This window comes from Coloeus monedula (assembly GCF_965178545.1).
Source record: "Coloeus monedula genome assembly, chromosome: Z".
NCBI lineage: Eukaryota > Metazoa > Chordata > Aves > Passeriformes > Corvidae > Coloeus > Coloeus monedula.
In genome coordinates this window covers 62,712,915-62,857,093 of record NC_138822.1, presented here as the reverse complement: position 1 = coordinate 62,857,093, position 144,179 = coordinate 62,712,915, and the positions used below count along the sequence as shown (strand labels likewise).

The 144,179-nt window shown below is 39.5% G+C and overlaps 1 protein-coding gene across 1 annotated transcript; it reads left to right on the top strand.

The window, feature by feature from the left end:
* Positions 1 to 51,714: 51,714 nt before the first annotated feature.
* PIK3R1 (phosphoinositide-3-kinase regulatory subunit 1) lies at positions 51,715 to 112,241 on the top strand. The gene is made up of 16 exons (XM_082300973.1): positions 51,715 to 51,853; positions 56,392 to 57,146; positions 85,350 to 85,442; positions 86,798 to 86,872; positions 89,739 to 89,870; positions 90,745 to 90,946; positions 91,142 to 91,221; positions 101,142 to 101,244; positions 101,932 to 102,030; positions 102,156 to 102,336; positions 102,795 to 102,920; positions 103,918 to 104,060; positions 104,334 to 104,510; positions 104,609 to 104,677; positions 106,997 to 107,167; positions 107,604 to 112,241. Exons 2-16 carry the CDS (start codon positions 56,813 to 56,815, stop codon positions 107,791 to 107,793), a joined length of 2,175 nt encoding a protein of 724 aa, XP_082157099.1. The 5' UTR covers positions 51,715 to 51,853; positions 56,392 to 56,812; the 3' UTR covers positions 107,794 to 112,241.
* The last annotated feature ends 31,938 nt before the right edge of the window (positions 112,242 to 144,179 follow it).

Here is a 144,179-nt window from a genome sequence, read left to right as displayed (position 1 = left end):
ATTACCAGCAATTTCTGAACATAGTGGCCAGGACAGGGATCCTCACCCTCTGCATAGTCCTAACACAAACTCTCATGTACCAGCCACAGAGACTCTACACCACAACATGTAACCGGGGTCATTTTTCTGTTAAAGGCCTTTGAGCAACTTAATGATGGTTCTTCTTTTCCCTTTCTTCATTCCTTTTTCTGCTTGGTTTTCTTTTTTTGTGAATTAATGCTAGATGTATTGCCTTGGGTGAGTTTTTCAAAGCACTCACAGTTGGCCTAATCCTGTTGCTGTTGAAGCCACTGGGAGTTTTGCCAATGCTTTTAACGAGAACAGGGTTAGCCCAGTGCTGTCAGCTTTGAAGCCCCCGCTTTGTGTGTACTCATGTCAAGGTGGGGAACAGGGCACAGATAAAATGAGAACCAGTCTAAACCTGGATGCAGCAAGGAAAAATAATGCAAACAAAACCTTTCCCGTGGTTCAAAGAAATCTCTTCATCCATTTCTTGCATCAGTCCCAAAGAGCGTCAAACTGATTTTGTAACCAGCACTGAACTGTGGGAATGTTCTACTCTGTGGGGTTACAGTTTGTTTTAAGCTGATTTAATTTACCTTCTGAGGGTAGCTGTATTTCACTGGAAAAGTGTGCAGAATACACCTTTTTTTCTTCAAGGCACCTATGAATAGTCTGCTAGAAATCCATATTTAGTCAGGAATTTTAAAACCAGAAGGGATCATCATATAGTTACACTGTCAGCATAAGACAGTTTATAAAGGTACAGTCAAAAATTTCAATATTCACCCACAGCTTCTGTTTGAGTTATAATAACTTACAGAATATTTAAGTGTGTGTGCTTTCAGAGCTATAAATAGGGAAATATATACACCAGCTGGACTGGGTGTGCCACAAAGAGAGAAAGCATTATCCAGACTGAAACAGGAAAATGATTGTGAAAGACAAACCAAAATGAAGCGGGAATTTTTTTGTTCTTGTTTTATTTCTGAACTGCTGTAATGTATTCTTTTTGCCCTTAAAAAAAAAAAATATATATATATATATCTATATATTTTTTTCCTAAGTATTGACCTGATCTGTTAAGATAGCTAGATTAGACCAAGATTATACCCATCAACACAAAATATTTTCATAAGTTCAACTTTTTCATCTGCATCCAAGAGTAATACTAAGAACAGCATTTCTCCAGATAGTTTATTGCACTGCCTTGATTTAGGCAGTGCCAAGAAAGATGATAAACAGGCTTCAACTTGATTGAAACATTCTTGCCCGTGTTAACATTTAAAGCAAGAAAGCAATGACAGTTTCTACAAATTAAAAAAAACCAAACCAACAACAAAAACCCTTAAAAATTGGTATATTTCATAAGTTATCTAATACAGTTAAGATAAGATATTCTTTTTAAAAGCCCTCAAGAATCCTTGCTAAAAGAAAAAATAGCAAAAAAAAGCATAAGGCTGCATATGAAACCTCTGAATCCTGGTCCTATGGTCAGATGCTCTGTGTCCTTCTCAGTGTCCAAGTCTCATGTCAGTTTGGTTATCTTCCTAAAGCCTTTGCTGCTAAACTCAAATGACTACTTAAGAAATACATTTTTTAGGTCAAGAAAATAAAAAAACTGTGGCCTTCCTGGCAGTGGAAAATATCTTCAAAATAAACTCTCCAGCCTTATCATTGAACAACCAGTTAAAAAGTCTCTTCTCTTTTTTTCTTTTAATCTTTCCCAAATCCTAGCAAGGGTATAAATAGTACTGAAGTGTAATTTATACATATTTAGGCAAATAAAGTTCATGCTCAGTTTCTTGTAGTCATGGGCAAGTTTTCATGTTGTAGGAACTATTGAACAGAAACAAACAATCTCTACCTCAGAAAATCCCTGAGGACAAAGTATTAGGGCACAAGAAATACCACTCCCTGATTGCTTTGCATGTACTTATATTCCTGCTTTTATATTCTTAACCAAAGGAATTGTGTGGAAATGTTTCTGGTGGACACTGTGCTTTGCAGACCTTCACCTGGCTCAGATGGTACCTCAGTGCAACTAAACACAAGAGGCCCAGTGAACAAAGTTTCTGGAAAGAGGGCCTGGGACTGTGTGAGGTCATGTAAAGAATGTGCTACGCCAGAGTGGGTTTTTAGAGGCTGAAACTCAGGGCAATGGCTGCATGCCCCAGAGTGTAGAAAGGAGGTATGGAAGAATGTAAGGGAATATGCAAAGCCTGAAAGGTTTGCTTTGGAGGATTGCGTACTGCAGAAGGAGTGAACTCTGATGCAACACCTACATTGTGGTTTGGTGAGAATGTTCCCTGAAGATACTTATTCCTAGAACCAAGGGTAACTTAATCTTAAACAAGGTCAGTCAAGTAGAGCAAAGAGTAGAGCAAATCAGTAGTCAATCTGTCTCAACTCTCTGGAATCCAACACTCTTGTTTGCTGCCTGGCCCCTGTTTATAATAATGTAAATGTAGCCAATGTGGCTATTATGAGTTTTGGGAAGAGCATTTAATTAGCAAATACATCATACTCTAGCACTGTACAGAAGTACTTTGTGTCATGCAAAATTCGAAACAAAAAAAAAGTTTCTAAAAATCTTTCTTAGAAATACTCTTACAGTGTTTGTACTACTGGCTAGACCACTCTCAGCCCTAACTTGTAGATATCTTCCGTAACATCATTCAAGAGCCTTGAACAGTGTCTCTTTGGAACATTTCCTAGTCTATTTTAAACCACATGTTCACTTCTGCTTTATATTTAGTATTTGACTGTGTTTCTTTAAAGGTTTTTTACGTACTCTTCCTGTAAGGGCTTTGAATGTGCATCTGAAAACCACTAAACAACGAAGTTGTTGTTGTTGCCATTGCTGCTTGATCTTTCTGGGAGGCCAGTCCCACACAAACCTCCTTCTCTCTCCAGAATGCTGCATATTGTAAATACAACAACAACTTTCAGTTTAGTCAGAGGAAAAAAATGCAGTAGCTTTCTCTTCTTTCAGATCATGAATTAATTTTTTGTTTCCTGTACACCAGTTTCAATAGCTGCACAGTCATTTACGTTAACCAAAAGACTTCAGCTATAACAAAAAACATGCGGGATGTGGTGAGATGGCTTTTAAAATTTGCCATTCTGGCACTGAACAGAGCAACATATTTAGATGTGCTGCCAGATTTTCGTTCCTTTTTACGCTTTTCAAGCTCTACATGTGCTGTAATCACAGATATTTAGTTGAGAAACTATATTTAAAGGATATTTCCATCGTGTAGCAGGAGGATGTATGCTTTCTGTCTGAGTCAGTGAACTCTGACACTTTACACTGTAATAAGTCTAGCTCTATTCATGAGACTGAGAAGAAACTCAGGGAAAGACAAACTAAAGGAAGAGGAAAGGACAATATTATTTGTATTATATCTGCTCTCCATTTATCCTTCCATTCCATAGGAGTTTTTGAGATATTGCAACATTTTTTCCCATGCTGAAATGGGAGAAAGAATTGAAGGGTAGGAAAATATAAAAAACAACAGCTAAAAATTAATCCAAATCTGGAAAAAGAAGAGGGCGGGCAATTCTAAGTGTATCTCATCTCCCAGTCTGATTTTACTGCTTGTTTCTGCTCAACTAATTGTTGCTGGCTGTCTTAACGTACACTTAGAAGGTAGCAATGTTTTACCACAAAAGATATCTAACAGAGCTATTGGTGATGTTATTTCAGTTTCTTTAGCTCCAACTCAACTAGGCAACTAAGCACATTTTCAGTACATTACCTCTACATGCCAGAAAGGGCTGCAAATCAGAACTTCCCCAATGTACTTCTCCGAGTAATGCACATGAAAGTATTTTACAACAAGAAAAGCTGGAGTTCTGATGAGGGCAGAAGAAGATGTCTTTGGATTTTGTGTTGGCAGTGGAATGGATGGATGGATGGAATGAATATAGAGAGGAAGGGAAGCAAACTACAGTTTATGCAGCTCGTGTAACATGTTATTGTTTGAGGCTGTTCCTCAGGATCACCTGATGTCTTTCCATTCTCCAGTCAGGTGGAGAACTTTCTTATGAACTGTGATCAGGAATGGTCCCTATCCAAAACATTTCACAGAAATATAATTGGATATATTTCAGAAATAGGATTTTCAAACAATTCAGATTTTCAAAGAACCTCCTGTCAGCACATCCAGTCAGATCCTGAAGACATGGGCTGTCTCTGACAGGATCCAGCATGTGCAGGGGGAGTGGCCCTGCAGGGAAGCTGGATGGCCAGCAGAGCTTCCTTGCAACTAGGAATTTCAGGGCCTAGAGTCTCTTAACTCAGAGCCAAAATGCAGAAATCTAGGGCTTCTAGTGTCAGCAGCTATCTGCCAGCTCAAATGTTTGGACTGCAGACATCTCCAGCACTTCTGAAATCTGGATTGGATCTGTCATGCAGGCTACCCCACTTAGCACAACTTGAAGAACTCTTTAGTCTCTCAAATTAAAATGGATTAAAATTTCTTTTAAAACAAGAAAGAAAAAAGAGTCAGATCACCTGAACTAAACCACACTTTCTGCATCCCCAAAAAAAGGCTTTTAGTGTTAAAACTTTCAGCATTACTTCTACTTTACTGATGGACAGTGTTCCCATGTGTTGTAAAGTTTCTATGCATGTAGTCATTCTATCATGCTTTTTCATGGACAGATTTCCAAATCTGTGAGGTCTATCAGCTACTGTACTTCTGATTTTAGATATTTTTTGAAGTCTGAGTATTGAATATCCTATCATCACTGATCAAATCCTGATAACATAGAGATCTGATTCTTCCATGTGTTTTGGCTTGGAATCAGAATAAAGCAGAGAAAGTGTATTTACTGTTACAGAGGATTCACAAAGAAGTGAGGTATTTAGTGGGAAACAGAATTAAAATCTTGAAAAGCAAATGGAATAGAGGTGTAAATCACTGCCTCTTAGTACAGCCAGGCAATGTGTAAGTATAGCTGCTAACAAAGCCTTAAAAGAAAGAGTTCTCCTTTCATGCAAAAAATGTTTATCCCTCGTCAAGGGGAAGAATGAAATCTTGAGGAGAGGGAAGAAAAAAAGGAGTTGAAAGTTTCAAGTAAGAAGAAATTCCAAACCAGAGTGAGAAACTTTTTGTTTGGTAATTTAGAATTTCCCAAAAGAAACAGATTTCACTGAAAAAAGAATCCAAATCACTCCCATTTCCTTGTTTAACCTTCATAGCAAGCCATGCTGGAAATGACCTCCTAAGTGGTGAAGCCCAAACTTCTCTAACGGCATGCACAGTAGTCTGTACCAGTTTGAGGTGATTTGCTCCTTTGTTCTGTTTAAAAAGACTCTTTAATTTAACAGCTGTGCGCCATGGGTATGCTTGGGTTTCTGCCAGCACAATCTGCTGTTATATATAACTCTTCTTCCTCCTTGCTCCAGAAAATGATAATATTCTTTCATAGTTTGTGTTTTACAATGAAAATCAAACCAGTCTCTTCTAGTGTCTTGCAACCTATAATCCCTTCTTTCCCCTCCATTCCTCTCCCATTATAGTCCAAACTAACCTTTCCTAAATACAGCATCCAAGTTTGAAATTAATTGTACAAAAGATGTTTCATCATAGAATTACAGAAAGATGTCGGCTGGAAGGGACAAAGACTACCTAGTTCCAACCCCCCTGCCTTGGGCAGGAATACCTTCTATCAGACGAGGTTGCTCAAAGCCCCATCCAACCTGGCCTTGAACACTTCCAGGGATGGGGCGTTCACAACTTCTCTCGACAACTTGCTCCAGTGCCTTGACATTCTCACAATGAAGAATTTATTCTTGCCATTCTCACAATGAAGAAGTTCTTCCTAATATCTAATCTAAACCTGCCATTAACCCTTATCCTTTCACTACACTCCCTTTTAAAATTTCCCTCTTCAGCTTTCTTGTAGACCTCCTTTAAAAAGGCTGCTGAAATGTGTCCCCAAAGTCTTGTCTTTTGCAGTCTGAATAAACCCCAATCCCTCAGTCTTCACAGGAGAGGTCTCCATCCTTCTGATTATCTTCATGCTCTCCTCTGGACTTACTTCAACGAGTCCATTTCCTTTGTATGTTGAGGCCCTGTTGCATTAAGATTAGGCAATTTTACCAGGAAATAAACCCCGTTGCATTCCACCTGGTCCTCAGAGATCAGAGAGGCTGGGTGTGGCTAGGCTTAGTCTCTGATTATAACCCATTTGGCACTAGAAGTCTCGTCATGTTCAATAAGAACTTGTGGTATCACAGATTCACAAATGGTGCCATTAACCAGTCCAACACTTCGAGTCCAGTCACAATCAGTAAGAACTTTGCATTCACAGGTTCACAAATAGTGTGGTTTATTGAAGCAACAGACATACAGATTCAGCACTGTCATTGCTGAATACACTAGCTGCAATAGAGCTCTAATACTACTGTGCTAAACTGGTGTCTCGGTTTTGGAGACAAAACTTCAGGAGGAAACACTCCAGAATGAATGTCTCCTCTGAAGGGAAAAGGGCCTCCCCTTTTCCTCCACCAGTAAGACAAGTGTGTTACAGCAAGTAGAAGTGGAAAAAAATCAAACTGATTATTAACACACAAACAATACAGGATAGAACAAGGAAAAAAAAACCCTCAAAATACAACAAATTCCTGGAGAGGGAACAGACACTTGGGCTGGGACCAGCCAGGGCCACCCCACGGGCCCGCCAGGGCCACCCGCAGGCTCCCCAGACCGGCAAGAACTGAAGGGAGGCAGTGAGGCAAGGGGAAGGGAAAAGAAAAAACCAAGACAAACCAACATTACTTTTTTCCCGCTAGCCGGAACACAAAAGAAACCCAAAGAGCGGCACAGCGCTCCTGACGCACTCCCTCCCGAGCCCCGCCGAACGCCAGAGCCCCTGAGCTGTTGGCCTCAGCCGTTCAATTGTGTGGATGGGAATCACAGCGTCTCTATTTGTCTGGTACTGCCGGTGATGCACTGTCGAGGTGGCAATTGGCACTCACTGCTCTTCTCCCTTCAGGAGCCCAACTGCAGAAGGATTCTCAGATAGTCCAGGCAGGGTGTTCAATTGCCGAATGCCCTCTGCCTCCACAGCAGCTATTCCAAAGGCCCACCTGAGTCCCTCCGGGTCTTTTAAATACCCACTCTGGAGAAAGTCTATGCCCAGAATACACAGGGCCCCTGGGTCAGTCACAATAGGATGTTTCTTCCACTCTTGTCCAGTTAGGCTCACATCGGCTTCAGGCAGGGTCAACTGCTGCGATCCCCCGTCACTCCAGGAATAGAAACCGGTTCTGCCCCCACGTATCTCGATGGAATCAAGGTGCACTGTGCACCCATGTCAACCAAGGCTTTCTATTTTTGTGGTTCTGATGTGCCAGGCCATCGAACCCACACTGTCCAAAAGACACGATTTTCCCTGGCCTCTACCTGGCTAGAGGCAGGGCCCCTCTAGTCCTGGTTTTCCTTCAAAACTCTAGCTACTTCCCTTCTGGTGGAACTCCCTCTCTCAGCATTACCATCCTTCATTTCACGCACCCATGCTGCCAGGACAGAAGTCGGTTTTCCATCCCACCTACTCATGTCTTCCTGTAGAGGAATTCCTTGTGGAGTGGGGGCATAGGATACCCCAGGAGAGCTTGGGCATCCCAGGGCTGTTGCAGAAGTACCCCTGACGGGGCCTCAGGCTGAAGATAGGCTTGCAAGGCACCTGCTAGCTGGCAGCCTTGAACAGCCTTGGCAAAAGGTATACACTGGTCAGCTCCCCCGCTGCTTAGAGGCTTTCTCATGGGAAAGGGGCGTGAACTTTGAAAAAGTATAACTTGGTGAAGGTAAACAATAAAAGGGGAGCACGATGCTCAAATCGTATCGGTGTTCGTATCGTGTCTCAGGCTGGCTCTCCTGCACCCGGGACGCACCCCCCCCGCCACTAAATCTTCCCCACTGTCACACAGGAAGAACCACAGTTCAGCTCTTGGTGTGTACCCTCTCTCCCTAGCCGTGGGACGTCTGCTTCTGGTGACAGGGCCTCTGGTCTGCACTGATGTGATTTGGAGAAAGCCCTCTTTCAGCTCCTTCCTGAGTTTCTGATGAGTCTTGTCCATCCTATCTTCCATCTTCTGTATGGTCTCTGACAGACTCTTTTCCACAGCTGCAATTCTTGCTTGTGTTGGGCCGTGCAGAGTGCCTGCATACGCTTAGAGCCTCCTCACCATAGAACTCACTGTCTCATCCCCGCGTTCCATGTCATCATTGCTAAAGCAGGAGCGTATTCTGGTGGCGTGTGTTGAGCAAGTTTCAGCCACATCACCGGTGTGCATTTTACCATGTCAGGGCTCCTAATTGCTTGGTCATCTGAGAATATGATCTCTATCACTGCCAGTTCTCTCAGGCATTAAATCCCTTGTTCCATGGTTTTCCAGCGGTTTAGCTGCAGCTGGAGATCTTCTCGGCACAGGTATCTTTCGTTCACACTTCTTAAAAGCTGTGACCAGAGGCTGAGAGTTTCAGGCCCCCTTGTCATCCCTTGGCCAATACTTAAATCACATGACAGGGATCCCAAATGCCTTGCTTCAGTGCCATCCAGAATTGTACCATCGCCTGCAGGGTCCCAGATTCGGACCATCCAACTTAATATAATTTCATCAGGCCATCGGGTGTAATCCTTTGTCAGGCTACAAAGGCTTTCTGTGGATGGGGGCTCGGTAATGACTTCGGGTTCCAATTCCTCTGCTGGCTGTGAAGGTCTTGGCTGCCCATCATCATCCACTGGGAGAATGGATTTGGCTCTGTGTTTCTTTCTCTGGACAGGGGCAATTGTTATTGGTTTAGGCTCCCCATCTGCTTTAGCTGCAGCGATTGGGGTGTCTGCTGGCTTATTCTCCTGCCCCTCGGGCTGTATCTTCTGCCCTACAGTATCCAGCAGCGTGCAGTAAGCATTAGCCAGGACCCAGCACATGACAATGAGCTTTTCCTTTCCATCAGTGTTGTTATTGCAGTTTTCCTTCAGATGCTTCCCCACCTAAGCTGGATTCTGAATTTGTTCAGGGGAAAGTTCCAGGCTACCAGGTCAGAAAACTGCTTCAGGGTCTGGCCTATGTCCTCCCATAACCCGCACCACTTAGGATTTTCCACAACTGGGGCAGGTGTCTGGGCAACCCCTCTGGAAATCTCAGCCCTTGTTTTAGACAAGCTGGAGACTACATAGAGAAACCCTGCTAGATAATGTAGTAAGAAAATGGTATCTTTGACATCCAGGGGAAACTGGACACTTTCAAAAGGTGACATACCAGATCTGAAGGGGAAGAAGGAGATGAAGGGCTGGGAATTATCATCCCCTGCTTCTCCCCTAACAAACTGGGTGTAATTGCTAATACATTCCAAAAGGAAACTACCAAGGTCAGAATGGAAAAACAACATGACATACACATTCTCAATGGTTTCCATTACTTCTGTCAAACTCTGAAAGATCACTAACACCAGGCATATCAAAATGGCAGTCCTGATTTTAATTCCTGACTTATAAAAAGTGTAAGCCAGGGGCCCGACTGCCCATAGCTGTGGACATGTACTTATGGCTCGATTCCACAGAAAAATTATTAAATCAAACAGCATGGTCTTACTGCTGTACCTCAATACCAAATGCTTCAAACCAAAATGTTCGGGGCTTTTTTCCACTTTCACGTGCCCCTGAAAATGGGGCGCCAAATTTATGTCTCGATTTTGGAGACAAAACTTCAGGAGGAAAGGGCCTCCCCTTGTCCTCCACCAGTAAGACAAATGGGTCACAAGGAGTGAAAGTGGGAAAAAGAAACCAAACTGTTTATTAACACACAAACAAAACAGGACAGAACAGGGAAAAAAAAACCACTTAAAATACAACAAATTCCCGGAGAGGGATCAGACACCCAGGCTTGGACCAGCTGGGGCCACCCCGCAGGCCCGCTGGGGCCACCCACAGGCTCCCCGGACCAGCAAGGAGGGAAGGGAGGTAATGAGGCAAGGGAAAGGAAAAAAAACAAGAAAAACCAACAGAACCTTTTTTCCAGCTAGCTGGAACACAACAGAAACTGAAAAAACAGCCCAGCGCTCCCCACGCACTCCCTCCCCAGCCCCGCCGCGACCTTGAAGTCCCGAGCCGTTGGGCCCGGCTGTTGAACCCTCAACTGCCCCACCCCCAGGCCCTGTGGCCCCGGCCCCCGGGTCCATCTTAGAGAAACAGCATCCTTGGGCATTGAGCGGACAGTTAAGGAATAAAGAGGCTTCGTAACATCACCCCAGGACACCTGGGTGTAGCCACAACCATCCTGCTCAGAAGATTATCAAGAAGGTGTTTCTCCTTGGGAGGAGAGAGAGGAAGGTAGCCATTCAGCTGCCTGCAAGGCAATTTTGGGTCTTTCTTCTAACTTAGGTGAAATTCTTACCTTCCTTACATGCAACCCAATCTTATCCTCTCCTTCTCTGTTACATATAGCATGATCTAAGCAGACAGTTTGAGTAATACGGTCCTATGCATGGTAGTGTGTACTTCATTATACTTATTAGTATATGCAGAATGTGTGTTTTAATATGAAAATGACCCTTAATCAGGACAAGAGAAAATGGCCTCAAGCTGCACCATGAAAAGTTCAGGTTGGACATCAGGAAGAATTTCTTCACTGAGTGGATTGTCAAGCACTTGAATAAACTGTCCATGGAAGTGCTGGAGTCACCATCCCTGGAATTACTCAAGAAACAGCTAGACATGGCACTTAGTGTTATGGTTTATTTGGCATGGTGATGATCAGTCAAAGGTGGGTCTGGATGATCTCGGAGGTCTTTTCCAGCCTAAGGTGTTCTATGACTCTATGATTCTAAAAGTTACATTTTCAGCTACAGTGCCCTTCAAAGTTCCAGTCAAATGACTTTGTTGCATTTTGTGCTGTTCATCAGAGCCATTGCCCATCCTATCTCCACAGGACCTTCTCCTTCAGCCAACTCATCCTTTCTTGATGTGCGCTATGCAGCTCTCCATCTGCAAAGATAATGCAACAGGTACACAGTGGAGGCCATAGGCAGGAAGCCCAGGCCCTTGCTGGATCTTTGGCCATCATCCCACAGGGCCCCGGACCTGGATGTAGTACTCCAACACAAGTGACAAGTAGACGGGTCTGACTGTAACAGTATTCAATTTCTGGTGGAGGTACTTCCAATACCCACTGGTACTGTGTTTGTATTTATTTCTGACTGCATCACATTGCAAGCCTATAGCTCTTCTTTACTCAACTTCATACTAAGCTTTTATTTCTCACAAGTAATTTTCGAGGAATCTTTTTGTTATGAGTCACTACAGGGTCAAATTCTTCATAATCCAAGTACAAAAAAAATATTTTTCTTCTAAAAATGAGTAGTTTTATCGCAGCATTTCTGATGGCATGAGGTGCTAAGAAATTTTAGCTTGGACTGATTTACTGTGTTCTGAAAAGTACTCTGTGGCTTTTCCACACACAGAAAATCCTGAAGAGTTGTGCCAATAAAAAGTCTATTGCAGATTACATAATTTGTATTACTAGCTGCTTATCATTCCTTTGGATCTTTTTACATCTGAGTTAGCACCAAAAATATGAAGGACATTCTGAAAAATATTGAATTTAAACTAACAATTAATTAAAAGATTTTCAGAACGATCCCTTACAGTTTAACTCCCTAAATGTGAAAAAAACCTTACAGCAAATTCACAAAACTTTGGTTTTCTCTTACCATTGATCCTTCATCCTTATTCTGTTCTTTCTGATGACTGACATGAGATTTGCTAAAAACTTAATAGAATTGCCATGGGTGTAAGTTTTGCAAAATTCTTAACTGTAATGCAGAGGAAATTTGGGTGTATTACTTCTTCCACACCAAGGAACACAACCTCTACAATTGCATTTTTAAAAGCACAGCACTGAGAGGTCACTTTGCCAAAGGAGAATGACTGTAGTATTTGTCTAGGTTTCAGAATCGTCCACAGTGAAACAATCTTACTTTAAATGAAAAACCCCATTCCAAGGAAGATGGTAGTACCTGACATTAGGCATATAAGAATACGGCAAACACAAATGTATTTTGTAAACAGGAAATGAAATTTATATATTGAAACTTTTGCATTTGTCTTTGAACTGAAAACTCTTCTTCCTTTAAGTACGTATGATATCTTCTGTTGCAGAAATGGTATGTATCCCTCTATATTTACTGACCAAAATCCATCTGTACTTATCACCTTCTGTCTCTTCATCAATTATAAAATTAAAATGATGAACCTTAGGCAGTAAAACAAAAACAGATCCATAAATATGGTTATGTGCAAGTGATGTGGGCATTTAAATCTTACTGCTGGATGACTGATTATGATTTTTTTCACTCCTAAAACTAGAGAGCTGGAGTGGCTTTAAAGTTTCTTCTCATGGAACAGCATCATATGTTTGCACTGGTGAGGGCATACCTTGAGTACTGTGTCCAGATCTGGGCCCTCACTGCAAGGACATTGAGGTGGTGAAGTTGTTGAAGGGTATGGAGTACAAATCTTATGAGAAGGGGCTGAACAAGCCTGGAGAAAAGAAGGCTCAGGAGTGACCTTATCATTCTCTACAACCGCTTGAATGGAAAATGTAGCTGGGGAGCATCAGTCTCTTCTCCCAGGCAACCAGTGACAGGACAAGAGGACATCACCTGAAGCTGCACCAGGGGAGGTTCAGGCTGGACATCAGTAAGAATTTCTTTATGGAAAGGGTTGTTAAGTATTGGAATAGACTTCCATCCAGATGATGGAGTCACCATCCCCGCAGGTGATCAAGAAAGAACTAGCTTGACACGGCACTTAGTGCCATGGTCTAGTTAAGAGGATGGTGTCTTTAAAGGTGGGACTTGATAATCTCAGAGGTCTTTTACAACCTAAATGATTCTGTGGTTCTGTGATTCTGTTGCCAACCTTGAGTGATCAAAAAAGAAGAAAAAAAAGGAAAAAAAAGGAAAAAAAAAATCCTGATCACAAAAAGCTGAAGGTGTTGGTAAAAATAATGAGATTTAAATAAAAATGCATGTTGAGGGCTGCTTATTTACCTAAAGATGTTTGAATTTGCCGTGTTCCTCTTTCCTGTTTTGTTCAATAGGCCAGTTTGTGGAGAGGTATTTATTTATGTATGTATTTTTTTAGTGAAAGATGAGATTATGATGTAGTCATTAGCTCCTTAGGAGATACATTAAACTGTGAGAACTGTCAAAATGGTGTGTAATTATCATTGACTTGAGAATATTTTATCCTATATTGAGGAACTTCTGACATTTAGACTAAAATTTTGAAAGTACAGTAACAATTGCTTCTGAAACTTGTAGTGCCAGATTTAGAAAGACATGTGTGCAAAAATACCCACTAAGTAGAACACTGACACTGCTGTGGAATGTAATGTGGAACTAGAAATGATGTACTTAGCAGCTCAATATGATGCCAGGCTTTTCCTCCTAACAGCAGTAAAGTTGTCATGTATATGGGCAACTGACTGGGCTTTAGGAAACCACCTCAGCTACTGATACAGAATAATTATTTATGGAGATTAAAAATCATGGCATTGAAGAAAACAGAGTTTATAAAACAAGCAGAATGGTCCAACAAAATCCAAAGAGTCATACTATAACAGAGTCACAGTTTAGCTTTTGTCTTCTACCTCTCCATGGTTTGGTAATCCAAAGATACATTTCAAGTTGTTCAGAAGCACACAAATAAATGAGAACAACTTCCTTCCTGAATAATTACTATTAATTCTGAAATATAATTCATAAAACCATGGAAAACAGAAATGTTAAGTAAATTATATTCGCACTCTACTTCATAGAACAGGGCCACCTTAGGTTTTTGTAGCAAGAACTAATTAGAAATATCAGCACAGTCTTCTCAGAGAAGCTACTGATTAGCACTGAATCCAGGATATTTAAATTATACTGGGTACTGGCACTTTGCCAATACAATAACTATGTCAGTTGCAACACATATGTTTCATGTGTTGTATATAGCTAAACGGACAGGTGGTTGTATTAGTCTCATATGAAAAATACTTAGAAGTAAAGACAATTCATTGCATGTGTTTCCCTGAATCCTGCCTGAGGGACAGAACAAGGAGTGCCGCACAGGCAAGCCTTTTTCAGCCCTCACTCTCAAGCTCATTGACACTAATCAAGGAAGGGCAGCAAGGAGACAGATGATGAAAGATGTTCCCAGGCTCCTTCAAACTGATTTGGTTTAGAAACCACTTCAAAGGATGTGGTCAGGAGCATAGTTTTTGGTGTTACATCTGTGGAGCTGCATCTGTAAGGTCTCTCCTCTTCATGTTCTCCACTCTGTCCTGGGCTGTCTGGTGAATGCTGAACTTGGCTGCATGGTTTTCACATGTGTCTCTTTTACAGAAGAGGCACAATTTCACCTTTTTTTTTTCTTTTCCTGGGTACCATCATAAGAATATTCTACCTGGCATTAAATACAGGATTCAAAACAGAGAGCCAGACACTTACAGCAAATAATTTAGAACTTGTAGTACTAGAACTTCAAAGGGAATTCCCATCCATTACAACTAATGAATGGGAACCACACTCTTTTGATAGCTCAGTGGGCTATATGTGGTTTTACTCCATAACCTTCCAGTTGTATGTAGACTTCTCCTTTTTCACATCTGTCTTCTTCATTTGGAATAAAAACCCAAGTATGAATGCTTGGGAAATGCAAGACAGACTAAATCTCCTGTTGCAACTTCACTCTGCAGGGTCTGTTTTGCACGCACTCTTTGGATTTTCATAGTCTCTGAAAGACCTGGATGCTTAAGGGTTGCAACTATTTCAAATTCAGCTGGAGCCTGATATAGCTCTTCGGTTAAATGCTAAGCATTTTTGTCGGTCTGTGGGAAGGGTTGGTCTGAGAAAATCGACAGGGATGGAAAAGAATAAACTGAGATTCATTTATAGAGTTCTATTTTGATAAAAGGCTGCAGGGATTCTATATTTCATCTTGTTTACACTAGTTAATTTCTAGGATATGGAGATCAAAAAGTGAGGCTTTAGAGCACAGGATCATGCTCCACCCTCGGCTGCTGACAGTTTTGCCTGAGCAAGAACAGCATGGCATGGTGCACAGTAACAGCAGCTATGTCTGTGAGAGCTGGTCAGGTTTCTGCACACATAGACACTAACCAGAACTAAACAGCGTTTAATTGTCACTTTGCTGCATGGTAACAGCTGATACCACTCAACCCTTCTCCTCTTCTTTTTGGAAATTTCCCTCAAGTGTGCGGAATCTAGTGCAATGGCCAAATACAGCTCAACTGTGTCTAACTCTGGTGTGGGTTAGTGACAATAATGTTCAGGATATAAATATCCTAATTCTGGCTTAACCTCGGGCCACCAGACTGCATGACAAATATGCAGAGGTCCAAACATGTGCTTGGAGGACTGTAACTTATAGCTGCCACAGTTGACAGGCATTCCCATTCAGAAGGCCCCTAGAGATTCACACATAGCTATCACACCACCCTCTGAAATATTGCTGGCAAGGACTTACTCAATTTTAAGACCCCCTGATCTTTCCCAGGACAGTTGCACATCTGTCTTTTTGGTTTTTTCCCACCAGTACTTGCCCTTTTTATTGCATGGTACTTTAAGCTGTCACCTATCATTTGCAGCAGAACACAGGAGCTTTGCACAGGATTAATGACTTGAAAACTGTTAATGAATCTCATTAATAATTAGCTGGAAAAGTAACCCTGATATCATTGCTTGATTCCAGAAGAAAAGAGAAATTATGCTTTGCGTTTTAGTGAGGAAGATAGAAAGCACTGGTGAGGAAATTACTTGACTCCACAAATATCTACAGTTCCATCTGAAAAGAAATATGAGAAGTACATAGATATTTATGAAGAAGCCTATAGAGTGTCATAACAGGACTTAGCAAATGGATCAATTCTTTTACATCACTCATTCTAGGCACACTAGTAGCTATCTCGCTCTCACTACAACTGCAACTGAAAACCTGTAGCAAGGAGGAATACTCTGCAAGTGCTGGAGAGCAGGAACAGTTTTAGCTCTAGAAAAAGCAGCAGATGAGATGCACTGCATGAATATGGCCAACATATGCAAACCGAACATTAGGAATCAAACTAAATATAAATAGTGCTTAAGAAATGGCTCACACAGGGACTCTTCACAAGTACTTCTCTAATTTTGGAAGCAACATAAGGGTTTGCACAAAAAATACACACTGAATGATTATTAGGAAAAACTTATCTGTTGATGGATTTATTTGCAAACATCAGGTTTCATTGTCTGTCTTAAAAATCTACACATTACTTCATCCTAATAATATCATTATAAGGTTGTATGGTATTGGACAAGGTTAAATAGCACTCACGTTATTTCAATCTACAAACTGAAGTCAATCAACATGCCTTGATATCACTCCTCCAAATTCTCGATAGAACTGAATAATAAAGAAGAGGTAAATCAAACCTAGCTACTTTAGCTCCAGCCAGTCTGTCTCCATTCAAAGCATCCATTCAGCTGGGAAGTACATCAAAATTTATAGCACAGACATTTACCGTGAAAGGCTTTAACACTATGAGGAATCCTATACTCGTGTCTTGAAAGCCAATGATATGACACAGAGCCTATATTTGCACTGTGCTACAGTAGTGCTGTAGTTGACTACAACTGCAAGCAAAAGTATTTATTAGGCTTTGAATGTTATTTCATCTGTGTACACTGATACTGGATTTGTTTTCCTTGAAGCTGAAAACAACAAGAGATTAGAAATGGTAATAGCTCCAACCTTTTTATTCTACTTTCAACTGAGAGTACAGAATACCAGAATATTGATGTAGTTCTCCATCAAAAAGTTGGGCAACACATTTCTGTTTCCAATACCATAACTGAGTGACACAGAGCAGAAAAATTCTTTCAGAGGGAATATAGAGCAAATCTATTATCCTAGACAGTGAGAGTATGAAAGTAATCAAGATTGCAAACATTTATATTGCTGGCAACTTCATGCTTTAATTCTTAACATTACTAGTGATAATATGAAAGAGAAGAGCATCTGAATTACTCTCTTAATGTGAAACAATAATAATCTTGTTTGGATAAACGCTCACAATTTTTTGGAAAGACCCTTCAATGTATCAGAGACAGCAGAAATATACCTCTGTTTCCTTTTCCAACCATAAGTCTAATTACATTTTATTTTCCTCATGAGAAATACACGTGGATAAAGCAATGCATAGGACATCTATGTTCCACTGTGTTTTTCTTTATGTTTGGACAAGTGGAAATCAGGTGAATCAGTCCCACACTATCTTTTCCAGATTGGGGTCCAGATGTAGCAGGCAAGTGCACAGCTGTTGGAGTGCATCCCCTTTGCAACATTTGTATTGCTAACAATCTGTATGACAAAGCCTGAATGTTAGTAAGAGGGGTATCTATCCAAGACTCTCAATCCTCAATGAACATGAAAAAGGTAAACAGCTTTACATTAATGTAGCAGGAATCTTCATGCATTCATGAGTAATCTGTTAAACCACAACATCAGCACATAGCATGTTACAATACGGATTGTATGGTTTCACCACACAGAAATACAATTTCAAAGTTTTCCAAAGTTTCTCCTATCCTAGTCAAAATAGGATATTATAACTGATTATATTACATCTTTTAGTGAGGGGGTTCTAGTTGTAAATATGTTTACTTAGCATTTCACATGCTTTTGTTCTTTATTTAAAGGTTCTGTATCTACATACTCTTCTTGGTTTTTTATGACTAATTTGGTAATAATATTTATCCCTTTCCTCTTCCCATCCAGAACAGTTCAAAATCTCCTTGCCTTTTCTTCCCTTAAGTTTACTTCAGCAAATCTAGGAAACAAAGTTTTGCTTAGAACTTAAAAAATGTACCAGCTGGTAATGGACAGAAAGTCTCATCTTGAGAAACCATCCTTTCAAAAGCAACTTCCCTTTCTGGCCTATATTTACTCTGAATAATTCATATTTTCCTCACTCTGGTGCCTTTGTCTTCTCTTGTGTTTGCTAACTGCTAGCGAATGGCTATGCATTCACTTTTCAGGAGGGCTTTTAATCTGATATGACTAATGCATATTAAGAAAAAACAAGTGAAAAGCGGAAATACAACACTATAAGGCAAGCTATGTGAAGTCAAGCATAGCCTGAGTTGATAACCCTGCCAAGTTATCTTTTGATACAACTCCATTTCTTTGCTGGAGCACATGAGTAAGAGACTGTCATTCTGTTACAAAGGTGCTAGAGCTGAGAAAAGTAAGAATTTCTTCTCCATTAGGTATTACAAAATTGGAAGAGAATGATATTGCATGTTGTCTCAAAATGTCTTCAGAAGTTTCAACACTTTTTTGGAAAGAGAAAATTCCTACCACATTTCATTTTGAAATGAGATTTCATTTCAGATATTTCAAATCAAATTCCTGACAACAACAGCAGTAACCACATCTCTTAAGAGCTACTCTACTGGACTTAATAAAGCTGAAAACTCTCCTGGACTGCTGGTTTCTAGGGCAACACACAGGATAGGAGCTTCCAGGGGGGCCAACCCATTAAATCTTAGGTCACAAACCTGAGGTATATGTCAAGCATACAGCTGAGAAGACTGGCAAAACTCTAATAGAAATTTTTCTGGCAGTCAATCTTGGCAGCTCTCCTTACAGGAAGTGTTCCCGGTCTGTCTCCAGATGCTCAGGTTAGTATTTTCCTGTGAAATGATTTCATGCTATTTAGTTCACATTTTTTAACAGAAAAAGCAGATCCATTTAGACATTTCTGAGCAGTTCTAGTAAAATTTGTTACATGATATCAGGCATTATTCCCATTATTATCTCAGATTACCCTGGTTTTGTTTTGGGTGAATTCACTTTCATTGTAGATAACCTATTAGATCCTGTTACCTGTCACGTCCTTTAGGTCACAGTTCTTACTGAGCTTGAGTTCTGAGTCACATCCTTCATATTGCAGCTGCTTGCTTGATCTTTCCCAGACAATGCTCTTTCTCCTCACTAATATTCCAAACTAATTCTGCTGCTTCTTCAAAGTACTAACCTCCCTTCCTGCTGTGAAGAAGTTTTTATATTTTCTAAGAATGGAAGATTCACATACAGTGAATTTGGTTTGTTAGAGCAGCTAGTTTTACACATGCATTGTTCAAGCAATGCTAAAAAATATGAAGAGATGCCTAATTAATTAAGATGTAGCTGAAGTTGACTACTGTGCACTGTGCTGTATAGGACCCTGATTTGAACTGACTAGCATTAATAAAAGGCTGAGGCCCCCTTGGGATTCTGATAAACTATTTCTGGTTATCCACAGGTTGTCAGTGACTGACAATGGTGTGTGCTGTTTTTCCACACTAATGCAAGTTTTCTAGAAATCCTTACCTTATAACAGCAATCTCACCACATTTGATTTATATTTTCCAACACACCTCAACACATGTGAAATAGCAAACATGAATTGCTGTCAGGTTTGCAGTTTTTTTGCATGATGCACATTTTGGCTGAAAACTTGACCTTATTTTTATTCAAACTCCTTCCTGCTCTGAAATATTTTGAAGGCCTTATGTGCATATCTATTATTTGTCACAGATGACCTCTCAAAGGCAGTAAGATTTGCTCAAGCATATGCTTCATCAGAGGGTGCACCACATGTATCACTTCTGTTTTCTGACAATATTGACTTGAGATATTTTCTAGACTATGTGTTATTCTAGAGATTGTATTTTGAAGGAATGTGTCAGCCTTCACTCTCTGTGAAGGAAGCTGGCTGGCTATATGTATTCACAACATGTATACAGAGCTCAAACACCTGCAACTCAGATACTTAAGGTTTTTCGATAATCCCTTAGAGAATCTGATTCCATGGGGTAAAGCTGAGCTACATTGAGTCCAACTTCCATATGCTGTCTGACAATACTGCTTCAAGAAAGACTCTTCTCACATGTCTTAGATCAACAGAGAGAAGCAGCTCCATAGGAATCTACAAGATCAGAAGAAAAATTTGGTGTCACCTTGAGAGCTGTCAAGCACAAAGGATGACCAAAATAGATACAGCTCTCTTCCAGTACATTATGGTTACCATATGCGACTTAGGAAGTATACCATAATGTCTCATGACAATGTTTACCGAAGCACAAGCAACAGGAACCTTTCCCACTAATATATTATTACAACTCATTAACTGATTTCTCAGCTGCAACTGCAACCTTTGCATGTTCTCACTGCATGAATAATCAAACTCTTGCCTATAAAAATACAGGTATTAACTAAAAGCGAATCAATAGTTCATTTGTTGGGGGTGCTGGTTTTCATGCTGTTATCTAATAATGGTATTTCAAATACAGGATAGGGATGATGAGTTAACTACATGTGGCAAGGTCTATAGCCAGGTCACAACCGGGGTGAAAGGTTTTGGGGCTAAAGGCTGGAGAGACAAAGGTCAGTCAGCAAAGGGCATGGTCACCCAGAGCTCATTAGCCTCCTAGGAAGCAGCCTGCAGCAGCAGCAAAGGAGAAAAAGAGGAACGGAGTACCTAGTGAAATTCAAAGGGTAAGGTTTGATCTCAAACTGTATTGAAGGGTTTCTACAGATTTTATTTTTTATTGTTTCATATTATTCCTAAATAAAAAATATGTTTAAACAGTATTCCTATCTTGCTGTGTCTTTCTAAGAACTTAGTGGCAAAAACCACAGAGAATTATTTTTCCATGTGGATAGGAAAATACATGGGATGTTACAGGTTTCAGATTATTACTCTGAAATTTTAGTCTTCCCAAACTAGATATTTACAGATATGATTAAAAAAATAGGGGAGGTATTGTATAGCAATCATATCTTCAAGACTAGTTTGTTACAGAGGAGATTCTGCAGCTCTTCAAAGAAGCAAACTTTATTTTCACCGAAGACCAAAGGTGTTAGTGGATTGTAACTAGATTGCTTTGTCGGCTGAGTTCTGGGGGCAGTTTCTTCAGAGAGAATGGATCCAAACATTTCCTAAGAAGAGCAGATGAAGGAGCTTGCAGAGATTGTAATTCCCTGAGAGAATCTGATTGATTAGCAGCAACTTGCTTTTATTTAGCGTATAGCACAGATCTGTAGCAAGTCACATCATGCTGTCATTGCAAACAGGCGTCTGATAAACTCTGTAGCATGATGGTTGTAATACATTCAGCATCTTGGCAGCCTGCTTGAGCTGACTCTGTACACAGCTGGAGGATAGGTATATTAGGCTTGTCGTTCAACCATGCCTTGCCACCAAGTAAATTACAAGGGAACACTTTGATAAATGCGATAAATGCCAGAGTTTGGCACCCATCAGAAGCACAGCATGAAGTATGATGTAAGAACTGGAAAAGAAAAGGAGCTGTCTTCAGAAAAGTTGGTGTTTTGTCTTGACATGGGATTAAAACAGGTAGACAGAGGCATGTATTGAAAATTGTCCCCAGCTATGTTGGTACAGACACAGTTGTAGAAAATATCTGCAACTATACCTGTAAAATAGATTATAATTTTATTTGGAATATGATTTTTTTGCAATTCTGCCTGGAATTCGCATGCAAGCTTATGAAAGACAAAACACCTCGCATATATAGTCTGCACCCGCTTCACAAATACAGGTCCTCCTTACTCACTCCCTTTGAAACTCAGGCTGTTTTTCTGGCTTTAAATTACCTGTTGCTAAGCAAAGACTTGAGCAAAAATTTCAGTGGCCATCTCAAGTCGTGTGCACATGCTTCTGTAGACACATGAAACAAGATCCATGCCTATTTACAAACCAAACTGGGGGACATATATAAAAGATAAAAAGTAAGAACCAAAAGGTTTTGTTTTCTGAGATGTTGGGGCCCTCCCCTGCCGTGTAGCCCTGGCAGAGGGGCCCTGAGGGCACAGGCACGGGGTTTCCCTGCCCCTGCTCAGCCTCGTTCCCATGGGTTGGTTTGTGTTCCCTGCGCGGGCAGAAGGACCCTCGGGTCCCGTGACTGAGCAGTTCCTCGGCAGAGCCCCGGCCATGCGGCTGGAGAAATAAACATCTATCAGGAATCTGTCTGTCCGTATATATTTCCTTTCCACGGGACTCCTGGTTTGATATATGCATGTTGCAGTATCCCCACTGCAACAGTTATCTTGCTGGGAAACAAGGAAAGGCTGTGAATTATCTGGGGCCTGGTTTAGAGCCCTCAGCCGATAGCAGACAAACTATAGTTTTCTGTCTGCAAACTGTGCTCCTGGACAGAAGAGTAGTAGAGAAAGATTCACACACTTTATGTGAAACCAAAAATGACAGACAAATTTTAGTCAGGCAAGAAAACCTGATCTCCATGCTGGACTTCAAAGGCATTAAGGGCTTCTTATTTAAAGATCAGATTGTTCAGGAAACTAATTGTCTACCTTTACAGGATAAACTGAGAAAGATATATTCAATACTACAGTAATTTTTCAAGGAACAAGAACTGCTGAAAAAAAGGATAAAGGAATAACTCTGTTTGATATGGAACAAGAGCAAAGGTAAACGGGAAGAAGGAAGCAGCATGAAATAACGAAAGCACAATGGAGACATGGTAATCCACACTGTTTGGAGGGAAAAAATCACCTTGCCCTGTGGCACAGGAAAAAAGGAACAGCATCTGCAGTGTCTGTCAGCCATAACTGCCATATTTATGATTATAACAGCTGATCAGCAAACCATTTGATTGCAGCTGGATTGGGAAACCAGCTGCCGTTGCTGCTGAGGTAAGCAGCAGTATTCATGTGGTGGCATGTGGCTGAGTACTGGTGAGGTGTGTTCTGGGGCCAGTGGGCAACTGCTAGCTGTTGATAGGAAACCCACAAAACGAGAAGTGTTGCTGCAGATATCATCATAGCTGGCACACAGGGAGTTTCCTTCTGTGCTGAGCAGCAGTGCAGTGTGAACCATGATCATAGCAGAACACCAAAACTTCTTGGGGAGTATTGCTTTAGGTCCTGAGTAGTATGCTGCCAAATAGAAAACAAAATTTTAGAAGGAATGATTCAATCCAGAATTGCCTTAGCTTTGGTGGGTACACCTGAGGCTATTTCCAGCTGCAGTTCTGGCTCTTTAGAGGTTTTCATCCTGCTCATCCAAGCCCCTGATGAAGGTGCTTTTTGTAATTTGTATTCTTGAATTACCTGAAGACTGCTTCCTGCATTTCTAAGTCCCATTTCAAGCTGTCTGCTTAACTACACTGCATGCAAATAGCATAATCACCTCAAGAGCAGTAGGGAAAATTCCAGGTCAGGTACGATACTGACCTTAACACATCACTGAACTGAGCATGGAAGACATTTGCTAGTTCAGGACAGAAGCATTGACAGTGCAATGGCAAATGGTTTTTACAGTCCGTTTTGCAAGTGCCACTGGGTACACTGCCAGCTTAAAAAGTCTTACCCTACAGCAGGTATCTATCTGCTCAGCTGCATGGATCTGTCACTTGGAGGACTGAAGTAACTGATAGCCAGTACTACATTAACACTTGTCCCATACAGGATGTCAAGGGGTAACGATGCACATGCTACCAGTGCTTATCACAAGTATCTGCTGATGGTGGAGAAATAGTAATATGTCTTTCCCATTCAGGTTTATTTTGAGGATGTGGGCAGAAGGAGAAGACAGCAGGACAGAGTAGCTTATGATTTAGATGAAAGTTCATGATTAGGGCATGTTTTTTACTTCCTGAATTGCATCCTGAGTTGGTTACTGGAATCAACAATATAGAAGAGATTGGAGAACTTGGGTAATTTTTCAAATCAAGGAACTTTATTGTACTTGCAGTTTTGCTGACACAACACCTCCATTTTGTCAGTTAAGTCCCTTACTGTGGACTGCATAAAAAATGAAAGCATTAGAAAAAATATGACTCTTCATGCATTAACAGGAGGTGACTGAGGGGGAGAGAAATTTTTAGGATTGTTAATAATTTATATGTGACATGAAGTGAGGAAGAACACTTTGTATTCCATCTATTTCTGCCTGAACAACTCTCAAGTTGTCATCCTGCTCCCCGATAAAATGAATGCTAAGCATTACTAATGACCAATGAACTTCATTCCATTCCTCAGGGCACTTTTGAAATCCAGTTTTTGGATACGTCGAGAAGTGAAGATGTATTTCTTTCCCAGAAAAAACTCCAAAGGTTTTTCACCGAAACAAGACTCAAAATCCTGTTTAGCTACTGTTACTACAATGAAAAGAAAGCTAAGGAATTTAAGTAGCTGATGAATTGTATTAATAAGTAACCAAGAGATTATAATGCTATGACTGGCTGATGTGATGCATCATTTGTGCTGTTTCTGCAATTCTGCATTAAAAATGACAAGGAATGGTAAAAGGCTGACAGTATGGAGTTACTAGAGGTTTATTAACCTTTTCAACAGAAATGAAAATGAGTGAAATATTTGGAAGAAGGAACAGAAAGATCAGTGTTGGTGTAGAAGTATGAGAAGCAAATTGTATTTTGATGCTGGCCTTATTTTATGATTTAAGACCAATTTAAAATGTCATAGCATGAAAAAAATACACCCAAAGAATTTGGAAGTTTCAAGTATAATTTCTTATGGCTACCTTTAAAAATTTCTTGTACTTGGGTAAATTACAGTTGTCAAAATACCTCTTTAATAAGAGATAGTGAGTAAAGCAGGTGAAAACAATATGAATAGAAGAGTTTAAACTAGGTCCTCTCTTGGTGAATGTATCTCTGGGCTTTGAAAACTTAAGACCCTCTTCTTTTTTAGGCAATGAACATCTTTGGCTGATGGTTCTATTAAAAGATCTAAAAGTGTTTCAAAGAACTTTGAATCTGAGTATTAATAAAACTAAAAATATTTCAGCTCAAGGCATTTACAGTTACAGCTCAAAACACCTAAGAATGCACAGAGACCAGTGTCTGCACTAGGGTAAATGTGGCACTTACAAAGAAACTAGGTAAGGCCTCTATATCTGGACTTCACATTGCTTAATTAGCATTGCCTCTGTCCAGGGACAGAATAATTGATGTGGATTTGCCTTGTGTCAACAGTCATGCTGCCAGATGGATTAAATTATGTCCATGAAGTTTAAAAGGGGCGTCTCTTTTGATACCAGTCAGGAGAAAGAAGATGTGCAAATACTGAAGTCAGTTGTATAAAGGTGGAGGTGTAATAACCTACTTAGCATAGGCTCTGTGCCTTAGCTACATATGCAAAGTTTGCTGCAACTCCCAGTTTAGATAACTTAGGCCCAGGAGCCCAGAGCTGGAAATACTTCACACTTTCATCAATTATGCGAATTTATAGAAGTATCTGCAATCCATGTTTTTCCTCAAGATGCAAAGCCAGATTCATCCCCTTAGCCATGTAGGTCCTGTAGATTCAGTCCCCAAGTTGTTCATGGTGACTAAATTTGATGTAGGTGTTCTTTGATAGGCAGGAAGATCAAGCTAATTTTGGACATTACCTCAGAACTGACTAAGCCAGGGACTCAAGCCATTCATTGTTACTCATTCATTTGGGAAAGTTAAATACAATACAAAGTATACTAGATGGTGTCTTTTTGTACACTCTCCAACAACAGTGGGATATGTGCCAATGACTTCAGTGGCTGCCAAGTGCACCCTGAATTCTGCAATTCCAATATCTTCAGCTGAATTTATGAGCTTTACCTAGAAATGAGAAGTCAGGTTCTCATTGACAACTCTTTTTTTCCCAATAATGGCAATTATATCTTTTCTATACACCATTCAGATTAATTTGCAGAGGGAGGATAAATGTATCACACTTTGCAGATAATTAGGGTCATCTTGCCTTTTACAAACAGGATTCCAGCCACTGGAAGCATCCATAACTACAAGGAGGTATTTGCTGTAGAACATCGTAACTGTTCTGGGAGCAATTATTTCTGATAGCTGATGCCATATAGGACAACTACGTTGCTACAAAAATCAATGCATTTGGGAGGCCAAGGTACCACCAATACCAACAGGCTTAGTACTGCCAAGGGAACATCTTGCCTTCTGCATCAGTTTGCTCTTCTGTTAGTGATATCAGTAAGAGTTCAGTGATGGAAGACCTTTCAAAAGCCTAGAGGATTGACTTTCAAAAGTTATTTCAGCTGAAGGAGAAATCAATTTATTAAATGAAGTGAAATAACTTCTTGTGGAGCTTACTATTCACTGAAGCAAAGATTTCCAAGTAGTCTGATCCAGCAAAAAAAGAGATATGTTAAATAGGAGGTCACATTTGTATCTTCTGGCTTTTAGAGTACATAAGACAAAAATGATTCCTAGTACTGTGACATAAGATGTGAAACTTCCTCACTGACTTATGTTGTGTTAAAACATGCTAATTCAACTAAAGCAAGATACTTTATCTGGATTTCATTGTGCTTCTGTAGATTTCTACTGTAACAATTGGATTTTATAATAAGCATTTATTATTTACTATTTTCTGTTTAGAAAAAAAGATCCAAATTATAATGAAACATTGTAACAACACCGAAATTAACACGGTGATAGAAGCAGCCCTCTGGGGCTTAAGACTTCGTTCCACAAGAAATTTGATGTGTTTTATCTCATTTCATTCTACAGTCTGATTCCCACCTCTCTTGATGAGCTGTGCTTCTGGCCTCTGGCCATAATTTTTTCACTGGGGATGTTTCCAAACTCACTTAGAGTCAGCACTTAAAAAGCCAAATTCTAGTTGGTTGCTTAGTACATCTTGTTTTGTCATATGTTTCTGTAATGAATAAAACTCCACAAACTTACAGTTACCCTGTTGCAGAAAGGAACAGGCAAAAGTCCATGTTGATTTGAAATTGTAAATCTACATTAATTTTATTTTTTAGTGCCAGTAAATCATAGGCATTTTTCAAACAAACTTTTTAAATAAGAGCAGCTTATTTTATAAGTAGTATTTATAGCGTCTATTGAAACTACTGAAGTCTCATTCTTCCATCTGACAAGCTCAACATTCAATGTGTTCTGAAAACTGAACATATTTTGTAGCAGCCTTCTCCTACAGACTGAAAATGGAAATTCCTGATAATGGAATCAAAGCCAAATGAAAAAAAAATCTAAACAGAGAAGTATCTACTTAAGAAGCAGCAATAAATCTGAGGCAGAAATACAGCCAGCACTGGACTGAGATGTACAGTGCTCTGCAACGGAAGCTGAGATTAAGAGTCCTTCCATTGTAGCTGAAAAACATTCTCTTTGAAGATGGGGTAAGATGTGTTGAACAATTCCGATTAGAGCCAACATCTACTCCTTATAAAGATCCAGCTCTCTATGCACAAACCCTGAGTGAACATTCATGGGATTTACATTCTTTGCTATGCCCTGAAAACTGCCTGGCATGCAACCTACACAGTGGGGCACATGTACAGTTCACCAGTCTCCCTGGTCCAGAGGCTTCGTTCTGCCTTACCTATTGCTCTGCAACAGGATCACAAAGATCTGATACAATAGAAACTATAATCATATTTAGAAAGTCAAATCAAGTTGAATATACTGATCATTTGACATTCTGACTCAGGACAGGCAAAATGCAACCAAACAAAAAACCCAGCCTTGGCACAAATTTGGTACCAAAAAAAGTCTTCTATGAGAGGAAGAGAGGCTGTCTCTTTGTCCAACACTAGTAGATTAAAAACATCTGTTTATCACTCAGTGATTATTGTATCTGCAATTTGACCTCTTTTTTTTTTTTCTCATTTCCAAAGCCATAAACTAGGTTATAAGACTGAAGTAGTTGTGGGATAGCAATTAGAAGATGAGGTATACAGCACTCTCTAAATGACGGTTCTTTTTCCTTGTTTGAAAGATCTGCCTAGATTTTAATTGTACATGCTTGACTGGGATTGGATAAGTGAATTTCTTTTAGTTCTCTTTTACTGAAATACTCTTAAAACTGGACATAGGGCAGGGAAAGTTACATATGACTCCTTACCTGAAAGTTTGTAAAATTCTTTGGAGAAGTTGAAGCATACTGTAGGAATCTTCTTGCTTATGTGCCTGCCAAAGGGTTTCCAAATGGTGGTTGCTAAAATGCAGAGCAATGCATGCTGTGAGCAGAGAAAATGTTTTACACATGTATACCAGTGGGTGGATGAACTGTTTAAAGTCAACAAGAGATGATAAGAAAGGGTATATATCTGTGCATGCCTAAAGTTAATGTTCACAAATACCCTTCTAAGTGTTTCAGATGAGAGCACTTTAATTTATTTATAAACCTCATGTACTCTGGAATTATATTAGTCTGCATTCCACTCCCAGGAACAAGATCCAAAGAGCTCCAGGAGTACAGAAAAACATTAAGGGGACTGCTGTTTTGGACTGACTAGAGAGGCTATGAAGTCACGGCTCTGAATATGTGGTGTTACCCTCTGAAAAAGGATACAGTGTCAAGTACAGAAGAGAACTGTTTGCTTTGCAGTTAGAGGCATAATGCAGAAAAATGTATATGAGAGAAAGGACCAAGCAGTTGTTCAAAGTAGGGTCTGAATTGGAAAGATACAAGTCACAAAAGTCAGGTAGTAAAAGTGAGTGCTAATAAAATTAAGAAGTGGCATTTGCGGCCGCCTGCAGTATGGAGTGAGCCCAATCCCAGTTAAGAACCTAAACATTCTGGCTGTTGCCTCTCTCACCCGCATGCAGAAATCCACCTAACGGTTCAAGGACAAAACATGTCATTTTTCTTGTACCTTCTAGAGCTATTTGAAATATAAAAGTAAGAAAAAGAATTATCAACAATCTCCCTTCTGCCACATTTCCATGCCCGAGTTTTCCTCTGAGACAACTGTAAAATTTCCGTACCTGCATTTATTTCTCAGTATACAGTCAAAGGAGTACAATGGTAAAATTCCTTATCCAATGAAGAAAATGTAACTGCTACTCTTTTTGCTTGGCTCAAATTCTCAGGCCACAGCATTATTTTCTTTATCATATTTGAAGAGCAGTGATATTTAAAATAACAATCTATAGACTCATACCTACCATTCTTCTGGAGCTATTTATCTCAAAATATCATTCTTCCTTATCTAACTACAAATGTTTCATTCTGAAACTGTCCTTAAGCCTTTAATAACCACCTGTGAGTCAAAGAACTTGAGTTCAAGAAATCTGGATGGTTAACTATTGATCTAGGATACCTGCCATTTCAAGAACTCTCTGTTAGAAAGCTGGCACACAGTATGTGGAAAGACTATTGAAATGCAACAGAGATTTCAGTGTCCCTATAACCACTATATGGAGCAACAGCACTGGAAAGAAGAGGAGTACATTTTGCTTTTTAAGATCATGTCTGCCTGCAGAATGCTGTCTGGTTTTTGTTTATCACATGTATTAAGCATCCAGAAAATTTGGCAGGATTTATGATAACTTCTCCTGGCATTTGGTGACTTCAAAGTGAATTCATGTTAGTTTGTTGTCCATTCTGAATAGCTGTCAGTTCTTGGATACAGTTCCAATTTTGTAGATACTTGACAGGAGGATGCCTATAATTCGTAAGTAAAAGGTGCACTAAATGAAGTTAAATGAGTCTCCTGTCTTGAAAATTTTATGCCCAACATGGAATTCAGATCTGCTGCACAGTTCCATGTTATTAGTAAAAACTGGTCTTAAATTTACTTAGCTGCAAACATATCAAATATCAATCCATCAGGCAATTACTATTGCCTATTACTAGCAAGGGAGTACAAATCCTGAACTAGGATTTGCACTGAAGAAAGAAAAAAGTGCATCTCCACATCAAGGGATTAACTTGTTGGCAATTCAATGACATTGATCCAAGAAGAGACAGGGACCGTTTTCTTTCCACCTGCATTTTACTTCCTGACTAGTGAATTTCTGACAGAAAATTAGATAGTACTTTAATGTTAATTAATTGTACTTTTGCTTTTTCGTCAAAGAAAACTATATGATCACAGGGAAGTTGCCTCCAATACTATAATCAATGAAAAGGAGATAGGAAGGGGATCTCAAGAGATTACATAGTCCAAAATTTTGCTTCAACATAGAAGAAACATGCTTTCATTGTTCGTGACAGATAGCTGTCTTCCATGTTCAATAAAAGGCATGGTGGTATTTGGGGGAGAATAGCAGAAAGAAATGCTCTTCTCAGATGCTGTCTAAGAACTGAATTACATGATGGACTCCACTACAAATTCCTGTCTTTGGAGATAACTGCGTAGTAAAACATGAGTCTCATATCTTCACACTAATTGTCCTGCCATGCTTCTTTGGTCCACTCCTTTCCCATTCAAAATTATTCATTACTGAAGACATGACCCAGTTTCTCCATTTCTTTGCACTTTTCTTAGCAAAGTTCATGTCATATTCACCTTACAGGTAGCTACAGAAACTGACAGACAGAAAAACCAGTTTAAGTTCCAAGGGGAAGAAGTCACAAGGTTCTTTTTTATGAGTCTATTTATGGAGAGAAGGGGAAGGAAATATTAATTTTACGTAGCTATTGCTACATCCAGCTTGACATCTTGCTTTGTTCTTGGTGTGTTACCACCTCTAGGAAAAAACTTCACTCACTGTCCACTATTTTGAGTCTTCTGGTCCTTTTCCCTGGACTCAAAAGATGTGGATTTCCTCCAGTGTCTTCTGCACCTTACGTTGCTTAATTGCTGTAAGTTGATCATTATGCAAAAAAAAAAAAAAAAAAGCACCATGACTTCTGAAAGCCTTTTTTGGAGCCTTTAGTTAGCTACACAAATGCAAAAATCTAAAACCAGTCAAAAATTGTGTTGCCTTCAGTCGGAAAGCTAACACTCATCTGAACTGTGCTCCCTACAGAATCCAAACAAAAGTTGCTCTCAATTCTTCTTCATGGGTGACCATGTAAGTCCTTGATTTTTTGTACATCTGTAAGCCCACAAATATGTTTATGGCTCACTATCCAAAATGCAGTACTGTGACAGTCACGTGGCTCACCAGATACGAAAAGGTTTACCTCTAATAATAAAACCAAGCATGTCATGATAAGCCCCCCTTGTCATACAACCAGACCAACAAAGAACTTGCTAAACTGTTTGTTTTTCAGAAATACAGTATTTTCCATGAAATTTATTTCACCTGTGTTAACATTATTGACGTCAAATACCTGAAAAATGAGCTAATAAGGAAGAGTTAACTGAGTTCCTTAAAAAATACCAAGAATACTGAAACAAAGCTAACAATAAATACCTACAAAACCTGAAAATTTTATTTTCTGCCTCCCTTTCCTTCAGGAAGAAGGCAAAGAAAGAATTGTGTTTAAATAAGGAAATTTTTGTGATGTTTTCCTTTGAAATATAAATACTAATTAAATTCTTCAGACAAAAGGTAATTTATTGCATGTTGCACATTTAAAGTAATACTATTTGAAGAACTGCTCCTGCTCCCAGTAAGAGTGAAACCTCACTACTTCTTTAGCGTTCAGTGAAGCAGTGATAAAACTTTCAATGTGATATATGATGCATGTCCAGCTATCACATTTGTGTTAGCACATCTATACATAGCATACTATTAGCAGTTTTACACTATTCCAAATTACTGTGAGTCTCAATGAGGCTGTTTATTTTCAGTCTATGACTAAATAATTGGTATAGAAGCCAATGGCATCAGCTTAGATTTGATGAGAGCCTGACCCAAAATTTCTTAGTCTTAGCTCTTCTGGTAAAAATCTATTCTCACAAATAAATAGACTGAAAAAAAACCCCCTTCACATGGCTGAATTTAATCAGAAGTATAAATAATGTGCCTTAGCTCTTCAGCCAAAGATGAATCATTAATGACGTGACAGATTAAAGATAAGGATATCACAACATATTTTTAAATAATCCAGTCTCCTAATATTGATCCAGCATATTTTCTTTCTGCCAAATTTTGTGCAGAGGTAAGTGTGTAATTATTGACAGCCCAAGCCAATATGAATTTTTAAAATACTCTCCCTTTCTGCGGTGCACAGCCTCACAAAATGGTATCAGACCTTTGGAAAATAGGGTAAATAAGAGCACACTCAGAGCATGAAAAAATTCTCTTCACAACATTGTGTAGGAGTAACTGCTTATCTCAGCAACTGTATGTTGCTGGGAGTAGAGAAACCAAGGGACCACCTTTCTAAAGGGATTTTCAGCTTGCCTTTCTTTGAATAAATGTGATTCACACTGTAACTGTCCATCTGTAGTATAATGCCCAAAGATGATCTGTGCTTGATGTGCTAATGCTAGGTCTATCATTTGCATGCACAAGTGATATGCAGGCACCCATTTGCACTTACATATGTAGAAGATGACATTTGAAAAACTGGCTTCTAGAATCATTCCTTCTGTGAATGTTATGCAGCCATCTGTACAAAAGTAACAACCAAATACTTTGCCATCAGCAGAGTATTGGCCTTTCAGATATGACTGGTTGAGAGGGGGTTTTTTGTGCAAACTTCATTTCAACAGAAAATTGTTTTTTCAACTAATAAAATTTTTAAACAAAATGTGAGTATGCTGTTGGTTTTCAGCTGAATCCTTTCTACTCTCAGCATTGCTAAATTTGATTGATCTGATATATGCTAATTTTCATGTCCTGTGACTTCAGTTTTCTCCATAGTACTATGATCAGGGATTCTTGTAGTACATCCTAGCAGTTCACTGAGAGAAGTGAGAACACTTCAGGGTCTGTACCCTATGATAGGACCTACTACTCCCATAGCATTTTGGCAAAAAACCCCACCAAGTTTCTTTTTCTTACTCCACTTCAGAAAGCATTAAAAAATTCAACGAGGAAAAATTTTTCTCTCTAGTCTATCCAGTGAATCTGAAAATCCAAACTTGCCACATAATGGTACATCATTCTTCCAGGTGGTAACTGTCACAGGACAAAGGTCCTATTCAGAGAAAGTTGTTGTGACAAATTGTCAAAAAGATTTCTTTGTGTTAAGATCAGTGTTAAGTCAGCTGCTAAAACCAGGTGCAAGCTGGTCAGCACTGTTTTCAATGAAGCACACTGCTACTTGATCAATGGAGTGGATGGACAAAGTACACGATGAGGGAGGCATGAAGGGCAAGACCTCAGATGATGAGAAGCACATATGGAATCCATGGGTCATACACTATACAAAATGCTCAGTATGTTAAATCTATCAGGAGCTACACTGCAGAGACACTACAGTATGCTCAGCTACAGACATGAAAATAAGCTACAGACATTAAAATACACATGCTGCGTGCTAGAGTACATCTGACTCAAATAACCTAAACACAGGTGATAACCAATGGGAGAACCCATCAAAGAGCCATGAAAACAAGCATGTGGCAGTTTTCCAAAATCTGCTGAAATAGCATACATGCCAGGAAATGTGTTCCTCCTTCACACATTGTGTCAGAGAAGTTAATTAAAAAAGTGGAAGTGACTTGTATTTGTCATATTACTCTGTGTAAGTACTCATTCCATGTTATCCTTCCTTGCTGTTTTATATGAGACCAAGATCATGTGTGCACGTGTATATGCAGATCAGAGACATGGATAGGATATTTCTAATGAAGTCTTTCGATCTTTTGCTTCAAAAAAGAAAAGGCTTTTATTTTTTCCCTATATGTTTAGAAACAGATTTGCTCTCAATTGTAAATACTGCTGTCTATTGAACCAACCCGAATTTTACCCATGAATCAGAAAAAAACCTCAACACAACACCAACCCATACAACCTAAGGAAACGTTCCTGCAAACCGACAACTTTCAAAGAGAAATGTTGGATTAGAGCTTACTTGTAAAACCTCTATGGAGAGCCAAGGTGCCCAACAATGTCTCTGCTCCTTCTAAGAGCAGATATTTTAAATTTGCCTGGTTTTCTCCCTTCTTTCCTTCACACCTTGCCTGGTTCTTTACAAAGAACAATGAAGCAATCTTGTCCCATTTTGATAATGCTTTATTCACCCATCCTACTCTTCATACCATTTGATACATTCTTTCTGATCTCATGAATTATTGCATTTGTTGCAAGACAGTAGCGAATCAGGATCAAGAAGCCGGTTGACCTGGGATTTTCTTCTGTATATACTTGAAAAATGTATTTTGGTATATTTGGTCCTCAACTAGCTGTACTAGAAACTATTTAGCAGTGCTTTTGTTTTGCTACCAGAAACTTTTCTAAGTCAGATCTTAGTGATAAAGGACACCAGATAGGTCACAGCTTCTATGAAGTATATTTTTAAAATCATTCCCTGCTCTTCAGGCTGGCATCCATTTCCATAGAAACAGAGGCGGAACTGGACCATTAGCATCAATGAGTCAAATTGAACTACCAGTGGTCAGGTTCTATCACTGAAAAAAAAAAGTTGAATTGATGAGTGTTTTAAAATTACCCTTAAAAATGTCTTTTAATGTATTCTTCTGCTCTTGTCACACTGGGTCTTTGTGGAATGCGGTCACAAATCATTCAGAGCCAGCAGGGAAGCAGAGGAGGAGGAGAACTCCAGATCACATGCAGCAGCTGGAAGCAAAAAGCCAAACAAAACACAGATGAAACTTCGGAGTTCTAAAGCTCCCAAAATTAAAATGCTAATTTAAAATTGCACTTTTTTAAACAGTGACTTTTTAATACTTTAAAAAAAAAAAAAAATTCTCAAGTCCTTTTGAAAACTGCAAAGAGACTCTTTAGGAATTCATTTTTCTTGGAGAGAAGCAGCTATCTAGGTCATGGGGATATTTAGTTACTAATCATATATTCTGTGATATCTTGTTTTACCAGTGCAGACTATCCCCTTAGACATGAAATAAGGAAGTCCAAAGTAGCTTTTACTATGTAATTGCAGAATGCTGAGCTGTAAGAATGCTAGACTTAAGGTCTCTTGGGATTACTGTTTAACAGCATGGTACAGATACTGAACCTCACATTTCTTTTATTGTGGTGAAGCTCCTTTTCCATTAAAGACATGGGTCCAGCTTTCTAAGCATGAGAAGCTTCCTTTGTGGGGAATCATGGCAATCAAAACCAGTTTTTCAGTGGCTGCTTTCAAGCCTAAGTGTGCATGTGCTGTGCTTTATTTGCACATTACATACACCACAATATTTGACTGTAATTTTTTTCTCTTCTGTCTTTATGTGCAGTTGAAAATCTATCTACCTGCTCTCTCTAGAGTTCATACCTACTGCACAAGGCTTTAAACATCATCTAGGAGACTGTGCTGCAAAATCATCCTTCTATTTGAAGATAGAGCAGCAGCATTTCTTCACAGCAGTTTGGATGCCTAGGGATCAGTAGCTTCTCCTCTTTGGATGAGTTTCATTCCCCCCACAGATGGTTAAAGGATGAAAATTACATGCTTAGTATTTTTTTTCAGGAATTTTGCCTGATTTCTACAGCGCATTGATATAAAGGTCAAATTCCATTAGCTTCTGCCAGAGAATTCTCTGAATTTTGTTCTTTTCTTTCCAGAACACCCAATTAAGCCGTACACTTGCTTTAAAAATGTTTCATCTTTTGGGTGTTTTGTTAATTTATTTTCTTCCAAAAGAAATGTTACCTTTGTAGGCCTTTTGTTGATTTCTTTATTTAGCTCCATTATTTCAGCATTTAGTCTTCAGCAATGGGTTGAGTCCTTTCTTTCATTCTCCAAAGCTCTCAGGAGCAAAAAAGAACATCATGTTCCTGTGGACTGCCCAGGACACATGCTGCACAGCTGTGCCAGATTTGCAGCTGACCAACTGGCCTATGCTGCAAGAAGAGTCATTTTCAAAATTTACAATCGTTTATTTTAATGCGTGCCAGATAGGCCGATTCACTGTGAGAATTCTTTGATTTTATTGACGCTTAGAGACTCATCCAGTTCCCAGTGAAGTCAATGGGTGTCCTTCCAGTCCTTATAGTAGGACTTGGATGAATATCTAAGCAGGCAGAACTGTTTCCTGTCACCTATTTTGCTCACTGAGACATACAAAAGATCACCAACCCCTATTCTGTACCATCTTATAACGGCATTTATCCTGGAATTTGAATAAACTGTATGATATTTAAAAGTAGCTAGCAAATTAAAGGGGGGAAATGGTTTAAACTAACAGATTTCCCAATGATAAACCTGTCATGGGAAGAATAAAAAAGGCATTATTTCATTTGGGTTATTTTCCAAAAATTGAGTACCTTTTGGAGTACTAAGCCCTGCTCAGCTGAATATGGTGGCTTGTCTAGAGAAAGGAAGTGCACAAACAAGGAAATGTTAGGCATCTAATCTAAAATACAGTGATGTGATTTCACTATCAGAGTTTTTAAAAGAGTGGAAGCAGGCATAACTCAACCATAAAATGTTTAGCATTTTATGTCTGAAACTATTTCAGGCTGAATATTTCAGTTTACAGTGCATATAAACAGACTTATGAAAAGTAGCATTTACAGAGATGAAATCATAATCTGGAATACTCCAAACCCAGATGACATTTGAGTCTGAAGCCAATAATAGTATCTCCTCTGCAGTGTAAAATCAACAGGGCAGCAGCAATGTTCATACACATTGTTAGTTGTATGTTAGTTTACAAATATAAAAAGCACATACACTCTGCATGGTCTGATGCATTTTCTGGTGCATGAAAACGAAAGAACAACTGGACTCCTCAGGGCTTTTTTGCACCAATCTAGAAAGTTGTTGGAATAAGACTCCTGAAAACAAAAAGAGAGAAAGGTGCCTATTGTAAGCACAAAGGTATGTGACTTGTCAGAAGTGCATCTAAATGTGACATATCAAGAAAAGTGTTTAGTGGGGATATCTACAGTAAGGTAAATGCTACCCTTCACATAAGAGTGGAAGAACCACTTACAATGTTATTACTCAAGGCACTTGAGAATAACTATATGCAACAATTTTGGCATGAAGAGTATCAACTACAAATATAATGCAGCATTTCCATCCCCACTTTCACTACAATCTAACATAATTGAAAGCGCATTGTTTGAAAAAGGTACAAAACATTTTTCTACATTTCTGTAAAAGAAGTAAAATTCTGTGAAATCAGTAAAGGGAAACACTAAATTTAAAGCTGAACCATTATAGACGTAGTCATGTTAGACTGCAAGAAAAAAGGAAGAACAGACTTTCCTCCAAAAAAACAAGGAAGGGAAGAATAAAAATCTATGTCACTGCAAATGTTAAAATTTGATTGTTTTCTTACTAAAACAGTTTTAATTTCCAGTTGTATTTTTTTCCAAAGAGAAAACAAAATCAGTCATAGAGAGCTGACAAGATCATGTGTGACGGATTGAACCTCACTGGATGTCAGGTGCCACTCTATCACTCCTCTTCGCAACTGGACACAGGAGGGAAAATACAACAAAAGGCTCATGAGATAAGAACAGGGAGAGATCACAAACACATTACTGTCATAGGCAAAACAGGCTCGACTTTGGGAAATCAACTGAATTTATTACCAATCAAAATCACAGCAGAATAATGAGAATAAATTTTAAAAATACCTTTCCCCAGCACCCTCCTCCTCCCTGGGATCTGCCTCCTCCCCTCCAGTGGTGCAGGGAGATGGAGAATGGGGGTTATGATCAGTTCATCACAGGTTGTTTCTGACACTTTCAGGGAAAGGAGTCCTTCCCCTGCTTTTGCGTAGGGTCCCTGCACAGGAGACGGTTCTCCATAAACTTCTCCAGTGTGAGTCGTTCCCATGGGCTGCAGGTCTTCATGAGTGTGCAGTCCTTCAAGAACTGCCTGCTCCAGTGTTCATGGCCCACAGGGCCACAGTCCCTACCAGCAAACCTGCTCCTGCATGGGCTCCTCTATCCACAGGTCCTGCCAGGAGCCTGTTCCAGCATGAGCTTCCCACAGTCTCACAGCCTCCTCGCAGGCATCCACCTGCTCCATCGTGGGTCTGCTCCACGGGCTGCAGATGGATCTCTGCATCCCCAGGGACCTCCATGGGCTGCAGGGACACAGCTGCCTCGCCATGGTCTGCTCCAGGGCCTGCAGGGGAACCTCAGCTCTGGTGCCTGGAGCACCTCCTGTTCCTCTCACATATTGTCACTCTGCTCTCCCCCGAGCCCAATTACATCTGCATGATAACTTCTTTTTTAATTCTTAAGTATGATATCACAGAGACGTTACAACCTCCTTTGACTGGCTTGGCCTTGGCCAGTGGTGAGTCCGTCATACTCCCCCCTATTCCTGGTCTTGCCACACCTTAACAAAAGAAGATAACTGTAATGAGAAGGACCAAAAAATTACTTTTCATGAGTATATCTGGGGATATATATATCCCCACTATATCTGGGGATCTACAGATCTGGATTTTGTCACTATATGAGGTATGCAAATATATGAAAAGAATGGAAATCTGCCTCAGCTACTGGAGTTAGTGTGACGCATTTTCTTGATCTTAAAATCAAGACTCAAACATGGTTAGAAGCGGAAAAGGGATTTTACCTTGGTATTTATTTTAAGGATCTTTAGGTGCACACGTCCAGGTCAAATGCACCTAAATGCACACCGCAACGCACACCCCAAAAGATCTGGTATCACATTACAGGTTTTACTAATTAGCATAGCTATCAAAAATTCCCCAATGAGAGGCTCGAGTGAGCTCCCCTCCCCAAGGAGCCTTCCCCTGGATGGTTGTATCTTAGTTTACAGAATGTGTTCTGGAGAGGACCTTGGGGTTTGGGGCACACTGATCACTAACTACGAAGCTTCTAAAATGTTTAGTCTCTTAGCTTGACAAACAAGTCCAAGAGTGTAGGCAAAAAGCACTAAGAATACAGAAGTTGTAAAAAGGTATAAGAGGGGTATAAAAGAAAAGGCAAAAAATCTTCATGGCATCAAGTGCAGCGGCTAGCAATCACTTATTCATGCTACAATATCATTAACAAGGTTTGAGTAGACAGAAGCTTCATAATCCTAGGTGCTATGTAAGCACAAAGAAAGGCATCCTCTTCTTGGAGCAGGAATTGTAAGGTAAAATGAGTGTCTTGAGGATGTGGTAATCAGTGAGGTGAAAGAGAAGAGCAGGGACACAGCAACTAGAGCACACACCACAGAAAGATGCTGAGAAACAGGTCTTAAGTCACTCTTTCTGCCTAGACAATAACGTCCACTTTTCTCCACTTTGTGCTGCTAAACCCATTGTCCATGGGTTATCTGAACAAAAGAGTGGCTTGTACAGGAGAAGATCATGAAAATGGCAAGAGTGTGAAAACAATGTAGGTAGTATGGGTGAGCATGCAAGGGGCAAGTCATGTCATCTTTCTTGGGGTTTGCTATTCCCTGCATTTCTTTGCTGACCACTATATCATCAACAGTAGCACCAAAAGACTTTGAGGGGCAGTGCTTTAAATTAATTATCCTCTGTATGCTGTGATGCACTGAGATAGGTAGTAGATGCAGTATCAATAACTTCTGATTATTTTTTGGAAGTACACATGTGGGAGGGTGTTTCTGGACTACACACCTGACAAACAGAGTTGAGACTGCTGGAGCTGACCAGGGCTTCATTCTTTATTCTGCCTACCAGCTACACTGATGAAAAGGGAGGCTGCATAAAAATATACTTTGGGCATTGCACCAGGCAGTGCTGGTGGTGAGGGCAGAGCACTGATTTGTCCCTGCAATCACCAGGTCTGATTTTCAATCACACTGGTGAACTTTAAATGGAAGCATGAACCTAACAGTAGGACACAGGGAAATGGCCCCAGAATACAAAAAGACAACCAACTCCTCTGAAAACCCAATTCAAGTAGCAATGATGCTTATATTGGTCATTAAATCACCTTTTCGAGAATGTTTATTAAAAATGAGCCAAATTGCTCTTTTAGCTTGTTTGCAACAATGGACCTTTGTGTCCTACAAGAGAAAAAATTAATGTTCAATTAATAAATTAATGGTTTAGGTCTGAAATAGTACTCTGTTTCATATGAACTAAAAATTTGCTTAGAAAATTCTTGATATAGATACAGAGGAGGAAATTGTTACTAGATCCTTGTTCAATTATTTTTACTTTCAACACTGCCTCAATAATATTCACAGACTGCCCACTGAAGAATTCCAGCTCTCTTTCTCAGAGATAAGCATACCAACAGCCAAGACATTCTCATAAAAGATTAAAATTCCTTCCCATATCAACAACAAATTAGTCATTCATTTTCACATTCTTGCACACTGGAATCAGAAAAATATAAATTATTAACTATTGTTACACTCCATTTACAAGAGCAAATATTTTAGTTAATTGCTTATTTGAGCATGGCTTATAAACAAATGAGAAAATGCACTGTAAATTTTAGCACTTAAGCATATAAAGTGGATTCTACTAGAAACAATGTTAGGACTTAGCGGGGAGATTTGGGGAATAATTCTTCATAGGAATAACTCTCAATACAAAAAAGATTTGCTGAAGACTTCATTTTCCTACATAGTGATATACAAATGGATCAGTGTTTAGGATACTTTTTCTGTGGTATGTAGTGCTTATAACTAAGTCTCTTTTTTCTTACCTCCTATAGTGGAGAGTACTTTTATTTGTAGATACCGAATATGTTTACATGCATTCGTGATTATTTAATAAATCTGCGTGGTAATTTAATAACAAAATCTAATGAAATATTGCCTATTGACGAGGTGAACAACTATGCCAAGAATATTTAACACTTTAATTCATAACATTCCAGAAAGTGAATCCTTTAAAAATACCTATCTGCATTGTTTTACTATCAGTAAACTCAAATACATAAGTAAACTAATGGCTTAAATAAATATGTGCTGGTTGATCTAAGGTGAGGATCTACAAGTAGGCTTCAACGGGACTCAACACAAGGACATGGAACTATGTGGTTTGGTTCCTTTGTGGGACAAGATACGACAATAGTTTTCTATGGAGTAAAGTAAATTTTCACACCAGTAAAGTAAGTCCTGAAATTATAAGGAATGCTCAGTGTAATGTATTCCAACCAGAATTATCACGCAAGGTAGTGGACATATGTAAATAAAGAATCAGACAGCAATTTTCTGGTATGACAGAGGGCTGCACATGCCTCTTAAGGGTTTAGATCAATGAATTTAAAATTGTCTTGGAACATGAAAGTCAGAGAATGTTCTTTCTTCTTTTTTATGCATTAAACACAGTCCTACTGGACTAAATTAGTGATCCATCACAGTACCCCACCAGGATCTTGTTCACCTCTTCTGCAGATGAGAAGGCCCTAGGACATAAGCTGTAGCCAGGTGATTTGGACGTGATGGACTGCAAGCACAGAACCTTAAGCTTTCTGCTCAGATTATAGAAAAAATAAAGACTGGTGAGACATCAGGACTGTTGAATTGGTAAAGCTGTAGACCTGCTAACTGAGGTCTAAGTTCCGTGAGCACATATGGGAAGAAGAAATTTGCATACTTACTGTACTGCAATAGACCAGGTGCAGGATAAATTTATATGCAAAATGTGAACTCACTGGCCAAAGACCAGGCTCTGCAGGATCCTAGCAGGTTTCTCAGAATTGCACTACTCTTCTCCATTGGATCTGTGTATTTCTTGATGCATTATGGAACAGAAGTGACTGCCACTAGCTGGAATCTGACTGCAGGGAAAGCACTGGACTCTGGCTTTTCATTCTGGAAGTCCTGAGCTTGATCCTAAGCCTGACTGTCCAGTCCTAGCAACAACCCTGAGGTTCTCTGCCCTGCCAACCATGCTTTGCCTTGCCTTGCCTTGCCACACACCAACACTGAATCAAGGTCAAGGTGCTCAAGTCAACAGAGGTTTTCATGGAGAACGAAGCCACAAAGAGAAGCAGCACTGCAACAGTACTGAGCACAGAGGGAGGCACTGGTTGACCTAAGCCCTTTACCTAACTCTCATCATACAGCTCTCCAGAACGGGCCTCTTTTTGCAATGCCTGTTCAAAGATAAGAATAGCTGGGGCTTGGATCTTACTCATACATCTAACCACAGGATATAAGCCAACAAAAATTGAGAGCAATGGATCACATATATTTGTGTGAAGACACCCCTGAGCAAAGCTACTGTAGAGGTGTCTTTCATCTTACTTGGAAACTGTGAAAGAAAAGTTTTTTCTTTTTCTGTAAACACACTGGCCTCATCACCAGCATAAGCTGGCTTAACAAGATGTCCTTTGACAGAGACAGCCAGGGCAACAAACTGAACATCTTCCTGTCTTCATGGAAGAAGAGTGAACTCTTCAAGAAATACTGAGACTTCAGCATTTATACTCCCATTGAAAGGGAATTCTATAGCAGTCTACCTTCAAAAATTGCCTTCCCTTCTTGCCAAGGCTCACTAAGATTCCATGGAGTGGCCATATAATATGAAATTAGCACTTTGTGGAAAAAAAGGTCACCAAGCTGAGTGGAATTACTTTATCCCCATTTTAGTTTTTACATTAATGTGTGGGACTCTGATACATAGACTAGGCATCTATTCAGCCTGTCCGGGTTGCCACTACAAGTAGTGGAAGGAAATTACAGTTGCATTGTATGAAAACAGAGAACTGAAATGCTCTCTTAAAAATTCAGAATACATTATACTCTCCAGCTTGAAATAAAGGAGTACTCCCAGCTCGCAGAAAAGACTATCTCTAGACTATAAGCTCCTTGACTTTTCTTTTGAATAAGGTTTTTTTCAGCTCCCTACTCCATCACTGGAATGCTATTCTAGCATTCTCTGCAACATTTTGTAAACCATTAGCAACCACACATGTGCACACACACAGAGAAAAAATACACAGGGGAAACTTTCAGTGATTTGAAAATGAGATATTTGATGCTGAATTCAATAGGCCCCATACTCCCCCAGCTCTCCTAAGTGTAAAACTGTAGAGCATTACATGAAACACTATGCACACTGCTCATTCAGACCTCCCTCTGTCTCTCTCTACTCAAAGAAGAAATGCTCTCCAAGGACAACTGCTTACAACTTTTTTCACAGGGGAATGTACCACACTTGCCCCTATATCTCAATCTTCCTCTTACCTGTATGAGCCACAGTTTTGCTCTCCAGCTTCTCCCATTTGCTTTCCGTTTTGAGAGACAGTTGTGGCCACACTAGGGCACAAAATTTGAGCAAGGTATACCACAGGCTCATCCAGACTGGAGTTTCAGCTTTAGTTGTGAATATATTAAGGCATCTGTGCTGAGTGAGCACTGTGAGAAGGCAACCTTGCAGAGATACTGGCCCTCCTTGAACCACCATTTTCTACTTCCTGGCCTTCCAGAAAAACCGCAGACTGTAGTTGTCAGGTGCTGCAGCTCAATCTGAGACAGGAGATTTTCTTCCCACAGTCCAGGCCTTGTCAGTAATTCAGTTCAGTCTCATACAATAATAGCCACAGTTTCAGAACATGTCACACTGTTTTAATAGCACTTCCTCTCATCAGCTTCCAAGAAAATGTTTTGCTGTAGCAGCAATTCTTCTGTCCTGCACTTAACCATGATGTTTCCTATGGTGCACCTCACCATATCGCTCTGTTCCCACAGTCTGTACATTTTGCATTGTTTTTCCAAAACTCAAGCTATTAGCATTTTCTGCTTCCCTTAAGACTTACTCTCTAGAAGGACTCACAAATGTCAGGAGTTTATTTTCTATATCACTTTTTATGTTGGATACTGTCTCAATCCACTTCTGTACTGACTTCAGCTAGTTCTTACATCTTCAAGGCTATCACAAGATCCCTCTGAGTTCTAACTTACAATATGACACAGCTGATGAACTGCAAGTTCCCAAAATTGCTTTACTTTAGAAAGCTGTGTTTAAGAAAACAGGCCAGAGTGCAGTCCTGTCTCTTAAGAGACTGGTGACCCTACCATGAGTACAGTTCCATCACACCTAGGGAGGTCTTTTCAGCAGAAAGTTGCAGGAATAAATTGCCCTGTGTAACATAGTTTCTGCTTCAGGCAGCTGGCAACTCAAACAAGGACGGTGAGACAGACAACAAAAATCGCTTTCATCATGATTTAAGGGGGACTACGGTATCTTTGCACCAGACACTGATTTTTGCTTGCCATCTAAACCTGGGCTTGTTCAAAACCAACCAACAGATCAAACCCAACCCCTACACCAGTAACAAATACTGCTAGAGACTAGATGGCTCTATTCAAGGTTCATTTTCCTGTCTTGTAAAGGTTATTGAGAGGTGCACCTTTTCCAAAATGCATTCTGTTTCCAAAGTCATAGAGAAGTGGAATACTTATTCTCATATGAAACATGCAACAACAATGTACAAATTGGTGGGTAATGGGTAGACACTACCATCCTTATCTTTGAATTTCCATTCCTTTTCTTAGACCCCAAAACCTTACTTTAAAATTGTGGTTTGCTGTCCCTCGTCCCAGGCACCCCCCCCTTTTCTTTGTGGCTTAACAGATAAAGTCAGAACAGGGGGAGGTTTCACCACTTTTGCTGCATGTAAAAACATTAAATAATTCTGTTATTCTGAAGCTTGCTGATAGTACGAAAATGACAACTGAACACCAAGGATAGCATTTTCTTTTTCTACTACTAACTGAGGGCTTCTCTGGTTGGGTTTTTCAGTTTAGTAAATTCCCGATGTATTTGCCTTGATATGAACCTTTCAAAAAAAACCTATTCCCTATTTTTTTTTCAAAGAAAGTATGATTTAAACACCTATTCAGTTTATATTGAAATATATTAGCTCACATGCAATTGTCAGATCCTATTTTTATCTCATTAAAAAGGTTTCCTAGTAGTACATACAAAATAAATATTCTCCAAGAAATGTTACATATAATATATTGTTTACTACATTCCAAGTCAAAATGAAAGAAATTAAAATTTCATAAAATCACTGACTTGCAGAGTAACTTAGGTTGGAAAGGACTACTGGGGGCTATTCAGTCCATTCTTTGCAATTTGCTTCAAGCATGGCTAGCTTCAAATTTAGATCATGTAAACAGAAGAAGGTTCCAAATACTAATTGTTCTTATAACCGCTTATTTTACAGTGACATTCATTTAAGAGCTTTGTAACATTTTTACATTAAGACATACATTTTTTTAGTACAGCAACTTTGTTGTTGCCATAAAATGACACAAATGGCCTACTCACATGACAGGCACAAATAATGACCAGTTACATGTGCATATGTGTTGGTTGGTATGCATGTGCACTGAGGAGATGTATGATGAATCATCCTGTCCTATAGCTGAAAGGTGAGACTGAAAATCTTCTGTTTGCTGTCCCTTCCTTCCCGGGAAGAGGAGTAGGTAGGAACAAAAAAGGCAATTTGCTGCCAGGCATTTTCCTACGGAAAAGTGAAAGGCAAATGTTCACAGCCTTCTCAACTGAGATTAAAGGAAGCCTGACTTTCTAAGGTGCAGTTCACAGCACCTGTATTATCATTTTGAGCTTACTCGAAAGACAGCTGTCATGTTGTGTGACAATATTTGCAATAAAAAGGTTGAAATTTTGGGGCTGCACCCTTAGGTACCAGTAGAATGTGTTTATACATCTAATTAATCACATAGCAAATTTCTCTCAAAACTAAAAAAATGATAGCTCTGACCCATCCATTTAAACACCACGGATTATAACTTATTTATTGCTGCAACTAAAAAAACAAAACAAAACAAGAAGCCATCTACCTACTTTCCTAGTCTAGGCAGCAAGAAGATACTAGACACACTTTTCTTCTGGCCCTGAACTCCTACTAGCTTCACAGGATGAGCCCTAATTTTCTATTTGCTTCCTAGTGCTGTAATTGCTGGAGATGTCACTGTAGATGCATTTTATGTAGGAGCAACAGCACATGTTCCTGCCTGGCAGAATCTGGATTATTCATGCACATATTGCAGTGAGTTTCACAGGCTCTCCAAAAACATATCTTAATTGGCAAGCTTTCTGATGCTTGGTCTTGCATCTCATCCACTTTGCAAGAGAAGGGAGTGTACTACCTATCAAATATCCATACTGAGAGGTACTGTGATGAGTGACTCCTATGAAGAATTGATTTAAGGGTCCAGGATATATCAGACAATTGGTAACAATATGTGACATCTTCCACCTTGATGTTATTGGAAGAAACCACACAACTCTTAATCTGTAAAAACTGATACAAAATGACTAAATGGTCTCAACCTAAATTAGACTTAATCTATTTCTGAGTCCATTTCTGCATAATGAAAATTTCCTTGTGATCAGTCGAAACACGAAAAACTACACACAGCATCTTTAAGAAAACAGTCTTAATAGAAAACACAGCTACAAATGGCCCTGGATAATATTTAGATACATTATTACACATGGAGGTTTTATTATTCCTAGCAGTCTTATTCAGACAGAGCTGAAATGTTGGTATAGATGCCGGTGCACAAATGATACAGTGCCTGAGAAAATTTCTAAAATTTCTGTTCACTCTACATCACTTGTCTGCACAGAAGACATGAGTTTTACATGGCTGTCAAACCTGACTTTTCTATCATTTAGCATAGAAGCACTGAAAGAGCAGAGGAGGAATTACTCATAGATTTCATAAAAAGCAGAATCCTTGTTTATGTAATTTTACATGGTTGAAAGATAAACACAGATGTTGCATTTGCAGATATTATATTTATAACATTATTTTATCAATTATGCTGTGCTTCAGACATGGAAAAACATTGTATATTTTTATTTCTTAATTATTATGGATTTTTAAAAGATTCTTGACATAATGTATATTTTCATACAGTTTGTCAAAATTATGAGACTAAAGAAAAAAATTAAATTAAAAGTCAACTTCCAGATAACTAAAAGTAGTTTGGGGGGTTTTTCAAGCAAAATATTTTGAAGACTTTTCATGAACATGAAGTATTTTCCAGATGTGATCATCACACAAAAATATTATTTTCCACTACTTTTTTGTTCCATAAATGTGATCCAAAACCGACTGAAGAAACTCCTTGCTATCAGATCATATTGCAGAAGAAAGGCCCTATGTTTTTTTACAACTACAGTCATCTGGCTTTCAGATATCAGATGAGAGCAGGGGAGCGATTTTTGTCCACTTCGATTCTCATGGGAAAATTCATTTAAGAGAAAGTATAACTTCTCAGGGTTTGTGCCTCCTTCTGATAATTCGTATATACGTTCACTTACAGGACCACAGAAGGCCTCCAGCGGCCACCTATTCCATCTCTCTGGCTGAGTCAGGACAACCGGGGTCTCTGCCAGGCAGATGTTTGACTATCTTCCTAAAAACATTTAATGATGGAGATTCCACCACCTCCTCAGGTGCTTTGTATCTTGAAGAAAGGAAAACAGCCTTAGATGTCAACTGTGACATGAACATAAACTGTAAATGTCTGGGAAGGCAGATTTGTCTGATTGGCTGAGATATCAACATTTATTGCTGATGTCAAAGTTTTGGCCAGATAGAAACCATTCTATCCTTCCCACAGAACTGAAATAAATTTAAACCAAATCACGTTGTGATGCCCAGCATGACTGGCATGCTGCTAATCAGCTTTCTTCCAGTTTTAAAATGAAAGTTGTCAGGCTTACTTCTCTGATTCTTAATGAGATAGCAAGTTTTGCTTCTTGCTTTCCTGAATTTCTCTGTCTTATTTTTAGCTCATTCTTTTCCTTTACATGCTAGAAAGCTTTTAAGCAGTGAAGGAACTTGCTTTTCATACTACTGTTTTGACTTTTGAAACACACTTAAAGCTACATTTCTGAACAGCAATGTTTCTTTGTCCTGGCTATGACAGGAAAACATCACCATTCATAGTCTTTGATGCTTGTCCTTCTTATGATCCATTGTATTTATTTGGCATTTAATTCATGTCTACAATAACTATGGATATTTTTTTCCTGTTGTTTTCCTGACTTCCCATTCCTTTGGGAATTTTACGTGAGTCATTTAGCAATGTGTGCTAGTAGAACAGTATAATTACACTGTATTAAATAATTTTCATCTTTGGGAGTAAAAAAGGATGTATGCATTGATTCTCATCCAATTTCTTCCCTCAACCCAGCTGGCTGAAAACCCCACTGCTGCAGAATGGTATGATATTATGTCACAAATCACAGGACTCTCTTCTGAACTTAGCAAATTACAGTGCTATTAGCATTCATCACACCTAAAGATTATTGCAATAAAACTCCCCTGCACAGTCTCTTCCACCTTTGTCTATGCTATCCCAGGAGATCAGATTCAGCACTGATAAAATCATGGAATTATTTAGATTGGAAAACTTCTTTGAGATCATTGAGTCCAACTGTGAACTTAACACTGTCCATTAATCTAGGTATCTTACTTCACAAATGGATTTGCCTTGACATCCTATAAGAAACAGAAGGAAATCATCTTGCTTAAAATATGCCAGTAAAGGAAGAAATATGGAGTTTGTCAGTTGAAGTGGAAGAGATCCTGCACTCTGGAAGCCCTGCTTTCTCCATAAACCCTCTGATGAGTGCATTTTTTCCTCTCAGTTTCCATACTTTAAAATTTCCTGTTTAAGATCTAGCTGAACATTTTTCCTAGAGGAAAGGGAACTTCCAGGGTAGATCCTCTCCAGTGCTGCATGACCTTTACCACAGAAAGCTTACCCAGACATAAGATGCAAAGGCTCAAATCATTCAACTGCTACTAATACTGAAAAAAAGACCTGCTCATTTTTTTATTGCATTCTCCTAAGCAGCTTCTGGCAGAAACGCTCAAAAGGTCTCCTGACAGATGGCAACTACAGTTGTCTTAGCAAAAACATGGGTGTATGGCTTGTACCTTGATAATCCTGCCCTCTTACCCGTATTTTATCCTTCTGTCTTCTGCTTTCCACTCACTGTTGCCTTGAAAATCCCTCCTGTTTACATGCTGCCTCAATAACTTACCCTTTCAATTGGACAAGAATATCCTTTTCAACAAACCTAGAACTAATCAAACACATCTACATGCATTAAACCCCACTGTAAACTTGATATGCAAAAGCTTTATGCAGTCCTTAAGACCCCCTGAGAAGTACCTGATGGAAGAAGGAACACGGTTTTCAGCTTGTGCATTCTCCTTTTTGTCTCCTGCAGTACTGCTTTGCAACATTCCTAGAGCAAACCCAATTGTATAACTTTCACCTACCAAGATTAGACATAGGAAATTATTCCTGGAGACATTGGGATACTGCTGGGATCTGTGAGGAAAAAGGTGTGAAAAAGCTGGAGTGACCTCAAGACTGAAGTCACAACAGGCATGACAGCAAAGCCAGCAGGGCAGCATTACAGTTATGTGCTGCTATTGCCTACATTCCCTCTTTTGGGTCCCTTTCTTTCCTTGATGGACAGAGAAAGCAGCAGGTGAAATGCCCAAGGTAGGATCAAAAAGTCGAGTTCAGAGAAGAAAACTTGTAAAGAAAGCAGAGATCCAGATGCCCAGCTACTGCAGAGGGGAAGCAAGAAGGAGGTACTGGAATTTCCCCTGGAGGCTTTTCCTTCCACTGAGGGATATCATGCCAGCAGGGAGGGAACACAGACATCGACTCTTGCCCTGCATTTCACCTGTGGGACAAGCCTAGTCTCACTAGCTGGGAAACACTACTTGAGAGGTTTTTAGTTCCCCTAAATACCCATTGTTAGACCAGTGCCCAGGACTGGCATTCCAACCAGCCAGTCTGTCTAATCCCCTCCAAAATCCATGCTGTTTTTGCCTTCAGCAATAGCAAACGCCAGAGACAGCAGTCTGGACAGAAGAAATGGAACATTCTTTCTTAATTCTGCTTCTGCCTGCATTTTCAATCACACAAAACCCCCCAAAAAAACTGTATGAGACAAGAGCTGCAATTTCCCTCAAAAATTTTACTGTTCACTATTTAAATTATAGCAATGCTTTTGTTTGTGTGTAAAAAGCAGTCTCTATTCCAACAGGAGTGTTAATTTTAAAAGTCATTCTGTGTCTTTAGGTTGCCAGATAGACTACTGAAGGCATTTTTATCATCTTCCAGGGTATGGGTCCTGGAACTTCAAGGATGCAGCCTTGCAGTGCTCTTTCACACCCCTGTGGGGTCAGATCCATGCTGTAACCTTAAGGCCTTAGGAACTGTCATCTTCTCCCATCTGCAGTCGTGAAGCAAAGCGGATCTTAATGAATCAAGGCAAAACCCATTAATGGGTGCCAGAAAACATCTTTCTAGTGACTCTTGGAAGTTCAAAAAATTAGGAACACAATGGGGAAACAACTAAAATCCTCTGCAAAGAATAAGAGGCCAGTGAAGAGCATCTTCTAAAGGAATTGTAACTAATAATTGATTCCCACATTTACCCCACACTCAGAATAATAAAAATTTTTGGTTTGGAACATTTTCTACATAGATACCTCCAGAAGTCTAAGGATTCCAAAACCTGATCTATTGTACTTGGCAGAAGCTTGTAGTAAAACTGGTCCACTTTTTCTTTCTGCTGTTCATGATCAGATCATAAGCTAATCCACTGTTTCAGAATGTCAAATTAAAACAAGACGGACTCTTCCCTTCTGCCCAGACAATACATACTCTTCTGCAGATTACAAAAGTTCAGACTGTCTCACTTCACCAGACGTACAGTTTCTTACATGGTATTTCAAGGCCTGAACCTTGCTCTCTGTCTGCAGCAAACACTTTGGATGTTCTGTGCTATCTCTCTTTTGGCTGGTCTTAAGCAGGTCAACCCCTGTACTTGTGTTCACACCACAGGTCTCTGTGAACCTTTACCTTGCTTCTTGCACTTGCATTCCTTCCCTGCCACCCTGCATGTGTTTTATTTTTGCTTAGACCACTTTGTCTTCTTTCACAGTGAAAGTCGTAGTAACACTTGTACACATACTTGGTATCTAAACAGAGATCTGACCCAACGCAGTAGATACAGCTGCAGCATGACTGTCTTGCTGCAACATCGTGGTGTTGTGTCACACGCTGGTGTTGCCAGATCCACTGTAGGTGGTGTGCTCCATGCAGCAGGGAATATGCAATTTTATTCTGCACTGCACGGAACCCTTCAGACTTGGGCTCTGGTTATCAGTGGTATCAGCTTGGTGGTCTCCCTTGCTGCACACAGCTGCCACCTCCAGCCAGGCTGAGGCTGAGGGCCGTGTGGCCCGCGGCTCCCGGTGGATGGCACGGGGCAGGCAGGGCCGTGGGGAGGAGTGTGGCCACTGCCCGCCGCTGCCAGGCGGCCCCGGGCGAGCAGTCCTGCAGCGGGAGCCCCAAGCAGTCAATGGAGGGAGGACAGCTGGCTGTACTGCACGGCCCTGCTCCGCACACAGCCGGGCACCCACGGCCCACGGTGCCTGGTTTTGTTCTGGACACACTCCACCAACGTGACACCGCACATCAATACGGGGGGCGGGAAGGAAAAGAGAGGAGAAAAATCCCCAACGAGGAACTAGGCAGAAGCACGTGTTCCTCTCGCTGCCGCTCCCCGGCCCGGACTGGCCTCCCCGGGCCGAGGCGGCGCCCGAGGCTCGCAGGGACCGGTGGGCGCCGCGCCAGAGGACGGCGACCCAAAGGCCCCTGGCCGCGGGGGGGAGCTGCGGAGAGCCCAGCGGCGCCCGGGCCCCCGACCGGGCTGTGCCGAGTCCCCGGCGGGGGGGGGCGGGCTGTGCCGCCGTCAGTCAGCGGGCGCGGCTGGGCGGTGCCACAGCGGGTTGGCGGAGGCGCCGGGGGCGGGGCGGGGGCAGAGCCGGCGGCGGGCACGGCACTGCCGAGGCGCTGAGGCGGCGAGCGCGATCGGGGCAGCGGGTCTGGGAGCGTGGCGGGACGGGCGCACGGCGGAGAGCGGGGCGTCGCGGCGACAGCTGCTGTCCAGCGGCGGGAGGGACGTGGTGACGGCCCCGCCGCTCCTGCTGCAGCTGCTGCTGCCGCTGCTGCCGCTGAGGTAAAGCGAGTCCCGCTGCAGCCGCTGCAGCTGGTGCTGCCCCTCGGGCGGCTGCTGGGGCAGAGGAGCGGGGCGGGATGGGGCGGTGCGGGGCCGCCCGGCCGCCCGGAACCCGGGCACCGGCCGCCCTTGCGGGGTGACAGTCCGAGCGGCAGCGCCGCCCCGTGCAACTTTTTTCCCCCGTGCGGGGCCGGCTGTGGCGCCGCCGAGCCCTCCGGCGCGGCAGGCCCGGGCGGGCCGTCCGCTGCGGCCGGGGCCGAGTCCCGGGGACGGTGCAGTCTCTTCCCCCGCGGCCGGGGGCGGCTCGGCCCGGCGCTTCCTGGACGGGCAGGGCGAGTGGCGCGCCGCGGCCGCTGCGCGGCTGCCGGGAGCTCCGGCCCCGGGTGGCGTGGGGAGCCGGGCTGGTGCCCGCGCCGGGATAACGCCTCCGGGACAGAGGAAGGGGGGTCCGTAGGGACAGCTGAGGCGGGAGCGGGCGGCGTCCTGCCCGCCTGTGCCCGGAGCTCCACCATCGTCCCCGCGCCGCCGGGGAGTGCCGGCTCGGCGCAGCCCTGCCCCAGCGGTGGAGGGGCTGCAACCCCGCCGAGCACCGACCCCTGGCGAGCGGCTGCTCTGTGGCGGGGACTGCAGTTGATGCAAGGCTCCGGAGTGGTTAACCTGCCTGCCTCTTAAATGGGACGGAAGTTCAGACTATACTGCTCTGCTAAGTTTTTAAATTATCATTATTAATTTAATTATTCTGCTGAAGTGGTCTTGATGCTCACCTGCCTTCGTCCATGATTTGCAGTCTTTATAAGATCTTTGAGATGTTTCAGAATAGATGTGCTGTACAGTGTTCACAGTACTTATTCAATGTGTATGTATTTGGATTCGTTCAAAGTCTTGTGATAGAATCTCCACAGATTCAAAATAATTATTTCAGTTTGGAAGCGGTATAAAGGTATTACTTCGTGATACATCACGGACCTCACTTTCTTAAAGAAAATACTGTTCTGATGTGGTACTTAACTTGGTCGTCTCCACTTGGAGAGTGTACTTCAGAGAAAGCTGCAGTTTGAGTCACAGGTGTATAGACACCTAGTGGGGAGAAGAGTCGGTCTCCAAGCAAATTTCCCTGCTTACCCCTCAATTCTCATTATTTCAGTGTCTCCCTGAGCATGTTAGTCAAACTCATCCTGCAGTGGAAGAGAAGCTTGTGTTAGTCACTGTTTCTCTAGGGATTTTTGGAATTAGTTTAGAGATATTGCAGTACAAGGAGTTATGGTTATTAAATTTGTTAATATAAGGGTGAAGAAAATCTTTGCATCTTGTATTAGGGATGCTGTACCGGTTACACATGCACACCCCTCTGGTATCAGTGTGTGTGCATATGCAGTGTAGAAGTTTGTATTCTCCGGCACCAAAGGAATGATAGCTTGTGTGGAAGGAAACACTTGGGTACCAGTGAAGTGGGAGCCAGATGTCATTTTTAAGGGGAGCGTGCAGGGGAAGATTTCATGTCCCCTTCCTTTTCCACCTATATTTGTAGGAATGTCTTGAGTTTTTATGTTAAATTTTAAATTTTATCACCACCGAAATGCCCAACATAAACCATTCTGCTGAGAGGCCGGAATTCTGCCTGAACTCAGGAATCTTTCAGTGGGATCAAGCTGTTAGACAGTAAATAAAAAACAAATGAACATTGATTCTCTTATAATACTTCTTCCTCCTTTTCCATTTGACCAGCCAAATGGAAATCCAGTAATACGTCATCTCAAATTGAACAGTTTCTCCCTGAAGTGTTTCGTTTGGTTGTTTTAATCTATTTAAGATGGTGTCCAAACTATTTATTTTAGTACTAGTCAGCTTAAGTCAGTTTAAGTCAAAATGCCTGAGTGTAGAGGCTGTGTAACTTCACTTGGAGTAAAGGGAATTTTTTAATACAGGATCTTAGCACAACATTCTAAGTGGGCTTTTGGATACACCACGGTGTTACTGAGCAGGTGTGAAAATTGGTATTTGTCCCAGGGTTAGGTCTATCTGCAAGGTTCGGGAACTCTGAGACTTAGTTCATCCCTAAACCCGACACATAGTAACCATAGAAAAAGGCATGAATCCAAGAAGTTCAGAATGTCTGACTCACAGGAGTGTCTCCAGGTACATGAACCATAGATCAGTCAGGAGGTTAGATGCCAGGGACTCTGTACTGAGGGTGGTGCTGATAAGTGAGTATGAACAGGTACTGCAGCGGTGAGCCCCAGGGAAACTGGATCTAGAGAAACTTTGCTACCATAACATCATTGAGTTTTTCTAGTCTGATGCATGTTTTGAGTTTTTAAAATATGCTTTAAAATTGTCATAAGTTTTTATGTTACTGCAACATTTCCAGCTTAAGAGACACAAGTACTCATTTTAAGTATATGGTCATAAAGTTTCTATGATACATTTGATAATAAAAAATCAGAGGAATAGGTCAAGTCAGTTGAATTATGCAGTGTTTAGAAGACTTTGTTGACTGCCAAAATGCCCCTAGGCAGTAGGAGTTAAATAAGTAGTTGTAACAGAGCACTTGTTGAACGTTTCTTAAAAAGAAAATAAATATTTCAGAGTATTTAAAGTAGTCAAACTGGTAATTTTCTAGCATGCTTTACTGTGTGCATAGTTGATTTTGATTGGAAACATTTATATTAACCCAACATTTGGATCTAAAGTGTGTAAATGCATTTTTTTTCTCTTGCTACATGAAACAGGAGAAATCCATGCTTTTGTAAAGGCTTCTCTGCTATTTGGTTGATACACTGATACTTGTATTTTTTCCCCAGTTTTTGTCTGTACTTTTCTCTGGTAGGAGAGGCAAAATGAAATATCAGTGAAACTATTAATGTTAATTGCAAAGTCTATGATGTTTGGTAGCATCAGGTAAGCAGCATAGTTTGGTTTTTCAGAAGTGGCTGCAGAAATTTCTAATTAAAACTTTGGTGGGAGCTGGGTGCCTAATACGCGTGGATAGATTTGCAAGTTTTTAAATACTTGCATGCAAGCTTTTTGAAATAGGAAGTCTAATTCAGGCTCAGATAATTCTTTCATTTAACAAAAACTGGTTGCAAGGGATGATAAGGAAGTTCTTCAAGAACTTAAGATTTTCTTCTGTGTTCTGTCACGAGAGAGGTTGTGCAACATGTTGCAGGGACCTGATGGACAGAAGAGGAGCCACATACAGGTTAGGGATCAGGTCCATTCACTGGCACAGAAAGTCCATATGCATTCTTATAAACACTTCTTAGCTTCAGTTTGTCATATTTCAAAGGACTTGATGACTGAGACATTAGAAAAAATAGTGTGGAAAAGAGCTGTCAGATGTTCCCTATTCCAGCCCTGTTTACTGGTGTCTCTTACAATGTGAAAAGGGAGTGTTTCACAAGAAAAAGAGCTTTCTATACATTGAGTACAGGGTACACAGTCAATATTTTACCTGCTGGTATTACACAGCTCTCCTGGGTCTTTTATTCAGATGTAGTTCAGGAGTTTCAGTGCAACTTTGAGTAGTTAGCACTTTTTGGTTTCCAGTATAGTATTTCAAATTATGATTTGGCTTGTCTTTTTAAGTAGATGAAAATGAGTAACAGTTGAAATAGTGTTTAGAAAGCTTTCACTGTTCTATATGTCTTTAAGCAACTGTTCTCTAAATAGATTAGGTTTTTAGTCATGTTTTTCCTGTTACTTTATAGTTGGGCAACCTTGAGCCAAAAGTTCAGGCCTGTGTTCTCTTGCCTTTAATGTAATTTAAGCATACACCCTGATACTTTACTCCTGCTAAGGCTGCTTAGGTGGTCTGGGTGTGCCTATTTCAGTTGCTAATTGTTTTTCTAGTATTATACCATAAACACATTAAAAAACATCTGGAAGATAGGGGAGTGGTAAAGCCCCTCCTCAAAAAAGAAAAAAAAGGGAAATATGGTAGTCATCAAGTAAAAGCACTCTGGAGTCTTTGTTTCTTTTACAGATTATGAAAAGACACGTTCCTCCAAAAGGTTTTTTGAAATGCAGGCTTTGGGATGGGGATTGTTGCCCATCCTCACCCTTGTCATAATCAGGAGGAGACTGAATTCCCCAGGGGTCAGTTCTAATTACAGTAAGCTCCTCCTCTGTCTTGTCAGACCTTTTGTGGAGAAGAGGTGTGGCTGTCTGGCTTCAGGGGGGTAATATATAAAATCTTGCTGCCAGGTTAGATACTGCACTAGAGGGGTAGCTCCAGGGCTTAGCCCTCTCACCCTGAGACTTTGCAGCAGCCGTAAGTCACAGAGAAGGAAGCATGCCTCATACTGCAGGGGTACAAATTTGGTTCAAGTAATTTGACATATATCCTTTATAAAAATGCAAACATTATCTGGAGATATTTTTTTGTGCTCTTGCTTGATTTTATTGTTACATAGGATTCTTATGTGGGACACAGTCTTTGCCAGGGTTGCAGAAAGCTTAATTCATAGGTAGAATCCCAAGTTCACAATCATCAAGAGAATGTGTGAGATGATTTAATAAGATTTCTCTTCTCTTTCCAGGAAAAGCATGTGTGCAGAGTTTGGTGGCAGAATACTTAAGGTGCATGAGCAGCCTGTGGCAAATACATCTGAAGAAAGCGTGACTGGCTAAGGAGTCGGCTGAAGTTGCGTATGGAGATGCAGAAGTGCAGGCAAGCCCAGGAAAAGAACTAATTGGAAGAATATTGCTAGACACAGAAGAAGTGGAACACTTAACTTCTGCAACAGACAGTGACTCAGAATAAATACATTGGTAAAAACATCAGCAGTGAAAAGCCAAACTTTGGTGTTTTTACATTCTCTGGTGGATTTTATTACTTAAGAGATATTTTCTTCATCCCATTTAATACATCTTGAATTTCTCGGTGCATAAAACTATAACTGGACAATTGCATTTTGATACTGTTTAATAACACTTTTGAATGTTAAATCATTTGCCAAGATGAGTGCTGAGGGATATCAATACAGAGCTTTATATGACTACAAAAAAGAGCGAGAAGAAGACATTGACTTGCACTTAGGAGATATATTAACTGTGAATAAAGGTTCCTTACTAGCTCTTGGATTCAGTGAAGGGGAAGAAGCAAAGCCTGAGGAAATTGGTTGGTTGAATGGCTTTAATGAAACCACAGGGGAGAGGGGGGATTTCCCAGGAACTTACGTAGAGTACATTGGAAGAAAAAAAATATCTCCCCCCACTCCAAAACCTCGTCCTCCTCGGCCTCTTCCAGTAGCACCAAGTCCTGCAAAAGCTGAATCAGAGAGTGAGCAACAAGGTCAGTATTCAGAAGGTGTGTGTATCCCCCATGGTTTCAGGTATTTATGTTTCACAGTCTTGTCTGACTGTACATTCGTGTATATAGCACCTGCTGGTCAGCTTTTTTAGTTTACAGCTCATTTCAGTCAGTTAAGAATTGTTTGTACATCGTAATATTTAGCTCATACACTTTGTAGTTTCAGATGGTTTGTCTCAGGCACAGGGACCAATGACTTACTCTGAGGTATGTCTCACAGGTTGGAAAGTAATGCTTGTAATTCTCCACTGTAGAAACTTAAATGAAAAATGAGCTACTTAACATTTATTTTAGGTTTCTGAGAAACTGATGGAAGTGTTTGCTTTTGTGGTTCATCACACTCACTATTAAGAAAGTTCTTGGTGAGTCCAATAGTATGCATTCTAAATAAAACTAAGTTCTTACCACAAATCTCTTGCTAGCAGCAAAAAATATATTGTGGTCATGGGGGTTACCTGTGGCATTAAAGGTAAGAACGAATATTTTAAAATGAACAATGAGATTATAATAAAGAGAAATTCAGGTTTATCACTTTTAGGGAGTATGGCATGCAGTAGAAAAAAATAGCCTTATATAAAAAAGATTAAACAAAGGAAATATCTTCCTAAGTTGCTTTCTAACCTATATTTGCAACAGTATGTTAGGCAGAACTCAGAATTTTATCAGAACTCTTCTGTTAAAAGAAGAAACAAGTCTTCTGTTTTAAAATTGGAAAAGCTTTGGGGTAAAAAACTAAAACAAAAAACCCCTCCTTCCAAGTGACTTTCTCTCCTTTACGTACTGATGTTCAGGTAGTTGGGTTTTACAGATCAATAAGCCAAGTACATTTTAGAATAAACTTTACAGCCTATTGGAGAAGTCTAGAGTGGCTTGTATTTCTTCAACTTCTAATACTTCATAAATTCTCTGGGTTTCTAGCTGTAGGAAATAAGAGTTGTAGTATGTGATCATGATTTTCACAGTGACACCATAATAATGAATAGTATCATCACACTGCCTACACCGAAATGTTTGTAGCATCACTTGCAAATTTGTGGTATCAGTTTATCAACTTCCATCCTTCTGTGCATATTGTAAGTTTATATTCAGCTGTGCTGATAACCAGCGAAGATAAGAGCAGAAATATAGAAAAATGTATGTGGCAACCAAGTTGACCTGGCGGAAGCATTTCTAGGTTGGTGGGGAATAAAGAGTGAATCTGAACTGGTTTATATAGCAGTGTTCTGAAGCGCTGTAGCAAGCATTGCTTGCAAGTCTGCAGTGCCTAGATGTAAATCATTGTTAGGATGAAGGTGGGGGCAGATGAGGGTGTAGTGGCATTTGAAGTTATACTGTCCCTGTCTCGAACTCTTAACTGCTAGTCATTAGAGTCTCATGTTTTCTCTTTCATTAGAGTAGTTCTGAAAATGGGGTATTTCCTTTGAAAAGAAAAACTATTATATGTTTGATCGTTCCTTGTATTGGATATTAATGTGTGCTGCTCAGGTAACACTGACTCACACCTGTGGAGATAGTTGTTATCATCCTATGTAACTGCAGAATAAATATGGCTTTTGGATAGACACCTCAGTGCTGACAGATCATTATGAGCAGCAGAGAATGGAAAAAGAATCCCATTCTTTACGTGTGCATGCTGTGGTGAAGCAACCAGCATTCCAGGCTTTGCTGTTTATTGATTTAAAAGTAGCGCTTTGTAACTTCCTTGGTTTCTGTAGTCATGCTTGCTTGATCCTTCCGTTCACAGCTCCATGCTGTGAGCTGGCCACAGCCCTGCGCTGGGAAGTCCTGGGTTAATCTTGCTGTTTCCAAGCCTGCCCCAGGACTGCGTAGCAGACATTTACGGCAGTTTTGGCTGCTGGGAGTTACTCTGGGAAATTCTGCTGCAGATTTGGGGGGCTCTGCTTATATGTAACCTTCTATGTAAGGTTTATTGCCTTGAGACAAAGCAGTATTTACATGCAATGTGTTTATTTTTAATACCATCGGACTCTGGGAGCTGGAAGCTGGAAAGAAAATGTTCTGATTTAACTGGGAATCTTCTTCTCAAAGTCTCCATACATAATCCTGCTGCGCTCCAAAATGCTTAACAATCAGCTTGCAATCCAACCATGTTTTCTTCTGATAAAAAATAAAAAAATAGAGTTCCCATAGCTGCTTTCGAATTAAAGATTTTAAGCTTCATATAAGAGGCTAGGTACCTCCATAATGCCCTAAGATCAGGGATCAGACCCTCCTGAATAGAAATTTGAATTTCAGGCTTAATTACTATTGAAATAAAGTATGTTTTCCTAAAAGAAATTAGGAAAAGTAATTATAAGTAGTCTCTCTACAGATCTGAAAAGATCTAAGGCAGAGAGTGCTTTGAATCTTAGAAACAAATTTGGAAATGTTGTACTGAAAGAGTATTATAAAAATCAAAAGGTGAAATTTTTAAGTTAGCAGGATGCTACAAAACTTGTGATAAAACCAGAGGTGAGGACAGGAATGCAGTTCAGATAAAGAACAATGCAGCAAGATATGCTTCACTTCCAGGTAGCTTCACTATTTTTGTGTATGTTATTTGGGTCAGGGAATAGCACAGTTAATATTGTCCAGCAGCCAGTGTAATGGGCAGTAGGCCAAAAGATTCTTCTCAGGATGATACTTCTCTCTACACCCTTAGAGTGCATTTAAAATAAATTAATGTGTAATGTGAAACTTGCCTGACCAAATGCAGCCAAGCTTACATTTTCACTACTTGATGAATTAAAAGTACTGTGGATTAAAATGACAAATTAATGGGGAACTCTAACTTAAGACTTCTTAAATCTGCCTCAGTTATTTGTAATCTGTATAGTTTTTTAATTCTGTAAAGAGTCAGTTCTGTATTTACCCCTGTTGTGTATATTTTGAATAAGAGTATCAGAAACTTGAGATTTCCAAGAATACATAAGCATAATCTAAGGAGTTCCTTTAATTTTGACCTATACCTAGGTTTATTTTTTTAAGGAAACACTTTTTAATATTTTCAATACTCTTTAATACTTAATTATTCTCTCTGAATGTTTTTTTTCCCTGGCTTTATTAAGCTTGATCACTTTCTCATCAGTGTCTGGATTGTTTCGTATTAGATCTAATTTGCAATATTTAAGCAAAATGCTGCCAATATTCACAATGGTGTGTTACTCATACACAAATAATCGTAGACATCTGAACAGACTTTGTAGTCAATGAGGCTGGTGACATGGGCAGAGCTGCTCATCAGGCCCATGTCTTATGCAGTCAGTCTTTCTTATAAACAGGAAACTTCCTAAATATTAAAAGCCAGTCTGAAAACAAAAAAATACCCCTTGATGGTGGTCTCTAATTCCATTAAAACACTTTAAGTCAAAACTTTCCCCGTATTTTTATTTTATTCATGACTTATTTAAGTTTCTAGAACTATTGGTTAAGACAAGAATTGGCATTCCTTGGCTGAAATTTTAGGACTGTTATGTTTTGCCTGTCTTCCTCTTACCTTTGTCAATAAAAAACTAGATTTAGTCTGATTTTGTGGGGATTTTTTTTTTTAAATTGCATCTGAAAGAATATGAAAGTAAAGGAGAAACAAAGCCTGAGAAGGCTCTAGCACCTTCCAGTCTTGAGCCTGATGCATGTCAGAGCTTTGCCAAGGCAGATATAATTCCTCTTGCCGTTGTGAGGTTCCAAGTCACCCAACCTGCCAGATTTTTTTCCCCACCAGGCAAGGGTGCCTGGCTGCTGCTGGGAGGATTGAGGTGCTTGCAACAGTGGACACGCAGCATAGGATTTTCTTACTCCCCCCATTAAACATCTGAAGTTTATGTGAAGCAGTAAAGATTTTACATGACTGGGGTTTTTTCCCTTGAAACGATTTTTTTTTTTTTTTTTTAATTGAAGCTACATCAGGCTGGTTCCTCTCGCTTATCCCAGTTTTCCTCAATTCTTTGCAAATTAAAAATGCTTAAGATGTACCAAGTCCAGATATGTTTTGCAAACGTTGATTCAGCTTGTCTGATATGGCTGCATATATTTAGAGTTGATTCATACAGTATCATTTCTCTACCTGGTTTGTGAAGGCTGACATTAAGCAGACTTTGGAGCATAAAGCTTTGATTGATGGACTGAAATAATTTCAGATTTAACTTGGAATGCTAAATTCTCACTTTGAAATGAAGATCAGATTGCAGAGGGACAGACCAGAAGTTTACATGAATAATTTGTCAGTTTTGATGTTTTGGCGCTTCCTTCAACTTCCTGTAACTGAAAAGGGTTGTTTATGTTGACACTTTGTACTATTTCAGCTGATTTTGAGCCTAAGAATAATCTGAAGCTCTTCCTTCTTGTGGTGAAACTATAAAACAGATTTATTTTTTTAAAGAAAAAACCCAAACTTTTCTCCACTCTTCTAGAGCAGATACAGATCAGCAAGTTGCACAAAGATAATGACATGGAACGTTTGGAAACTCTTTCCTTTCACCGACCAGGTTATGCAATATCTGACAGAGATCCAAACTGACAGAGGGCATAAAACTGTTTGTGCATGGTTTAACTGAATGTGTTGTAGGATTTGTTTCTCTAATTTTGCTGTAAATCCAGTGGAGCAATCTATTTGTGGAAATTATTTACATTTGTGTATTGAGGGACCTAAGAGTGAGTGAAATGCAGTGAACCTGGAGCCTCCATTGGGAGGAAAACAGTCATCTTGCCTGATTTAGGCAAATGGAAAAAGGAAATTATGGGATGAAGTGATGAGTCACTATCTCGTGACAAATAGAAATGGTAAATATATTTACCATTCACACCAGAGCCCTTGAATTCTTTCTTTTTAGAGCCAGTTTGAATATAAGCCTTTGCCCTGCTGCAGTTGTCAAAACTACCTTGCAGTCATGAATTTTCACGTCAGTTGATTTTGACTTGCACTGAGAAATGGGGCAAGTTCCTGCCATGAAGCCTTGCTGGCTACTTGTGATCACATTTCTAGGCAAATTCCTAGCTGCCCGATAAGTGCATGCATCTGAAAACAGAGTTCTTGCCACCTGCTTCATCACTGATGATTGCAAAGACTTTTGCAAGCTGCACTGAAGTGAGACAGAGCATTTTTTTCCCAGTGATAACATCAGGGTTGATAGTAACTTAAAAAGCCTTTGTAAGCACCCAGGAAGCACAGGGATAGGCTTTGCAAGTACGAGTACAAACTGCATGTGGATAGAGTAGGGCCTGGGCAAGTTCATGGTTGATGCCTGGCCCCACCTGCTGGTACAGGAGGAAGGAAGCAAGAGGGAGGAAGGACCTTTAAACCCAACATCTTCCATGTTGTGTTTTAATCCTCACAGGATAATAATTAAAGTGAGAGAGAGAGCGCTTTTTAAAATAATACTTTAATTGAACAATAGATATTCCTGTGAAAAATATATCAGTTGGGGCACAAAAACCCCTCTTTTAATCCTCAGAGGTGACCTTAGACTGAAAAGGCTTGTGTGGCTGAGATGAATCTTTTTCCCCCAGCTGTCTCAATCTAATGAATCTAATAAAAATAGTGCCTTCTGTTACACATTTTGCATTAAGAAGCTGAAAGACTAAGACATTCTTATTTTGATGTTGTAGCAAATATTTGTCTGTTTCGTATCATACTGATTTTAATATGCCTTTCTGTGATTACAACAGTGGCACACGTTGAGTGACTTTGCTTACGTGTCTTCAGCCTTCTGTTACACTGATTTAGTCTGCTAATACCTTGTGCTGACATGAAAGTTCCTGGGGCAGATGTAAAACATGGCAAAGGTGAATAAGCCTGCACCTCTCACTGGAATCATCTTGGTTTGGTCCTGTAGCTGTGATCCAGGAACATCTGAAAAAAACCTTCACTGGTTAGCAAATAGTTCTTATGTAGGCTTGCATATGACAACATCAGTTTGTGTGTTTCAGCAATACATGGTACTAAGTGTTTGCCAAGAATGGATCATTCAGCACCCAGAGCAAATAGCTGTGCCCACTTAAACAGTTGTGTGATGCCATATATGCATCCAGATTCTCTTGTGTGAAAGAACACAGATCTGGAACTGCAGCTGGCAGTGCACTGTTTCACATCTGCGTCTTACTCCAAAGCTCCTCACCATGATGAACATCCATGAAATCAATCTGAAGGCTGGAATACGAAGAACTTCTTTATTTTCATAGCTAAGAATGACAAAGGGAATTACATGATATTAAAGACATGCTTATTTTAACTGGAGAAGGATATTAAGTCCTGAGAATACTTTGGTGAGAATCTAAGTACTTGGGAGAACTTAGAGAAAATTTTTGGCTTAAAAAACCAGTAGTTAATCTGATTAAGAGTTGCTAACTTTTGTTCATGCTTTCAGCAAAGTACATGTCTAAAATGCAATTCTATTTTGGGATGTTTTCGTTAATAGAAGGTAGTTTTATAGATTTTGGGGACAAGTTTTGGTTTTTGTTTGTTTTCTTTTTTCCACTGTGTTGTAGAAATGCTTGCATCTTTGGACATTGCCTGAAATCGTTTTGTAAAATGTTAGCACGTGTAACCTTTTGTACTAACTTGACTGCTTTTTGTTCAGTCTTTTGTAAATGCTGTATGCAGCAGTCCACAAGAATAGCACCCAAATCTTGTTCTTTATTTTCACATGTTGACCCACTTTATAAAATAGTTTGCATGTAAGACAGCACTAAAAAATTATATTTAAGCTGAGAGCTTTTCAGGTAATAAGATCCTCAAGGCAGAGTTTCAAAAACACACTACTGCCCGGAGCCAGGGTAAGATGTAATTGCATATGGTTTCTACACTTTAAAAATATCTTTTGAGACTATCTTGTGCTTCAAAACTACTATGTAAACTATGACATGAATGATGAAAAAGGTCTTTAACAATTCAGTTAGCTGTGAGACAATTTTCTCATACAATCCACTTTGTTTGTGTATGTTCATCATTTGCTATGTTAGAACATTTCCCAGAGGTCAATATCTGAGTAATTTCTTCACTGGAGATTGTGGATGTTGAGGACAAGAAGTGAGATCTGCCTTCAGTAGGTCTGAACATGCCAGGTTCCACCTGTGCTGGCAAATCACTTGATGGCATCTGGGATGGGAAGATGCTCCTGCAGAATGGAGATCTGTTGCAGGAATGGCAGTTGCTTCGGGTCCATTCAGAACATCTTGAGCAGCTATTGTATTATTTTCAGTATTTGTTGTTGTTGTTGTTTGTTTCTTTATTAGTGTCTATGTTTTGGAAAATCAAAGTTAACTCTGCTTTCCTTGTGCATTTTGATACTTCCTTGTAAAGCACATGCACACTTAAAGATGTAAAATGTAATGGCCAAAAGCCAAACTACTCCACTCAAGCACATTAGATTGGTATAGTTCAGGTTGTCTCTTCCTTGCTCTTTCTCCCCTGTGGAGTTGCATTTGTTGGATGCAGCGTGTTTGAACACTCCAGTTCTGTAGCCTCCTGCTACCTGGGAAGGAAGGAAGAGTCAGGCAACTTGAGACCTGTAGTCTGAGAGGGAATGCACTTCTGTGCTGGTTTTTGCTGGGATAGAGTTACCACAACAACCTTGCAGGAGGCATGGCTGCACCAGGTTTGTATGTCTTGTTTACAGCTATAACAGTGAAATTTATTTGTTGAGGTTAGGAGAGAAAACTTAAGTGCTATCGCCTGTTTCTTCCAACGTCTCTTCATCCTGCTTGGATAACATTGGTAGATAGCAGATAAGCCTGGAGAACTAGTCTTGGCCGAGAAACTTTTGAATGATACACTGTAAATCTGTGTTTCAAAGCATTTTACGGCTTCTCCAGCAGTCTCTCGTAAAGAGAAGGCTCTTAGTTTTTTAGGTTGTCTTTTTATTTCCAAGTCCTCTTCCTCAGCTCTTTTTTGCTGGAGGGAGATGAAAGCACTTAAATTAGGGAATTAATGAAAGAAACCGCTAATTATGCATCATGGTAGATAAGGCTGCACAGCTGTGTCTGGTTTCATTATCTTTCTATCCAGGAACATTCCAGAAATAAGCAGTTAAGGGAAAAAAATTTCAGTCTTTTTCCTATTTGCACATGGTGTTCAATCCTGTGATCACAGATTCCAGTCCTCTAGTGCTATTTTTTCATGTAAATTTCACTGCAATTTTTCATGTGCTGTGCTTGGTTGGAGACAAGAAAATGTCTGTTGTGTTTGTGACCTTATCCTTGAATTGTCTGCTTGCCAAGACACAGCTGCTTGGCACAGGTGAGGAGCAATAGAGACCATGGCAAAACCCCCCATCACTTGCTGCTTTGCTCCTAGTTGACTGGCACATGCTTGAGAGGCATCTGCCCTGATGTGGTCTGCAAAGAGTTGTGAGGTGCAAGGACACCATGGGGTGCAGTGAGGTGTGATGTGTTCCCATGGCCTTCCAGTCTCTGCTGATACAATTGTCTTCTGTGACAGCTTATTTTAGGTACTTTGAAGTAAAGTCTGTACAGCTGTTTAAGTACAATTTAGAATATATTCTGGCCAGTCCAAATCTACTCAATTGTTCTGAAGCCAGAAGAGGGTAGCTAGTTAGTAGCCTAGATAAGCAATTTTCTTAGGAAGAAAAAGATTTAGGGAGGCCTTTTGCTCCAGTGCAAGCCAGTTCTGAGCATAATTTTTCAAGTCATCCTTGTAATCTGTATCAATGGATAGAATTTTAAGGAACACAATATAAACAGCAAGTAGCAAAAATTTCTTCTGAAATAACAGAAAATAAAGGACTTCTGTTCATTGAGTGAGGGGTTTTTAGGTCACAGAGTGATGAATGTTTGAATTCTCTTTGCTGTATTTATAATTCATTACTGTTGGTTGAAAGATTAGCATGCATTCCCCACGATTTGCATGTTTTTCTGACTTCCTCTTGGATAAAACTTAGTGCTGACAACTCTAAAAACTTTCTGATAGCCTGTGTAAACTATAGCCCTCTACATGAAATGAGAGATTTTCACAATCCCATTATTACCAGGATAGTTTTTGGGGATAATATTAAACCATTGGTTGAACAGTGTTTACTACAGAGCAACTAGAATAAAATCTTGCTTGTAGGAAGCTGAAAGTCTCTTCTATTTTTGATACTAAAACTTTCACTGAAAAAGCTAGTGGGCTGTTGGTGCCTTCCAGAGTGATTTAGGATGCAGGACTTTGAGTTGCATGTACAGTTTAGTAAAAAAGGGGAAGACAGTTACCAACTGTTATGCTTTTTCTCCAGATGTTTCCTCTAAGACAAATATGTAGAGTTTTATTATGACACAGTAAGGACATGCCAATTAGATGAGACTGGTTGTTTTGTTGGGGGGGGTTTGTGTGTGGTTTTTATTTTTTCTTCTCAGTGTCTGTTTGAACTAAACAGTCAATCAAATACGGTGGTAAATTGTCTAGTAGTTTGGAGGGAACATGCCTGTGCTTGTTAATGTGAGCTGCTCTCTTCTAAATAGAGTATTAAAATGCCTTGTTCAAAATCCTTTTGGATGCAAACTAAAGATAAAATTATTTTAAAGTACTGATGTTCTTGAAAATATTATACATGGTTGGGGGTATTTTTCTTTACTTGAAGGACTTGTTCATACAGGAAGCTGCAGGTTACTATTCTACTTTCCCTTAAATTGGTGACAAAACCCAGCTTGACTTCAGAAGGAACAGGATCAGACCTATAGTCAAGGTTTAGCAGCATTGGGAAAAATCCCACAGTTTTTACTCTTAGTTTTGTCAGGCAAAATTCCCAATATCTTCAGCATTTGCAGCACAAATCTTAGCTCTTTTTGGAAGGGATTCTAGTATACCAGATTGCATAGAAAATGAATGTACATTAAATACTACACCATAAATGCTGATGTAAAGAGCAGAGTCTGACTGTCCTTTCATGAATTTTGAATACACGTAAGGGAAACTGTTGTGAGCATCTCTTCTGAGGTCCTGGGCTAATGCAGGGCATGTAATTTCACCCTGTAATTCCTGTTTCAAGCTCATAACTTCTAGATAAATTTAAAGCCTGTTACTAATTAGTCCAAACTGCTTCCTTTAGTACATATTTAATGTAGATTACTTAACTTTTTATCTCTTTAATGTCCATAAAATTGTAAGAAATGTGAAATTAGTAGTAAAATGTTTTCATTTGGGAAACTACATACATCTAATTGTATTTGGTAATGACAGTATAGAGATTATTTTCATGAAATTATTTTTTTCCAGTATATTTAGAACTCTTCATTGATACATGTTAAAAATTTTCTCTAGGCTGCTAGATACTTTGGCACGGCTGATTTTTGCCTTAGGGCTGTCTGTTTGGGTAACTAATGTGACAGTAATGAGGGGTTTTTATAATTGAGGAAGTGGTATGATGACAGTTTTATTTGTATATTCTGTTATTGTAACAAATTATTATATTTAGAATAAATACAGAGTTTTATCACCTTGATGCGTGTGCATATAGACAATGAACTGCACACTACAGTAGGAGAACACTGTTAAGGTTTCAAATCTGCATCTGAAACTTGTGTTTGTACATATGAGTACAACTTATTTTAGTGTATGCCATCTGATACAATTTTTTAGTGATATAGTTGTCTGACCTTTTTCCCCACTTATTCTTGCTTTGGTTTTTTAAATGGTTTTTTTTTAGATTTTCACTAAATTTAAATTGCTTCATTCACTTTGATCGGTTTGTGGTCTTAAGCCACCTGTTCTTCACAGCCTTCAGACTTCTCTCTGGAAACATGTTTTTTCATTGACACTTCTGCTCTTTCCAGTGATATGATATGACTAATAAGTGTTTCATAGAACTTCATAATGACAAATACTAAGTCACCTTTGGATACTGTTGAAAGCAAAGGTGCTATCATGGTTCCTGTAAGGAATGAGGTAAACAAAACAGACAGAAAATGAACAAACCAACAAACCTACTGCTCTAAGATAGTTTAAAATTAATCTCTTTGTCATAGGAGGGTGATGTAGATTTCACTTCAAAACGCTGAATCTGGGGAGTAACTCTTAACAACTCTTAAAATATAAGAACTCTAGCAGTTACATTTCATTGCGGTAACTAAAACCAGGAACCAAGAATGTATTGAGTTTGACTTTGTAAGTCTTTTTGTCCCAAGGAGTGAGTACTATTTGCTCACGCCATGGCTGGCTTCAGTTACTGTGTACTGGACGTCCAAAACAATTCCTTGCAGAACAAATCTTCCTGCACCAGCTGGAATCCAAATATAAGCATCAAATCAAAGGAATTACTGGAATGTGAATGCACAGATTCAACAAATACAGTAACATAATTTAGTGTTAGCTCACTTGTTTCATGATTCTGCAAATCCAGAGTTTCAAGTTCTCAGTACTTTGTTGTACATGTAAAGCATGTCTTGCAATAAAATGTTTCAGTGACTCATGTGTTTTAAGCACCCCTTGCTTTAGGTTTTTATGGTGCATCTCTATTAGTTTTGAGAGGTTTTTTGCTGTATCATAGTTGTGATTCACACTACAGGAATTTTTGCAAATGATGACATTACATAGTAAATTACCATTCGTGAAACTTGATTGTAGTTTTTCTAATACTAATCAACAACTTGCTTCCTTGAAAGATGCTTTTGTTCCCATCTTCATTTTGCCATGTAGTAAACTGCAACCTTAATCAAGAGGTGTGGCTGTGTAATTTCATCCTACTATGACAAGTTCAAAGTTTTTCCTGGATTACTCTGTTGCTAGCATTGTACATTAGATTCCTCTTTAAGGAAACATTGGTTTAGAAAGTGGAAGTTAAGACATCAGTGTGGATGATAGATGAGTAATGGGGGAGGTATGAAAAATACTCTTGACACCTGGAATGGTTATTCATTAACTTTCCAGACACACTAGAAACATGGAAAGAGTGTTCTTCCATGGAGGAATCTGTGCTGTCTTGCACTAGACCTGTCTGCCAAATTGGAGAAATTGAAGGGTATACTTACTCCATATGAAGTTTTCTGCAAAACCTTTGTGTTTTTAAGTTTTTCATTTTTCATATCTTTAGATGCTAACACGGAAATTGCAGGATCATTGGATTAGAATGTACAAACAAGACACAGAACTCTGGAGAACCATGGCATTTGATCTTTGAAAACTATGTATGAATGCATGCTCCTGTGAAAACCCCGAATTGCAAAAATCATTTCTGGTGGGCTGGAGAGGTATTTGACAGATTATGTGCAAGTACATACATGTGTGTTTCATTATTTGATTGCCTTAGGAGACTGGTGTTTAAGTTGGCAGATCTACTTACTAAAAGCAAAGCTCTTTGGCTGGCAGGATTACAGAATGCCTGAAGGAGAGAGTCCAAATGCTGAGAGCAACAGAGAGGGAATGTGTAATGTGCAGAAAGCATGGGGAAGCTATAAAGCCAGCAGGAAAAAATGGACTTGAATATGGTTCCAATTTTTCTGTTGGGCTCAAGTTGATAGTCATGCAAAAGTAAAAACAAGAAATTCTCTTATTTCAGTATAAAGTTAATGTTCTGAAAAATACTGTGTTTTCTATCACGCTAAGTGTTATTTGGTTACCTGTTTGCAGCTTGTCAGAAATCTTTAATCCATGCTTATATTCTGACTCAAATTTAAAAAAAAAAGAAAAGCAGCTTGTTTTGGATGTTTACAGAGCACTGTCAGACTGTGACATAAGTGGACACTATAATAGGCTCTGAAACTTTCTTCTTGTCTTTATTAGCATGATGCAAGACTACACTATTGATTCCCAGTATATGGTAAATTTCTGCATGTAATTTTGTGATAGGTAATCTGTAGCTGTCCAGGGGAAAAAAAAAAAAACCAACCCAACAATGAAACAAAAGCCCAACGCAGTCTTTATAGATACAAGTTTAGAACAAAACTATCCTGCAAGGTTTTGGAAGCAGCAGCCAAACAATTTGAGTATGTGTATCTAGAGAAGTTTACACCTTGCACTTTATTGATGTCTTCCTTCTCAACCGCGGGCAACACAGGTTAGCATATTCACTTGGTCCTTTGCACTGTTCACTCCTAGCTGAATGCCATTATAGAATAACCAGCCACCTTGCTCTGTCTCCTAAGACTTTTCAGTTTGAGAGCAAGGTTTGAAATGTGGGAAGCTGGCAGGTGAAAAGCAGACTATGTAGTGAAACAAGAAAAAGAGAAGCAGAAGAGCTGGCTCCCCTGAGATGTCAAGAAATATGCTATTTAAAAAAAACCAAACCACCAAAAAATAAAAATAAAAGGGAATTTCCCTTAAAATAAGGCCACAGTTTAGATGATTGCTCATACTGATATGTCTAAATTATTTTAGATGCTACTGGTGGCACATTCACCATGAAAGACTAGAATTCTTTGGGAGGTAGCAGGTCCTGCAATAAGTAGGTACCTTGTGGTAGCACGGCAGAGCTTAGGAGAGTTGCACCAGCTGTCTGCTGCGTCTGCCATTTTTGAGGACCTTTATCTTGTAAAATCCTCAGTAAAGTTCTCTGAAGTTGCCACATCTGAACTAATTAGGATATGAGTTTTTCCAGCTTCATGCAGGCAGTTCATGTGAACTGTGCTAAAAACAAGGAGTCATATGCCTGTTTAAAAAATCAGGTCAGTTTAAAATTAATGTATTCCTCTTCCTCCTGTTCTCAACAGGGAACTGGGTTTTTTTGGAATGATTTTCCATCTGGGAGTCAAGTGAGATACCCTTTTTCCTTTTGGCATGGCCAACATTTAAATAAATAAATAAATAAATAAATACATTTGAGAAGATAAAATGAAATGAGGAGAAGGTGTTCCCTTCTGCTAGAGCCAAATAAAGGTAACTAGTTCTTTCTTCTAGCAAGGTGACCAACGGATTCCTCTGGAGCATAATAACAAAAACCCATAAATGTAAGACTTCTCTTCTTTCGCCCCTCTCTCACTCTCACTCCCCCCCACCACCCCGTACCCCGTAGGATAGCAGGAAAACAATCATTATATACTTGGTATTTTGACAGAACAGCCAATTCTCAGTCCTTGCTGGCCAGTGTGGAAGAAGGCTTATTCCAGCCAGCCAGCAGCCTTTCAGCCTCTCAATCCTCCACCCATTTCTTAGTGAGTCATAGCTAGAAGGCCCTTTTACATGTTTGATCACATCTTGTGCAAGTCAGGAATGTATTTTTACTCCTTTATTACTCCTATAAGCAACATTCCAAGTCAACTGAGTGATTGTTGCTCTAAGCTCCATATGTATGTGGAAATTGAGATAGATGTATAGATAGATAGTGCCACTATATTTTCAGATATGGATGGGTTAGAAGACCAGTTAACTTTCTTGGCAGGAACAGGATGGTGGAAAAACTGGTTTGGGTTTTTTGGGTGTGTGACCTCTAGAAGGTCTGTACAACAGCAGCACTTAAATATTCAAGACATTAGTATTTCTTGTCATTGTCATGTATACACTTAGTAGTCCTCCAAGTTCAGAGATGGCATTGATCCTGTTACCCATTAATTTTCTACAAGGAAGTTGGAGAATGTCTACAGCACATTCCGCTGTGCTGGAGTAGGTCAGTGTAGGGCAGCTGCCGGGTAGCAGAAGTAAGGAATGGAAGCAGTGGATCGGAGTGCTTCCTGCTCATGTCTTGGGTCTTTGTAGAGGACCTAAAAAGAGCTTCTGCCTCCCTCATTTATTCCATGAAAGACCTGCTTTTATTTGATCCACCTGAGGTAAAGATCATAGGGAACATGTTGTCAGTTCTTAACCAGATTTACGTTTTTTTCTAGTTTTGCCGTACGGCAGCTTACACCTTCCAAGATCACTTACAAAATACTTCTTTCAGTTATTTCATCCTATTCTACTCAGTCTTACTCCTTTACAACACACCGCTCGTTTTCAAGAGAGAGATCTTTTTCTTTGTTTTAGACCACAAGGCACTCTTAACACTGTAAGGTTACAAAAGGATTTCTTAAAATTGAAGTGTTTGGATTTTCTTAGAGAGGCTTTGTCTCTTGCTTTTGGTCTCTTTGCAAATGAATGCTCCCATTGCAGACTGAAATCCTGTTCCATACCTTCTTACCCTGACTTCAGTTAATCTTTGGCTTGCAGATGGTGATAAAAAAACATAGCCAGTTTTTCATGAGCACCATCTTTGTTGTTATTTTCAGTTTTCTTATACACTTCCTATAAACAGATTTTGCACTATATGAATTTCATAACACACTGTACTGGTCAGTACACAAATGGAGGTCTTTTGCCAGTTAGTTAACCAGTTGGTACCCTGACAGCTTTATAAAGGTTCATGAAATTCATTTGTCACCTTAAGTGCTAAGGTCTGGATTAAAGCTACTTCAGCAGTGGAGAGTAAGCAAACAATGATTGATGCAAGAGAGATCTTTAAGTTCATGTAATAAGTACATGTACTTGATATTGCATGACATCCTTTTTATTCAGAATCTTGATAGTGTGAAATATACTGGAATAAGAAAATAAAACTGATATTGCTATTCAGAGAAATCTCGACAGGAGTATGATATGGGTCAAAAAGTCTTACTGCATACAGACTTAGAGTTTTCTTCTTCATCTGGAGAAAGAGGGTGGTGGGATTAACTCTCTGTAGATTCAGTCCAGGATTTTCCTAATAATGTTGTTTCTGTATCTATGTCAAATCACCCCATGGTTTAATAGCTGTAAGGATTAACCCAGTTTTACTTTCTTACAAGACTGCCTTTCAGCATTGCTGTATTCTGTTGCTACAGCTACAGCTCTAAGCTTTTTCTTTTTTCTTTTTTTTCTAGAGGAGGAGAAATGTTTGATTTGACTTGAAACGCAGTAATTTTTTGAATAAAAGTCATGGTGCTGGAGAGCTGTTACCATTGTTTGCATTTTTTTTCTGGGTGACTGCTATACACTCATTATTTTTAACTTTCTGTGTACTTACAAATGTTTCCCATAATTCCCAAAAGATGAAGGAGCAGTGTTGACTTTTATCTGTCAGCAGCTTCTGCCGGTTCTTTTTATGTAAATCTTCCCGATCTAAACAACTTGACTTCTCAAGCATAGTAATACACATTATCTTTTTCTTGCAGTTGTAAAGAGCCTATTCTTTTCTTCTAGATTTCTTGCCTGTGAATAGTTTGACAGGGATTTGTTGGCATTCTTCCCCCATTAGTTTCTCTACAGCAAAAAGGTAGCAAAATAAAGCATTCTTTCAGAGCAAAACAACATACTGCCCTGAATTTTTATGTATTACAATTATTGAATAAAAAGAGAATGCTTTAAATGTGCTCCTCAAGCAGAGATACTATCACAAACCAGTGATGGCCTTGCATAAGAAACTTTATGTTACCAGAAAAAAAGGAAATAGCAATAAGGAACAAAGATCCTTTAGAGATGGGACAAGTCATTCTCAACAGTATTCCAGCAACCCTGGTATCTCATAGTGATGGTTCATCCACAGTCCTGTCTTGGTTACAAAGAGCAGATGCTGCTGGTGCACCATTTCTCACCATCCGTGGTGCAAAGGGAATTGAGGTTAGTAGTCTTCGTAGGATAGCACCAGACTACTCAGAAGAAAATACATGTTACTACTTTTCAAATAAAAATGGTGCCAGCACATGAACTTGCTCTATCTGTGAAGTTTTATCTGATAGAGGTCATTGAAATCATCTCACAATGACTTTCCACTGGCTGCCCAGAGCCAAAATTTTCAAGTGCCTCCTGAGATGGACCTCAGCATTTTTCCCTTGAAAGATAGGCAACTGCCTCTGTCCTATGTGTCAAACATTTCCAGGAAAAACCAGATAGGTATTTCCTCTCCCACTTGCTTGGAAGAACTCAAGAACATATTGTGGACCAAAATACTTCTACATGGGAAGCCGTGTTGAGATGAGATGATAGAAAATTCAGGTTTGAAGAGGAAAACAGGAGAATATAAGCCTACTGCATTACCATGTGTCCTTGTAAAATCTAGATAATATTCCAGGTACTAAATTATTCAGTTCTTCAGATGAGTTTTATCCTTTGAGAGCTCTGGTCTTTGTGCACTGAAATGGGCAGTGTAATTTCTTGGGAAAAATTCTATATCATTCTATGAAAAGAGACCAAAGCATGAACTGAAATTGCACATGCAGCCTTAGTTCTTTGTGGTCTTGAGTGCTTGACCTTGGTGGTGGTCTTGATGCGCTTACAATGCAGTTTTGTTAATGTGTCTGTGTAGTATAGCAGGCAACAGAGGGATCTTTGCTGCTGATTCCTTATAGAGTGACTGTAGCAAAAGTACCATGTAATTGCATTAATTTACCTCTAGTGACTTTAGAATAAATTTTATTTTTACTAAAGTTTCACTGTCGCTTTATTTAAAAAAAGTCTAGAGTGCAGAAGTTAATAGAAATCATGGCATAAATATCCTTGGGAAAGATGAGGTAGTTTGTGGGAAGGCAGCTGGCAATAGTTCTAAGGGAGTGCTTAGTTAATCATAGTACCAGTAAGGGAGGTTTTGTTTAGAGAACTATCAAAATTTTGTCTAACAAGGACTTCTATGTACCACTACAAAATTTGGATGTTTAACGGCAATAATAACACTGAAGCACCAGGAACTCAATAAGTAAGCCACAAGATGCAGCTGCCAGTGGAATGCACTGTTTGTCCTCACGCCAGCACTATCCACACTACACTTGAACATTCAGTGTTACATATTTCCCTTCTTGATAGCATGTATGGTTTCATATCAAACCACTGCCAGAAGCTGAAATTGTCAGTTAGTGTCTCTGAGGACAACTGAGCAGGCCAAGTTACTCAAATTCTTGCAGATCTCAGCTCGTTTCTAGTCCTGGAACAGCAATCCTGAAGGAGGAGGAGGAAATGCAACAAGCCTCACTTCATGAAAAAGGCAGTTTTGCACTTTATTGGTCCAGCTGCTTGGTTGACCCTGTCCCGTTCCTTCCCTTCTGTCATCTCTGTCATCATCTCCTTGCATGTGGTGATGCAGTAATTTGGTACTTGCATCACAATTTACCTCTCATCTGCTGATACCTCTCTGACTGAAAACTGCTGGCAGGGAAGCTGCAGATGTCAACAAGACATGAAAAACAGGTGTTGGCTTATTAAAATATTTTTTTCTCTGTCCTTGGAATCATGCTCTGAAGCCCATGCTGGCTTGTTCTATTTAGAGATATTAACCTGTCCTTCCATTTAAAGTGATGCTTGTAGGGAATGTGAGAACACTATTACTGCTGTAGTTCTGCATGTCACACAGGGCTTGGGGTGATCCCTGAGAGTGAAGGGTGAGAAAGAATTACTTGCCAGTCTGCCACGCCTGAGAAAAGCATGGGAAGCCTCAAGCTGTGCCAATGCTCCAGACCACGTGAGGGAGGTGAGATGCGCCTCTCCTGGAAGCCAGCAGTGTCAAAGTCCCAGTGCCAGCCTGCTTGGGTTTCAGCTCCAGCAATGTCTATCCTGACCCACACTCTGTTCTCCTCAGCTTCTCGAGTGCCCCTTCTACTTAGAAGCAGAACGACATCTTTTACTACATTCTTGCTTATTTCTTATTTTATTATTTTCTGTTTATCTCACAGATCCTTGAAAGAAGAGTTGAATGAGCAGGTGGTTTTCCCATCTCTCCCTTGATTTTTGTGGGTGGGAGTTTCTTTTGCAAAACTATTTATGCATTATTTATGGCATTATAATGCAGTGTATTGCATGCCAGAATATTTTACTTAGTTAATATTTTTTTCCTCAGAACAGTACTGCTCATGTTTTCTAATTGTGTTAATAATAGTTGTAAATAGTTGCAGCCATTTCAAACTTTAAATTCAATCCTGTTTGGAGAAGGAGTATTGCAAAAGCTCACCCATAGAGGGAAGCAGAATACTGTCTTAACTACAGGCTGCTTTTTAAAAATTATCCGTGCTTCAGATGAAGCCAACAAAGAACATCTGTTATCTTAATTATAGCTTCTATTTCTAAGAAGTATGTTCTATAGCAGATGAGAGAAGTGTCTGACAGCTCATAATTCATAAAGTTACTGAGGTTTAATCTGATAGAATATTATGTACAGAATTCCTTCCCAGTACAGACATTATCACTTCTCTTTCAACTGATGATAGAAATAGGGCTTTATGAAATATTATAAATTAATAAGTGTGAAACATTATTATCAGAGACTATTAAAAGTATTAAACTGTTATAAAGGAATACAGTTCTCCATACTATGTTGCTTTGTGGTTTTGTTTTTCTGCTTATCTCTGCAACTAAACTTTCCTCAAGCCAGACACAATCTCTTTGTTTTTTCTCTCCCTGCTTTCATTTTGCTTTGTGTTACAGGAATTCTTAGTTGATTAGTGCAGCAGCTCTAGGATAAGTATTCATTTTTGTGACAGAAAAGGTTACAAAGATCCTGTATGTCTTTCAGAGAATTGATATCTTATGAAGTAAGACTTTCTAGATCAAATCAGAGCTTTTTTCTGCCTAGTCCTGCCATCTATTCCTCGTGGATTATTTTCTTGTACTAATCTGTATTTACCAGGACTTGTTTCACCCCTTTTAACATAGTTGCCCCTTGTTCTTTTTAGCCCTGAGAATGCAGCTGGCACAACTTCATGAAGTTGGATGAAGAGAGGAATTAGTTCTCCTGGCCCCCCAAAATGCCCTGCATAGTCACCATGCACATGATACTTTATCAGCCAGAGCATTGCTTTCATGTGAGCTGATAACCCTGGGAAGTATCTAGGCAAAGTATTTTATTGATCTCAGTTACAGCATTGATTTATGCAGGTAACTATGTCTTTTTGACACACTATACGTAGCTAGGATAAAATGAAGTAACATTCAGTTTTTATTCTGACCCTCTTAGATTTAGTGGGATGGACTATAAATGGCCCAATGTTAATATACATGTGTTCGTCCTTCTGAAAAAATGATTGCCTTATTCTGTTAGGTGCCACAATATTATGACAAGTTTTGTACATTTTTCTGTAAAAGTTGGTTTTAGTTGCCCTTTTTCAACTGTATAGGCTATGTTGTTAGTACCTACCTTACACAGAGGAATCTGTAGGTGTTGGCTTTGTTTTTAGCAGTAAACTGGGACTGATGAGTCAGAAGATCACGCTCATGAGAACTGCTGTTGTCATCCTTTTGGAATAAGCCCCTCGGATAAGTTGTTGTCACTCAGTTTTACTGATGTAGGATCACAGTAGAAGTATGAATGCTTTACAAAGATATTTGAAGTCTGAAAGTGTATTTTTAGAATAGTGTTTAGCTGTGAGGGTTAAATGTTGTCATTGAGATGCCCTAGGAAGGCTTTATTCTGTTCTGCTTTATTCAGATGTTTCTCCATTGAAGACAAAGTAAAAAGAGGAATGACAGCAGATGAAATAAGTCGTTTTCTCAGTACAGATATGTATTTCCTGGCTAAGATCTTGAATGTTCTGTTAACAGAGAACATCTAAATCCAGTTACCACTTTGTCCTCCTGTTCATGCCCAGCACCTTCTGACCAGTGGAAGAAGCAGACTGTGCTGGGTACATAATATTGAAGGATTATAAAATGGTGGTATTTTCATTCAACTTTCCAGTTGTACCCCAGTCGTTTAAAGTCACTGGCAGGCATAGTTTCTGTATTCTTTTTCATAACTCTGGGGCCATTCATATCACAATAAATCCTGAGTCTCAGACATTTTTCTGCCTTCACTTAAATGAACTTCTTCTGAACCCAAAGGCTCATAGTGTTGGTAGGCATGACCGTTTCTTTTTTCTAGTGCTGCAATACTTTTCACCTGTCTTCAGTTGTCCTTAATCTAGTCTTCTCTACTGCCAAGGCTTCTGTGGTATTCTGAGTCTGCAGTTTGCCTGACTGATGACATCTCACAAAAGTAAGAGACAAGTAATAGTTGACAGACTTATCAAGCCACTTGTAATGATAGGTCAAATTCACGGAAGCTTAAATCTCTTTCATATTTTTTCATGAACGGTGTTGTGTTTTAAAATCTTTCTAATTAAACCAGTACTGGAGAAGGTGGTTGAGCCCTGAACAGGTCTTCCTCCTGACTTTAAATGGTGCTTTCAGCCTCCAGTAGCATTTAACTGTAGCCAAACCAAATCATCTCAGTAGGGGCTAAAGAGAGGTATTCTCTACCAACAGTTGCAGCTGAATTTACTATCTATTGCTATCCTTGATTTATCTGAGACACACAGTGACATTGACTTTGTCTTCACTCTCACCTTTTTGTCTTTCATCTTTGCCCAGTGAAAATCTTTTGCTAATGGCAGTTGGGCAGTTATGAACATTGTTCTTGTGGTAAATACCATTAGGTTATCTGAAAATGCAAATGTCAAGGCAAGGTTGCGGTCTTCAAATCTCAGAGTGAGTTGTTCTTTGGTATTTAATTGTAAGACCAGACTTATCTTCTGTGTTGGTCTGACACTGAAACCAAAGCACAGATTTCTATGGAAAATTTCTCCATAGAGTTTAGAGTTCAGGGTTTTTTTAATCTTTCATACTGTTGCACTAAAACTTTTTGCAGGAACTCGCTACTTTTTAAGACTATTGAGAAACATACCGTGGATCACAGAATTCCCTCTCACTAAGAGTTTTGTGTCAGTAAGGCTCCTTTCACTCTGATGTGTTGTGAGGCTCATGTGGCCTTTTCTTTCCCTGCTGATAACAGCCGGTGCTGAGAGGGCTGCAGTGGCTAAGGCTCAGCATCTGTACCATCTGCCACCACAAGGCCATGAGAAGCTTCAGGTTTTGCCATCATCTGTGTGGCAGTACCTCCTACTGCTTTCCACTTTTCCAGGTTCTTGACCCGTGTTTCCTCAGGGATGGCTTTTGGTGTGTTCCCAGCACAATCTCCCCAAGCTCTTGCTGTCTCTGATATGGGGGTCACTAGCAGCCAGCACCCTGGAGGAGTACATGGGGCTGCTCAATACATACCACTGCCTGAAAGGACCTGCAGAACTGCCAAGTTGCCCTCATTTCCAATGCATCTTCACTGGAATTCAACATTGTATACTGTTAAGCGGTTAAATTCAGCCATTATGGATCTTTATTTAAATGGATTCTCTTTCAAGGAAGATAGGTGATAATAGTGGAACATTGTTTGAATTCCATTTCCTGTACCTAGTAGAGTACATAACTGCTGAAATAATAGTATTTCAATCAAGAAAGTAAGCTCCTGTGTTTCCCAGAATTTTCAATAGCAAGCATGGGTATTGAACTTTGTAGGAAACCCTCCGCTGTCCACAGCTGGTAATGCATTATACTGAAGGTGCCACTGGCAGAAGTATTTTAGGTGCTTGAGCAGCCATCATTTCTTCACAGTTTGTTGGCTAATCTTGTTGGAGCATTATCACAAGTTCTGTCAAGTTGCTTGACCATGATCCTTACCTTTGCATTTCTTCTTTTGCATTAATTAATATGCTTATGTTTAATGTAGCTGACTTAAGTACTGGTAAAACCTTTCATGTCTGGAGTTATTGTATGACTTTCAAACAAGGATGCCTGTAAATCTATAGAAAATCATTATGTTAGTAGATACAACTGCATGCATAAAGAGTATATCTGCATGTACCATAAGTATTATGATCATCTTAAGACCTGAGCTTTCAAATAGTAGAATTTGTTTTCATCAAAAGAAAAATGTGTGCACAAACTTTAATGCCGTTTCTGGAAAAATAAGAACATTCATGGAGTAATCTTAACTCAAAGTTAAATTCAAGTAGAGTTAGTATATAGTTCCTGTAAATGTTTAGAAATTAAATTCCCTTTCATGGTATGTACTGTACCTTCTAAGGGGCTGTATTATATATGTTTTTCAATTTCATTCTTCTTCTAGCAGTAATGAAAGATATGTCTCAGAAGCATCTGAAGCCAAATTGCTGCTTTAAATTTCCACTTGTCATTGCCAGGTACTAACTCTATGTATTTTTACCGAGAACCCTTCCAAAAGGTGCAGCTATGTGCAGGTTTCATCTTCCACTTTGTAGCTGTGCTGGCAACCCTTGAATGTAAGGTATGCTCTCATCTCCCACACATTGCCATTGTCTTAGAGATGTTCAGTTCTGCCCGTAACAGGGAGAAGGAAGGGTTTGCAGATTGGAGAGAACCCTTGATTTGTGGTTCATCTCATTGGTTCTCACTGTGACAAGGTAAAAATAGAGCTAGTGGAAAATCCAGCTTTTATCAAGTGTCATCAGAAGCTTCCTCACTATCTGGAGACCCACTGCTAGACCTAAATAGAGGACCATTTTGAGAACCATTATATTTTGGAGACCCTGGAATTGGAAAAAAAAAAAAAAGAGAGAGAACAAAACAGAGGAATTTGGGGGAAAATATTGCTTTAAATCAAAAACTCATGCGGAATTTTAGCAAAGGGATATACAAAGTTGCTTAGATCCTTTAAAGTGGATTTGGTTCTCCAAACATCTTTTCTGTCCTACAGCATTCTTCAAAGAAAAAGATTCTTTTGAAATCAGGTACTAAATGCAGGTTGCATGTGAGTGTTTCTTCTAAGTTGTCTTTTACTAAAACTGACCTATCTAAAAAGTTTTCCTTTCCCCCTGTAAATCTTAATATGCATGCTGGGTTTTCTCCTGGAACACCTAATCTAGAACTGGGACTTCTTTAATTATAATTTGTATTCTGGTTCTTGAAGTAATTGGTTTTGGTTTTTTTTCATTTTAAAATTCTTTTTTCCCCCCAGAAATTAGGTGTAATTTTCTTCAGTTTAGCTTCTGAGATTTCCTCTGAGCATTTTAAAACTGAAGTGCACTGTTGCCAAATTGAGCTGTCCTCTGTATAAATGTAATAAAGTGGCTTCAGTTCTCTGAGTACTGTTAAGTTTTTTGGGGCTTTTTTCTGACTATGTATGTCTTGTGACGCCTTTCACCTTTAAATGAACATAATTTTCTATTTTGTGCAAAAGTTGGGAAATTTGAAGCAAAAGTCATTATGATATTACGCATTAATTATATTGGAGGTGACTCAATGAGTAGGAAATCCTAGAACAGGTGGGAGGTTAAGTGATTTTAATTTGTTCATGTTATCTTCAACATGCTGATGGAATGAATGTTTTTCTGTGTTGCTGAGCATTGTAACTGTGTGGCTTAGATGTTTTCTTCTGTAACTGCTGTGTCGCTGATAACTGCAGGTTTTGTACCTGGCAGCGTGTCTCTCTGTTGTTTATGTCTGTAAAGCTGTCTATGCTGTAGAGCTTGTACTGACCAGTGTGCACAGTATTAAAAGAGAGGTGAACTCTTACACCTGATTTTTCAGTCAAATACACAAGTATTTTACAGACTACATATTTATGGAATAGATTGTCATTCATTTGAAGTCTCATGTCATCTAAAAGTTCAGCAATGTCTTTGGCTATGTAAGTTTCCAGTTTCAGAAAAGAATGGGATTAAGGGAGGAAGAGACATCAGAAATCCTCTGAACTCCTAAAATGCATATTTTAGGGTAGCAGAGAAGTTTTAGGAACTTTTCCTTTTAAGCAATGTGATGTTTTCTTTGCATACACATTTTGTAGATATATTACAGATTTTGTGTAAATATAAAGGGAAATGCATAGTTTCCAAAAGACTTTCACTTTTAGTAAGAATATTATTGATTGATGAATACTCTACAACAAAGATATTAAGTAACAGATTATGATACAAACCTAGTTTATAAGCTAAATTTCTGCTTAAAGTTTAGATGAAAAGCATGGAGCATCAAAAAGGTTGCAGGAAGAGGCTCTCTCTGCTTAGGTAATTTAGGTAAAGTCTACACCACCCCAATCCCAATGTCCCATGGAGACAAATTGTCTCCTGTGTTGTCTTGTCTTCACCTTGCAAGGGGCTTCTTCCTGAGCTGACAGCTTCCCCTGAGGTTGGGTTCTCCTCTTTGCTTTCCTTGGAGTCCATCCGTCATGTAGAAAGTCTACATCACTGGAAATTGAAATTATTTTTCTAAATACACCTTGTTGATAGATATTTGTATGTCTTGCCATCATTTCAAGGCACAATTTGGTTAATGGAACAAAGCAGTGTAGCTTTCATATGTAAAAGCACATGTAGCTTTTCCAGGCTCAGTAGCCTGGATGGGCCATCCCTGAACTGCCAAGCTGTCACTTGATAAGGTTCAAATGTCTGTCAGTTTTGACTTCTATTCTCTGTCTCTATTTATCCTTCTTTGTCTCCTTCCTCTATTTCAGTTTAGACTGCTGATAATGGCTGCATGCTGCCTCCAGCTGGAATTAGGAGATGAGCATCTTTGTTCAGAGATGATGCAATTCTGTTGCTGTTATGAAAGAGGGAAAAATTTAGTGTAACTAGCTACCTAAGGGATCAGAAAGTTACTTTCATAGGTAAAAATATGTAAACGCTGTTGTTAAAACCTGTTCTTCCTCTGCTACCATATAACGGACCCATTTTAAGCCCTTTGCATTCTCTTGAGTCTATTAGGATCTCACAATCTGAGTATTTTCGTGGCATACCCTTTGATATGACTCTGATCTTTCATTTATTCTTTCAATAGATTTGTCTACATCATAAGATAGTTTCATAGTTTGGGGTTGAAAAGAACTATTTGATCTGAACATCACAAATCTGTTGGTCTGTATTTCAGTATGCCTCAGCAGAGGCTGCTTGGAGTGTAGCATTTTCCGTTTGAGCCCATCATGTGTTTGATGAAGCAGATGTAAAAGAGATGTTCCAAATGGAATCTGAAAGTGATTTCAAGATGGAAAGAGTTGAAAAGTCCATTTGCTCCCTGAGTAGCTTGTTCTGCATTAATACATCTATATAGCATGCTTTCTTTGAATTTAGCCTTGAATAGGAGTGTCATACTAAGTCAAATATCTGACAGAATTTTGGAGTTTATTATGTCTACTCATTTGCATTTTTCAGCTCACAAAGGTGCCACTAAGGAAAGAACCTATCCTCTGAAAAGCTATGCAGATAATCCTTAGTTACAGTGCTATCTGCTGTCTTTATGAGCCTAGTTTTAGGTTTTTCTTTATTTTGCCCAGGACTGAAAATGAAACTAGCATGTAGGCATGTTACTTGTCCTTTCAGAGTCTGGATTGGGTATTAGAGCTCTTCGGATCTGTGGGAATTGCTCTTAATTTCCTCAAGTCATTAAAAAGCATCAGGAGGCCAGAGATCTGCATAGACAACTCTTTTGAAACTCCTGAATGGTTATTTTCTGGGCCTCCTAAGTTAAACTGTTATGACTAACAGATATTTTTCTAATATCCTCAGTTATGAATGGATTAGAAAGTATTCCATCATTATGGTACCATCGTTTTCCTTCTTTTTGCAAGTATGCTTCACTTCCATTACTACTATTGTCTTTCATTTTGCTTCTCATCTCTCTACACTTCCAAACTTCTGTCCCTTCCTTGCTCTTTTACTGTTTTTCAAATTTGTGCTGATTTTGGCTGGGGCAGAAGTAATTTTCTTCATAGTAGCTATCATGGGGCTGCATTTCAGATTTATGGTGGAAATAGTGCTGATAGCACAGGGATGTTTTAATTACTGCTGAGCAGGGTTTATACAGTGTAAAGGCCTTTTCTGCTTCAGACCCCACTTTACCAGTGAGGAGACTGGGGGTGCAGAAGAAGTTGGGAGGGGACACAGCCAGGACAGCTGACCACAACTGACACAGGGACATTTCGTACCACAGAGCACTGTGCTCAGCAGTAAAGCTGGGGGAAGAAGAAGAAAGTGGGAGATGTACAGAGTGATGGTGTTTGCCTTCCCGAGTTACCCTTACCCAGTGATAAAGCCCTGCTCTCCTGGAGATGGCTGAACATCTGGCTGCCCATGGGAAGCAGTGAATGAATTCCTTGATCTGCTTTGCTTTTGTGCATGGCTTTTGCTTTCCTTATTAAACTATCTAAACCTCAATCCACGAATTTTCTCACTTTTATCCTTCTGACTCTCACCCTATCTCACCAGAGGAAGGTGCATGAACAGTTGTGTGGGACTTAGTTGCTGGCTGGGGTTAAACTGCAGCAAAATGGCTTGCATTTTTATGAAGTTATGTAATCCAAAATAGGGTGAATTACCAGCCAAAATTGTTTGCTTTCTCTTTCTCAGTTGATATATTTAATTTTTTTTTGGCTATGTCAAAGTTTTTCTTTAAAAACTCTCTGTTCATAATTTTCTGTTGTGTTTTTTTCTCCTTCTACTTAGTTATCCTCATCATTTTGTTTCAGTCTTCTGAAAACAAGGGGTGTGCATGTGCATATATGGATTTATATACCATGCAGGCACCTATGTGTATGTGTGTTTAAGAATTGCTTTCTGTTTGACCATGGTGAGTTTAACTGAGCAAACATCATCATTGCTTAGGCAACTGGCAATTTTTACTTCAGTGATTAATCTTTGTTTATCAATCATAATCCATCAAATTATGCCAGATGTTTCTGGCAGTGGTTTAATATCTGTATGTAAACATTCTTGTTTCCAAGTGTTAAACAGGACCACTCCAAAACTTCTGAATTATTCTTTTGACAAAAATTGTGGATTTAGAGATAAATCTTTCCTCACAGAGCCAGAATATTCCTTCACAGAGTATGTTCTCTTCACAAGGAAAGAAGATTGCATGAAAACTGACTTTGTATAAAACTCGTGTGCAGTTTTGTTTGAATCTGCAAAGTGTCCCTTTCCAATTATACTGCTGTTTATTCCAAACCAGTCCACATAGATAAGAAAATTCTTGCTTCAAGTAAACTATACTGTTAATAGTACGATGCTTGAAAATTGAAATGCACAGAAGTTACTGAGCTTGAGTGTGAAATACTTGTTTCTACTGCTGTTTCAGGCCTTTGTAAGTCTGTTTTACCCAGGGGATCAGGCACTCACAGACCGTTATGTGTTTAGCACCTTCACTTGGTGCACAGTGTATGTAAATGTCTCTGACCAAAAGAAGTTTTCTTTCCTTCCTTGCGCTGTATTTCTGCACATCCATGGACTGCAAACTTTTATTGTGTTTTCTTTTCCTAGACAATATGGAGAGTGAATCTAGGACTGAGGTCCCTAAAAGAAAATGCTATGAAAAATGCAGCTGTCATAAATTTTATTCAAATTTTTGACTAAGTATGGAATTTTCTCATATAGCCCTGACAAGTGGGATGCTTGTTCTATAATTAAAAATTAACTGGATGCATTACATGTCATCATTTTCATAAAAGTAATTGGATTCACCTCCAGCTTGGCTTAGTTTTCTTCTTTTTTTTGCAGCTTTTTCACTTCCAGACCTTACAGAGCAGTTCGCACCTCCTGATGTTGCTCCACCGATTCTTGTCAAGATCATAGAGACAATTGAAAAGAAAGGTAAGCTGAAGAATGAGCTACCTAAGTTTTTTGTTGCTTATGTTAATCAAGACTGCAGAATCAGATCCAGAGCTGGCATGTTCTCTTTCTAGAGCTGATAATGCATCACATTACTTAACATCCAAAATAATCTCCTTTAAGGTTTGTTGCACTGGTTTCTGCTTATTAGAGGCTATTGGGACTGTCGGAGCAAAGCCAAAGCTTACCTCAAATGGCATTTAGTAACTAATATAAGTATTATTGAAAGGTAAGGTAGAAGTATTGGTATTGTTTTGGTTTTTTCTAACCAGTAAGCAGCTTAAGTTGGTTATGGAAATGCCAGCATGACATTGAGTTGGATACACAGCCACACAGGGAAAAAAGTAATGTTTTGTCCCAAAGCGGGGGAAAAAAGAAAAGAATGAAATATGAAGAGGTTACAAGAACTGGTTTTATTCTTCAGGAGTCAATTCTTTACTGCTGCTCTATAGTGAGCCAGAGTGAGTTTCTTTTGTGGTTTTTTTCCTCACCTGCTTTCCTGTGCTGATGTCTCCCCATCCTTTTGAGGCTTTCCTCTTTCTTTTACAATGTCGTATTTCTTTTGCCCTATTTCTGTCTTCCTGGCACCTACTATGATGTTGCCTTCACAGACCTGGTGAGGTAAGGAGCAGCTCAATGAGTCCTACTCATTCAGGGGCCTTAAGCTGGGGGACAAGAGCAAAAGTGGTATTCTGATCAGAATTAGGCTGCTGTCCTTGGGGACATATGTTCTAATATAGTCCTCTGACACTTTAAAAGAATGTAAGCCTTTTCTGAAAGAGTAGGAGCTTGCTGATATCAACGTGAAGGGCCAGTATTTAGCACCAGTTTGCATAACAAACTGCTGCTTTCAGGAGACACCAGTGATAGTGTTAAATTGTCACTGCTCTGCATCCCTGCGCATGGTCTCTTTCCTTGTGTCTTCTCTATTTTCACTGATGTAGGAACCTTGTAAACAGTATCTTTCATGTGAAAACATTTAGTGATGTCTTTTGTAATAATTCAGGTGAATTATTAGACATATTATGTAAGATATACAGATATTTTCTCTGACACCAGTGTGAGTCTGTTTCCTAGTCCTGGCCTTCTACAGTTGGCCAGTACAGAATATGTGGGACTACTGGCATCTCTGATCTTCCTTGCTCAGCTCTTTCTGTAGACACAGCAGTTTAAATGCACAAAGGGGTGTCTTACAGGCTTAAAAAGCAATCACATTTTTAGTGTGAAATGATGTTGCTAATTTATACTGTCAGTACTTACTGAAGAAAACAGAAATATGTTGCGTCAGAGCAACAGTCACCAAAATATTAATATGTCCCATTGATTTTGTTTTGAAGGTCTGGAGTGCTCAACTTTGTATGGAGCACAAGGCTCAAACAGCACAGTGGAATTAAGACAAATTTTTGAATGTGGTAAGTAGAGTTCTCTTCCTTAAAGCACTAGACAGATTTTGTGGTCAGACCACTCCCACTCATGTATGCTGGTTCTCAATAATATACTATTAAAAAGACATATATAAGTAAAAAAGTTCTCTAACTTTTACACTTCATACTTAAAGTATTTTTCACTTTTAAAGTTGTCTTTTTTTCATGTCTCCACTGCATGTTTTTCTTCTAAGAATAATTTTTTAAATCTCTTCTGGTTCTCTTGCTTGTTCAAAGACTGACAATCTAGCTGTACAGAGAAAAACAAGATGTTTTGTTCAGAATCAATGTAAAGATAATTATTCCTGAAAGGCTGCAGGTTATTATTTTGTAAACAAATGGCCAGTTGTTTATATACAGTTCTGTGTGTGCATTGTTTTGGTCCAGTGGGTGAGGTGGCAATAGCAGCCCATTATCTACCTGCTGCAGAGTGATACTGAAGTGAAAGAGACAATTGATTCAATATTGTAGGCTGAGTTCTCAGACAGTAAAATGCAACTACACCAGTAACACCACATACCCCTTCAAGTTTCCTGAAATATATTTCCTCTTCTTTCTTGGTATGCCTAATTTCTACTTCGCGCCAGAATATATTGCCATGGCAGCACAGTTTCAGTATGAGAGTAGGAGGAGAGTTTGGCCACGACTTGGCAAGCTGGTGTGCAATGTGTGGTGTGAGCTTTCACTTGCTTAAAAGAGCACAAAATAGAAGGGGTAGAAAATGAAAATGGCTACTTGCCTTGCTGCCAGAGGGACAAAGAAAGCAAACTCACACAGTGAATTAGTCTCCTCATTTTTAATAATTGCAAACATTAACAAAGTGAATAAGAGATGATACTCTGAGATGATATTCAGAAAAACCCTTGTTTTTTCAAAACAAAAGAGCATCCTCGCCTGCGCTGATTGTGGTAGCAGTGAAGTGTGTGTGTACAAGCAGGGAGAGGAGATAGGCATGTGCTAGCAGCCTCATGATAGCAGTCACATTTTTAGTATCGTATTTAGGTTTTTCAGTCCAGATAAATCCAGATTTTCTGTGGCATCAATATGATTGTATCTCTTAATTTATCTGAATCCTTTCTTAAGTCTTTAAACTGAGATATACTTTTATGAAGGGTTCATCTATCTCTTGAGATGAAAAACTCATGGTTTACATGTATTCTTACTTAAAATGTAGTTATGTTTGAGTAACAGAAACAGAACCTTACTCTTTAGTAGAAGTGTCTCTTTCTGAGGTCTCTTTAAGATAGGATTGGGATCTTCCAGGACAGAGCTGGTGCAGGGAGTATGCAGGTGCAGGGATACAGACAGATCTCATTTCCTCTGCCTGCTCTCTTTGAATTAGCAGAATTCTAATGCAGAGGGCAAAGTCAGCTTTGGTCACAAAGTTGTGAACTTGCATTAGTGTGCTGTTCTGCTAGTGGTTAGAATGCTCTCCATTTTTTAATTGGGTTACTGTCTGTTAGCATCAACACAATACTATCTAGCTCCAAAATCAAAGCTGACTTACATCTGGCCAGCTCAGCAGATGGAAGAGTTTGGGTCTGTCTACGATATTACACCCAGAAAGTTGCAAAGTGTGTTATTACTCATGTATTCATTATCGTAATTTGGGACATACTTTAGAGAAATGGTCAACACTGAAGAAGCATGATTTAACTTAGTTTATGAAATAAAAAACAGCCAGTGAGCAACAAAACTAATAAAAACTGGTTTTTTAGGAATTTATGGTTGGATTCTCTGACACACCATTGCTGTTGTAGAATTCATTCCCACACTGCAAGTTTTATATCATCAAAGACATTCATTATGTCTTCTTTCTCATGCAAGTTCTTTGGTGTCCAATAAGATTTGAGCTCATATTGCAAGCTTTTCGTTGGAGAAGACAAAGGAGGTGAAGAAGCAATAAAGTTTCTCACTACCCCCTCTTGGCTGCTTTATTTCACGGTGTTTGTAGACACACCATATATCTGATTGCTCTACTTCCCCGTTACCTTTGTTTAAACTGGACAAACAGATTCAGTAGTTATTTTACCAGGGACCTTGCTAGATAGAAGGTTAATCAGCATTAATGCCTCTAAATGCTTGTACAAAATATGGATCTTTTTGTATACACTTCGGACTTTACTGTGCCAGAGTTTCATGTTATAGGATGAACCCTAATCTTGCTTTTACTAACTAAGGATTTCTGTATTTTCCCATTTTTATTTTTGCTGCTGATATTCCTTGCTCCAACACTAACAAGTAGTCCTTTATGTGACACTCCCAAACCTTATCCCAAGTCATAGCTATCCTGGAAGGGGGTATCAAGTTTTACAAGACAAATCCCAACAGCTGCATAAACCACCAAACACACAGTTCTGCACGTGTATATTTGTTTCGACTTACTTACATAAATATTTGCAGACTTGGATCCCCAAGATGTTAATCAAACTTTCAGTCATAATAGAAATAGCTCCCTGTAGAGAAGCTGCATTTGACCAAACCTTTGATTAGTACTTACTTCTTACACAAAATATTTACATATAAAACAGAGACCTGTTAAAAATATTCTGATGTCTCATAACATTGCCAAGATGCAGCAAGTTACTACCGTTACTCTGAGTTCAGCCCTGAGCTGTATGTGACGGAAGGCCACACACAGCTATGGAAGCCATTTGGTTCATCAGATGCCAAAGGACTGAGCAGGGTGTTGAACTCTGTGTGTTCTTCATCTCAAAGGTGTTTCTTGGTGTCTTACATTCTTATGAATTGTTCCCTATAAACCAGGTGAAAGTTAGCAATTTTGGCTTATTATGAGCTTGTATATTTTTTCCAGTTTCTGAAGTCTGAAAAGCGTGTTTCTCTTTCCCTTTAGATGCCTCTTCATTAGATTTAGAGACATTTGATGTCCATACTTTATCAGATGCTCTCAAGAGGTATATCCTGGACCTGCCAAATCCCATCATTCCAGCAGCTGTTTACAGTGACATGATTTCTGTAGCTCAAGGTATGATTATCACATTATTTCAAATGTCAAACAAAAAGCTTTTGTTAGAATTCTGAATATCTGGTGGTTCAGCTATCACCCACAGAACAGCAAAGATTCTGCACAACCTGGCAGCCTCACAGAAGCCTTTACCACTTTCGATGAAAGCTGTTTCTATTCAGATCTAGACATTATTCTGCATTATTTGGTAACTTATTTAGGTAAACATAATGGAAAATACAAGGGATAACACAGTTCTCTTCACTTTAGTAACTAGAAATACTATAGAAGAACTGGGGGAAAAAATCAAGGACTTGCCTGTATACAGAAAGCTAATTTTTAACTTTTTATCAGTGGTGACAAAGTAAATGTATTAGAGGTCATGGAGTACTGTATTACATTGGGGCTGCAGATTGTGAAGTGAGAAATACATGCATGTGAGATTCATCATCTACTGTGGTCATTTAAAACAAGTACAGCTTACAGGTTTTCAGCACGTGGGCCAAGTATTCTGTTATATATCTCAGGACAGGATATTGTTACTGGTAACCTTCAAAGTTAGAACAGCACCTGTGAGACTTATCTAGTGCATCTCAGAATTACCCAATCATGTGTGACGCTAAACACGAGACAGACTTCTACCAGTACACTCTGAACACATTGTGGTTTTTACCAAAATGCATATCTGTTTCCATTTGACTTTTAAATACTCGCTCTTTACTCTTCCCTGAGCATTTCATTTCTTTTAAAAGAAGAAAGAAATCGTATGGCTCTGATGAAGGACAGAATTATTTTTTTCTGTAAAATTGGTGCTTCTGAAGGAGTCACATATAGTTTCATTTTACTTGAACGTTCCTGTGCTGGTTTCAAGAATTGTTTATCTGTTTGCTTGCAGAAGTGCAGAGCTCAGAGGAATATGCTCAGTTGCTCAAGAAACTGATCAGATCTCCAAATATACCTCCCCAGTATTGGCTCACACTTCAGTATTTGCTCAAACATTTCCTCAGAGTTTGTCAAGCCTCCAGCAAAAATCTCTTGAATGCAAGGTCTCTGGCTGAAATTTTCAGCCCTCTGCTTTTCAAATTCCAGATAGCAAGGTATGTGGGTCATCTTTACCATTTTTTTTACTGTAAATATGAATTAGTTATATACAAAATAAGATGAATTAAGTAATTTTCTGACCTTATTTCTGATGCGAGGTAAATTTTTTCCTTTTTTTTTTTTTTTTTTTTAGTTTTAAAGTAAACTTTTGTATTTCTCCTAGTTCTTACTGCTTAATCCATTTCTTGCAGCTCTGATAATACAGAACACCACATTAAAGTCCTAGAGGTTTTAATCACAAGTGAATGGAATGAGAGACAGCCCATACCAGGTAAAAAATATTTTTAATCTAAAAAGTTATCTGTTCTCTTAAATATTAAAATTCAACTTAAGGACGGTAAATGCTTTTGGTTTTTCTATTTAAATCAAACTTAATGCAAAGCAAAAGTGTACAATTACAGAGCTAAGTAGAAGTTCCTTGTATGTTTTATGATGGTGTGCAGTATTTGTTTTATAAGAAATAGTCTTTTTTCATTGAAGTCATTTTAGTGCCAATAGTTTGTACAGCCCTTAGGATTTTTGTTCTCTTTCAGTAAACAGCAAATAGGAATTTGTGAGTTTTTTGAGACCTGTAAACCAATAGAATGCATATCATACAGTGGTAGGGGGCTTAATTCTCCAGGTTTTATTGAACTCTCGATTTACTCCCAGGTAAATTTTCTTAGATTTGCTATACCCTATGGAGACATTATTTACATACATGTATTTTATAATCCAGATACTAAAAAGATTTATTTACCAATATCAATAAATAATGTGAAATATATTTAGAGCCCATGCAGGAAAGTTAGATCCCAGGTGTATTGCTTCTGTAAGTTAAGATCTAATTAAGTCAACAAATAGTAAAGCCCACCTCTAATTTATGCAAAATCCCTGGGTCTGAATCAGGTATTTGGTAGAAGCAAGGCTTGCTAACTATGTGGAAAGGACATTACTAATGCAGGGAACTTTACATGTTAGCTGAAAGCAATTCCTTTCACAGCTTATTAACAGAGACTATCCTAACAAAGGAAAGGGTGAACAGAGCATTGGACAGCCTGTACCTTTCCCACCTCTGTAGTCAAAGCACAAAATAAAGTTCATGGCAGTAGGATTTGCAGAGTTGCTTAAGATCTGAAGAGCTAGAACACAGCAGAAAACTGCTTTATTTTCTGTATTTCAGGTAGGCACATTGTATAATCCTCTTCATCAGCTAATGAAGATTAATTTAAAATGGCTAAAATTTTTGTTCCTAATGCTCTGTTTGAAAGGCTTTTCTAATCTTGCCAGCTCTGTTAGTTAGGAAACTTTCCCTAACATTTCGTGTACATCCGTTTTTCAGCTTGCTATTTAGTTTTGTTCAATTTTGTAAAGTATTAAGCAGGGATTTCCAGAACCACTGTATATTTTTCTGCCTAGTTCTTTGTAACAACTAGGAGAGTGCAAACCTACAGTATTTGTCCTATTTTACTAAGAATCAGCAAATAGCTGCTAATTGTAGAAGAATTATTTTCTTTGTCACATGTTACAAGCCTTAAAAAGCAAAACAGATTCTAATAGTCTAATGCTAATAGCATTTTTTATGGTTGAATGTTTGCAAACGCTTTGGAGTATGTAAATATGTATGTCTAGAGGCACTGGTTGGGAGGTTACAAAGGTGGAGTCAATGGTTTCTTCAGTTTCAATGAGAGTATTTTATAAATTGCATTTAAGAGATCACTTGGTTGCATATCTGCCTGAGTTGCTTCATGTGAGGAAAGTATAAAAGTGAAAGGTGTTAGAACTACTAATGAGGACAAGGAATCTAGTCATTTTGAGAATGTCATTAGGGTGCTTGAAGAAATGCCATTGTATCCATCAGATTTATGCGATTTGACACTACATTAATAATTATAATTGAACATCTGTTTGTTTTTAATATTACTTCTGCATTAATTAATATAGCATGATGCAATAGTTTACTTTGACAGTCCTACTAGGATTTTTCATGTGATCTGTTACAAAAACAGAACTCCTTCCCTGTGCATTTCAAAGTCCATCATGTCTAGTGGAATGTTTTTTAGTAGAACACTTCAGTAGCACATGTACTAATACGCTGGAAAAAAACCTCAGATACAAATTTTCAGGCTTTGTAGTGTCTGGCTAGCTAGTCTCTCTGCCCTCAGGCCTGTAAAAAGTTTGAATCATTTTCAAAAGTTGAATCTGTATAGAATGTTCTGTAAGTTTGCAGGATTAGGCCACACCAATATCATTCAGTGACTGGAACATCTGAAGAGGGCTGTTTTTATAGTTCTCATAGAACTATTAAAAACACTCTGTGTTCTTCAGCATTGTCATCTTTAAGATTATTGCTTGTAGTGGCTTGATTTTCCATAAAGACTGTTTAGATACATTGTAATAAAAAGAAGATTCCAATAAATAGACCTTATTTGTTATGTAAGTATTTTGAGAATTACAATCTTTAGCAGAATTTTACAAGTGGAGAATTTGAGAGGTTTTAAGCAGAAAGAATTTTACTTACTGAAAATAACGTCATGACTAAGTGACAACAGGGAAGCCAGTGCTGCCAGGTTTCTTCTCTTTTTCACAGGCTGGAGTGATGGCTTCCTCCCTTCTTAATTCTTTTTATTAAGATGAGAACATTCTGTCTAAAACAAGCTGTGCATGAAGTTCTGGTGGTATTTTACGCAGTATATAAATACAGTAAATGCAGTGTTAGAGGTAACTGATCTGAATAGCAAGTAGATCTTTGCACAGCTGTCGGGTTTTTTTCCTTACCACATCACCCACTAATTATCCTTCTTACCTGAAAACAATAGGAAGTAAGGAACTGGACCTTACATCTTATTGTTTTTTAAATTAGTATCTTAAATTAGGCATCTTCAGTTGGACATCTTTTAGCTAGAGTGATGATTTTTGGATGCCATAACACAAACAGAAGAGTTACTCCTAGACCATTAGTTGATTTACCACAAAACGGTTGGATTGGGTTTTTTTGTCTGTAACGGTGTTCATCAGCAAGCTATAGATTCTAGTTTGTGGGTTAGAACAGTGCTTAGTCCTACACAAAAGTACTGAAGTTAACAATACCTATTCATAGAATCGTAGGTTCTTGTGTAGCAGATGAAGACAAAGTAATGTTGCAGGAGAAATAAAGCTGGAAAAAATGAGATCAATTTTCTGATTCTTGTCTCATTCTTCAACTTTGTCAGTATGAGAGACAAAAGATGGTGGTGGTGGGCAAGGTAGGTGATTTTTTGCATCCCGTCTGAACACCCCAGCTTGATGTACAGCTGCACAGACTTTAAATTAAAGAGTACAGTCAGAAACAAAGTACAGGTCTCTAAACGTGCTATTCAAAACAGTATTATTAGAAGAAAATATCTTAATTGTAGCAGATTTTAGCAAGTAGTGCTGCTCATGTCTCACAGAATATCACACATCATACAGACTTGTGAAGGTAAATAGTGGAAAATAGGCTATATTAGGCTGTGTTTATAGGCATAGGGTAGTTTTATAACACTGGGGTAGTTTTTTCAGTTAGTTGTCAAGGATCTTAAAGTCTCCTGGAGGTGGTCTGCCCTGGATGCAGATCCCAAAGCTGCCCATGGGGCAGTAGGTGCTTGGGGCAACAGGATCAGTTTAGCACTCACAGCTGCAAAGGCAGGCCACACAGAGAAAATTGGGAGGTGATTTTGGGTGGGGAATTTAGGGAGATAGGGGTCCTTTCTGGAGTTGGGGTGGTGTTGAGGAGTGTGAAGGGGCTTTGGGTGTGTGAGACTAAGGTGTGTCTTAGGAAGGCAAAGAGGAAGTGGGATGTGGAGAGAGAGCAAGGGGATGTGGGGAGCTGGTAGAATTGCTGGTGAAGAGCAGAAAAAGAGCTACAGGAAAGGAAGGAGCTGCCTTGTATCAATGAATCAAAGCTTCTAATAGCCTGTGCACTAACTAGAGCTGAGCTGCCTTGTCTGGGCTGTCCATCCCAGTTTATCCCTGTTTCCTAGGCTTGTAACATAATGGCTCAGACTCTGAAATACTGCAGGCTGAAAAAGTAGGTTTTATTACTGAGAGGATCATAGGTAAGAATGAGTGAGGTAATAAAACTGCCTTATATGTAGCTGCTCGCTTGTTGGAGATGAGGTGAAAGTCTTGGCAGCATCACCAAGGTGAGGACACTTTGCTTTTAGCTACATAAAACATTTGCACGAGTGGTAGCGTAACAGCTAGAGCCAGGGCAATGTGAAGGCTGATCCAGTTCCTCCTGGAATTTGACTCAAAGGTACCTTGGATTGCTGTAGGCATCAGCCTGAGACTACAGTTCTGTCGGTAGTGTCCTGGGGCCATAAACAAATGTGTAGGAACGCTCTCTGTTGTCAGAACTTGTCTGACAGCAGATCCCGTGCCCACGGCAGATCCTGTGCATCCGTGTCTCACCCAGCAGAGGGCGCCCCTTCTAAGCTAATAAAAGCCAGGCTTTATCCGTGACCTAACGGAAAGCACAACCCTTGGCTAACCACCGTACTTTGGAATGCTGTATCCTTGGTCTAAGTTTTGACAGAAGCCTGTGCTTTATGTTTCTCAATACCTTATTGCAAGTGTTTGGTAAAAGTGAAACAATGCAAATGACGTTGTGAGCATTTTTTATGGATTGTTATGTCCATGTGCAAGTATTTGTATGTATAACACATGCAAGCATGTCAAATCTGATCAGTTCCCTTCCTGCTTCAGACATCATTTTTTAGAAAAAAATGTGTTGTGTTAATAGAAGAACACTGTGAATATGACTGAAAGGAATAGTAGTCTGCAGATTAAATGGGCACCACTCAAGATTTTGAAATTTAAATAAAAAGATAAGACAGGGCAATATTTGAAAATACGTGTGCATGCCAGTATCTTTTTTTGACTAGATAATTGATTCTCTCCTGCAGGATAATGAGGAATTCATTATCTCTGTGTGGGTATCTATGCTTTTTTAACTGATAAAAAAGTTCAGTGAACCAAGGTTGGGTTGTTGTTCTTCCTTTGACTATATACATCTGTATTGTGGCCCTATAAACCAAGAAATGTTCTCAAGCCCTTCTGCAATTTTAACAGTAAAGAAGTATATCAACTACAGACTGAAGCTGAATTAGTTCAGAAACACAGGTTTCCATCTCCACTTGAAGTAGTCTGTACCTTTATGACTGCTGCTTTAAATTACATTTAGAACTGACCATTGTTCAAGTAGGCAGAGGCTAAAACTAGGGAAGCAAGGGATTGTTCTAGGTGAAGCTAATCAACCAACTGCAAAACATCAAAAATGTACTGCAGATATTTGGGTTTTCATTATTAGGTGCAAGTGGTGTTTCATAGCATAGGAGGATTTTGGTATGTGAAGTATTAAGGAAGAAAAAACTTTTCAATACTATTTTACTGCCTTAAGGAGCAACAAGCAGATCTCAAAGAAATTCTCAGTGTTTTTATTAGAAATTCTCACTGTTGGCAAGAAGTGGGAGGAAAATACTAATCCCCTTCTCTCTTTCTCTTAATGTGTTTGCTTCTCCTTTTACTTTGAATTTATTTCCTTGTAGAAGTTTAGCTGGCAAAGAATGTAACTTCTGTAGGCAGAGGGAAGCAAACTCTTCAGTCGCCGCTCTGTTCCTTTAGCAAGTTTGATCTCCACCAAACACTAAGGCAAGGAAAATAAACTTTACCTCTCTGTACAGTTTTACCTCTCTGTGTTCCTTTACCCACCTGCCTGCCCAAGAAATGAACAATCCTGGTATATTGGAAACCACCATGGATACAGGCAGTGTTTTTTCTAATATTTTTAGTTCTATAGGAAATTGATAAAAAGCCTCTACAGCCTCATACTAAGGGTCTTGAAAAGCACCTTTATTTGTGATCTAGCGTGAGCATATAGGAGGTGATGCTGTGCTTGCAAGCAGGCTATTTTTCTTGCACAGGGCTGCTTCTAGAGATGCAGCTCTTTTCAAGGAAAATTTTTATTCTCTGTTCTTTCTGCAGTTAGCCACTTCCCGTATTTGGTTGTTCATGGTGTTTTTCTCATCTTCTGCATGCAGCAGCCAGTGATAGGGACTATTTTAAGGCCTCTTACAATGGTCTTCTCGTTTACTTAGCTAAAATGAGAAAGTTAGCCCTGTACTGGCCACTTGTTAGCTGATGACAACTTTTACTTTGAATCTTGCTCCCATCCCCCAACTGAAATCCCTGGCTCAGCAAATATTTGAACCTACCCAAGTTAATCATGAAACTGAGATCCTTATCTGAGAGAGACGTGCAAGCTACTGAGGGTGGTGGTTTCTTTTTTTTTTTTTTTTCACCGTACTGAAGTCAGGTTCACTTTTTAATGATGAACCAGAGTAAGTGGATACCTTCTGCACAGCACAGAGGTTTAAGCAGTTGAAAGAGAAGGCTTGGATTTTCTCACTGCAAGTTACAGCTCTTTTAGGAGTTTTTATGGAACACTGGTTGGAAAGCAGAGCAATCTCTTTTTCTTCATTGCTTCAGAGAAGCCTCCTAGTAAATGGAGGTTTTAGGGTTTATTTTTAAGCAAGATTTTTATAAGAGGAAACCAATATTGGATCGTATTTTCGACTGTATTAAAAGGGTGATCATTTGCGATGCGTAATTTACAAAGTAAGTGATTTTGAGTTTCTGTGTTTTTTTCATCATCTCATGGAAGTATTGTACTGTAACTGATTACCAGGTAGAGCTTTAAATGTCCTAAGATATATGAATTTAAGTCAAGTACTTCAGTACCTCTCTAGGTTATATACAGAATGGGGAATAGCCTATCTGCCTCCTTTCTTTTCTTGCCTGCAGGCTAGGCTAGTCTGAGCTGAGTACTAACCTGATTATACAAGTTTGTTCAGTCCTAAATTTGGCCACCAGTGAAACCCTAGGGAAGTAATTTTTCCTGAAAGTCTTTATTCAATGGAATAAAAAATACTTACTGATCCCACATGAGACCTAAAAGCAGCAATGCAGTTTTTGTAGGAAATCTTTGTAACTTAATTTAAATAATTACCTTGGCAACTTAACTGTTTGGGTAGCAGGTGTGCAAAACCTCTAAGTTCAGTAGTTAGACTTGTGTCTGGAGTGATTTTAAGTATCCTATTTCATTTTGGAAATGGAAAGAATCTTTGGAGCATGTCTATCTCAACAGGAAGGGGAGAGTCTACTTCAAAATGAAGTTTCTAAATGTACAAAGCAAACTAGCATGCATCTTTTTGTATATGTTGGTACTCCAGACATGCTCTTGTATGTCGATGCTTGTCTAAAAGAGGTAACCTGCTCAGGGGCACAGACAGTGTGGGGTGAGGGTGGAGGGCAGGGGTGAAATATTTAGAGAGCATATAAATTGTGTTAATTTTTTTTAATGAGTATTTGTGAGGTAGAGCACATTTCAGCTGCTCCAGGATTTCTTATGCTATAAGGCCCAGATAGTTGCTACAGCTAGTCTTTGCTGTAGATATTTCTGGTCTCTGGTTTTCTCCCCCCCATAGATTATAGTGAGTATAAAGCATTCATATTGCTTTACAGAGCATTCCGCTCTGAAGTTAATAGCCTGTTCTGTCCATGTTTCTTCCAAGAGGTTAGAGAGAGTTAAAGTCAGTGATGGAGGGAGTTAAGATGGAATATTTCTAAATGGTTGGAGGTTGCTGATGATATAAAGTCAAGGGGCAAAAGAGACACTGACGAAGGACTCTTGCTTTTAAAAACAATTAACTTGATAAATATATCAATGAGAATAGGGTAGAGAAACTATGTGAAAAGGCAGGTTGAATCTTATTGTATCCTCAGAGCCTTTTTTATGTTCAGCAAAACCACTGTTCAAGATCTTGCTCAGTTTTTACTTTCTTCCATGGTTTTAATGAATCTGCTGAATGTGAGATTACAATATTTGGGGTTTCAATTTCAAAATTAATTAATCTAGATTGATTTGAATTGTGTATTATTACATAATGGTATGAGAGGAAGACCTCTCTGCAGTAAGCATGTTTTAAATAATAATCTAAACTCTATCAGACCTGTGTGCCCATAAAAATAGTAGAAATATGCAGAGTTTAAAAACATAATCCATATTTCATTATGTGTATATATATGTCTCTCTGTGTGTTTGTGTAAGATGAGTGTGTAATGGATATACAATGAATACAGAGTCATGCTCTTCTCTAATGCATCTCTAATATGTGTAGTAGGTAGAATCCTTTTAAATTTTTTTGAATGGCAAACTTGAGGCATTTAAGCCAGAGAATGCACCTGAGATGTGACCGACCTGCTTCTGAAGGGAGCTGCCCTGTGTGTGAACATGTGTTGTGTGCGCGTGTGTGTAAGAGCTACGTGCTGCAGCATATCAGCCTTTTGTCATCCTGCCAGGATTGGACTGTACCATGCTGCAAAGTCAGGAAAATGAGCCAGGAACATGGGCAAGGAGAGCAGAGTTGCTCCTTTTGTGTGTAATACCAGCTTTATATTGCAATTCTGCTAAATGTAGATTCTTCCCAAAACTGAAATTGTTTTAAGATTAATGTAGAACAAAATGAGGAAGCAGGAGTGGTTTGGTGACATTATTTTGACATGATTGGCTGAGGATTATGATGTAATAGGTTACAGTGCAGCCCCTTATAGGTTTTAAAATGAATTCCAAGACACCATTACAAAGACAGCCTGACTCCTTTCTTGTATCTGAGCTTACTCAGTGAAACTCATACAAATGTACAATACTGTTTGGAATATGGAAGAACTGGATATAGAATATCCTAAGACAGATATAAATTGTGGCACAGACTTGATGTTTTACATAGAAATGGATCCACCAGGTAAAACTGCAGTCTTATTATAGAAGACTTAATTAATTTTGGTCTTTACATTAGCTGTTAAAAAAAATCTTACTGGATATGTGGGATTTCTTTACTTTGTTATTGATACAAATAATTTTCCTTTTTTCATAGATTAGAATAAAATTTTGGATTAGTGCATGGTTGTAGTAATTAGAATCTTGAAATATTAAAATACCTGTCTGCTTACTTAATTGAATTTTTACTGAATTGACCGGTTTCTGTTTTTATTTTATTATGTCAGATGTAGTTCTAGTCCTGCTATTATATCATTAAAAATTTGTATTTCTATTTTTGCTCTCTCTGTTCCACACTGTGCCTAAAAGGAGATGCTGTAGTAACACTCATATTTCCTGAAACAGTGATTACAAACCATTTGCTTGGATTGTTTTAGGAAAAAACATTTTTAAAATCTAGCAATACTAATTGAATGCCTGTTATAGCATCATTTTGTTCATGTCATATGAAAGTATTATGCTATCCTGATATTCCTTGCAACTTTAAAACATTGTCTTTTGAGCCTGGTCATAATATACAGGACAGGAATGATGTACTTACTGGATAAGTGAAAGAGCTGAGTTGATTTTTAATCCTGATTCCAGTGTAGTCCCCCTCGTTACTAAGTCAGTGCTGCAGTATCTTCTCTGGCACCCACTGGTATACATATGCAGCTTTGACATTGAAAAAAGCTGGGGGGGGAGCGGGGGGGGATGTTTTTAATCAGTCCTGGCATTTGGAACACAATTTATTCTGCAGAATACTAAGATTAACACAAGGGATATTTGGGTCACAGATGGGTTTCTTAAACTGTTGGGTTTAGTTTTTTGGTGGTTTTTTTGCAAATCAGTGCACAGAATGCTGAGGATTACAAAACCCTGATTCTTCTTCAAATATACTGTACTGCTATGGGCTTGCATCTTTTATTACTCAGCTTCTAGGTAAGAAAACAGCAAAATTCCTCTAAGATCATTACATAGAAGGATAAAAAAAGTGGCATGTTTTATTACTTGTGTTCACCTGAAGATGGTGAAAGGAGGTAAAAGCAAACTTCAGATTTCTTTTTTCTCAAATGCTTTCTTCACAGGGGCAGGAGTTGAGTATGGTGTTATATTCTGCTTAAAATATATTATTGCAAAATAACATCATTTTTTCAAACAGTACAACTTTATTTTGAACTATTTCATTTTCAAGTATCTTGATTGCTGTAATGTCTTTTAAAGACTGTTAATGGTAGACAACTCTGTTTGGCAACCAGTTCTTTTTTTTAATACACTCATAGATTTATAAAATTGTTTAATAATGTGTAATTTCAAGGAATATATGGTCATGTTTTCAGTGAGTTACAACTTTTCTTCCCTCCTTTCATTTGCAGCACTGCCTCCTAAGCCACCGAAACCTAATACCGTAACTAACAATAGCATGAATAACAACATGTCATTACAAGACGCTGAATGGTACTGGGGGGATATCTCAAGGTAAATCACCTCAAGACATGTATTTACTATGTTTGGCTTTATGTTATTCTTGCTGTGCTATTCTGTGTATATGTATTATGCTTTGAGTGTAGAAAATTCACTGTTGTAAGAGCCGTTTTTAGGATAGTTTCCACCACAAACATGTTACAGTTGGTTTAATTCCAAACATGACTAAAAAGTTACTGGCAGTCAGTTAGAATGTAGTATGCAAAATGATTGTTCTGTTACTTTAACACAGTTATATGAAATGCTAGCATGAAAAGATAGCACTAAGAAAGAAATCATTTTCTTCTTGTCTTCATTCAGAACCTCAACTGTAGGCACAATAGTTAGCAAGTCAGACTAACAAGTGCCATGTATTAGCAACATTTTTATCTGCACTATATATAGGTATATTAGACCAGCACTGGCTGCTCCAATTGTACAGGCTTGTACGAACAAGCAGAAAGACCTTTGCATGAATAATAATTTTGTCCAGCAGCGAGAGTGCAGAGTATGCTATTTTTTATCCCACTTGTTCTCTAACAATTTTAAATAAGCTATTAAATAGTTGTATTAATATGGAGACATAGAAGGCTTCTAAAACTCACTTAATTAAAAACATTTGAATTTGAATTTAGAGTACCGTGGCAGAATAAATGTGTGAGAACTAATTGAAATTATTGGTTACTTTTGCTTTCATTTTAGGGAAGAAGTAAATGAGAAGCTTCGAGACACAGCAGATGGTACCTTTTTGGTACGAGATGCTTCAACCAAAATGCATGGGGACTACACACTTACACTGAGGTAAAACTACTTACATTGGGTCTGTAATACTCAATAGTAAAATGCAATACCTGCACTTAATGTAGAGTATTCTTTAGGAAATAGTACTTGAAGCATGCCTAACTTTTAATATACTTTATTTGCAGGAAAGGAGGAAATAACAAATTAATCAAAATTTTCCATCGGGATGGAAAATACGGTTTTTCTGACCCATTAACTTTCAACTCTGTGGTCGAGCTAATAAACCACTACCGGAATGAATCTCTGGCCCAGTATAATCCTAAACTGGATGTAAAATTACTCTACCCAGTTTCTAAGTACCAGCAGGTAATTTAGTTTATTTTCTTTGCATTTCACTTAAATACAGAGAAATTATTGCAGCACTTCCAGAACATGAAGAACTTCAGCTCTGTTAATGTTTGAAAAAGCAAGTGGGTACAAAACCTGATATTTTTGTGTAAAGCCAACTCCACACTATGCATGTAAATATTTAGAACTTTAAATACTGCAGATACACTGTTAAGAAATAAACATCTTTATAAGTAGCCCACTCAATGGTGAGATACGTAATTTTCAGTATAAAGCTAAACACTTGCAATGCAAAATTCCTTTTTGTCATTAATTTCTCATTTGCATATTATGCATTTAGCATATCTCCATATTGGTGAAAGAGGATTCACATTTCCATGTAATTATCTAAGCATTTTTAAGCAGTTTTATCCGGAAAATCTGTGCAAGAGAATTGTCTCCTTACAGAATGTCTTTCTTTCTGCTCATCATTCCAGGATCAAGTTGTAAAAGAGGACAGCATTGAAGCAGTGGGAAAGAAATTACATGAATATAATACCCAGTTCCAAGAAAAAAGCAGAGAATATGACAGACTCTATGAAGACTATACAAGAACATCTCAGGTGAGCTGGATTTGAACTAAAGGGAGAGTGGAAGACTTTGTAGATATTGAAAATATTATTGTGAATTCATACTGTTATTTTCCTACTCCTCTCTTCCACCACCACTGCATTTCCCTGATGTGCTCGCTCAGAACAGTGCAATTGCTTACTCATGTTTGAACAGCCACCACCTGTAAACTAAGCCACCCTGTGCCCAAATCTGAGAGCTCCATCCAAAGCAAGTACATGACTATCTTGATTTACCACCACTTCTGCGTACTGACCTCATCAAGCTGAGTTATGGTTTTCAAGGCACATTTTCAGGGAAGCATTGCATTTTATTGTGAGTTTTTCAAGGGTCTGGTTTACCTATGCAGGACAAAGAGATGATGTGTGTAGATACAATGCAGGAATGAAAAGCTGCCTCTGTCCTTCTTTCAGCCTAATCAGTTATTAGCCACGCCTTAAAGTGCCAGTAAATTAGTGCAGTTTTACAGACCCAGAATCAAGACTGCTTCTTAAAGTGTGCAGGAAATATGCCTAAAAATAATTGAAGAAAATTGGAGAATTGCTGGCAACTTGAACTAATGACTTAAGACTTGGCTATCAACTAGGTATGTAGGGGCAGGAGGATGAACTAGATAACCTCCTGAGACCTGTCCAGGCCACCTTTATTTCAGAAAACCAGGTGTGCCTCTAAGGACCTAAGCTGGTACAAAGGCCAAAGTGCACTGCTGTAAGATTCTAATAATCAATTTATTTATACAAAGTAAAGATTGTAACTGGTTCATTTTTAGCAGTTCTACTTCTTGATAAACCTCATCATGGAAATCTTACCAGGTAGCCTTTTGCACAGGCCTGTTGTCTCTATGCCATACGGCTCTGCAGACAGAATATGTTTTGGTAAAGGGATATTGAAAGGATATTCTACAATATACTGAAGTGTTTCTGTGATACAAGCCAATAAATCTTCCCCTTTGTCTGATAACAACTGTAATAATGATTATTTTATTTTCAGGAAATTCAAATGAAAAGAACAGCCATTGAGGCATTTAATGAAACGATAAAAATATTTGAAGAGCAGTGCCAAACACAAGAAAGATACAGTAAGGAATACATTGAAAAATTTAAACGGGAAGGAAATGAAAAAGAAATACAAAGGTCAGTATTTTATTTTGCATATCAAATTGTATGATTTTTGAAAAAACAAACAATGCCAACTATAGGTCTGCCTAAAACTGAAGAAAGATGACAAGTTTGAAGTTGTTCAGTTGTAAGCAGAGAAGCCTCAAACAGGGTACATGTGAACTGGCAAAATGTATAATTACATCTAGAGAAATAATCTGTTCTCTTAAGTATCTACACCTCTGAATAACAGATTATAAAATTATGAATAAGAGATCAGAGTGTAACCTACCACATTGTTCCGTCTAGAATCATGCACAACTATGAAAAACTGAAGTCTCGGATAAGTGAAATTGTGGACAGCAGGCGTAGATTAGAAGAAGACTTAAAGAAGCAAGCAGCTGAATATAGAGAGATAGACAAGCGTATGAACAGCATTAAGCCAGACCTCATACAGCTGAGGAAGACAAGAGATCAGTACTTGATGTGAGTATCATGAATTGACAAATTTTAAGCTGTCTGGTTTTTTAATGGTATCCAACTTTCATGACAAAAAATTAATTTTATTTGCAATTATTGTCCAGGTGGCTGACTCAAAAAGGTGTTCGGCAAAAGAAGCTAAATGAATGGCTTGGAAATGAAAATGCAGAAGAGTAAGTACTGGAAGATTTAGATATTTCTGCTGTTTCAAATCATCTAAATACAAAAGTGAGATAAAGCATATTTAAGTCTTGGACCACACAAAGGAAATCTCAAGCCTGCAGTAGATCTGCAGTAACAATGCACACTGTTAAGACATGACAGCCTACATAATACAAGTATTAGAAAGGATGTTCTCTCACCTTCTACTTTCTTCCTTTTTTTAGGGAAGTGCCTAATCAAGTTACTGTAGCAAAGCACTGAAATGTAACCTGTGTCTTTTTTCTTACCAGCAAAATTAAGTTCATAAGGTGTTAGTATCTTGGAGAGATGTCATATGGATGGATAAATTGTTCAGAAAATCTCTGGGCATGAGCAGGCGTTTTCCAAATCTCAATTGTGGGTACCATGATGTTATCCAGTATAGTGGTGCCCACATCATTGTGTCATATTGCTGTTGGAGATTATAAATTTGTATATGTTGAGGAATATCCTTCTCTGGTTTTGTAGTCTATTTTATTTTTCTGGAAAATGGATAGTATTCTGTCATTTCAAACAGTTTACTGCAGGTTCTGACAGGGGCTAGGCTGATGAATACATTTCATTTCATTCCTGGGAAAAAAGGCAAAAAGTGCTTGGGTTGTGCATAGACCAAATTTAAACAAAAGCAAGACACAAAATAGTATCTGAAGCTTAGTAACAGTGAAAAATGAACAAATAGAAAAATCAAAATTGTCTCAGTAGTATTTGTATCAACATTTTCTGCCTGTGTAGTTTCTTGTGCATGCCTTTTATGCTGCCTGGTTGAATATACAGTGAAAGCAGAATAGACAATGACTCTAGTGGATTTGTGTTCTGGCCTTGTCCCCATTTATTTTAATTTGGCTTGGTTTATTGAGTCTCCTACTGTTATCCTGGAAATTGTGCTTATCGCTGTGGTAGAAGCTGAAGATAAAAATGACATACACTTTTTAAAGCCATGTTATTCTCTCGGTCTTAGCACAACTCAAAGATGATACGTGGTAAAATACATAGGCATCTGTCCCCACTAGTGTTTCTATCGCTTAAACAGTAGACAAAGAACAATGCCACTCTGTGGGTTTAGTGTAGCATCAAAATAGTAAGTGAAACTGTTTAAAGAAAATCTTCATTTTCTCTCACTCTGACACTCTTTGCCAGCAAGTCTAGTAACTGCTGAAAAATTAAACTTTTAGAATATGGCTTTTTTTCTGAAGTTGTATTGCAGAAAAGAATCCCCCAATATAATAAGCAGGATGAAAAACAAGAATTGCTTTCTCTAGATGCTGGTTGAAAACAGAGCCACTACTGAATGTATGTGAATGTCATGCAGGTCAAAAGAGTGATGGGATAAGGGACCCAGAGAGAGTGTTATCTGAAACAAAAGAACCCTTTTTCTTTATGAAAAATTGAATTCTGTATGTGATTGCTGATTTCTGTAGACTTCTTCGAGAATATTCAGACAGAACCATGGATGAGTGAGAAGTCATCTTTTCTTATACCAAGGAAAACTAATTAAAAGCCTATTGCAGAGAGAATAAGTGCATTAGCGTAACACAGACTGATTGCAAGCTGAGCAGGACAGGCAGAGCCAACCAGTGCAGGCTGTTGTGGGAGTGGGGAGCTCTGGAGCTGCAGAATTCTGAAGTGATGTCCACACAGCTCAACCAGATGCTTCTTTTTTCATGGTGGGCTTTAGCTCAGATGGTTCTTTGTAATTCTGAATCAGCTTTATAGTTGGTGGCTGATTTAACAGAGAAGCATATATTGCATGCTATTCTCATAATCTGCTTATAAGGGGAGAGAGACAGACAGACAGAGAGCGAAAGCACTACTGCACTATTCTACTACTGCACCTTTTCACAAAGCCATCTCCCCTATAAATAATTAATATCTCCCTGTGCAACTGCTGGGAGGTTCTCCAAGCAGCAGCTGTACTTGATACATTGCATGATTTTTCACTGCTGACCAAGTGTTCTGATCTTTGGAAATGAAGCTGACTCAGAGGGTACTGATTTTGTTGGACTTGCTATTTACCAAAACAGTGAGCAATGGCAGAAGTACTGAAGTGCTCACAGCATATTCTGAAAAATAACACATCATCTTTTTATATTCTTCCTAAAATTTACGTGAGTGTTCTTCAAAGAAACAAAAAACAGGGCTTATATTTTACTTTTATCCAGTCATTTAAATGGTGCAGTATTACTTGGTTTAAATCCCTAATTTTACCAGGGAAATATGTAATATGGAATAAAGACTACTTAATTGGTGGATTTTGTTCTGTGTTTCATAAACACATTTTTTCTTTTCGACAGCCAATACTCTATGGTAGAAGATGATGAGGACTTGCCCCATCATGATGAGAGAACATGGAATGTGGGAAATATCAATAGAAGCCAAGCTGAAAACCTGCTGCGGGGAAAACGAGATGGAACATTCCTTGTTCGAGAGAGCAGCAAACAAGGCTGCTATGCCTGCTCTGTTGTGTATGTACCCTAATTTGTGAATGATGTAACCAACATGTGAGCTTGGGGCAGATAGACACTTGCATATGCACCATTCCTCTTGGACCTTTGGGCTTAGAAGCAGGTCACAGAGTCCTGAGGCCAATGTTATTGCTGCTCTATTTCCTACACAGCTCCAACCTGTGCCACTCCCACAGAGGAGCCTCACTCAGAAGAGAAACCCAAATGTGTGCACTCCTTTCTGTGCAGTTGCTAAGTCCTGCCTATCTCTTGTCTCCCTAAGATAGCATGACATCATGAATTTGGACTAAACCTAGGTTTTTACCATTATCCCACCACAGAAGAGAAGAATTCTATGTACTGACTAGCATCTTAAGATTTATTGCTAATACCTTATTTTCTGTCTTAATTTTGCTGTACTCACAAACTAAAAACTGGTTGTTCGTTTTTTTTTTAGGGTGGATGGCGAAGTAAAGCACTGTGTGATAAACAAGACACCTACTGGGTATGGATTTGCAGAGCCATATAACTTGTACAACTCGCTCAAAGAACTGGTGCTACATTACCAACACACGTCACTTGTGCAGCACAATGACTCTCTCAATGTCACACTCGCCTACCCAGTATATGCACAGCAGAGGCGATGAAGATCTTAATACTCTGGGTTGTTTGGGGTTTTTTTAAATAAAGGATTTGGCAACATTGAGGCCTCTGGAGAGAAAAGGCTCCTTTCAGCTTTACTCAAGAATTTGCAGTATGAAAGCTATCTATCTTCAAATGGGACTAGAGATTTCCTTCACAACTGCAGAGGGAGAGATCACAGTGTTATGCTGTGAATGTATGTTTGTAATCTGAAGTGCTTTTTTTTTTTTTAATTATAAAAGAAAAAACACAAGAGAAAAATCCAAACCTGATCTCCCTGCAGGGACATAGAGGCCTTTAAGCATGGTGCTTGTTTACGACCACTTCTGAAGCTTTACCAGCTAGAACATTGGATTATCCAGACACAAGGTATCAGAGGTCTGTGTCATTCAGTTATTGGCATTTTGTGGTCACAATCTGACTTGGAATGGTGTTGCTGTACTCAGTGGATCCAGACATACAGCATTGTGGTTCTATTTTGGTTTCTGGTGAATGATATGTAGCAGAGTGGCACTTTCATTTCTAAGGGACACTTTAAAAGGACTTCAGTTACAGTATGTTGTTCAGAATAATTGTAATAGCAAAGTGCCAGGAAGTGTTTTGCTTGGATGATTAAAAATCCTGTTTTAAGAATATATTTAAGACTGAAGAAAACAGGATTTTCAATGGCATACAGTGTATAATAATGTACATAGTACTGGATGACTAACTATCATTGATGGAAACTGTCAATACCAAACTGCTTTGTTTTTTTTCCTTTTCTGTTTGCTAAAAGCTGAATTCTTAGACTATGCTATGCAATACTGAATTTTCTTTAGGCTGTAGTCTTCTCTCAAGCATATCTACAGATTAAGCTTGTTTTTCTTGGGTTTTTTGTCTTCTTTTTTTAAAATTTCTTTTGCCTAAGGATATTTTTCCTGGTGATTATTTTTTGTTAATAATTTTCTTGTTTGGTTTGTTTTTTGGGTTTTTTTTTGTTTTGTTTTGTTTTAATGTACAGAGAGCCAGCAACAGTTGGCTTGAGAATTAAAACTATGAAATATTTTACAATTTTCTTTGTATAGAATATTGAGCTACTAGCTCAAAGTTTAAAAATTTCATAACTTTTTTTTGACTAAATATTTTGTTGGGCAGTGCCTGATAAGCTTCAAAGCTGCTTTATTCAATAAAAAATATATGAACATTACAAAATATCACTGAGTCCAACAATACTGTTTCAGAGATATCTTTAGAATACGGTACCATGCTACATTTGCTTCTTGAAGCATTTTGAGCTTCTATCATGATTGTCTTTGTATTTGGAAGACAAGAAAAATAGTGTATCCTTCTTTGATAGTGACTGCAGAAAAAAATGGGGATATTTTGCTACTGCAGTGTAGAGTGTAGATAGTTTGGATCTCAGAATGAATCCACCTTCACAGTAAATAAATGACTTCTTGACCTCCTGTGACAGAATTTTTGTCAGCCTGTAAAGGTATTTTCATTTCACATGAAGGAGTTTCTCTAATCTGTTGCCTAGGTTTGTTTTTTGTATTAGTATTGTGGAAAAAAAAAAGCTACCACCTCCACTGAGAATATTTGGATATAATATAGTACTAATTAAGACTGGAAAATGTCTTTTTTGAAAATGATTAGGCTATGATACGTATTTTCAGAAGTCTGTAGGCTGAGGCAGTATCAAAGTGGACATTTCCATAATTTCAGGGCACCAGAGACTTACAAAATCATGGTTCAGTTAAAGGAACCAAATATGTAAATCCCACTAAAATGGAGTTACTAGTAATTCTGGGATAGTTCACTGTCAATGATTTTCAATGGTTATTTATTGTCCTGACCACTGAGGAAATTGACACATTGCAAATCAATAAAGTAATGAAGTTCAGAGAAATCTTGACTGGAAAAGATTGACTAAGTCAACATATGAAATTATTCTTCCCCCAAGATGCAAAAGACAAGATCCATTACTATTAAAGAGAGTTGCACACACAATCAAAAGAGTGAGACCCATGGAGTTCTCTCATAATAGCTCTGGTTAGAGATCCTTGTGTTTTATTTCAAAGTATGCAATGCTTTACAAACTATTGGAAATAATAAGAAATTTGCCAGTCTCCAATAATCTTTATATTATCTTTTCATTTTTACATTGTTATTTCAGTTCTGAGGCTGTAAGGCTTTTGATTTTATTTTGATTTTGTGGTTTTTTTTGTTTGTTTGTTTGTTTGTTTTTATTTTTGTTTTTTTTTGGTGGGTAGTCATTACTTTCCTATAGGTGTATTTTCTTACTAGAATTTGTATCAGGAAACAAGATTCAACAAATATTGTTTCATGATAGTCATCACTTAGAAATTATTCTGAATATTTTTCCTGAATAGAAGTTTAGTCTTCATGCCTTCCCTTCCTCATTCCACACTTCAGGCCTGTAGGACCATGTAAATCTGTTATACTAATAACTGGTTTATACTATGAAAAACACCAACAATTACTCTAGCATGCCAGTTATACTACTGGGCTTGAAGTTACAGATTAGTTCAATATACAGCAGTTTAACACTTGTAGCAATCCAAGATATTCTTCGGACATATATTAATTTCTGAATGTTAAATATTTTAAGAGTAAAATCGTATTTTTTTCTCTGTAGGCAAAATATATGTAATCTGAATTGATGTTTCACGTAGCATTTGTCAAGAAATTTTGTCATAGTTAAAGCATTTGGATCTGATTTTCCTTGTATTAAGAAAACCCCTGCTATGTCAGTGGGCCATATCCTTAGCACGCCCACCCCAGTAGGGACTATAATTTGTTCCTGTGTGCTGTGCAACTTCTCTTTGTGTGTGGCTGTGGCAGAAAAAAAAATAGCGTGTGTGCAGATTTGACACTTGCTTTTCTTGCACAAGCAACAATGAGAAATAAGCACTATGTTGTAAGGATGAGTGCTTAGGGCTTCTTAAGGGGATGTTCTGCCTACACAGGGTCTGTGCAATTTACAGGGATCATTTATGCCCTCAAATTGGCATGAGTGGGTTTTCTTTGGTACTTACATATTGTGTGGCCTCTGCATTTCTCTCCCTCTTTAATGCACAGAGCTAAGTCCTGCCAAAGGCCCTATTCACTGCAGAGTTGTTTGTCTTTAATGTACCATATTGTTCACTCCACTTTTGATTTGATCTCAGACTACTATATACAGAAAAAAAGCATGGGGATATAAATGAAGAAACAGTGTTTTTCTGTATTTCTACGGATGCATAGTTTTTTCATCTAATATAATTCATGGATGGGCTTTGTTCTGTTACTTTTTTTTTCTTTTCTTTTTTTTCTTTCTTTTGTTTTTCTGGTTTGGGGAACGTTTTGTTTTATTTTAAATCCCTGAGTTATGCTGCACTGCAGCATCTCTTTCACAAGGCCTTTGAAAGGCATGAGACATAGCAAAGAGAACCAAAACTCACAAGCAAAATTAAGAGCTTCTGTTTTACTTAAGTTGAAATATGAATTTGAATGGTTGGGGATGTGTATCTGTGCATACATGTGCATACTTGCTTTGTTTATGTATGAACAGTTCCGAGTATTGGTGCATTTTCACAGAACATGATCATTTTGCTGAATTTAGTAAGTGATATCATTAACTTTGTTTGAAGACGCACACATGCACACTAGACCTTTGTGGGTGCAGCATGTTTCCAGATACAGTTAGAAAACTGAGTTTCTGTGTTGTTGGATAGTTTCTTTAAAAAAAAAAAAAAAAGAAGAAAAAAAAAAGAGCTTGTCTGTATGGTTCCGTTATCTTGTCAAGCAATCTATAAAACCAAATCTTCAGATTTTCTATTTGGTGTCAACTGTTCTGTAGTGAAAAAATGGCTTTGTCTTGTAATTGGCAATGAAATAATAATGCTTGGGAAAACATTCAGATGCTTCTAATGGGGAAAACTTCTGCCGATTTTCACACAGTGCTTTTGCTATGCATGGTATTAAGTTGGGAAAGTGAATCCTGATACTGTTTTTTTCAGGGTCACTTTAGAAATGGGCAGCTCAGAGCATAATGCCTCCCATGGGACAAGGTTACAAAGTGCAACGTTTTATGCAGAATCATGTTCTGGTTATTGCAGTTGGGACTAAACTGTAGGAGTTGGTAAGGTTACATTGCACTTGTCCTGATGAGACTGCATTAGCTGCCCAAGATGCTGCTATTTTTTTTTTTTTTTTAATTCTTGTTTTTGAAAATAAAGCTCTGTTCTGTTACATGTCTTTAAAACATTAAGATTACTCTGTTTTAAAATTGTTGTTGAGGAGGTGGAGGGTAAAGCAGATTGTAAATTGCCTTTACAAGGCAACAGTGAAAACATGCCTCCTTAAAATTTTGTTTAAGCTGTAGAGTTGATGGAGCTGTGTCTTGTTTTTGAGTTGCTTTAAAAATTGTAATAAGTCTTCAAGCAGAATAAAGGTTGTTTTGAAACTGCAATTCAGTTGTTGAGGCTGCAGTATGGACTGCGATGTCGATTTACCTGCATCCTTGGCTAACTCTTCCTGTCTATATGTGTCCTTCTTTGAAAATGATACCCAAATGCTCTTATTATTAGAGGAACTAGAAAGCAAATAGTTTCAGCTGACTCACAGCCATTTTGTGTCTTGAACCGAATGAGGTAGTTGAGTAGCTCCAAAATAATCTCGTGTCAAACAGTGCTAAAATGACAGTTTTTCTCATCTCATACTATTGCAAAAGGAGTGCAATACTCATGGTCTGTGATCTGCCTCTTGCAGTGCGGATAAAGTTATGGTTCTTCTGAAAAGAGTGTGAGTTTTTTCACTGATTTCCATGAGGCCAGCCTGTCAGCCTTTGCAACTGAAAGTCATTTACCAGCTTCATGTCTGCATCTCATTGTAAAAACCAGCATGGGACTGACAAAGAGAGAGGAAGTATGGGGGGGGGGAGATTGAGTAAGACCAATTGTGAACGTTGTTTGCTTCTCCTCATCATTGGTATATGGTATCTGACTTCTTCCAGCCCATTCATATCTTGCCCCAAGAGAAGTCCTCTGGGGAAGTCACTCAGCTACTCTAGAAGAAGGAAGAGATTCCTATTCCCATTCTGTCCAAGGTTTGCATTCTAAAATTTGCTTACATACTACTCACACTAATGTGGAAATACCCTCGACTGAGGTACTCAGCACAGACTTGAACAATTTTAACAACCACAATATTGTTACTGGCCCTTAGAGATTCTTACAAGAAACTTAGACTAAGAGTTATTACTGTATTTTTAGCCTGCTTAGTAGCAAGTGGGGCTAGATCTCCAGCGCTTGCATCTGTTGCAGTTTTTCTCAGGAGGCTGATTCTTTTATACTGACACCGAGTTTACCTTGCTCCTGCCCCCTGAATTGATGTTGAGGACCACAAAGTCTTCTTTAGCCACAGAGTCATCATTGAAAAATAAGGTGAGCTAGGTGATGAATCATGCCTCATCTACCATCATCTGTTGGAGAGAAATTAAGAAAGATGGATCATAATCTGCAGGAATCTACGGACCGGCAGATTTCTTGCCAGTATCATACATTGTATGGAAATCACTCTTGGCAGGCTAGAAAAGTAGTTTGCAAAAATGCCATTCTATTTTTGCTGTCTGCAGACAAATAACTCCCCCACTTTCCCTCTCTGCTTTCTTGCTAAGCTTTGATGGTCATAGAATCATAGGGAATATGAAAAACTGCTTAAATCTATCTTTGTGCAGATACAAGTGGGTGTGATATTTTCAAAGGCTTGGGAATGCTTGTGGGCTGGGGTTTTTTTCTCCTGAAGTTGCTTGACTCGTGTAAAGTTGTGTGCGAGTAACTTCACACAGATCCCTTTACTGAGCTGTGAAGCCAAAAAGGGAAGGGAAAGTTTTGAAACTCTCTGTCGCCATTTCCATGGCTCTGCACAGACTAACAGGTACTCCCAGGGCTGCAGGTGGGGACAGCCAGGCACAGAAGGGCAGGAAGGGGCAAGGAGAGCAACTCTTCTGAAGCCCTGGGACACGTATCACTGCCCATAATGGCCCTCCCAGCCATCATGGGGAAGAGCCCCTCTTGTTCTTATGGGGACTCTTTTGAGATGATTGCCATTAGGATACACCTAACATTTACCACAGGGGCCCCATTCCCTTATTTAGAGGGTGCAAACTGAGGAAATGGCAAACAGCAGGGACTTGCCAGCATCCCTGACTGGAAGGAAGGCTAAAAATAAGTGGTTTTTCTTTCCCTGCAGGACGGCTTGCGTGGGAGTGAGGTCAGACATGCTTCCAGACAGACGTGGGCTGTGCAAGAGGCACCAGGCCTTTCCTATTGCCTCTAGTACAACAAAAAGCAGGAACAGTGGGAGCACTGCGTGGTTCTGGTGTTTCTATTTTTTAATCCCTTTGAGGACCTATGTCCTCAAATACACAGACCTCAAAAAAGAGAAATTCTGTTGGGACCTTCTAGATAAACAGATATTAATTGATCAGCCACTATTTAAACTTTGGATAATCTTTGCAGGGACGAGCTTTTTGACCCCTGATCAAGCAATCAGATAACCAGAAATGCCCTTCTTTGAAAAAGCAGGGTTTTATCCATGGGTATTCCAGGGCTAGTTGTCTGCCAGAACAGCATTGCAAGGACACCACTCATGCCATTCTGTCCTCTATGAAGAAATTACCTTTGCATACTAAAAACGGAAGCATTTAGGGCTACTGATTTAAATGTGCAAATATTGACAGGAGTAAAATTTAACAGGGAGCACACACAAGGATCTAAAACCTGCCATTCTTAGATCTTTGAACAAAAAATATTGACAAAACCAGACATGCATATAGTTAATTCAGATGATGATTTCACTGTAGTGTGTCTGGTATTCCTAACTCATTAGTAGACTGTAGCCTGAGAAGAAAGATAATTAATTCATACCTGAGAGCATTTCATCCTCTATAAATGTTTGTTTTCTACATGGTATACTTTTTTTCCTGACAAATCTTGTGCTTGGTATAAAACAAATATTGCTGGATTCATCTTTATCATATTTTTTTAAAATTGTAACTGGCAGAAGAAGTCCTTTAGCAGAGGCATCCTTGGGGTGTTAGGTGAAACAGACACACTGACAGCCAATGCCTAGAGTCAATTCCACAGGGGAACCAACCATGTGTCTTGCCTTCCCAGTACCCATGGCAGTGGTTCATACAGGTGATGGCTTTCATGGGCCCTCATGCCTGTCACTGCACTCAGGGTAATGAGGAGTAATCTTTACCTATCTAAAAGGTATAGCAACTCTTAGTAGCTTGTTTGTCACAAGGCTGAATGGGAGTGGAGACCTCAAAGAGCATGATGTGGAAATGAGAGGAATGCAAATCAGCAGGTGTCAGGACTGGAGCCAAACCAGGGAGCAGAAGCGAGAGGAACAGCTTTGCACTCTCACTGCAGACTCTGAGCAAGGATCCAGACTGCACCGTCCAGTTGCCTTCCACCTTTCCTGTGAAACCCCATGATGGAGTGGCTTTGGGTAAAGGCTGCCACTTAACATCAGCTGTTTGCATGCTCATGCAATTTGCAGCTCTTCCTTGCTTCAGAAAGACAGTGAGTTTGAACATTTAGAGGAGGGATTCATCTAATCTAATTTTAAGCACATAAAGAAAGGTTTGTCATCAAAGGTGTCTGGCAAAACTCTCTTCAGAGAGACCCAGGCAATTCCCCAGAGTGATTCACCCCACCTACCTCAGGCACTATTCTTAGGATGCAGTGAATCACTCTATGGAATCATTCCATTGACTGGAGGGAGAGCCCAGGCAAATGGCTTATGCTAGATGTGCACCTTTAATGTGGCTAAGGTTAGATTAACTCAGTCTCTTCCCTGCTGACAGGCAGTTCAGTTTTAATCTTTCCTGTACCAGCTGCAATGTCTCCTGCTCGTAAGCATAATGATAAAGGACAATTAATTTGGGTCTGGAATTTCAATTGGTTTATAGGAAGTGGGTTTTTCATAATTACTGCAAGGGTGACAGACAGGTTCAAAAAGATGCTGGCCCATATCTTCCTTGGAGATGTAATGCTGGATTCCACACAGACGAATCCAGATAAGCAGTAATACCATGATACTGCTGCCTTCTCTGACTGCTCCAGGGAAAAACCTGGCACTGCCTCAGACCTGGCTTATCAGTGCCTTCCAACAGCCTGTCTGTGTGAAGGCTACAGACCTGTCTTTTGAGGAATAATTTGGTCTCTTGCCAGCCATGCAGTAACTGAAAAGACATGGGTGAAGAAGATGCTGCTGTTTTTTCCAAGTAAGATCAGTTTGTTAGTCACCACATCTATATTTCCTTTCTTATCCAGGGGAAATTTAAGGAATTTGACTTTCTTTCCTTGGGCTATTGTGACAGTAAAACTAAGATAGGAAGTACTTCAGTCAAATTACCTTCCAGTCAGACTGAGTTCTACCTCAGGGCAGCAGAGCTGTGTGAAATCCCCCAGACACCTACTACATGAAAAATTCAAGAAGGTGGCAGGTCCTGTAGTGGTTTTTGGGTACAAGAGTGTATGCATACCTACACCAGTTAAACTAAACCTCTCAGTGCAGAGTGTTCTACTGGGAAGAGTCTGTGGACTGCCTGGCAAATTTCCCCATCCACTGAAATGGAAGATCAGGCCTTGAATAGCCTCAATGGCTAGAGCAGATCTAGTGTCAGGTCAAAGGCAGGAACATTTTGGGGAGAAGCTTCAGAAGTCTTGAGATGAAAGAAAAGAAGCTGCTATGCAAACAGCCTGTTGCTCTACTGATAACAGGCAATGTAAACAAGGAAGCCAGGGATTTGACAAACAACCCTTGAGCACAAGGATTCCTCAGAATATGTGAGTGAAATCCTCAGAGTGGGTTCACAGAATTGCATCCCTTCATGGTAGGCACTCTAGGTTTCTGGACAAAAGCATACTGCTCTTAGGTGAAAACAGACTGACCTAGTTGGTGAATAAATGTGTACAACCACTCTCTTGCAGGGCTGTGAGTATTCCAGACAGAATGAGAGGACAAACTGATGTATAGGGAAAAAAAAAAATAAGGCCACCCCTGTACAAATACACACAATTAAATGATGTTGATATTTCAAAATGTCTTGATCTTCATTACCAATAACAGTGTTACTAAAACCGAAATCTTGTCATGGTCTGTCAATTTTGCACTGTAATTTTGGCAGGCACGGATGAGCCAGGTCTTGTCCATGGTCCTCCAGTGGAGAAAATGCCTCTTATCTGTCTGGGCCACATGTACTTCCAGCAGGGCGTGGCCAGAGTCTGGACCCAGTCTGCCTGTGTACTCTTCTGACAGCTGTGAGACAGCTCCTGAGTAATCCTGACTCCAAACAGCTATTTCCAGACTATGGGAGAGGAAAGGGAAAGGGAAAGGGAAAGGGAAAGGGAAAGGGAAAGGGAAAGGGAAAGGGAAAGGGAAAGGGAAAGGGAAAGAGAAAGGGAAAGGGAAAGAATCATCCTTTAGGTGTCACATACCGAAAAGTACATCCACTATTAAGATAGTTGAAGAGAGCTCCTTTTACTGGGGAAGGTGGTTAGCTCCGGCAATTAAATGAACAAGTTTTACTGCCTCACTTTCACTATACCTATGTGTATGCACATGCTCCCTTCAGCAGGTCTCTGTTGGATGATCCATGACCTAAGGCTCCCCTGACACTTCTCAGTGGAATACACCCAGTAATGTGACCTCAGGCCTGAAGACAAGCTAACTGATGGAAAATGTGTTCAGCTTCTTCGCCAGGTTGTGCCAATGAATAGTCTTCCTTTCAAAATGCCACACTCCCCAAATTTCTGAAATTCAAGCGTCCTTTGAAATTGGTATAAAATTGATGAAAAGCCTCTGGAGAAGCCAAAGAAATCCACATCAATGCCTCAGTAAAGAAGTAACTAGGCTGCCCAAGTGAAACACATTGCTGTAGGGGTTTTCCAGAACAGACACTTGTGGAGCTTAAGCGATCCCATCCCTACTGTACATATTTATGATTTCTACATCAGATCTGATATATTTATCTCCAGTCAAAAAACAAGGGCTGTGGTCTTTTTGACTGCCCTCGAATTTTAGTGTTCTGGCCACTGACCTGGAAAACAGCTGCAGCAGCCAAAGCTGCTCCCACCCATGCACATGGGTTGTTTCCGTGGCAACAGATCTGTGAGGGAAGGTGGTGGCTGACTTATGCCCTAATATGAAATCAGGATGCACGTGAGAAACATGCCTGATCCCAGAAACTCAAAGAAAGTGCTCTCCCATCTGGTAACACACATGTAGCCCTTGACTGGTGCATGTCCATGCCCAATTCAACATGTATGTTTTCTTCTTTGAGCTGACATCTTCCATTATTTTCCTGAGCTACCCATTTTCAGTGGATTAAATTCCTGGTAGATCTTCTTGAATGCAAGCGGAAGGGTGAAGGCAGAAGAATATGACCAGGCGTTCCCATAGTCTTCTAAAACCTTGGATTTACTTATCTTTTTAATTTTGCTCTGCAGATAATTGAGGATAAAGTTGTCCAGCCCAACATCCTTATCAATTCAAAGTTATTGGTGTATTTGTTAGTGTTGATGCATTTGATAATCCAAGGTTATATTCCTGTGTCATATAAATCACACACTCAGCAACAAGATTTTGTCATTCTCTGTCCTTTCCTAGAAACTAATTTAGTCATGGACCTTGAAAGAGACAGAAAGGAAAGGCTCAGTATGCACACATTAGTATCATTAGAATCAAGAATCATTCTTCAAGGGAAATTCTTACTAAAAAATGCTCACTTATTTCATATGAAATCCTCACAAGGGTTATGAATTCAGCTGAATTCTTTCACTGATTACAGAATCACAGAATATTCTGAGTTGAAAGGGATCGACAAGGATCAAGTCCAACTCTTAACTGAATGGCCTATATAGGGGTTCAAAATTAAAAGCAGGACTTTATTTTCCATCTGATATAGTCTGTTAGCCAACAGTGACCATCCTAGTAGTCACTTAACACGTGTGAGATCTAGGAGAGTCTTCAGTGGGCAAAGGGTGAAGTCAGACAGAAGATGTTCATAATGCTTTATGCTATTTCCACCCTGCTATAGAGTTAGTTTCAATTCATTGGTGATTTTACTCCATATAAATAAAAGTACTAATTTCCATAAAGAAAACTGATTATAATTCCTGGTCATTTTGCCACTCACCAGAAAAAAAAGGAAGATTTAATTCACATCCCTGCTTTAATGATTACTGCAGGAAAACAAGGCAGGCTTTGGCTGATATGGGTAATTGTACAGTTATAAAGGTGGTGATGATGGCAGTTTGAGTTCTTTGTTTTTTACTGAGTATTTACAGTTTTACTGAGTATTTACAGTTCAAGAAGTGATATCTGGGTCAGAACTATTTTTAGATCAATATTCACATTTTAAGGCTTAATTGGTCTGCAATGTGAGTCTGGCTTTGGAGGCCAAAGGATCCATGAAAAACCATGAAAAACCATCACATGCAATTTTAGAAATGACAAACCTTCTGCTTTGTACATATATAACTTAAAAACAGAACAGGAAGCCAAACCCAGCCAGATCTGAGTATGACACAGAAACCAGACTGGACTGGTGTTTTCTTAACTGTACCTTATCCATTCAGAAATCAAAGGTGTTTTGGTTTGGCTCCTTCATACTGAAAAAGCTTAATACTGCCTAGTCTTTTAGACCAGAAACATGAACATTTGAACAGAGCAACAAAAAAAAAAAAGGCCAGTGAATGTGTTAGAATCTTTTATGGCTCCATGAAAGACTAACCATAAAGCATAACAAACTATTACACTGATTGGAAACTCCAAGTTAGAAAAGACCCTTGGCTGTTTGTTTCAGACCCCTTCCCTCCAGACTACTCCAATCACAACAGAAATTGGTGTGAACTAGAAATGGACCAATATACATGATGAGGCTGTGTGTGCCAAAAGTCTCTTTAGGTTCACTGATTCAATCTAATCCCAGACAAAATGTCTCCCCAGAATTATCTACCCTATAGGCAGATCTGGCTGCCATTCAGATCACTATTTCTGCTGTTAAATTAAAGTGATTAGCCCTGCCTACCTGCTACACTAAAATATTTTTAAATGTTTTCTGGTTTTTTTACCAAAATTTCTAAATGTGGCTGAACCAAAATCACTGGCTAGGCCTCCTAGCCTTGAAGACATGCATGGTCTGGCAAAGGAGAAAGTGTTCTACCATTTACAACAGAGCAGTATCAAAGTGCAAAAACTATGAGTGAGTGATAAAATTGCATCAAGGGTATTCATTTTAACAAGTTCAGTAGAAGAAAAGTCACATTAAAACTTCACTCAGACAATCCTTTTTGCAGATTGTTGGAGGAGCACTTATTCAAATGCTGTTCAACCAGCAAAATGGTGATCATATCCATTAGGATATTTATTTGACAACTTTTTCAATAATTTACCGAGCTCTGATGATACTGCTTTTGTAAGTGAGAAAACGTAAATTACCAGTCTCACTTAATTTTGGTGCCACAAGTTCCTGTGAACTGCTTTTGCACTAGTGTCATAGAAACCTTTTCCCCTTCTGTGCCTGACTGATTGCACCCACTGCACCTGAATAATATTTGCAATGGAAAATAGAACTTGTCTTTCCCAATTAGAGAGCTTTGCTGTTCTTACAGATGACCAAGTTTCTTGGTCTCTTTGTCCTTTGAATCTGAACCATAAATTTTGTTTATGCATTGTTCACACAAGGTGGATTTTGTCTTTTTAAGTTATTCTGCATATTCATCTCCCTGTCTGAAAAATAAACCGGTGGAGTGAGGGAGAGAGGGAAAATTGACAGTCTGATCAGATGCTTGTCTCACCTGGTCATCGGGAGTCCCACCTTTTCGGGATGGGGCAAACAGATATGAGAGCAAATTTCAGGGGGTGGTGAGAAGATACCCTCTTGGTGGTCACCTTATTTAGGAAGGTTCAGAATTTCCTGTCTCTGTTTCTTTGTGGTGATAGCTGGGGTGGGGTGTGGGGAGGAAGTGGTTTTTTCGTTAGTAATAAAGGCAAAGGGAGGTGTACATTTCCTCTTCTAAAATTGCAAATTGCGATGCTTCTAAAAGCTGCTGAGTTTTTTGGGTTTGTTTGTTTGTTTGGGGGTTTGAGGGGTGTTGTTTGTTTCTGGTTTTTGGTGGGCCTTTTTGTTCCGTTCTTTTTCATTGGTTTTTTTGGTGTTTATTCAGGCACATGGGACAAGTGAATAAGTAAATGTCACTGCTAGAGCCACCCTGGCATCATGAGAACAATCAGCCTGAAGACCCATACAGACCCACCTGGCTTTTTTTTCTCAGGCTGGCAGTGGAACTTCACACTTCAGTGTTGCCTCATCAGACCTGAACCTGTGAGAAACGCCTTATATAGTACCCATCCCAAAGAGGCTCAGTTTGTAAACAGCTGTTTCAAAGATAGCAGAAATCTTTGACTAATATGGCTGTTGTCTGGTTTATCTAGAAAAGCAGACGAAAAAGCTAGCGAAAGTACAGGTACCATGACAAATGTGGTTGAAGGTGGGGCATAGCTTCACTGAAAGAGGACACAAGCTAGACTACGGTGCTTTAGATCAGAAAAGAGACTGATGAGGAGGTGTGATAGGTACAACCACTTCTGAAAGACAGAGAGAAAGCAAACAGAGAAAATTTAGTTACTGCTTCTTAGAACACAAGGTTCAAGAGCATCAAACAAACTTAACAGGTGGTTAATTTAAAATATATGTATATAAATAATATATGAAATTCTATGGCCTGGGAAACTGTGAATACTGAGGGGTGATTAGACAAATTCATGGCACTCAAACACAGCAGGACAACTGAATGAAGAACTGCTGCTACAACAACCAGGCAGCAAAACCGTTAGACTGCAGGTAGAACTGAAGGAATGATAAACCACAGAAGCTATTATACAGGGACTAATCAAGTATCTAATAAAAAGATATTGAAATAATTCAGACCTGGATGCCAAATTTTTTAAGGTTTTGGGATTTAGACCCGTTATAGAGCCACCTGTGATGATAAACTCCACATAGTTATTTAAAGTTTTACACCCAGAAATGTCAGGTGTGGTTATGCTTTGGCTTTTTTCCAGAATTTTGGTTCACACTTAGAATATTACCTTTTTTCTTTTTTTTTTTTTTCTCCCTAGGTCTCCCAGAGCTCATGACTGATTTAATAAAAGTTCTGGAAAAATCTGTCAGAATGCCATCTCTACAAGAGTCTGTGAGACTCACTTTCAAACTCTGGAGTGTGCAGTACCATAGTTACATGTACTAAAATTACACCATGTATTTGTTAACATAAATAAGGCGATATTCTTATTTCATTCTTATGACCTTTTGCTTCAAGGGTAAATGCAATCTTAATTTCTAATATTTCTCAGCTTTTGCAGAGGCATTCTAAGAGTCTCAGTTTTAAACAAGATGGAACATGTTCACAGCTGAAGTCTAAATGGGTTCTGCATCCCTGTTGAAATGTTCTGCTTAAATGTTTGATCCTTAATGCAGTCTACACTCTGCCCACAGCAAATGTTCCTCCCAGCTGCTGTTCTTCCCATTAACAGAAAGGGGAAGAAGAATTAAGGTACTACTCTATCCGAACATGCTGAAGCCAAGAGTTCATTAGCTGCCATCCAATATGGAGTGGACTATAATAGATTTACTATTTGCCTGCCCATACATTCAGAACTCATATTGCATGAAAACAACACTTACTTGGTTAGAAACATTTTCCTGATAATTCAGTCCTTTAAATTTTCAGTCTTCAAACAGGGCTTCCTCCTCCTTTCCGTTCTGGAGAACTCTCACCAAATAGGATAAATATGAGGATTTTTTTTCATTATTACCCTATGTTTAGCCATAATGGGAGGTTTTGTCTTGGAGTGGAAGGAGAGAAAACAAAAGCCCTAGGATCATGCTGGATTCAGCCCATTAATCCCTGAATTATCATAGATTAGTCACTGCATTTCCATCTGATGAATTTCTAAATTTTTATTCCCTCCTGCCATTTGTCTCTTTTGTCATTCTCCATTACTTGAACAAGTATGAGTAAAATAGAATCTCCTTTTATTTCCATACACTGCAGGTACAAAAAACCTAAAAAAAACAAAAAAACAAATGAAACAAAAACACAACAACAAAGACAAAACTAAAAAACTCCTAGTTTAGACAAAACTGAAAAAAAAGAAACAACTTTCAGATTAACATGATGACAAGCCAATTTTTCCCTCCAGCTTTTTAGATAAAGAGTCATGCTAGTACAAAGTTGTATCATCCTGAATAATTTTCAAGGCAGATATTGCAGTTCTTCCCATTCAGTGGAATGCAGATACGTCTGGAATTCATTCCAAGCACTAGATGAAGCTCTGTCAGAGGACCCACTATGCTATATGGGCCTGTTAAACTCCGTCTATCCCTTGATTCCTCAGTCTACCGAGTAGCACTAGAGCCATTGTACTTCATTTTTGGCCCTATGTTAATAAAAGTTAAATGGGAGGACACTTTGTCTGTCAGACCAGGCTGCTGGTGGGAAGGTTGATGACTCTCAGCAGCTTGTCTCCTTTCATCTAGATGACTCTGGGAAGAAGGAGACATAATTAATCTAAAATATTCGTGTACCAAAAATTCACTCATCCGTCCCTTGGAATATGGGCGGATTCTTCCCTCCTCAGAGTCTTTCTTTTTCCTTCTGTTCTGTGTTTTCTTGTGGCCCTCTGACTATTGCACTGACTAACATAGCATATTAGGCAAGCAGAATTCATGTGAGTGTGTATTAAATTATCCAGTGCAAGCCTGTCATTGCAATTGGTCACATTTCTTCTTTTCTCTGTTGCAGCAGAGCCTTATCTCTTAGCTTTCTACCACCAGCTTCTTTGAGGTGGGGAGGAAAGGCATGAAAGAACACTGAATCCATACACAATGAAAAGTGAAAAATTAGACACGTACATGAAAAAGGAAAAAAAACTTCTTAAAAGAAGCACTTTGGCCAGGCTCTGTGACTGCTGAGCTTCCACTTTCAGTGTCTGGGAGAAATGACCAAGGACACGGTACTTCTGGAAGAGCGTTGTGATGTTACAACCACACACCACATTTAGCAAAGCAACGTCATTACCAGGCTCCACGAATACCAATCTCTTTTGTGGGAGTTGTTCTTCTCTGTGGAAATAATTAAACATTCACTGGCCCAGAGCAATGACAGTCAATCAGGAGGGATATGATAGCACAATGGCTAGATCTCTCACTGGGGGATGTAAGAGACCACGGTTCAAGATCCTACTCTAACATCTACTTAATTATTTGTAAACCCTAGTAGACACTATTTATCTACTTTAATGATACTAACATGAGTTTTCATTTGGAAAAGTCTTATTTCAAGTATGTAACAACATCACAGTGAGAGTACTCCACTACATTGTGGACAAGCTGCTTTTTGATTTCTTAAACTGACTAAGAGACAGAAGCCCATTAGCAATTAGCCATTTTAATGAGCAGAAGACTGATCTTCCTTCACTTTTGTTTTCCTCCACCAAACAACAATGCCATTCCTGTGGCAAGAAAAAAGCATCCCAGCCGGTGGGTTTCCTCATCTCATTTGACACCTTTTTTCTGGAGTATAGAAGGAAGCCAAGAACTGTTGTAAATGGATTTTGAAGTCCTCTGACACAGTCACCACTGTGGCATCACCTTGACTCATTCAGAGAAAACAACTCCAAGAGGAAACACTCAAAATATTACAAGCTGTGGGTCAGGGTGGAGGGGCCAAGAGCTCTGGCCCCAGCACTAAGGCTTGTGGAATAGACTTCGTTACAAATCAGTTTAGCTGGAAAACAGTTTTTTGAGGATTACTGAGAGAACAGCTAACAGCAGGATAATTTGATTAGAGACATGGAATTAGGTGAAGGAGTGGCTTAAAATAAACTGCTTAGATATTTTAGAGCTATGACTAATAGGAGAGACTGGAGGAATGCTCTGGATATTTTTTGTGTTAGATTTTCGAAGAAAGCACCCAAGAAGATTTGCTGGTGGTGAAGGCTGTGTTGAGGAGGAAGTCATGTGAGTATGAGCACAAGGCACTGTGCAGGGGTACCAACCACAAAGGGCTGCTGCAGGAGTCTCTCATGGCAAGGGTGCACGGCAGGGTATAGTTTAGGAACTGCCCTGTACACATTGGTTGTTATTCCAGTTTGAACTAGGAAGTCTTTTTCTTAGTTTTAATAATGTATTGTGGTTGCAGTTTACCTCAAACAGAAACTGAAACACTGCTGCAGAAACACTATTAGCTGTCAAAAAACCTCTGGGAAGCAAAAAATCAGTATCACGTTTTACGGTTGGCATGGGCTTGCAGCAGTACCAATACTCCAATTCATCCCTCGCTAGGCATTCTTCCACCATTATTTTTACTTTAACTGCACAGAAATTAAAAAATAATAATATTTTTGTAAAAAGATCAGCACAAAAAAGTAGCCAGTAAAAATGGCAATCAAATGGTCCCAAAATGTGATCAGAAATCAGAGTGATTACTGTGGTTACTGTGCCCCGGGCCTCAGTAACCCCCTCAGAAGTATTTAAGTATTACTGTAATGAGGCAAGGAGTAAGTTAAGTTTTGAGAAAAACTCCTTTGAGAAGTGGAGAACCTTTTGCCAGAGCAGTCCTGCCACACCATGCAGGTCAGGTGTCCAAAACTGGAGGGCACTGCCAGGCCCTCAGTTTTTCCAGCTCTGCTTCCCACTTTTACAGGGATGGAACTGGGACAATGCACAAGGTGTTGAGATTCCAGCCTTCTCTGTGCCCTGACCCATGGGCCCCTGGCTCTCCCCAGCGCTGTTTTGTTTCTCTGATGATGAAATTCTCCGTAGCAATTGTTCTCCTGATTTGTGCATGGAATCAGTGACTTCAGAGGGCAAGAGCAAGGTGTCCGTGTGCACGTGATGGGCACCATCACCACGCTCATCGTTGGACCAGTCCCAGTTGGTGTTCAGCTGTTGGTTACACCACACCTTGTATTTTATGCCAAAGTCAGGCTATGCTGCAGGTGAGGCTAAGGTTTGTAGCAGTCCTCTCCTTTTGAAAATAAAAGCATTAGCAACTCCAAATTTTTAAAAAACAGGATAGTTGCAGTGGGCAGGGGATCCAGCTCAGAGTACTCAGAAAGCTAACAGCACCAAGGAAATGTACACCATGCTTTTGCTTGATCTTCTGAGGAGCCTGATCTCGGCTTGGCCTGATGTAAAGCAGCCCTGACCAGGAGCTACTTGCAGCACAAATGAGGGGTGCTTAGAGCAGTAAAAAGCCCCTCCTGCCGTTTTTTAAAAGTCTATTGGAGGCTGCGTGGAGGGAGGGGGTGGACAGGCAGGAAGGTGCACCAGGAACACTACGCTGGAAGGACTAAGGGAATAAAGGTTAATGTTATAGCTCTGTCAGGAAAACACACATAAGCCGTTCTAACTAAGGAATAGACCTAACTCCCTTCTGTGATAAATCAGGAATTGACCTTCCATTATGTTCTCTTTTTCAAAACAGCAGTGTGGTTACAGCTTTGGGGCCATGAAATGATTGTTGCATGGATGGTAATTGTGTTGCTGTTTCTGCACTTCATTTGGGGAGCAGCCCAACTTCCCTTTCTATTTGTCCCTTCCCAGGCCCCTGCCCCGGATGCCAGTGCAGAGCAGCCGAGCACCGTGTCCTGCCCCATGGCCGCAGCCCCCTGCGGTTTGGAGCAGCTCTAACCATAAACTGCGTAAATTGAGCTGGGGAGAAGGAGACTGGGTGGGAAGGAGACTGAGGACGTGGCAGCTTTCCGTGCTTGAGAGTGACCATTTGCTGCAGGGGTGGCAAGCAATGCCACGTCCCCAGCGCCGCAGGAAACCCTCCCTGGCTGCTCCAGGCCCCGGCTGCAGTGGGGACGAGGCGATGCTGTGACCGAATTTGCAGCGAGCCCCCTGAGCTCAGCTGCACGGCAGCACTGCCGGCCAGCGCGACGTGCCCGGCCCGGCTTCCAGGCTCTGCACTCACAGGGGGAGTCCGGAAACCACCCAAGCAACTCAGGTTCTTGCAAGCAGGGCCAGCACTGGCCGGGCCTGGCTTTTTGAAGCCCCGTGTCAGCGATCCCGCGTCCGTAAACCGAGGCGGCATGTCACCAGGAACACCGAGTACGGTGTCAGGGGCAAGCGGGAGCTTCTGACCAGGAGCGCTGCGCCCTCGCTCCCGAGCCTCCTTGCAGCAGGGAGGCTGAGGGAACGCGCTCTCCCCGGGCACGAGGGCTGGCCAGCTGAGAGCAAGGACAGCCTGTCCTTTTGGCTGTAGGACATTGCAGGCACAGATGCTACGTGAGCACCCAAACAGGGGCACCGAACAGGATTGCATTGCCCAACACATCATGCAAGTGCGGAGGAAGCCCCAGTTAAACCAGACACGGAGTGGAGACCCGGAGAAGGACGCAGCCGGAGACACGGCAGGGACCGGCGGGAGTGCCGGAGCAGCACAGCCAGTCTGTGCAGCTGCAGGAGCTGCAGAGTGGGGCCAGAGAGCTCGGCTTTCTCTTCGGCCTCACAAAGGACAGCTTCAGTTTAATGGATAATTAGTGAACTTTATGTATATTACCCCATTCCCACAGTTGTTCAAAGCCAGTCTGGATGGGGCTTTGAGCAACCTGATCTACTAAAAACTATCTCTGACCATGGCAGGGGAACTGCAACAGGATAATTTTTAGGATCCCTTCCAACCCCAACCATTCTGTGTCTTTATGATCCTAAATCCTTTGAAAACTGAGGCTTGATTCTCAGTCTGGCTTTCAGAAAGCAGGAAGCAAACCCCTGCAGAAATTTACTTCCATCAACCTGCCATGTTTAGGACCAATAGGAAAATGTGTATCTTGTATAAACTTATTCAAGGAAAACACAACCAGCTGATTTAACTTGACTGTTCAGTCAGATGAATGCCATTCATCACAAGTCTGCAATAAGGAAAAGTTATCTTTGATCATGGGTCTTTCTTTAGGAGTAGAAAAGGTGCAGCTATGTTAACTTAGGGTGATTGAAAAGCCCAGTACAGTATACAGATGAAACTTGCAAATATTTTAGTATCTCTCTTATATCCTGTAGCTTTTGTGTCAGTTCTCATATCACTGTTTTGAATGCCACTGTAAAAGCTGCTAGAGAAATTAGATAGTGAAACTATATCTATCTGCATACATGCAAATCAGTGAGGCTTAAGTCTCCTGGAATGCATTTATACCCCTATGGTTTCTTGGCTTTATTTATACTACATTAAAAGCAAAGCAAAGTTTGAAGGTGTACAATGCATTGTAGCCTACACTACCCCCCCCCCCAGCCAAATATGAGCAGCTAACAAGTTTTTGACCATATTAGCCTGTAGCTTAACATAACACAGTCTTTGAACTGCATGAGTTGCATTGCTTGAGCTAATATGAATGAAAAATTATGCTTTTTAGCATGCTGAAACAAGATCTTGGAGGAAGCAGGAACAGAGTTCAAAATTAAAGGATACCCTTATGTTGCAGACTGACTTTTCTGCCCAATAAAATAATCAGGCCAAATCCTGAAGGTTTGTGAATGTTATCATAGCTGTCGTATAGGTGTGGTGCAAAAGCTACTTGCTCTTTGCTCTACCAGTGCGATTTCTAGTCCTGAACTGAAACCATATCCTTAGACAACCAATGAAGTGTGACACACTTTTTAATGCTGCAGCACAGAAAACTGTGGAAAACTGTTGTTTTGTAGCTGGCATGCATAGGATCACCGTGGGCAGATGGGACTTCAGTCAGACACTCCCTGTCCAGCCAAGTCCAGCTCTCTATTACATAGAGCCAAACTGCTGCACTGTCTCAGGGCTGCATCTGAGCCTACCTGAAGTGATGTTGATCAGGGAGATTATAGACCTTTCATATTCTTCCCACCAGCAGGTTCACACTTCCCTACCAGCACGGCCCTGGGGTCTGATTTGCAGTGAGTCTGTTGACTCAGTCCTCTCAGAGAAGAGATGCTGAGCACCTACTGATCCTTTTAACTTCTTGGGATTCAAAGACTTTTGTCACCAGTGGGAATTACAAAGCAGTTGGCAAGCCCTAAAAGAGGAAACACTAAATGCAATATATTTCTCTGTTACATCTCTGCTAAGAGCTGCAAATAATGTCAGGCCACATACAGGTTTAATGTACAATTGGTGACTTGAAACCACAGCTAGTTTTCAGAAACCCTCCGCTACATATTTGTCAGCTCTGTGCTCACTCACTGCACTCAGAAATTATCATCCACAATACAGATGCTTCCACTTGACATTTTGTCTCAAAGAAAGAAAAACTTGTCTTTATTAGACACTTCAAAGCTGTAACTCCTTGAGGTTGTTTCCCATTATATCTAGAATAATGTGGATGAAAAAAGAGATGTTGAAAGCTTCTTCTCTATTATGACCAATCTGTTCTACAGGCCTCATTAGGCCTTGGGTATAGTGATCCTCACTAAAACATCAAGCTGAAATGCTTAAAATAATTTCTAACTGTAGACCATTACTCTACAACAGTGCAGACAAGATTGTTTTGTATTCTTGGCTTTCTCTTCCCCCATCCAGACTCCACTTTGACCCCGTGGGAATGACAGCACATTTCTACACAGAAATTAAGGACTCAGAGACACTTTAAACAACTTTTTAATGCAAGATCTTCTTTATTTTTTTATGGAAAAGAACTGTAATAGTACTGTTCATTACTGTTCAATTTCCCTATCCCTTGGAACTCTGAAACAACAGACAAACACCAGATAGCCTGCCTAATCTCCTGAAAATCTGAAGAGAACCAACACCTCATGGGCAGTTCGGAGATTGTTAAATGCTCCCCTACAATGTTTAGCAGAATAATAATTAAAATAATAACTCTTCCCTTCTTCTTCAGCTTCAGAAATGGCCTCAAAAGCAATAAGCAGTAAGCATTAATCCTTAAATTATCCTCTCAATAAAGCAAATAGTGTACGTATTGTTCTCTCCTATATCACCAGCCTGCCTCCACCTATTGCTTTTCCTCTCTGGTCCTCATCCAGTGAAGAAATAATCCAAAGGACTGAGATGGCTATTGAGAGAACAAGCTCACTGAGGACGTGATTTAGGTTTGCAGATTAGGAGCAGCAAAGCCTCCAGAAATGTTGAAGGTTTTTTCTATGTACATTTTCGCATGACTATACTTAGCTTTTTGCCCACTTTCCAATTTTCTCTTTAACACACCCTGCCAACTTGTAGGCTGGATTGCTTTATTTTGTAGCTGTAGCAGATCTGAAAGGCCTAGTTCCTGTAGACAGGAATAATCATTGGGTAGCTCAGTGCCATTTCTGATCTGTACTCTTTTATTTCAAGTTCCTCAAGACTTCATGCCTCTTAAGTGCTCCTTCAGAGGATACCTGATATTCCTAAGAAGCCTCTTACCCTGCACTAGACACAGGACTGAAGGGAAGGGATGCCTTATGGCATAACTTCTAAATTGTACTGGGCCCAGCAGAACTGGGACACCCCCAAAGCTGTTTGAAGCAACAGAATGATTTTGAGTCTTCTGGAGTGTGAAACTTGTAAATGAGGAAGATGAAATCTGCTAAGATTGAACTAATCCAAAGTCAGAAAGATCATGTTTGATTTACTTAGAAAGACATATATACTTTAAAGCTAAGTCTTTCTATACTAATTTGTTTTCAATAATCTTCAGGAGTATCCCATGACAGCGAGTTTTTTGCTTTCTTGATGGTATAAATGTGCGGGAATATAGAACAGGATGAAATACATTCAACAATTAATAGTCAGGTCTTAGAGACAGTTTATGCATATGGTTAACTAAGTGCAATGAACTCTCTTTTGAATACATGTACATATTTGTAAAAATCAGATGTAGATTTGTAAGATTATGATCTAATTTATCTACTGTAGTATAAACACTGTCACTAATTCAGCAAATCTCCTTTATGTAGTTTCACCAGACTGCAATGTGACAGAATCTGGGCTGCTTCTAAAAAGAACCAAAAGAGTTAGAAATCTCTGAGATGGAGTTAGTTGCCAGAAGAACTGTCTATGCCATATAGGATACTCTGCATGCAGGTGATCCTGCTCACCTTTTCTCCTTTGCTGTGATGTTATCAATGTCTTAATTTGCAGTTTAGGGGAAAGATGAGCGTTCACAGATCAAACCGCTCAGATTTCCAGCAGCAGACAGTCAGAACTGGAAGGTCAAACATTAAGCGAAATAGTAAACATTCGTAAGTACAGGGAGTCCACACACACCAGACATCCCAGTTCTGAAATACCCTCTTCCTGTTTAGATTGCATAGAAATACAACTCAGTGCAAATTAGCACTTCTTTTAGATAAGATAACCCTCCTTTGAGAGCAGAGATATTGTGTCAAGAGTTAGATGTTCAGAGTTCAAATGTTCTCCCAAAACTTATCAGGGATTTCAATCTTCCAATCCTGTTTGCAGCATACAGGTGTTTCATTAGCCTTTGCTTGCTCTGCTGAAGATAAAATGCTGCTCAGAAAGAAGCTAGTTTTGCCCTCAGTTGAGGTTTAGGTCATTATCTGGCACATCCCTGAGCACTGTTACTGCCCATGTCCATGAGTTTCATCATTGTCAGGGGATCTGTTATGGCTCATTCCTACATCACAGCACCACTTCAAATACTGATTTCACAACCATTAGTTAGAGCTGTAGAGCAGAGTTTGAAGAAGTCCCATGCAACCTGGTAGGTGTTACACACAGAGATGTAAAAGAGCAATAACTCAGAGAAACATGCATTTGTCCTATCGTGTGGGTAGCGACTGTGAGATAGAGCCTAGACCAGCCACAAAATCGTGATACTGGGGAATTTCATGAACTTCAAGAAATTAAATGTTTCCTTCTCCTGTACCTCTCCTTCTTAGCCAAATGCTTTGTTTCAGTACATCTAGGAAACTTGCCCCAGAACAAAAACTTTGCTTCTTGTTCCGCTGCTCCATTAAAGTAGCAGCTATCCATCTCCAAAGTCTTGAATTTGTGGCTTTTTAGTCTCCACCTTCATTCTCTGACTGCAATGCCTGTAGCAAAGTTTATAACGTAGAGTGGGATACGTTTCTCAGTTGAAGGGCTTTGTCACCCATTTGACCAAACAGCTTTTCCAGTAACTGGTTTCACTTGGATAGTAGAAGCTGAAATAAAAGGTTGCATTTATAGCTCATTGCATCACCAACAACTGCAATAGGCCCCATTAACAGCCACCTAGCTCAGGGAGAGCTGCAGTCCCAAATGTAAATCAGTTAAATGAGAAGAACTGGCATCTAATGGTAGATAAAATTATTTGACATTGACAAGGTCACAATTGCCTGTCTGTTTTTAAAAGATGCTGCTATCAAATTTAAAAGATCTAAAAGGTCAAGTGTACCATTTTAGGAAATACAAGGTTAAGGGAAGAATCAGAGAAGGAGATTTAGCTGCATGCTCCTTAGGTAATGATATTCATAGATTATTCTTCCATTAACTCACAGAATGTGGTGGTCTATTTACCCACTGCTTTTCTTATTTCACATTGTTCCCCGCCTTTTCCCCTGCCCCTAGCCCTGGCCACTCCCTCAGGTTCTCCCTGTTGGTTCCTGTACCCCAACTCTGCCCATGTACCGCCCCTGAGCCCCTGACAAAACCCCCTGCTCCCTGGTCAGGAGGTCCCTCAGCCTCAGGAAACCACCTGAGAAGATGTAACATTAAAGATCTTCAGAAGCCACCATGAGGGTCCCTTCTCTGCCTCCTTTGCTGTTCCCTGTGTTGCAGGGCCCAGCTAGCTGGAGCAGGAGCTCAAGGAAGCCCAAAAGGACTACAGGAAGGCCAATCAGTCGCTTTGCCCTAAGCAGCCCAGCTGTGCTCTCCGGGAAAGCTGCAGCTTGCTAAACCAAACCTAGCACTGCAACAACAGAACGGGTGAGAAAGGGCAGTACTTGTTTGGTTTTTTCTTACAGCTGGCTTTCTCTACTGCATACACTCACAAGCTATAATCCAGATTTAAGTAGAGAAACTTGTCAGGCTTCTGGTGGGACCAGAATGTTATAGACTCAGTAACCTCCTGGTTACTGGGAACAAAGTTTAGAGATTTCTCATTGGGGATGAGTCAGCTGTGGAAATCTTTTTCCCTTGACACCTTGTAGTTTGGTTTGAACCATCACTAGACAACAGTACCAATGTCATATTTCAAATGCAAAACTCAGCTGGTCTCTTACCAGGGAATAAAAGCAGTTGCAAAAACCAAGAGCCCCCAAGTCAGACTGGAGTGCTTGTTACAAGCAGGGAAACAGAAAATTATTCCCTTACATATTCCACTTTCAGTGTGGTATGGGAAGCTGAAAACCTGTCTGTAGATATATTTTCTTTGAATTCGATAAAAATTTAAGGTGCTTTTCATTGTCTCACATGGTTTCCAACACAGGATTTTATCTGTGATCTTTTCTTTTCCTCTATTGGTATGAAGATTCAGTATCATCCATGCAGTTCATGTTTGCTCTCTTCTGGGAAAAGTTCGAGTCATGAACAAAGAAACAGTGTAGCTGTACCTGTAGATGAATTAGGCCATGGGGGGAAAAAGTGTTTCCCTTTTCAGACATGTTTTGTGTTAGGGACAGTCTGATCAGCTGATTTACAATCCTATTCTCTGCAACATTACTTCAACATTCTTATTTTGAGCTTGCTATCATGTTCTACAGCTATCTGGCTGGATCTCTGCTGAGAGGCTGATGGCTGAAGGTGGAGACCGCTGGACTGCCTCAGCACTGTCCATTAGGGTTAGGTTGCTGGGCAATCAGATAGCTTCTAGCAAACCTGTGAGCCCAGCCTAGTCTTCAATGGTTCCTTGAATCCATTCCCACTACTGATGGACATCAGGTCTTTATAAAATGATAGCTGTTCTCAGAACAGTGCTGATTGCAGAGCCTGCATTGTTTTGTTTGAGATGCATTGTGTGCTCACAGTTGAGTGGAAACAAGCTGTCAGAGCACAGTAAGGAAAATAATCAGCAGGACACAGTTTAGACACTTTAAAAAGACCCTGTTCCAAAGGATGTGGCCCTTCTTTTTCACTAATATCCTTCAATCAAAACAACTACGTAAAACATAATTTTAAAAAAAAGTTAAAACAGGCAAAAGAAAACTATTTTTAAAAAATCTACATACAAACCAGAAAGTAAACAGTTTTACCAATAAAAGAGAAAAGTATGTGAATTCTGCAGTGTTACACAATTGCCATTGATATTACATGATAGGTTTTCAGGTACTTCGCTAATGGTCATCTACAGAAAATCCTGAGACACAGAGTTGTAGATGTATCTCTCAATGAAGAAGTTGCTTTGTCCTGAAGTCTTGCATTTTTTCTCTGCATAACAAAACTTCAGACTGTGAAATTACCAAACCTGTAGATAGCTGTAGTCCCATAAAGTGGGCACAGCTTCTCTTAGGAACATTGCACTGAACTAGAAATATCTCAGCATGAAGTACAATAAGGGCTTGTGACAGCAGCTCTTTGCTTTTCCTTCAAAAAATCCTGAGACTTCTTTACGTAACAAACATTTCAGTTTCACATAGGCAAAGCAATCTGCTATGTATTGGCTTCTATTTTTCTGTAACAATAACCAAAAGAGCTGCATGAGGCAAAAGAAGAAATTGTTCTGGCTTTGTCCTGTTCTAAACAGATACAAAAAACATCACTATGAAAATCATCCCTCAGTGGTTGATAAAAATAGAACTGCAATTTATGCTCCCAAATACTACCTTTATCTTAAGGCTCTTAAGGAGCATTTTCAATAATAATGGCTGATTTAGATGGATTCCCAGGGTGCTGGATCATTGCCAATGATATTAATGGTTTAAGGCTCCCTGAATTTTGATTGATTGCTGTAATCTGCAGAAACTATTTCAGGACATAGATTTATTGTTATTAAGCCTATAAAATGGTGTCAGGGTCAAAGCAAGTTGATGATTTGTGTTGTGATGCAAACATTGCACAGGAGAAGATGAAATCTTTTAATAAATGTGAAATTCGTGAGAGAACAATGTTTCATCTTCTTTGAAGAATCTGTGGCCAACCAATACAGATTGCAGCAGCAGGGAGAGTGTATTTAGGCTAAGGCTGCACTGCAAAAATTAACCTTCAACAGCATGCTGATGCCATTGAGTGCTATTCCACACAGTGATTGAGATATTTCACTTGTTTTACAAAGTTAAAATGTGATCGCCTCCCCTTCCTCGTTCTCTGTCTACATAATCTGATATGATATTCTTGATCTCACTAAAAATTGCGGTCCTAAATCCATCTAATATCACGCAACATTTCAAAGATGATGACATTTTTCCCCCATCACAGTCACAGCTAAATAAAAGTGAGACCAACTGTACTCTTAACACCTCCAGGAGATAATGGGAAAGGCCATAACTGAATCCAGAGATCACTGGGTTTTTCCTATTTAAATGGGTGCTCCCAAGCAGAATCAGAGTAGATCATTTCTTGTAAAAAGGAGAAACAGGACTAAAACAAAGGAATTCTCAGCACTGCATGATGTAAAAATATTCTTGTTTGCTTTCCCCCTCGGGACTGGATTACAAAAAAAGTTGTCAGATCCAGTACTAGTAGTAGAGTCAAGAAGAATGAGAGAAACACTCTCAAAAATGAGGCATCACATGGTTGTTTTGCCTTAGTTGAGCCTGCATGCTGATGGGTTAATAGGTTCTTTATGCAACTGAATAACTTCAGGCAAAAGTTTATTTTCTGCAGTTGACAGGATAACTGTCACTGAAACACTGAGAAGTGCACAAAATCTGATAATTTATTTATTCTGGTGGTTCTAATCAACTGATGACTTGGATGAGAAATTACCAGTAAGCTTCAAAAATCATGATGCTTATTTCAGGCTGGCACTGTTTAACTTCATTTTGTCCTATTGTGTATAAAACCATTGTCATCTCACTAACAACTTAATATATAATTGTTGTGAACACAGTTCACTATCATCAACAGGATGCAAAACCAGAATTAAAAAGCCATCTTTATCCCTGTAAATTTAACAGAAGTAACTTAAAAAGCAGAAAGACCTAAAGAAATAGGATTCAGGAAAAAATAAGAAAAGTGCTTTGCCTTTTTAGTTCCACAGTAGATTGTGGCTTTTTGTAAATATTTGTAACTTCTATGTTTTCTGTCATTATACAGTGTTCACTGGAGTTGAGGCAGGATATTGGAGGAGAGGGAGAGAAGAGGAATAGGCAGGGCAAAGTGCAGCAAGGCTGCTACAACAGGATGTGGATGTGACCAAAAGCCAGTACCTGCACAGCATATAAGCAACTACCTAAAACAGAAGCAGTGCCAGCACAGAGAGTTTAATAAATGGTCACATTAGAAGGCTGAAAAGACTTTCCTATTCCTGGAAATGTAGCTGCTGAGTAAGAAACCCTGAAAGATTAAACTGTTTTTGATAATGAGGATCACGGATGAGGAGTGGAGAGAGGAAAGGAAGGGTACTCATGTGGGGGTGAGACTAAGAGGAACCTTTTACAGCGTTCCTGTGGTTGAGAAGTAATAAGAAGTGTAAACCTGTTGAAAATGGCCGTAGGTACTCTCAACCCCTGTTCACTAAAAATGTTATACGAAACTGACAGTTTCATGAATACATAATTTTTTTTAATGATAAAATTTTTCCAAAACAAAATTTTTCCCAGTTTTCATGGTTAGTCTAATATCTATTGCATCATCTGTAGGAATCTGTTTAGAATGTGTCTTTCATGCCTTAAAAAAGTAAATTTAAACTGCTTCATCCAAAGGCAATGAAGACTTTATTTGGGCCAAGCCGTATTTACAGGGTCCTGAATTCCTTCAATATTCTGTAACATCACTTGAGTCAGGCTGGAGCCCCTGGCAGGATAGTGCTCAGGAGTACATGAAGGTGACAAGCAGTTTGTCTGTAACAGTTCAGTTCCAGCATCTTTAGCCACTTTTAGGAGTTATGTCCATACAAATTTCAGTGGAATGGAGAAGTAACACTACTGGGACTCTCTTTAGGGAGAATGTCCCCAGAAAATGCTACCAATCCTATGACCACTGTTGAAAATGTGTGGACATGATGTGTTAGGAGTCTGGGGTTGAACAGCTGAAGGAAGAGCTCTGGCTCCTTTCACAGAGAGTCTGAGCAAGACTTTGGATAAGCTTCCTCAGTGACAGCAAGTAATATGTCCACAATTTTTTCAGAATAAGAAAAAACGTAATTACCCCATATAGATAGTAATGCAAAATAGTTCTGTAATTAGGATTAATTAGAAGAAATAAACACTCTGGGTCAGAACAGAACAGTGGACAAGATAAGCAGTTAGTGCTTTTGCCCTTTTCCCATATTCTTCATAATTTCTGAATGTCTCTTTTTGTTTCTCCATGTGCTCAAGATTCCTAGTACTCTTTGGTGGATTTTTGGGGCAATGTAAGGAAGGGCCTTAGTGTCTATTGTATGTTTGGACTTGATGATCTTAGTAAGTCTTTTCCAAACTTAATGATTCCATGATTCTCTGTATTGGCTGAAAGACAACTGAGAAGCTGTTCATTTCAAGTTGAGTCCTGTATCAGGCAGTCTTTCCAAAAGTGAGATGTCAGTTTTGGGGCCACACTACAGACCGAGGAGTTGGATGCAGCAATGGCTCAGAGGCTGAGGACACTTTCCTAGACACAACAATGGCTGAGGGACTTGGGACACAGACATCCATCAAAACATGTGGAAACACATGAGGTCAGTTTGGGAGCTGTACCTAATCAGCTCACAGGATGGGTATAGTCACTGATCAGCCAGGTGGACAAGCTTAATTTGAAAATTGCTTGTAGACCAAGATAAAACTGCTAAGTAGGGAGGAGCTGATCCAGTGTATCACTAACCTGAGACTGAGGCTGTGCTGACTTTTAATGGGCTCTTTCATAAGTTGTTTTCAACAGTAAAAAGAAAAGGGGCAGAGGATTGGAGACAAGTGTGAAAAGCACAGAAAATAATCTAGTGAAATTAGAGTGTAGAAAGGTAAACAAATTGATAAAGCAATTTTTCTGTAAAATTATTTTTAAATAATTACTTCTTCTTCAAATGGTAGAGTGTGAACACTACAAAAGTCTTTGGAGGTCTAAGCTTGACTTTCGGCCTTGTTTTCTAAAGTCACAAAGATTATGTTGTTGGTCTGCTGTCTCTTCGGTATGTTTTGAATAGATTGGTTGATTTCTACCACATTGAGAAAGGCAAAGAGTTACACTTAAGCTGATTTTGTGTTTGGTTTTCTTTTTTTCAGTTGAGAACCTTATAATACTAGCTGTGGTCTTCACTCTTTCTTTAAAACAGAAAGAAACAGACATAAGAGTGTGCATGATTCTCCAGTTATGCATGTGTAGAGCTATATCCATATATAAATTATTGAGCTTTAAGCTATCTTAAAACTGCAACCTATGTTCATAATTACAACTATATAACTATACAGCTTTTTCATAAATAAATTTAAATATCAGCTTGATCTGATAAATGCTAAAACATTTCAACACACTCCAGGTAGCTGAAGGATTAGATGGAACCTTCTAGAAGGTTGTGTCTTCCTTTTCTGTGTTCTCAGGTGCTATGCTGAAGCTTCGCAGACCTTATCTGTGTTTTTCACTCACTGCATTACTTCTTATCATGTTATGGGGGCATAATAATTTCTGCATCTGAACAAGTAAAACATTAGCTGATTAAATCCCCTCATTTTGCTGTTAGTTCACCTCACTGCATTACAGCTAGAAGAAGGGATCTACTCACAGTTGCAGATGATCTCAGTAGCAGAGTATGAAACAGACACCAGGTCTTTTGAGTCACAACCCAACTAAATAGCTATTTTGGCAATTTAGCTTAATGCAAAAACTGTTCAGCATTGCTGATAAGATTCCTGAAGAATGTTCGGAAGCAAAAAGGTAATATTTGGAAAATTGAACTCCATTTCCAAGGTTACATTCCTGAGCTCATAAGCAGAAAAGTCAAAGTAATAGGGCTGCAGTTATATCTCTTTAAGGAGACAGATGGCCCCACACCTACATTCACCCTAATGTCTGATAGCTGTGATCTCTGAGCAGGGCATCCCCAGGGCCAACTCCCAGCAGGACCACCCCACACTGCACCACATCCGTCTGGAGGCACTGCACCACAGATGAGTTAGAACTGAGCTAGTCTCAGGGACAAAGAGGCAGCTCTGAAAACAGCTCCTGAGATCCAGGGATGTGCAGGACTCTCTCTGTAAGTAGCAAACTCCCTCCTCAAAAGACCCAAAGGATTTCCTGGAAAAAAGCCACATGACTTCCAAAACTGAGTCAAGCAAAAACACCTTCAACTTTACCATACATCACTCTGCTGTATGCCTTCTTTGATGTTCTGGTGGATTAATTTCAGGTCATTGGAAGAAAACCAGAACTTTTGTTTGAGAACTTTCTGAGAAAGGGACCTGTCCTAGGTTTCCAGAATCGTGTGCAAGGCACAAATGTAGTGACCTAGTGGGCCAAGAGCAGCCTCACTCTGCAGCACAGAACCCACTGCAGAACCCAGAGGAGTGGACCTGAGCTGTCCACAGCAAAGAAGTTCATGCTCCCCTAAAACAGAGCAGAGACATCACCATCCAGGCCTGAAGGTAAGTATTGCACCTGTGTACTAACCAAGAGTTAGGGAAAAGGAAGCCCATAAGGGTGAACATGCAGTACTGGACTCCCTGCACTTTCCTTCTAAGGCAGCTGGGAGACAAGTGACTGGGAAACAATGGCTGGCCCATGAAACAAGAAGTATTTGACTGAAACACAGGCATAGAGCAAGGATTGGAGAGGCTGAGAAGCAGAGGAGCTATCATCAGTCACCCACCCTCATCTCTCATGCATGAAGAATCTTTGTTGCCAGACCTAAAATATTCTGGTAAGCAACTAAAATATCCCAGCACTGTTGGTGGTGGGAGCTACATATTCAATTCTGCAGTCAGTATGGGGTACAGCAGCAAAGGAGGCCAATGCACAGGACGGCTGTGATAATGGAAAGAGGACTAATATGAGCTGTGCAGGCTGAAAGGCCACATGGAGAACCTCGAGTACAACCTGGATCTGAAGAGGTCATTTTGGGGTGAGTTGTTCTCACAGAGGTATAGGCAGGTCTAGGAGGCTAGGGACAGATAGCCATGGCAGTCAGACCAAGAGCAAAGCTTTATCTTCCCTTTCTCAGAAGAAGCAGACTGGTCTGGGTGACCTGACTTACAGGAAAAAGCTGTCTGATTTGCTGTGATCTCACTTTATTGAAAAGTTAGATGAGGCAGAAAGCAAAGCTTTCCTAAACAGTTTACAGAGGAGCTGAATTTTAATGCTGCACCCTTTTTTTTTTTTTTTTTTTTTGACCAACCTTGCTCTGACTGTTTCCTAGCACCAAAGGTAGGGCTCTCCCAGGACAGCAGTTCTCTTTCTGTGCAGTATCTTATAATAAATAAATTAGCCAGCAGTTCCTGCTTTCCTTTGCTGGACTGAAAGGACGCCATCACTTAACAGCTCTCTACAGTTCAGATCAACCTTGCCAAAACATCTCAGCTTTCTCAGTAAAGATACATCTGCTTTACTTGGTCTAAACTCAGAGTTTTCTGAAAAAAGTTCAAGGAGAATTGAACTGGCTCTATGCAGGCCAAAGTGAGATACAGACTTTTAATTGTGCAGGTAAGCAATTGACAGGGTTTCTAATAAAGGGTCAGAGCTAGTCATGTGGTTGTTTCAGAGGCACATCTGAATTACTTCTTTGTGTAATGTAATCTTTGTCAAATGCCCTTGGGCAGGAAGCCACTGTAATCAAGTTGACTAATTTACCTTGTCCCTTTATCAAAATGCCTTACCTAAGTAACCAGTTCTGCATTTACCTGTGAGGTCTGTGAAGAAATACAAAATGGGATACAAAGATAAACAGACTTTTTAATCATCCAGGTGGAAAGAGTAATTTATGGTTAATAACTTATCCAGTTAAATCAGCCTATTTATCTGCTTCTAGAATATCCATAAGCAGACCACAGCTCCCCCTCACTTACTCTGTTTGCATTTTCCCAATGAGTATGTTGCAAGACTATACTCAGTGACCTGCTCCCTTCCTCCTCCTGCCAGCAGACTCTTCTTTGTAAGAGCCTTAAATGGCTCTTCTTTCCCCGAATCTCTCCATCTAATGTCCTTAGCAGCTCCCCTTTTCTCACTGAAATCCCTCAGTCTCCTTTTCTGAGTAGTAATGGGTATTTTAACAAGAGGCTTTGGAGGCTCCTACTGGCCTCAGGGCATTTTTTCTTCTATTTTCTGACTGAACGGTCCAAAGTGAGGACAGAAGAGAGTCTGAAGTTGTCGTGAATCAGCTGTAATGAAGAATTACAGCATCTTACAAAACTTTTGTTCAAGGCCACCTGGTCTTCTTGCTCCAAGAGTATTTCCTGAGAGTGAGCTCTGTTTAGTTGGGTAAAGTCCACACAGTCCATGTCCCCCTCTTCCTTCTGTATAAGATCACATGCTTTTCTGGAGAATATACCTCATTTATGAGGGTTTCATTAGAAAACTCTTGAGTGGTTTAACCTGGAAAATGATGCCCACATGCAAACTTCTGAGCCCAAACAGACCTTCACAACAGTCAGACCATGCAGATGTCAGACGTCATGCACATGCAGGACCACCTCCACGCTAGGAAGACATCAAAAAGCTCTGGAAGTCTTTTCCTTCCTGTTTTCCTAATGTCAGTTTGATCTATTTAAAATGTTACAGCTGTATATTACAGACTGCTCTGGAATTTTTTGTTGGTCTATAAGTGACACAAAATAAACAAGTGTGTGTGAACCCATAATCGCCAGTTTCTCCTCATCTCTCTGCCAAAAAAAAGGAGGAAGTTGTGTGCCTTTTGCACCAGGAGCCAAAATCTAAAGCCTGCTGCCTCCTGTGGACTTGTTGATAGATGCACAAATTTTCATTGAATAACAGTAAAACAAATATCCACAGGAAAAATGCTGTTGTGTTCCCACTACGCTGTGGTACCATCCAGAATGAATAATATTATTCATTACAATATTTGTATCACTCCAGAAAGCAAAGAGAATTACATGGAATATATATGAGATACATATGAGGTCAGAGCTACATGCATGATCCAGTGGAAACACAGAAGTACACAGGTATTGCAAAAGTGCATGGACACACAAATAGATAGACAGGCTTATTTCCAATGTGTCTGAGACTTGTTTTAAGGCTGTGGTGTTTATTTGTGCCTGTTCTAATACATTTGTTCCAATGGGCACATGCAAGGCCAAGTTTGGTTCAACCAAAAACAAAGCTGAAGGGATTTATCAATCATGGAATGGTTAAAGTTGAAAGGAGCCCTTGGAGGTCAGCTAGACCAACCTCCCTGTTCAAGTGGAGTCCCTTAGACCACGTTCCTCAGGATTGTTCCCAGGCAGCTTTGAATATCTCCAGGGAAGGGGACTCTACAGCCTCTTCGGGTCACATGTTCCAGTGTTCAATCAGTCTCATATCAGTGCAATAAAGTTTATTGTGACATGAATGATAAAGAAAAAGAGATTTGACTAGCTGTATAAGATTTGTATTGGTGAGTGATCCACCTTCAGAAACCCACTAGATTTTAACTTTCCTCTTCCCTAAAATGCACCCAACCTGAAATTGCAGTGAGAACTATTACATATACTTGGTGTAATTGTCCTCTGTCCCATTCTATTGCATTTTTTCTGCTCTGTTTCCATGGAAATGGCAGAAAGAAGGTCAGGCTTATGGTATAGGCAATTGTTTTAAAGCAGCTTGAAAGGCTTTATTATTCCCTGATCTAATTTTTTTCTGAGAATGGTGGTGGGAATAGAAGTCAGACACCCCACTCATTGTTATTTTTGGTGATATTTAATTTCAATTGGTATTCCCAGGAAGCCAGGAAAGGCCATTTTGCTTCCTTCTGCACCTAGGAAGAAGACCATTCTTGAGGGAAAGTGATGTGATGTGATGTGATGAGACAGGCAGTCCTGGAATCTATTCCTGAGCATATTAATATAGTCCTGTCATGTCACATGCTATATGACATTGCTATGTAGTGTCTGAAAGGCCCAGTCTCAAACAAGGACTTTCACACCTATGTGGGAAGGGAGCCCAAAAAGCCCATTTGTCCATTAGGAAATGAGAGGACTATTTCCTCAGGGATGTTTTGAGGCTAGCTGCAGTTACTCTTGGAAAGAATTTTGAGATCCACCACTGGAAATTGCTCTAGATGGAAAGCATTTGCCTTCTTGCTATTACTGAGCAGAAGTAAAATAAAGGTATTCAACTGCTCTCTTTTGATGATTTTCTCCTATTTTATTGTCATGCTGTTAGCTTTCATTTCCATGGAAACAGGGCTAGAGAGGCAGTTTTTAGCAATGTGGAAGCTTTAGTTGGGAATGACACATGCAGATTTTTGCTGCTGGATGTTGGCTAATAGCTATAAAATGAAGGCACAGTACAAGAGGGAAAGGATGGACAAAAGAAAGAGATCCAGACATTTCAGAGGCCATGAGCACCCCTCCTTCCTGGAAGATGTTCTGGACATTTTCTGTTTTCTTTCTGCTCTACTACCTTAATTTTCCAGGCCTGTGCTTGGACTTGGCCTCCTTTCTATTACTTCTGTTTCTGTAAGGTAATATTTAATTGCCATTGTGTCTGGAGGCCCTGGAAACCTGAGGCTCTCCTGTGCTGGAACCATGCTGCTGTGGCTTAGGAATGGTACTCCCCAGTTCAGTGCCCCATGGAGACCCTCCCAACCATATGGTGCTCCAATTGGAGGCACAAAAGGCAAGGTCATGGGCTGAGATAAGAACAATTTACCGGAAACAGCAATGAGATAAGAAAACAAACAGTAATAGCAACAATACTAATAACAAAGGCTGTAAGAAAAGAAGTTATTCACATGGACAAACAACATCAATAACAGAAAATACTGGACAGCTCCCTCCACCACATTTTCATGACTAGATGGAACCCCTTCTCTCTGGAAGTCAGAATTCCTTTCCACTGCTCCTGGCAATGACATGAGATGGTATAGAATAACCTCTGTGTTCTGCCTACACCCCATTAAAGTTACTGCAAAACATTGACCCTATCCTGGCTGGACAGGGCACATGCAAACCTGGACATTACCATAGTGGAAAGGAGAAAAAAACACAGAAAAGATGAAATTATTTGGGTGTTATTACACACAGGACGTTGGCAAAGCCAAATCTGGACTTTATTCAGAGCTCACTGCATAGCTCTGTCCTCTTACTAACTGTTTGCTATGCCAAGCTGCGGGATACATGCCTTTTCCACTT

What these genes read in the sequence shown, in the direction of transcription:
- PIK3R1 (XM_082300973.1), top strand. Translation starts at nt 56,813, where the DNA reads ATGAGTGCTGAGGGATATCAATACAGAGCTTTATATGACTACAAAAAA. An exon ending in TGAGAGACAGCCCATACCAG is followed by an intron (nt 91,222 to 101,141) that starts GTAAAAAATATT and finishes TTTCATTTGCAG; the next exon opens with CACTGCCTCCTAAGCCACCG. An exon ending in TGCTATGCCTGCTCTGTTGT is followed by an intron (nt 107,168 to 107,603) that starts GTATGTACCCTA and finishes TTTTTTTTTTAG; the next exon opens with GGTGGATGGCGAAGTAAAGC.